Source organism: Cavia porcellus, unplaced genomic scaffold (assembly GCF_034190915.1).
Source record: "Cavia porcellus strain 051 isolate PalLab524CR breed Dunkin Hartley unplaced genomic scaffold, mCavPor4.1 scaffold_22, whole genome shotgun sequence".
Classification (NCBI taxonomy): Eukaryota; Metazoa; Chordata; class Mammalia; order Rodentia; family Caviidae; genus Cavia; species Cavia porcellus.
Genome location: NW_026947505.1, coordinates 756,170 through 900,348, shown reverse-complemented (window position 1 = coordinate 900,348; position 144,179 = coordinate 756,170).

Genomic DNA, 144,179 nt, shown 5'->3' with positions numbered 1-144,179 from the left:
GTAGGATGGGCTTCTGAAAAACATCGCAGGTTGGTGCGCATTGTATGGGTGTGTGTTACATTACATTCACTAGTAGGAGTGAGAAAAACATCACGGGTTGGTGCGCATTATATGGGTGTGTGTTACATTACATTCACTAGGAGGAGTGCGATAAACATCACGGGGTGGTGCGCATTGTATGGGTGTGTGTTACATTACATTCACTAGTAGGTGTGAGAAAAACATCAGGGGGTGGTGTGAATCGGAGGGTCTGAATTAGGATAGGCAGTGATTGGCAATGTAGGATGGAGAAAAGCACCGCGGGGTGGTGTGCATGGGGTGGTCAGGGAACATGCAGTGGCAATGTAGAATAGGTTTCTGAAAAACATCGCGGGGTGGTGCACATTGTATGGGTGTGTGTTACATTACATTCACTAGTAGTAGTGAGAAAAACATCACGGGGTGGTGTGAATCGGAGGGTCTGAATTAGGATAGGCAGTGAGTGGCAATGTAGGATGGAGAAAACCACCGCGCGGTGGTCAGCATGGGGAGGTCAGGGCACATGCAGTGGCAATGTAGGATAGGTTTCTGAAAAACATCGCGGGGTGGTGCGCATTGTATGGGTTTGTGTTACATTACATTCACTAGTAGGAGTGAGAAAAACATCACGGGGTGGTGCGCATTGTATGGATGTGTGTTACATTACATTCACTAATAGGAGTGAGAAAAACATCACGGGGTGGTGTGAATCGGAGGGTCTGAATTAGGATAGGCAGTGAGTGACAATGTAGGATGGAGAATAGCACCGCGGGGTGGTCAGCATGGGGAAGTCAGGGAACATGCAGTGTCAATGTAGTATAGGTTTCTGAAAAATATCGCGCGGTGGTGCACATTGTATGGGTGTGTGTTACATTACATTCACTAGTAGGAGTGAGAATAACATCACGCGGTGGTGTGAATCGGAGGGTCTGAATTAGGATAGGCAGTGAGTGGCAATGTAGGATGGAGAAAAGCACCGCGGGGTGGTCCGCATGGGGAGGTCAGGGAACATGCAGTGGCAATGTAGGGTAGGTTTCTGAAAAACATCGCGGGGTGGTGCGCATTTTATGGGTGTGTGTTACATTACATTCACTAGTAGGAGTGAGAAAAACTTCACGGGGTTGTGCGCATTGTATGGGGGTGTGTTACATTACATTCACTAGTAGGAGTGAGAAAAACATCACGGGGTGGTGCGCATTGTATGGGTGTGTGTTACATTACATTAACTAGTAGGAGTCAGAAAAACATCGCGGGGTGGTGCGCATTGTATGCGTGTGTGTTACATTACATTCACTATTAGGAGTGAGAAAAACATCGCGGGGTGGTGCGCATTGTATGGGTGTGTGTTACATTACATTCACTAGTAGGAGTGACAAAAACATCGCGGGGTGATGCGCATTGTATGGGTGTGTGTTACACTACATTCACTAGTAGGATTGCGAAAAACACCACGGGGTGGTGCGCATTGTAAGGGTGTGTGTTACATTACATTCACTAGTAGGAGTGAGATAAACATGACGGTGTGGAGCGCATTGTATGGGTGTGGGTTACATTACATTCACTAGTAGGAGTGAGAAAAACATCACGGGGTGGTGCGCACTGTATGGGTGTGTGTTAAATTACATTCACTAGTAGGAGTGAGAAAAACATCGCGAGTTGGTGCGCACTGTATGGGTGTGTGTTACATTACATTCACTAGTAGGAGTGAGAAAAACATCACGGGGTTGTGCGCATTGTATGGGTGTGTGTTACATTACATTCACTAGTAGGATTGAGAAAAACATCACGGGGTGTTGCGCATTGTATGGGTGTGTGTTACATTACATTCACTAGTAGGAGTGAGAAAAACATAACGGGGTTGTTCGCATTGTATGGGTGTGTGTTACATTACATTCACTAGTAGGAGTGAGAAAAACATCACGGGGTGGTGCGCATTGTATGGGTGTGTGTTACATTACATTCACTAGTAGGAGTGAGAAAACCATCACGGGGTGGTGTTAATCGGAGGGTCTGAATTAGGATAGGCAGTGAGTGGCAATGTAGGATGGAGAAAAGCACAGCGGGGTGGTCAGCATGGGGAGGTCAGGGAACATGCAGTGGCAATGTAGGATAGGCTTCTGAAAAACAAGGCGGGTTGGTGCGCATTGTATGGGTGTGTGTTACATTACATTCACTAGTAGGAGTGAGAAAAACATCGCAGGGTGATGCGCATTGTATGGGTGTGTGTTACATTACATTCACTAGTAGGATTGCGAAAAACACAACGGGGTGGTGCGCATTGTATGGGTGTGTTACATTACATTCATTAATAGGAGTGAGAAAAACATCACGAGGTGGTGCCCATTGTATGGGTGTGTGTTACATTACATTCACTAGTAGGAGTGAGATAAACATGACGGTCTGGAGCGCATTGTATGGGTGTGGGTTACATTACATTCACTAGTAGGAGTGAGAAAAACATCACGGTGTGGTGCGCACTGTATGGGTGTGTGTTACATAACATTCACTAGTAGGAGTGAGAAAAACATCGCGGGGTGGTGCGCACTGTATGGGTGTGTGTTACATTACATTCACTAGTAGGAGTGAGAAAAACATCACGGGGTGGTGCGCACTGTATGGGTGTGTGTTACATTACATTCACTAGTAGGATTGAGAAAAACATCACGGGGTGTTGCACATTGTATGGGTGTGTGTTACATTACATTCTCTAGTAGGAGTGAGAAAAACATCACGGGGTTGTGCGCATTGTATGGGTGTGTGGTACATTACATTCACTAGTAGGAGTGAGAAAAACATTACGGGGTGGTGCGCATTGTATGGGTGTGTGTTACATTACATTCACTAGTAGGAGTGAGAAAAACATCACGGGGTGGTGCACATTGTATGGGTGCGTGTTACATTACATTCACTAGTAGGAGTGAGAAAAATATCACGGGGTGGTGTGAATAGGAGGGTCTGAATTAGGTTAGGCAGTGAGTCGCAATGTAGGATGGAGAAAAGCACCACGGGGTGGTCAGCATGGGCAGGTCAGGGAACATGCAGTGGCGATGTAGGATATGTTTCTGAAAAACGCCGCGGGGTGGTGCGCATTTTATGGGTGTGTGTTACATTACATTCACTAGTAGGAGTGAGAAAAACATCACGTTGTGGTGCGCATTGTATGGGTGTGTGTTACATTACATTCACTAGTAGGAGTGAGAAAAACATAACGGGGTGGTGCGCATTGTATGGGTGTGTGTTACATTACATTCACTAGTAGGAGTGAGAAAAACATCACGGGGTGGTGCGCATTGTATGGGTGCGTGTTACCTTCACTAGTAGGAGTGAGAAAAATATCACGGGGTGGTGTGAATAGGAGGGTCTGAATTAGGATAGGCAGTGAGACGCAATGTAGGATGGAGAAAAGCACCACGGGGTGGTCAGCATGGGGAGGTCAGGGAACATGCAGTGGCGATGTAGGATATGTTTCTGAAAAACGTCGCGGGGTGGTGCGCATTTTATGGGTGTGTGTTACATTACATTCACTAGTAGGAGTGAGAAAAACATCACGTTGTGGTGCGCATTGTATGGGTGTGTGTTGCATTACATTCACTAGTAGGAGTGAGAAAAACATCACGGGGTGGTGCGCATTGTATGGGTGTGTGTTACATTACATTCACTAGTAGGAGTGAGAAAAACATCACGGGGTGGTGCGCATTGTATGGGTGTGTGTTACATTACATTCACTAGTAGGAGTGAGATAAACATGACGGTGTGGTGCGCATTGTATGGGTGTGTGTTACATTGCATTCACTAGTAGGAGTGAGAAAAACATCACGGGGTGGTGCGCATTGTATGGGTGTGTGTTACATTACATTCACTAGTAGGAGTGAGATAAACATGACGGTGTGGTGCGCATTGTATGGGTGTGTGTTACATTACATTCACTAGTAGGAGTGAGAAAAACATCACGGGGTGGTGCGCACTGTATGGGTGTGTGTTACATTACATTCACTAGTAGGAGTGAGAAAAACATCGCGGGGTGGTGCGCACTGTATGGGTGTGTGTTACATTGCATTCACTAGTAGGAGTGAGAAAAACATCACGGGGTGGTGCGCATTGTATGGGTGTGTGTTACATTACATTCACTAGTAGGATTGAGAAAAACATCACGGGGTGGTGCGCATTGTATGGTTGTGTGTTACATTACATTCACTAGTAGGAGTGAGAAAAACATCACGGGGTGGTGTGAATAGGAGGGTCTGAATTAGGATAGGCAGTGAGTCGCAATGTACGATGGAGAAAAGCACCACGGGGTGGTTAGCATGGGGAGGTCAGGGAACATGCAGTGGCGATGTAGGATATGTTTCTGAAAAACGTCGCGGGGTGGTGCGCATTTTATGGGTGTGTGTTACATTACATTCACTAGTAGGAGTGAGAAAAACATCACGGGGAGGTGCGCATTGTATGGGTGTGTGTTACATTACATTCACTAGTAGGAGTGAGAAAAACTTCACGGGGAGTTGCGCATTGTATGGGTGTGTGTTACATTACATTCACTAGTAGGAGTGAGAAAAACATCACGGGGTGGTGCGCATTGTATGGGTGTGTGTTACATTACATTCACTAGTAGGAGTGAGAAAACCATCACGGGGTGGTGTGAATCGCAGGTTCTGAATTAGGATAGGCAGTGAGTGGCAATGTAGGATGGAGAAAAGCACCGCGGGGTGGTCAGCACAGGGAGGTCAGGGAAAATGCAGTGGCAATGTAGGATAGTTTTCTGAAAAACATCACGGTGTGGTGCGCATTGTATGGGTGTGTGTTACATTACATTCACTAGTAGGAGTGAGAAAAACATCACGGGGTGGTGCGCATTGTATGGGTGTGTGTTACATTACATTCACTAGTAGGCGTGAGAAAAATATCACGGGGTGGTGTGAATAGGAGGGACTGAATTAGGATAGGCAGTGAGTCGCAATGTAGGATGTAGAAAAGCACCACGGGATGGTCAGCATGGGGAGGTCAGGGAACATGCAGTGGCAATGTAGGATAGGTTTCTGAAAAACGTCGCAGGGTGGTGCGCATTGTATGGGTGTTTTTTACATTACATTCACTAGTAGAAGTGAGAAAAACATCACGGGGTGGTGCGCATTGTATGGGTGTGTGTTACATTACATTCACTAGTAGGAGTGAGAAAAACATCACGGGTTGGTGCGCATTGTATGGGTGTGTGTTACATTACCTTCACTAGTAGGAGTGCGAAAAATATCACGGGGTGGTGCGCATTGTATGGGTGTGTGTTACATTACATTCACTTGTAGGTGTGAGAAAAACATCACGGGGTGGTGTGAATCGGAGGGTCTGAATTAGGATAGGCAGTGAGTGGCAATGTAGTATGGAGAAAAGCACCGCGGTGTGGTCAGCATGGGGTGGTCCGGGAGTATGCAGTGGCAATGTAGGATAGGTTTCTGAAAAACATCGCGGGGTGGTGTGCATTGTATGGGTGTGTGTTACATTACATTCACTAGTAGGAGTGAGAAAAACATCACGGGGTGGTGTGAATCGGAGGGTCTGAATTAGCATAGGCAGTGAGTGGCAATGTAGGATGGAGAAAACCACCGCGTGGTGGTCAGCATGGGGAGGTCAGGGAACATGCAGTGGCAATGTAGGATAGGTTTCTGAAAAACATCGCGGGGTGTGCGCATTGTATGGGTGTGTGTTACATTACATTAACTAGTAGGAGTGAGAAAAACATCGCGGGGTGGTGCGCATTGTATGGGTGTGTGTTACATTACATTCACTAGTAGGAGTGAGAAAAACATCGCGGGGTGGTGTGCATTGTATGGGTGTGTGTTACATTACATTCACTAGTAGGAGTGAGAAAATCATCGCGGGGTGATGCGCATTGTATAGGTGTGTGTTACATTACATTCACTAGTAGGATTGCGAAAAACACCACGGGGTGGTGCGCATTGTATGGGTGTGTTACATTACATTCACTAATAGGAGTGAGAAAAACATCACGGGGTGGTGCGCATTGTATGGGTGTGTGTTACATTACATTCACTAGTAGGAGTGAGATAAACATGACAGTGTGGTGCGCATTGTATGGGTGTGGGTTACATTACATTCACTAGTAGGAGTGAGAAAAACATCACGCGGTGGTGCGCACTGTATGGGTGTGTGTTACATTACATTCACTAGTAGGATTGAGAAAAACATCACGGGGTGGTGCGCACTGTATGGGTGTGTGTTACATTACATTCACTAGTAGGAGTGAGAAAAACATCACGGGGTGGTGCGCATTGTATGGGTGTGTGTTACATTACATTCACTAGTAGGATTGAGAAAAACATCACGGGGTGTTGCGCATTGTATGGGTGTGTGTTACATTACATTCACTCGTAGGAGTGAGAAAAACATCACGGGGTTGTGCGCATTGTATGGGTGTGTGTTACATTACATTCACTAGTAGGAGTGAGAACAACATCACGGGGTGGTGCGCATTGTATGGGTGTGTGTTACATTACATTCACTAGTAGGAGTGAGAAAAACATCACGGGGTGGTGCGCATTGTATGGGTGCGTGTTACATTACATTCACTAGTAGGAGTGAGAAAAATATCATGGGGTGGTGTGAATAGGTGGGTCTGAATTAGGATAGGCAGTGAGTCGCAATGTAGGATGGAGAAAAGCACCACGGGGTGGTCAGCATGGGGAGGTCAGGGAACATGCAGTGGCGATGTAGGATATGTTTCTGAAAAACGTCGCGGGGTGGTGCGCATTTTATGGGTGTGTGTTACATTACATTCACTAGTAGGAGTGAGAAAAACATCACGTTGTGGTGCGCATTGTATGGGTGTGTGTTACATTACATTCACTAGTAGGAGTGAGAAAAAGATCACGGGGTGGTGCGCATTTTATGGGTGTGTGTTACACTACATTCAATAGTAGGAGTGAGAAAAATATCGCGGGGTGGTGCGCACTGTATGGGTGTGTGTTACATTACATTCACTAGTAGGAGTGAGAAAAACATCACGGGGTGGTGCGCATTGTATGGGTGTGTGTTACATTACATTCACTAGTAGGAGTGAGAAAAACATGACGGGGTGGTGCGCACTGTATGGGTGTGTGTTACATTACATTCAATAGTAGGAGTGAAAAAAACATCGCGGGGTGGTGCGCACTGTATGGGTGTGTGTTACATTACATTCACTAGTAGGAGTGAGAAAAACATCACGGGTTGGTGCGCATTGTATGGTGTGTGTTACATTACATTCACTAGTAGGAGTGAGAAAAACATGACGGGGTTGTGCGCATTGTATGGCTGTGTGTTACATTACATTCACTAGTAGGAGTGAGAAAAACATCACGGGGAGGTGCGCATTGTATGGGTGTGTGTTACATTACATTCACTAGTAGGAGTGAGAAAAACATCACGGGGTGGTGCGCATTGTATGGGTGCGTGTTACATTACATTCACTAGTAGGAGTGAGAAAAATATCACGGGGTGGTGTGAATAGGAGGGTCTGAATTAGGATAGGCAGTGAGTCGCAATGTAGGATGGACAAAAGCACCACGGGGTGGTCAGCATGGGGAGGTCAGGGAACATGCAGTGGCGATGTAGGATATGTTTCTGAAAAACGTCGCGGGGTGGTGCGCATTTCATGGGTGTGTGTTACATTACATTCACTAGTAGGAGTGAGAAAAACATCACGGGGTGGTGCGCATTGTATGGGTGTGTGTTACATTACATTCACTAGTAGGAGTGAGAAAAACATCACGTTGTGGTGCACATTGTATGGGTGTGTGTTACATTACATTTACTAGTAGGAGTGAGAAAAACATCACGGGGTGGTGAGCATTGTATGGGTGTGTGTTACATTACATTCACTAGTAGGAGTGAGAAAACCATCACGGGGTGGTGTGAATCGGAGGATCTGAATTAGGATAGGCAGTGAGTCGCAATGTAGGATGTAGAAAAGCACCACGGGATGGTCAGCATGGGGAGGTCAGGGAACATGCAGTGGCAATGCAGGATAGGTTTCTGAAAAACGTCGCAGGGTGGTGCGCATTGTATGGGTGTGTGTTACATTACATTCACTAGTAGGAGTGAGAAAAACATCACGGGGTGGTGCGCATTGTATGGGTGTGTGTTACATTACATTCACTAGTAGGAGTGAGAAAAACATCACGGGGTGGTGCGCATTGTATGGGTGTGTGTTACATTACATTCACTAGTAGGAGTGAGAAAAACATCGCGGGGTGGTGCGCATTGTATTGGGTGTGTGTTACATTACATTCACTAGTAGGAGTGAGAAAAACTTCACGGGGTGGTGCGCATTGTATGGGTGTGTGTTACATTACATGCACTAGTAGGACTGAGAAAATCATCACGGGGTGGTGTGAATCGGAGGGTCTGAATTAGGATAGGCAGTGAGTGGCAATGTAGGATGGAGAAAAACACCGCGGGGTGGTCAGCATGGGGAGGTCAGGGAACATGCAGTGGCAATGTAGGATAGGCTTCTGAAAAACATTGCGGGTTGGTGCGCATTGTATGGGTGTGTGTTACATTACATTCATTAGTAGGAGTGAGAAAAACATCACGGGTTGGTGCGCATTGTATGGGTGTGTGTTACATTACATTCACTAGTAGGAGTGCGAAAAACATCACGGGGTGGTGCGCATTGTATGGGTGTGTGTTACATTACATTCACTTGTAGGTGTGAGAAAAACATCATGGGGTGGTGTGAATAGGAGGGTCTGAATTAGGATAGGCAGTGAGTCGCAATGTAGGATGGATAAAAGCACCACGGGGTGGTCAGCATGGGGAGGTCAGGGAACATGCAGTGGCGATGTAGGATATGTTTCTGAAAAACGTCGCGGGGTGGTGCGCATTTTATGGGTGTGTGTTACATTACATTCACTAGTAGGAGTGAGAAAAACATCACGTTGTGGTGCGCATTGTATGGGTGTGTGTTACATTACATTCACTAGTAGGAGTGAGAAAAAGATCACGGGGTGGTGCGCATTGTATGGGTGTGTGTTACATTACATTCACTAGTAGGAGTGAGAAAAACATAACGGGGTGGTGCGCATTGTATGGGTACGTGTTACATTACATTCACTAGTAGGAGTGAGAAAAATATCACGGGGTGGTGTGAATAGGAGGGTCTGAATTAGGATAGGCAGTGAGTCGCAATGTAGGATGGAGAAAAGCACCACGGGGTGGTCAGCATAGGGAGGTCAGGGAACATGCAGTGGCGATGTAGGATATGTTTCTGAAAAACGTCGCGGCGTGGTGCGCATTTTATGGGTGTGTGTTACATTACATTCACTAGTAGGAGTGAGAAAAACATCACGGGGTGGTGCGCATTGTATGGGTGTGTGTTACATTACATTCACTAGTAGGAGTGAGAACAACATCACGTTGTGGTGCGCACTGTATGGGTGTGTGTTACATTACATTCACTAATAGGAGTGAGAAAAACATCACGGGGTGGTGCGCATTGTATGGGTGTGTGTTACATTACATTCACTAGTAGGAGTGAGATAAACATGACGGTGTGGTGCGCATTGTATGGGTGTGTGTTACATTACATTCACTAGTAGGAGTGAGAAAAACATCACGGGGTGGTGCGCACTGTACGGGTGTGTGTTACACTACATTCAATAGTAGGAGTGAGAAAAACATCGCGGGGTGGTGCGCACTGTATGGGTGTGTGTTACATTACATTCACTAGTAGGAGTGAGAAAAATATCACGGGGTGGTGTGAATAGGAGGGTCTGAATTAGGATAGGCAGTGAGTCGCAATGTAGGATGGAGAAAAGCACCACGGGGTGGTCAGCATGGGGAGGTCAGGGAACATGCAGTGGCGATGTAGGATATGTTTCTGAAAAACGTCGCGGGGTGGTGCGCATTTCATGGGTGTGTGTTACATTACATTCACTAGTAGGAGTGAGAAAAACATCACGGGGTGGTGCGCATTGTATGGGTGTGTGTTACATTACATTCACTAGTAGGAGTGAGAAAAACATCACGTTGTGGTGCACATTGTATGGGTGTGTGTTACATTACATTTACTAGTAGGAGTGAGAAAAACATCACGGGGTGGTGAGCATTGTATGGGTGTGTGTTACATTACATTCACTTTTAGGAGTGAGAAAAACTTCACTGGGTGGTGCGCATTGTATGGGTGTGTGTTACATTACATGCACTAGTAGGACTGAGAAAATCATCACGGGGTGGTGTGAATCGGAGGATCTGAATTAGGATAGGCAGTGAGTGGCAATGTAGGATGGAGAAAAACACCGCGGGGTGGTCAGCATGGGGAGGTCAGGGAACATGCAGTGGCAATGTAGGATAGGCTTCTGAAAAACATTGCGGGTTGGTGCGCATTGTATGGGTGTGTGTTACATTACATTCATTAGTAGGAGTGAGAAAAACATCACGGGTTGGTGCGCATTGTATGGGTGTGTGTTACATTACATTCACTAGTAGGAGTGCGAAAAACATCACGGGGTGGTGCGCATTGTATGGGTGTGTGTTAAATTACATTCACTTGTAGGTGTGAGAAAAACATCATGGGGTGGTGTGAATCGGAGGGTCTGAATTAGGATAGGCAGTGAGTGGCAATGTAGGATGGAGAAAAGCACCGCGGTGTGGTCAGCATGGGGTGGTCAGGGAGCATGCAGTGGCAATGTAGGATAGGTTTCTGAAAAACATCGCGGGGTGGTGTGCATTGTATGGGTTTGTGTTACATTACATTCACTAGTAGGAGTGAGAAAAACATCACGGGGTGGTGTGAATCGGAGGGTCTGAATTAGCATAGGCAGTGAGTGGCAATGTAGGATGGAGAAAACCACCGCGGGGTGGTCAGCATGGGGAGGTCAGGGAACATGCAGTGGCAATGTAGGATAGGTTTCTGAAAAACATCGCGGGGTGGTGCGCATTGTATGGGTGTGTGTTACATTACATTTACTAGTAGGAGTGAGAAAAACATCACGGGGTGGTGCGCATTGTATGGGTGTGTGTTACATTACATTCACTAGTAGGAGTGAGAAAAACATCACGGGGTGGTGCGCATTGTATGGGTGTGTGTTACATTACATTAACTAGTAGGAGTGAGAAAAACATCGCGGGGTGGTGCGCATTGTATGGGTGTGTGTTACATTACATTCACTAGTAGGAGTGAGAAAAACATCGCGGGGTGGTGTGCATTGTATGGGTGTGTGTTACATTACATTCACTAGTAGGAGTGAGAAAAACATCGCGGGGTGATGCGCATTGTATAGGTGTGTGTTACATTACATTCACTAGTAGGATTGCGAAAAACACCACGGGGTGGTGCGCATTGTATGGGTGTGTTACATTACATTCACTAATAGGAGTGAGAAAAACATCACGGGGTGGTGCGCATTGTATGGGTGTGTGTTACATTACATTCACTAGTAGGAGTGAGATAAACATGACGGTGTGGTGCGCATTGTATGGGTGTGGGTTACATTACATTCACTAGTAGGAGTGAGAAAAACATCACGGGGTGGTGCGCACTGTATGGGTGTGTGTTACATTACATTCACTAGTAGGATTGAGAAAAACATCGCGGGGTGGTGCGCACTGTATGGGTGTGTGTTACATTACATTCACTAGTAGGAGTGAGAAAAACATCACGGGGTGGTGCGCATTGTATGGGTGTGTGTTACATTACATTCACTAGTAGGATTGAGAAAAACATCACGGGGTGTTGCGCATTGTATGGGTGTGTGTTACATTACATTCACTAGTAGGAGTGAGAAAAACATCACGGGGTTGTGCGCATTGTATGGGTGTGTGTTACATTACATTCACTAGTAGGAGTGAGAAAAACATCACGGGGTGGTGCGCATTGTATGGGTGTGTGTTACATTACATTCACTAGTAGGAGTGAGAAAAACATCACGGGGTGGTGCGCATTGTATGGGTGTGTGTTACATTACATTCACTAGTAGGAGTGAGAAAAACATCACGTTCTGGTGCGCATTGTATGGGTGTGTGTTACATTACATTCACTAGTAGGAGTGAGAAAAAGATCACGGGGTGGTGCGCATTGTATGGGTGTGTGTTACATTACATTCACTAGTAGGAGTGAGAAAAACATCACGGGGTGGTGCGCATTGTATGGGTGCGTGTTACATTACATTCACTAGTAGGAGTGAGAAAAATACCACGGGGTGGTGTGAATAGAATGGTCTGAATTAGGATAGGCAGTGAGTCGCAATGTAGGATGGAGAAAAGCACCACGGGGTGGTAAGCCTTGGGTAGGTCAGGGAACATGCAGTGGCGATGTAGGATAAGTTTCTGAAAAACGTCGCGGCGTGGTGCGCATTTTATGGGTGTGTGTTACATTACATTCACTAGTAGGAGTGAGAAAAACATCACGGGGTGGTGCGCATTGTATGGGTGTGTGTTACATTACATTCACTAGTAGGAGTGAGAAAAACATCACGTTGTGGTGCGCATTGTATGGGTGTGTGTTACATTACATTCACTAATAGGAGTGAGAAAAACATCACGGGGTGGTGTGCATTGTATGGGTGTGTGTTACATTACATTCACTAGTAGGAGTGAGATAAACATGACGGTGTGGTGCGCATTGTATGGGTGTGTGTTACATTACATTCACTAGTAGGAGTGAGAAAAACATCACGGGGTGGTGCGCACTGTATGGGTGTGTGTTACATTACATTCAATAGTAGGAGTGAGAAAAACATCGCGGGGTGGTGCGCACTGAATGTGTGTGTTACATTACATTCACTAGTAGGAGTGAGAAAAACATCACGGGGTGGTGCGCATTGTATGGGTGTGTGTTACATTACATTCACTAGTAGGATTGAGAAAAACATCACGGGGTGGTGCGCATTGTATGGTGTGTGTTACATTACATTCACTAGTAGGAGTGAGAAAAACATGACGGGGTTGTGCGCATTGTATGGGTGTGTGTTACATTACATTCACTAGTAGGAGTGAGAAAAACATCACGGGGTGGTGCGCATTGTATGGGTGTGTGTTACATTACATTCACTAGTAGGAGTGAGAAAAACATCACGTTGTGGTGCGCATTGTATGGGTGTGTGTTACATTACATTCACTAGTAGGAGTGAGAAAAACATCACGGGGTGGTGAGCATTGTATGGGTGTGTGTTACATTACATTCACTAGTAGGAGTGAGAAAACCATCACGGGGTGGTGTAAATCGGAGGATCTGAATTACGATAGGCAGTGAGTCGCAATGTAGGATGTAGAAAAGCACCACGGGATGGTCAGCATGGGGAGGTCAGGGAACATGCAGTGGCAATGTAGGATAGGTTTCTGAAAAACGTCGCAGGGTGGTGCGCATTGTATGGGTGTGTGTTACATTACATTCACTAGTAGGAGTGAGAAAAACATCACGGGGTGGTGCGCATTGTATGGGTGTGTGTTACATTACATTCACTAGTAGGAGTGAGAAAAACATCACGGGGTGGTGCGCATTGTATGGGTGTGTGTTACATTACATTCACTAGTAGGAGTGAGAAAAACATCGCGGGGTGGTGCGCATTGTATTGGGTGTGTGTTACATTACATTCACTAGTAGGAGTGAGAAAAACTTCACGGGGTGGTGCGCATTGTATGGGTGTGTGTTACATTACATGCACTAGTAGGAGTGAGAAAATCATCACGGGATGGTGTGAATCGGAGGGTCTGAATTAGGATAGGCAGTGAGTGGCAATGTAGAATGGAGAAAAACACCGCGGGGTGGTCAGCATGGGGAGGTCAGGGAACATGCAGTGGCAATGTAGGATAGGCTTCTGAAAAACATTGCGGGTTGGTGCGCATTGTATGGGTGTGTCTTACATTACATTCACTAGTAGGAGTGAGAAAAACATCACGGGTTGGTGCGCATTGTATGGGTGTGTGTTACATTACATTCACTAGTAGGAGTGCGAAAAACATCACGGGGTGGTGCGCGTTGTATGGGTGTTTGTTACATTATATTCACTTGTAGGTGTGAGAAAAACATCACGGGGTGGTGTGAATCGGAGGGTCTGAATTAGGCTAGGCAGTGAGTGGCAATGTAGGATGGAGAAAAGCACCGCGGTGTGGTCAGCATGGGGTGGTCAGGGAGCATGCAGTGGCAATGTAGGATAGGTTTCTGAAAAACATCGCGGGGTGGTGTGCATTTTATGGGTGTGTGTTACATTACATTCACTAGTAGGAGTGAGAAAAACATCACGGGTTGGTGTGAATCGGAGGGTCTGAATTAGGAAAGGCAGTGAGTGGCAATGTAGGATGGAGAAAACCACCGCGGGGTGGTCAGCATGGGGAGGTCAGGGCACATGCAGTGGCAATGTAGGATAGGTTTCTGAAAAACATCCCGGGGTGGTGCGCATTGTATGGGTGTGTGTTACATTACATTCACTAGTAGGAGTGAGAAAAACATCACGGGGTGGTGCGCATTGTATGGGTGTGTGTTACATTACATTCACTAAAAGGAGTGAGAAAAACATCACGGGGTGGTGTGAATCGGAGGGTCTGAATTAGGATAGGCAGTGAGTGACAATGTAGGATGGAGAATAGCACCGCGGGGTGGTCAGCATGGGGAAGTCAGGGAACATGCAGTGGCAATGTAGGATAGGTTTCTGAAAAATATCGCGCGGTGGTGCACATTGTATGGGTGTGTGTTACATTACATTCACTAGTAGGAGTGAGAATAACATCACGCAGTGGTGTGAATCAGATTGTCTGAATTAGGATAGGCAGTGAGTGGCAATGTAGGATGGAGAAAAGCACCGCGGGGTGGTCCGCATGGGGAGGTCAGGGAACATGCAGTGGCAATGTAGGATAGGTTTCTGAAAAACATCGCGGGGTGGTGCGCATTGTATGGGTGTGTGTTACATTACATTAACTAGTAGGAGTGAGAAAAACATCGCGAGGTGGTGAGCATTGTATGGGTGTGTGTTACATTACATTCACTAGTAGGAGTGAGAAAAACATCGCGGGGTGGTGTGCATTGTATGGGTGTGTGTTACATTACATTCACTTTTAGGAGTGAGAAAAACATCGCGGGGTGATGCGCATTGTATGGCTGTGTGTTACATTACATTCACTAGTAGGATTGCGAAAAACACCACGGGGTGGTGCGCATTGTATGGGTGTGTTACATTACATTCACTAATAGGAGTGAGAAAAACATCACGGGGTGGTGCGCATTGTATGGGTGTGTGTTACATTCACTAGTAGGAGTGAGATAAACATGACGGTGTGGTGCGCATTGTATGGGTGTGTGTTACATTACATTCACTAGTAGGAGTGAGAAAAACATCACGGCGTGGTGCGCACTGTATGGGTGTGTGTTACATTACATTCACTAGTAGGAGTGAGAAAAACATCGCGGGGTGGTGCGCACTGTATGGGTGTGTGTTACATTACATTCACTAGTAGGAGTGAGAAAAACATCACGGGGTGGTGCGCATTGTATGGGTGTGTGTTACATTACATTCACTAGTAGGATTGAGAAAAACATCACGGGGTGTTGCGCATTGTATGGGTGTGTGTTACATTACATTAACTAGTAGGAGTGAGAAAAACATCACGGGGTGTTGCGCATTGTATGGGTGTGTGTTACATTACATTCACTGGTAGGAGTGAGAAAAACATCACGGGGTTGTGCGCATTGTATGGGTGTGTGTTACATTACATTCACTAGTAGGAGTGAGAACAACATCACGGGGTGGTGCGCATTGTATGGGTGTGTGTTACATTACATTCACTAGTAGGAGTGAGAAAAATATCACGGGGTGGTGTGAATAGGAGGGTCTGAATTAGGATAGGCAGTGAGTCGCAATGTAAGATGGAGAAAAGCATAACGGGGTGGTCAGCATGGGGAGGTCAGGGAACATGCAGTGGCGAATGTAGGATATGTTTCTGAAAAACGTGGCGAGGTGGTGCGCTTTTTATGGGTGTGTGTTACATTACATTCACTAGTAGGAGTGAGAAACACATCACGTTGTGGTGCGCATTGTATGGGTGTGTGTTACATTACATTCACTAGTAGGAGTGAGAAAAACATCACGGGGTGGTGCGCATTGTATGGGTGTGTGTTACATTACATTCACTAGTAGGAGTGAGAAAAACATCACGTGGTGGTGCGCATTGTATGGGTGCGTGTTACATTACATTCACTAGTAGGAGTGAGAAAAATATCACGGGGTGGTGTGAATAGGAGGGTCTGAATTAGGATAGGCAGTGAGTCGCAATGTAGGATGGAGAAAAGCACCACGGGGTGGTCAGCATGGGGAGGTCAGGGAACATGCAGTGGCGATGTAGGATATGTTTCTGAAAAACGTCGCGGGGTGGTACGCATTTTATGGGTGTGTGTTACATTACATTCACTAGTAGGAGTGAGAAAAACATCACGGGGTGGTGCGCATTGTATGGGTGTGTGTTACATTACATTCACTAGTAGGAGTGAGAAAAACATCACGTTGTGGTGCGCATTGTATTGGTGTGTGTTACATTACATTCACTAGTAGGAGTGAGAAAAACATCACGGGGTGGTGCGCATTGTATGGGTGTGTGTTACATTACATTCACTAGTAGGAGTGAGAAAACCATCACGGGGTGGTGTGAATCGGAGGGTCTGAATTAGGATAGGCAGTGAGTGGCAATGTAGGATGGAGAAAAGCACCGCGGTGTGGTCAGCATGCGGAGGTCAGGGAAAATGCAGTGGCAATGTAGGATAGTTTTCTGAAAAACATCACGGTGTGGTGCGAATTGTATGGGTGTGTGTTACATTACATTCACTAGTAGGAGTGAGAAAAACATCACGGGGTGGTGCGCATTTTATGGGTGTGTGTTACATTACATTCACTAGTAGGAGTGAGAAAAATATCACGGGGTGGTGTGAATAGGAGGGTCTGAATTAGGATAGGCAGTGAGTCGCAATGTAGGATGTATAAAAGCACCACGGGGTGGTCAGCATGGGGAGGTCAGGGAACATGAAGTGGCGATGTCGGATAGGTTTCTGAAAAACGTCGCGGGGTGGTGCACATTGTATGGGTGTGTGTTACATTATATTCACTAGTAGGAGTGAGAAAAACATCACGGGGTGGTGCGCATTGTATGGGTGTGTGTTACATTACATTCACTAGTAGGAGTGAGAAAAACATCACGGGGTGGTGGGAATCGGAGGGTCTGAATTAGGATAGGCAGTGAGTGGCAATGTAGGATGGAGAATAGCACCGCGGGGTGGTCAGCATGGGGAATTCAGGGAACATGCAGTGGCAATGTAGGATAGGTTTCTGAGAAATATCGCGCGGTGGTGCACATTGTATGGGTGTGTGTTACATTACATTCACTAGTAGGAGTGAGAATCACATCACGCGGTGGTGTGAATCGGAGGGTCTGAATTAGGATAGTCAGGGAGTGGCAATGTAGGATGGAGAAAAGCACCACGGGGTGGTCCGCATGGGGAGGTCAGGGAACATGCAGTGGCAATGTAGGGTAGGTTTCGGAAAAACATCGCGGGGTAGTGCGCATTGTATGGGTGTGTGTTACATTACATTCACTAGTAGGAGTGAGAAAAACATCACGGGGTTGTGCGCATTGTATTGGGGTGTGTTACATTACATTCACTAGTAGGAGTGAGAAAAACATCACGGGGTGGTGCGCATTGTATGGGTGTGTGTTACATTACATTAACTAGTAGGAGTGAGAAAAACATCGCGGGGTGGTGCGCATTGTATGGGTGTGTGTTACATTCCATTCACTAGTAGGAGTGAGAAAAACATCGCGGGGTGGTGTGCATTGTATGGGTGTGTGTTACATTACATTCACTAGTAGGAGTGAGAAAAACATCGCGGGGTGATGCGCATTGTATGGGGGTGTGTTACATTACATTCACTAGTAGGATTGCGAAAAACAACACGGGGTGGTGAGCATTGTATGGGTGTGTTACATTACATTCACTAATAGGAGTGAGAAAAACATAACGGGGTGGTGCGCATTGTATGGGTGTGTGTTACATTACATTCACTAGTAGGAGTGAGAAAAACATCACGGGGTGGTGCGCATTGTATGGGTGTGTGTTACATTACATTCACTAGTAGGAGTGAGAAAAACATCACGGGGTGGTGCGCATTGTATGGGTGCGTTTTACATTACATTCACTAGTAGGAGTGAGAAAAATATCACGGGGTGGTGTGAATAGGAGGGTCTGAATTAGGATAGGCAGTGAGTCGCAATGTAGGATGGAGAAAAGCACCACGGGGTGGTCAGCCTGGGGAGGTCAGGGAACATGCAGTGGCGATGTAGGATATGTTTCTGAAAAATGTCGCGGGGTGGTGCGCATTTTATGGGTGTGTGTTACATTACATTCACGAGTAGGAGTGAGAAAAACATCACGGGGTGGTGCGCATTGTATGGGTGTGTGTTACATTACATTCACTAGTAGGAGTGAGAAAAACATCACGTTGTGGTGCGCAGTGTATGGGTGTGTGTTACATTACATTCACTAGTGGGGGTGAGAAAAATATCACGGGGTGGTGCGCATTCTATGGGTGTGTGTTACATTACATTCACTAGTAGGAGTGAGAAAACCATCACGGGGTGGTGTGAATCGGAGGGTCTGAATTAGGATAGGCAGTGAGTGGCAATGTAGGATGTAGAAAAGCACCACGGGGTGGTCAGCATGGGGAGGTCAGGGAAGATGCAGTGGCGATGTAGGATAGGTTTCTGAAAAACGTCGCGGGGTGGTGTGCATTGTATGGGTGTGTGTTACATTACATTCACAAGTAGGAGTGAGAAAAACATCACGGGGTGCTGCGCATTGTATGAGTGTGTGTTACATTACATTCAATAGTAGGAGTGAGAAAAACATCACGGGGTGGTGCGCATTGTATGGGTGTGTGTTACATTACATTGACCAGTAGGAGTGAGAAAAACATCACGGGGTGGTGTGAATCGGAGTGTTTGAATTAGGATAGGCAGTGAGTGGCAATGTAGGATGGAGAAAAGCACTGCGGGGTGGTCAGCATGGGGAGGTCAGGGAACATGCAGTGGCAGTGTAGGATAGGTTTCCGAAAAACATCGCGGGGTGGTGCGCATTGTATGGGTGTGTGTTACATTACATTCACTAGTAGGAGTGAGAAAAACATCACGGGGTGGTGCGCATTGTATGGGTGTGTGTTACATTACATTCACTAGTAGGAGTGAGAAAAACATCATGGGGTGGTGCGCATTGTATGGGTGTGTGTTACATTACATTCACTAGTAGGAGTGAGAAAAACATCACGGGGTGGTGCGCATTGTATGGGTGTGTGTTACATTACATTCACAAGTAGGAGTGAGAAATACATCACGGGGTGCTGCGCATTGTATGAGTGTGTGTTACATTACATTCACTAGTAGGAGTGAGAAAAACATCATGTTGTGGTGCGCATTGTATGGGTGTGTGTTACATTACATTCACTAGTAGGAGTGAGAAAAACATCACGGGGTGGTGCGCATTGTATGGGTGTTTGTTACATTACATTCACTAGTAGGAGTGAGAAAAACATCACGGGGTGGTGTGAATCGGAGTATCTGAATTAGGATAGGCAGTGAGAGGCAATGTAGGATGGAGAAAAGCACCGCGGGGTGGTCACCATGGGGAGGTCAGGGAAAATGCAGTGGCAATGTAGGATAGTTTTCTGAAAAACATCACGGTGTGGTGCGCATTGTATGGGTGTGTGTTACATTACATTCACTAGTAGGAGTGAGAAAAACATCACGGGGTGATGCGCATTGTATGGGTGTGTGTTACATTACATTCACTAGTAGGAGTGAGAAAAACATCACGGGGTGGTGCGCATTGTATGGGTGTGTGTTACATTACATTCACTAGTAGGAGTGAGAAAAACATCACGGGGTGGTGCGCATTGTATGGGTGTGTGTTACATTACATTCACTAGTAGGAGTGAGAAAAACATCACGGGGTGGTGCGCATTGTATGGGTGTGTGTTACATTACATTCACTAGTAAGAGTGAGAAAAACATCACGGAGTGGTGTGAATAGCAGGGTCTGAATTAGGATAGGCAGTGAGTGGCAATGTAGGATGGAGAAAAGCACCGCGGGCTGGTCAGCCTGGGGAGGTCAGGGAACATGCAGTGGCAATGTAGGATAGGTTTCTGAAAAACATCGCGGCATGGTGCGCATTTTATGGGTGTGTGTTACATCACATTCACTAGTAGGAGTGAGAAAAACATCATGGGGTGGTGCGCATTGTATGGGTGTGTGTTACATTACATTCACTAGTAGGCGTGAGAAAAACATCACGGGGTGGTGCGCATTGTATGGGTTTGTATTACATTACATTCACTAGTAGGAGTGAGAAAAACATTACAGGGTGGTGCGCATTGTATGGGTGTGTGTTACATTACATTCACTAGTAGGAGTGAGAAAAACATCGCGGGGTGATCCGCATTGCATTGGGTGTGTGTTACATTACATTCACTAGTAGGAGTGAGAAAAACATCACGGGGTGGTGCGCATTGTATGGGTGTGTGTTACATTACATGCACTAGTAGGAGTGAGAAAATCATCACGGGGTGGTGTGAATCGGAGTGTCTGAATTAGTATAGGCAGTGAGTGGCAATGTAGGATGGAGAAAAACACCGCGGGGTGGTCAGCATGGGGAGGTCAGGGAACATGCAGTGGCAATGTATGATAGGCTTCTGGAAAACATCGCGGGTTGGTGCGCATTGTATGGGTGTGTGTTACATTACATTCACTAGTAGGAGTGAGAAAACCATCACGGGTTGGTGCCCATTGTATGGGTGTGTGTTACATTACATTCACTAGTAGGAGTGAGAAAAACATCACGGGGTGGTGCGCATTGTATGGGTGTGTGTTACATTACATTCACTAGTAGCTGTGAGAAAAACATCACGGGGTGGTGTGAATCGGAGGGTCTGAATTAGGATAGGCAGTGAGTGGCAATGTAGGATGGAGAAAAGCACCGCGGGGTGGTCAGCATGGGGAAGTCAGGGAACATGCAGTGGCAATGTAGGATAGGTTTCTGAAAAATATCGCGGGGTGGTGCGCATTGTATGGGTGTGTGTTACATTACATTCACTAGTAGGAGTGAGAATAACATCACGCGGTGGTGTGAATCGGAGTGTCTGAATTAGGATAGGCAGTGAGTGGCAATGTAGGATGGAGAAAAGCACCACGGGGTGGTCCGCATGGGGAGGTCAGGGAACATGCAGTGGCAATGTAGGGTAGGTTTCTGAAAAACATCGCGGGGTGGTGCGCATTGTATGGGTGTGTGTTACATTACATTCACTAGTAGGAGTGAGAAAAACATCACGGGGTGGTGCGCATTGTATGGGGGTGTGTTACATTACATTCACTAGTAGGAGTGAGAAAAACATCGCGGGGTGGTGCGCATTGTATGGGTGTGTGTTACATTACATTCACTAGTAGGAGTGAGAAAAATATCGCGGGTGGTGCGCATTGTATGGGTGTGTGTTACATTACATTCACTAGTAGGAGTGAAGAAAAACATCGCGGGGTGGTGCGCATTGTATGGGTGTGTGTTACATTACATTCACTAGTAGGAGTGAGAAAAACATCGCGGGGTGATGCGCATTGTATGGGTGTGTGTTACATTACATTCACTAGTAGGATTAAAAAAAACACCGCGGGGTGGTGCGCATTGTATGGGTGTGTGTTAAATTACATTCACTAGTAGGAGTGAGAAAAACATCACGTGGTGGTGCGCATTGTATGGGTGTGTGTTACATTACATACACTAGTAGGAGTGAGATAAACATGACGGTTTGGTGCGCATGGTATGGGTGTGTGTTACATTACATTCACTAGTAGGAGTGAGAAAAACATCACGGGGTGGTGCGCATTGTATGGGTGTGTGTTACATTACATTCACTAGTAGGAGTGAGAAAAACATCGCGGGGTTGTGCGCACTGTATGGGTGTGTGTTACATTACATTCACTAGTAGGACTGAGAAAAACATCACGGGGTGGTGCGCATTGTATGGGTGTGTGTTACATTACATTCACTAGTAGGATTGAGAAAAACATCACGGGGTGGTGCGCATTGTATGGCTGTGTGTTACATTACATTCACTAGTAGGAGTGAGAAAAACATCAAGGGGTTGTGCGCATTGTATGGGTGTGTGTTACATTACATTCACTAGTAGGAGTGAGAAAAACATCACGGGGTGGTGCGCCTTGTATGGGTGTGTGTTACATTACATTCACTATTGGAGTGAGAAAAACATCACGGGGTGGTGCGCATTGTATGGGTGCGTGTTACATTACATTCACTAGTAGAAGTGAGAAAAATATCACGGGGTGGTGTGAATCGGAGGGTCTGAATTAGGATAGGCAGTGAGTGGCAATGTAGGATGGAGAAAAGCACCGCGGGGTGGTCAGCGTGGGGAGGTCAGGGAACATGCAGTGGCGATGTAGGATATGTTTCTGAAAAACGTCGCGGGGTGGTGCGCATTTTATGGGTGTGTGTTACATTACATTCACTAGTAGGAGTGAGAAAAACATCACGGGGTGGTGCACATTGTATGGGTGTGTGTTACATTACATTCACTAGTAGGAGTGAGAAAAACATCACGGGGTGGTGCGCATTGTATGGGTGTGTGTCACATTACATTCACTAGTAGCTGTGAGAAAAACATCACGGGGTGGTGTGAATCGGAGGGTCTGAATTAGGATAGGCAGTGAGTGGCAATGTAGGATGGAGAAAAGCACCGCGGGGTGGTCAGCATGGGGAAGTCAGGGAACATGCAGTGGCAATGTAGGATAGGTTTCTGAAAAATATCGCGGGGTGGTGCGCATTGTATGGGTGTGTGTTACATTACATTCACTAGTAGGAGTGAGAATAACATCACGCGGTGGTGTGAATCGGAGTGTCTGAATTAGGATAGGCAGTGAGTGGCAATGTAGGATGGAGAAAAGCACCACGGGCTGGTCCGCATGGGGAGGTCAGGGAACATGCAGTGGCAATGTAGGGTAGGTTTCTGAAAAACATCGCGGGGTGGTGCGCATTGTATGGGTGTGTGTTACATTACATTCACTAGTAGGAGTGAGAAAAACATCACGGGGTGGTGCGCATTGTATGGGGGTGTGTTACATTACATTCACTAGTAGGAGTGAGAAAAACATCGAGGGGTGGTGCGCATTGTATGGGTGTGTGTTACATTACATTCACTAGTAGGAGTGAGAAAAATATCGCGGGTGGTGCGCATTGTATGGGTGTGTGTTACATTACATTCACTAGTAGGAGTGAGAAAAACATCGCGGGGTGGTGCGCATTGTATGGGTGTGTGTTACATTACATTCACTAGTAGGAGTGAGAAAAACATCGCCGGGTGATGCGCATTGTATGGGTGTGTGTTACATTACATTCACTAGTAGGATTAAAAAAAACACCGCGGGGTGGTGCGCATTGTATGGGTGTGTGTTAAATTACATTCACTAGTAGGAGTGAGAAAAACATCACGGGGTGGTGCGCATTGTATGGGTGTGTGTTACATTACATACACTAGTAGGAGTGAGATAAACATGACGGTTTGGTGCGCATGGTATGGGTGTGTGTTACATTACATTCACTAGTAGGAGTGAGAAAAACATCACGGGGTGGTGCGCATTGTATGGGTGTGTGTTACATTACATTCACTAGTAGGAGTGAGAAAATCATCGCGGGGTGGTGCGCACTGTATGGGTGTGTGTTACATTACATTCACTAGTAGGAGTGAGAAAAACATCACGGGTTGGTGCGCATTGTATGGGTGTGTGTTACATTACATTCACTAGTAGGCGTGAGAAAAACATCACGGGTTGGTGCGCATTGTATGGGTGTGTGTTACATTACATTCACTAGTAGGAGTGCGAAAAACATCACAGGGTAGTGCGCATTGTATGGGTGTGTGTTACATTACATTCACTAGTAGGAGTGAGAAAAACATCACGGGGTGGTGTGAATCGGAGGGTCTGAATTAGGATAGGCAGTGAGTGGCAATGTAGGATGGAGAAAAGCACCGCGGGGTGGTCAGCATGGGGTGGTCAGGGAACATGCAGTGGCAATGTAGGATAGGTTTCTGAAAAACATCGCGGGGTGGTGCGCATTGTATGGGTGTGTGTTACATTACATTCACCAGTAGGAGTGAGAAAAACATCACGGGGTGGTGTGATTGGAGGGTCTGAATTAGGATAGGCAGTGAATGGCAATGTAGGATGGAGAAAACCACCGCGGGGTGGTCAGCATGGGGAGGTCAGGGAACATGCAGTGGCAATGTAGGATAGGTTTCTGAAAAACAACGCGGGGTGGTGCACATTGTATGGGTGTGTGTTACATTACATTCACTAGTAGTAGTGAGAAAAACATCACGGGGTTGTGCGCATTGTATGGGTGTGTGTTACATTACATTCACCAGTAGGAGTGAGAAAAACATCACGGGGTGGTGTGATACGGATGGTCTGAATTAGGATAGGCAGTGAGTGGCAATGTAGGATGGAGAAAAGCACCGCGGGGTGGTCAGCATGGGGAGGTCAGGGAACATGCAGTGGCAATGTACGATAGGTTTCTCAAAAACATCGCGGCATGGTGCGCATTGTATGGGTGTGTGTTACATCACATTCACTAGTAGGAGTGAGAAAAACATCACGGGGTGGTGCGCATTGTATGGGTGTGTGTTACATTACATTCACTAGTAGGAGTGAGAAAAACATCACAGGGTAGTGCGCATTGTATGAGTGTGTGTTACATTACATTCACTAGTAGGAGTGAGAAAAACATCACGGGGTGGTGTGAATCGGAGGGTCTGAATTAGGATAGGCATTGACTGGCAATGTAGGATGGAGAAAAGCACCGCGGGGAGGTCAGCATGGGGTGGTCAGGGAACATGCAGTGGCAATGTAGGATAGGTTTCTGAAAAACATCGCGGGGTGGTGCGCATTGTATGGGTGTGTGTTACATTACATTCACCAGTAGGAGTGAGAAAAACATCACGGGGTGGTGTGATTGGAGGGTCTGAATTAGGATAGGCAGTGAATGGCAATGTAGGATGGAGAAAACCACCGCGGGGTGGTCAGCATGGGGAGGTCAGGGAACATGCAGTGGCAATGTAGGATAGGTTTCTGAAAAACATCGCGGGGTGGTGCACATTGTATGGGTGTGTGTTACATTACATTCACTAGTAGTAGTGAGAAAAACATCACGGGGTTGTGCGCATTGTATGGGTGTGTGTTACATTACATTCCCCTGTTGGAGTGAGAAAAACATCACGGGGTGGTGTGAATCGGAGGGTTTGAATTAGGATAGGCAGTGAGTGGCAATGTAGGATGGAGAAAAGCACTGCGGGGTGGTCAGCATGGGGAGGTCAGGGAACATGCAGTGGTGATGTAGGATATGTTTCTGAAAAACGTCGCGGGGTGGTGCCCATTTTATGGGTGTGTGTTACATTACATTCACTAGTAGGAGTGAGAAAAACATCACGGGGTGGTGCGCATTGTATGGTTGTGTGTTACATTACATTCACTAGTAGGAGTGAGAAAAACATCACGTTGTGGTGCGCATTGTATGGGTGTGTGTTACATTACATTCATTAGTAGGAGTGAGAAAAACATCACGGGGTGGTGCGCATTGTATGGGTGTGTGTTACATTACATTCACTAGTAGGAGTGAGAAAACCATCACGGGGTGGTGTGAATCGGAGGGTCTGAATTAGGATAGGCAGTGAGTGGCAATGTAGGATGGAGAAAAGCACCGCGGTGTGGTCAGCATGGGGAGGTCAGGGAACATGCAGTGGCAATGTACGATAGGTTTCTGAAAAACATCGCGGCATGGTGCACATTTTATGGGTGTGTGTTACATCACATTCACTAGTAGGAGTGAGAAAAACATCACGGGGTGGTGCGCATTGTATGGGTGTGTGTTACATTACATTCACTAGTAGGAGTGAGAAAAACATCACGAGGTGGTGCGCATTGTATGGGTGTGTGTTACATTACATTCACTAGTAGGAGTGAGAAAAACATCACGGGGTGGTGCGCATTGTATGGGTGCGTGTTACATTACATTCACTAGTAGGAGTGAGAAAAATATCACGGGGTGGTGTGAATAGGAGGGTCTGAATTAGGATAGGCAGTGAGTCGCAATGTAGGATGGAGAAAAGCACCACGGGGTGGTCAGCATGGGGAGGTCAGGGAACATGCAGTGGCGATGTAGGATATGTTTCTGAAAAACGTCGCGGGTTGTGCGCATTTTATGGGTGTGTGTTACATTACATTCACTAGTAGGAGTGAGAAAAACATCACGGGGTGGTGCGCATTGTATGGGTGTGTGTTACATTACATTCACTAGTAGGAGTGAGAAAACCATCACGGGGTGGTGTGAATCGGATGGTCTGAATTAGGATAGGCAGTGAGTGGCAATGTAGGATGGAGAAAAGCACCGCGGGGTGGTCAGCATGGGGAGGTCAGGGAACATGCAGTGGCAATGTACGATAGGTTTCTGAAAAACATCGCGGCATGGTGCGCATTGTATGGGTATGTGTTACATCACATTCACTAGTAGGAGTGAGAAAAACATCACGGGGTGGTGCACATTGTATGGGTGTGTGTTACATTACATTCACTAGTAGGAGTGAGAAAAACATCACGGGGTGGTGCGCATTGTATGGGTGTGTGTTACATTACATTCACTAGTAGGAGTGAGAAAAACATCACGGGGTGGTGCGCATTGTATGGGTGTGTGTTACATTACATTCACTAGTAGGAGTGAGAAAAACATCGCGGGGTGGTGTGCATTGTATTGGGTGTGTGTTACATTACATTCACCAATACCAGTGAGAAAAACATCTCGGGGTGGTGCGCATTGTATGGGTGTGTGTTACATTACATTCACTAGTAGGAGTGAGAAAATCATCATGGGGTGGTGTGAATCGGAGGGTCTGAATTAGGATAGGCAGTGAGTGGCAATGTAGGATGGAGAAAAGCACCGCGGGGTGGTCAGCATGGGGAGGTCAGGGAACATGCAGTGGCAATGTAGGATAGGCTTCTGAAAAACATCGCGGGTTGGTGCGCATTGTATGGGTGTGTGTTACATTACATTCACTAGTAGGCGTGAGAAAAACATCACGGGTTGGTGCGCATTGTATGGGTGTGTGTTACATTACATTCACTAGTAGGAGTGCGAAAAACATCACAGGGTAGTGCGCATTGTATGGGTGTGTGTTACATTACATTCACTAGTAGGAGTGAGAAAAACTTCACGGGGTGGTGTGAATCGGAGGGTCTGAATTAGGATAGGCAGTGAGTGGCAATGTAGGATGGAGAAAAGCACCGCGGGGTGGTCAGCATGCGGTGGTCAGGGAACATGCAGTGGCAATGTAGTATAGGTTTCTGAAAAACATCGCGGGGTGGTGCGCATTGTATGGGTGTGTGTTACATTACATTCACCAGTAGGAGTGAGAAAAACTTCACGGGTTGGTGTGATTGGAGGGTCTGAATTAGGATAGGCAGTGAAAGGCAATGTAGGATGGAGAAAACCACCGCGGGGTTGTCAGCATGGGGAGGTCAGGGAACATGCAGTGGCAATGTACGATAGGTTTCTGAAAAACATCGCGGGGTGGTGCACATTGTATGGGTGTGTGTTACATTACATTCACTAGTAGTAGTGAGAAAAACATCACGGGGTTGTGCGCATTGTATGGGTGTGTGTTACATTACATTCACCAGTAGTAGTGAGAAAAACATCACGGGGTTGTGCGCATTGTATGGGTGTGTGTTACATTACATTCACCAGTTGGAGTGAGAAAAACATCACGGGGTGGTGTGAATCGGAGGGTTTGAATTAGGATAGGCAGTGAGTGGCAATGTAGGATGGAGAAAAGCACTGTGGGGTGGTCAGCATGGGGAGGTCAGGGAACATGCAGTGGTGATGTAGGATATGTTTCTGAAAAACGTCGCGGGGTGGTGCCCATTTTATGGGTGTGTGTTACATTAGATTCACTAGTAGGAGTGAGAAAAACATCACGGGGTGGTCGCATTGTATGGTTGTGTGTTACATTACATTCACTAGTAGGAGTGAGAAAACCATCACGGGGTGGTGTGAATCGGAGGGTCTGAATTAGGATAGGCAGTGAGTGGCAATGTAGGATGGAGAAAAGCACCGCGGTGTGGTCAGCATGGGGAGGTCAGGGAACATGCAGTGGCAATGTACGATAGGTTTCTGAAAAACATTGTGGCATGGTGCACATTTTATGGGTGTGTGTTACATCACATTCACTAGTAGGAGTGAGAAAAACATCACGGGGTGGTGCGCATTGTATGGGTGTGTGTTACATTACATTCACTAGTAGGAGTGAGAAAAACATCACGGGGTGGTGCGCATTGTATGGGTGTGTGTTACATTACATTCACTAGTAGGAGTGAGAAAAACATCACGGGGTGGTGCGCATTGTATGGGTGCGTGTTACATTACATTCACTAGTAGGAGTGAGAAAAATATCACGGGGTGGTGTGAATAGGAGGGTCTGAATTAGGATAGGCAGTGAGTCGCAATGTAGGATGGAGAAAAGCACCACGGGGTGGTCAGCATGGGGAGGTCAGGGAACATGCAGTGGCGATGTAGGATATGTTTCTGAAAAACGTCGCGGGTTGTGCGCATTTTATGGGTGTGTGTTACATTACATTCACTAGTAGGAGTGAGAAAAACATCACGGGGTGGTGCGCATTGTATGGGTGTGTGTTACATTACATTCACTAGTAGGAGTGAGAAAACCATCACGGGGTGGTGTGAATCGGATGGTCTGAATTAGGATAGGCAGTGAGTGGCAATGTAGGATGGAGAAAAGCACCGCGGGGTGGTCAGCATGGGGAGGTCAGGGAACATGCAGTGGCAATGTACAATAGGTTTCTGAAAAACATCGCGGCATGGTGCGCATTGTATGGGTGTGTGTTACATCACATTCACTAGTAGGAGTGAGAAAAACATCACGGGGTGGTGCGCATTGTATGGGTGTGTGTTACATTACATTCACTAGTAGGAGTGAGAAAAACATCACGGGGTGGTGCGCATTGTATGGGTGTGTGTTACATTACATTCACTAGTAGTAGTGAGAAAAACATCACGGGGTGGTGCGCATTGTATGGGTGTGTGTTACATTACATTCACTACTAGGAGTGAGAAAAACATCGCGGGGTGGTGCGCATTGTATTGGGTGTGTGTTACATTACATTCACCAATACCAGTGAGAAAAACATCTCGGGGTGGTGCGCATTGTATGGGTATGTGTTACATTACATTCACTAGTAGGAGTGAGAAAATCATCACGGGGTGGTGTGAATCGGAGGGTCTGAATTAGGATAGGCAGTGAGTGGCAATGTAGGATGGAGAAAAGCACCGCGGGGTGGTCAGCATGGGGAGGTCAGGGAACATGCAGTGGCAATGTAGGATAGGCTTCTGAAAAACATCGCGGGTTGGTGCGCATTGTATGGGTGTGTGTTACATTACATTCACTAGTAGGCGTGAGAAAAACATCACGGGTTGGTGCGCATTGTATGGGTGTGTGTTACATTACATTCACTAGTAGGAGTGCGAAAAACATCACAGGGTAGTGCGCATTGTATGGGTGTGTGTTACATTACATTCACTAGTAGGAGTGAGAAAAACATCACGGGGTGGTGTGAATCGGAGGGTCTGAATTAGGATAGGCAGTGAGTGGCAATGTAGGATGGAGAAAAGCACCGTGGGGTGGTCAGCATGGGGTGGTCAGGGAACATGCAGTGGCAATGTAGGATAGGTTTCTGAAAAACATCGCGGGGTGGTGCGCATTGTATGGGTGTGTGTTACATTACATTCACCAGTAGGAGTGAGAAAAACTTCACGGGTTGGTGTGATTGGAGGGTCTGAATTAGGATAGGCAGTGAAAGCCAATGTAGGATGGAGAAAACCACCGCGGGGTTGTCAGCATGGGGAGGTCAGGGAACATGCAGTGGCAATGTAGGATAGGTTTCTGAAAAACATCGCGGGGTGGTGCACATTGTATGGGTGTGTGTTACATTACATTCACTAGTAGTAGTGAGAAAAACATCACGGGGTTGTGCGCATTGTATGGGTGTGTGTTACATTACATTCACCAGTAGGAGTGAGAAAAACATCACGGGGTGGTGTGAATCGGAGGGTTTGAATTAGGATAGGCAGTGAGTGGCAATGTAGGATGGAGAAAAGCACTGCGGGGTGGTCAGCATAGGGAGGTCTGGGAACATGCAGTGGCAATGTAGGATAGGTTTCCGAAAAACATCGCGGGGTGGTGCGCATTGTATGGGTGTGTGTTACATTACATTCACTAGTAGGAGTGAGAAAAACATCACGGGGTTGTGCGCATTTTATGGGTGTGTGTTACATTACATTCACTAGTAGGAGTGAGAAAAACATCATGGGGTGGTGCGCATTGTATGGCTGTGTGTTACATTACATTCACTAGTAGGAGTGAGAAAAACATCACGTTGTGGTGCGCATTGTATGGGTGTGTGTTACATTACATTCACTAGTAGGAGTGAGAAAAACATCACGGGGTGGTGCGCATTGTATGGGTGTGTGTTACATTACATTCACTAGTAGGAGTGAGAAAAACATCACGGGGTGGTGCGCATTGTATGGGTGCGTGTTACATTACATTCACTAGTAGGAGTGAGAAAAATATCACGTGGTGGTGTGAATAGGAGGGTCTGAATTAGGATAGGCAGTGAGTCGCAATGTAGGATGGAGAAAAGCACCACGGGGTGGTCAGCATGGGGAGGTCAGGGAACATGCAGTGGCGATGTAGGATATGTTTCTGAAAAACGTCGCGGGGTGGTGCCCATTTTATGGGTGTGTGTTACATTACATTCACTAGTAGGTGTGAGAAAAACATCACGGGGTGGTGCGCATTGTATGGTTGTGTATTACATTACATTCACTAGTAGGAGTGAGAAAAACATCACGTTGTGGTGCGCATTGTATGGGTGTGTGTTACATTACATTCACTAGTAGGAGTGAGAAAAACATCACGGGGTGGTGCGCATTGTATGGGTGTGTGTTACGTTACATTCACTAGTAGGAGTGATAAAACCATCACGGGGTGGTGTGAATCGGAGGGTCTGAATTAGGATAGGCAGTGAGTGGCAATATAGGATGGAGAAAAGCACCGCGGTGTGGTCAGCATGGGGAGGTCAGGGAACATGCAGTGGCAATGTACGATAGGTTTCTGAAAAACATCGCGGCATGGTGCACATTTTATGGGTGTGTGTTACATCACATTCACTAGTAGGAGTGAGAAAAACATCACGGGGTGGTGCGCATTGTATGGGTTTGTGTTACATTACATTCACTAGTAGGAGTGAGAAAAACATCACGATGTGGTGCACTTTGTTTGGGTGTGTGTTACATTACATTCACTAGTAGGAGTGAGAAAAACATCACGGGGTGGTGCGCATTGTATGGGTGTGTGTTACATTACATTCACTAGTAGGAGTGAGAAAAACATCGCGGGGTGGTGCGCATTGTATTGGGTGTGTGTTACATTACATTCACTAGTAGGAGTGAGAAAAACATCACGGGGTGGTGCGCATTGTATGGGTGTGTGTTACATTACATTCACTAGTAGGAGTGAGAAAATCATCACGGGGTGGTGCGCATTGTATGGGTGTGTTACATTACATTCACTAATAGGAGTGAGAAAAACATCACGGGGTGGTGCGCATTGTATGGGTGTGTGTTACATTACATTCATTAGTAGGAGTGAGAAAAACATCGCGGGGTGATGCGCATCGTATGGGTGTGTGTTACATTACGTTCATTAGTAGGAGTGAGAAAAACATCACGGGGTGGTGTGAATCGGAGGGTCTGAATTAGGATAGGCAGTGAGTGGCAATGTAGGATGGAGAAAAGCACCGCGGGGTGGTCAGCATGGGGAGGACAGGGAACATGCAGTGGCAATGTAGGATAGGCTTCTGAAAAACATCGCGGGTTGGTGGCCTTGTATGGGTGTGTGTTACATTACATTCACTAGTAGGAGTGAGAAAAACATCGCGGGGTGATGCGCATTGTATGGGTGTGTGTTACATTACATTCACTAGTAGGAGTGAGAAAAACATCACGGGGTTGTGCGCATTGTATGGGTGTGTGTTACATTACATTCACCAGTAGGAGTGAGAAAAAAATCACGGAGTGGAGTGAATTGGAGGGTTTGAATTAGGATAGGCCGTGAGTGGCAATGTAGGATGGAGAAAAGGATTGCGGGGTGGTCAGCATGGGGAGGTCAGGGAACATGCAGTGGCAATGTAGGATAGGTTTCCGAAAAACATTGCGGGGTGGTGCGCATTGTATGGGTGTGTGTTACATTACATTCACTAGTAGGAGTGAGAAAAACATCGCGGGGTGATGCGCATTGTATTGGTGTGTGTTACATTACATTCACTAGTAGGATTGAGAAAAACATCACGGGGTGGTGCGCATTGTATGCGTGTGTGTTACATTACATTGACTAATAGGAGTGAGAAAAACATCACGGGGTGGTGCGCATTGTATGGGTGTGTGTTACATTACATTCACTAGTAGGAGTGAGAAAAACATCTCGGGGTGGTGCGCATTGTATGGGTGTGTGTTACATTACATTCACTATTAGGAGTGAGAAAATCATCACGGGGTGGTGTGAATCGGAGGGTCTGAATTAGGATAGGCAGTGAGTGGCAATGTAGGATGGAGAAAAGCACCGCGGGGTGGTCAGCATGGGGTGGTCAGGGAACATGCAGTGGCAATGTAGGATAGGTTTCTGAAAAACATCGCGGGGTGGTGCGCATTGTATGGGTGTGTGTTACATTAAATTCACCAGTAGGAGTGAGAAAAACTTCACGGTTTGGTGTGATTGGAGGGTCTGAATTAGGATAAGCAGTGAAAGGCAATGTAGGATGGAGAAAACCACCGCGGGGTTGTCAGCATGGGGAGGTCAGGGAACATGCAGTGGCATTGTAGGATAGGTTTCTGAAAAACATCGCGGGGTGGTGCACATTGTATGGGTGTGTGTTACATTACATTCACTAGTAGTAGTGAGAAAAACATCACGGGGTTGTGCGCATTGTATGGGTGTGTGTTACATTACATTCAACAGTAGGAGTGAGAAAAACATCACGGGGTGGTGTGAATCGGAGGGTTTGAATTAGGATAGGCAGTGAGTGGCAATGTAGGATGGAGAAAAGCACTGCGGGGTGGTCAGCATAGGGAGGTCTGGGAACATGCAGTTGCAATGTAGGATAGGTTTCCGAAAAACATCGCGGGGTGGTGCGCATTGTATGGGTGTGTGTTACATTACATTCACTAGTAGGAGTGAGAAAAACATCACGGGTATGTGCGCATTTTATGGGTGTGTGTTACATTACATTCACTAGTAGGAGTGAGAAAAACATCATGGGGTGGTGCGCATTGTATGGCTGTGTGTTACATTACATTCACTAGTAGGAGTGAGAAAAACATCACGTTGTGGTGCGCATTGTATGGGTGTGTGTTACATTACATTCACTAGTAGGAGTGAGAAAAACATCACGGGGTGGTGCGCATTGTATGGGTGTGTGTTACATTACATTCACTAGTAGGAGTGAGAAAAACATCACGGGGTGGTGCGCATTGTATGGGTGCGTGTTACATTACATTCACTAGTAGGAGTGAGAAAAATATCACGTGGTGGTGTGAATAGGAGGGTCTGAATTAGGATAGGCAGTGAGTCGCAATGTAGGATGGAGAAAAGCACCACGGTGTGGTCAGCATGGGGAGGTCAGGGAACATGCAGTGGCGATGTAGGATATGTTTCTGAAAAACGTCGTGGGGTGGTGCCCATTTTATGGGTGTGTGTTACATTACATTCACTAGTAGGTGTGAGAAAAACATCACGGGGTGGTGCGCATTGTATGGTTGTGTGTTACATTACATTCACTAGTAGGAGTGAGAAAAACATCACGTTGTGGTGCGCATTGTATGGGTGTGTGTTACATTACATTCACTAGTAGGAGTGAGAAAAACATCACGGGGTGGTGCGCATTGTATGGGTGTGTGTTACGTTACATTCACTAGTAGGAGTGAGAAAACCATCACGGGGTGGTGTGAATCGGAGGGTCTGAATTAGGATAGGCAGTGAGTGGCAATATAGGATGGAGAAAAGCACCGCGGTGTGGTCAGCATGGGGAGGTCAGGGAACATGCAGTGGCAATGTACGATAAGTTTCTGAAAAACATCGCGGCATGGTGCACATTTTATGGGTGTGTGTTACATCACATTCACTAGTAGGAGTGAGAAAAACATCACGGGGTGGTGCGCATTGTATGGGTTTGTGTTACATTACATTCACTAGTAGGAGTGAGAAAAACATCACGATGTGGTGCGCTTTGTATGGGTGTGTGTTACATTACATTCACTAGTAGGAGTGAGAAAAACATCACGGGGTGGTGCGCATTGTATGGGTGTGTGTTACATTACATTCACTAGTAGGAGTGAGAAAAACATCGCGGGGTGGTGCGCATTGTATTGGGTGTGTGTTACATTACATTCACTAGTAGGAGTGAGAAAAACATCACGGGGTGGTACGCATTGTATGGGTGTGTGTTACATTACATTCACTAGTAGGAGTGAGAAAATCATCACGGGGTGGTGCGCATTGTATGGGTGTGTTACATTACATTCACTAATAGGAGTGAGAAAAACATCACGGGGTGGTGCGCATTGTATGGGTGTGTGTTACATTACATTCATTAGTAGGAGTGAGAAAAACATCGCGGGGTGATGCGCATCGTATGGGTGTGTGTTACATTACGTTCATTAGTAGGAGTGAGAAAAACATCACGGGGTGGTGTGAATCGGAGGGTCTGAATTAGGATAGGCAGTGAGTGGCAATGTAGGATGGAGAAAAGCACCGCGGGGTGGTCAGCATGGGGAGGACAGGGAACATGCAGTGGCAATGTAGGATAGGCTTCTGAAAAACATCGCGGGTTGGTGGCCTTGTATGGGTGTGTGTTACATTACATTCACTAGTAGGAGTGAGAAAAACATCGCGGGGTGATGCGCATTGTATGGGTGTGTGTTACATTACATTCATTAGTAGGAGTGAGAAAAACATCACGGGGTGGTGTGAATCGGAGGGTCTGAATTAGGATAGGCAGTGAGTGGCAATGTAGAATGGAGAATAGCACCACGGGGTGGTCAGCATGGGGAAGTCAGGGAACATGCAGTGGCAATGTAGGATAGGTTTCTGAAAAATATCGCGGGGTGGTGCGCATTGTATGGGTGTGTGTTACACTACATTCACTAGTAGGAGTGAGAAAAACATCACGGGGTTGTGCGCATTGTATGGGTGTGTGTTACATTACATTCACCAGTAGGAGTGAGAAAAAAATCACGGAGTGGAGTGAATTGGAGGGTTTGAATTAGGATAGGCCGTGAGTGGCAATGTAGGATGGAGAAAAGCATTGCGGGGTGGTCAGTATGGGGAGGTCAGGGAACATGCAGTGGCAATGTAGGATAGGTTTCCGAAAAACATCGCGGGGTGGTGCGCATTGTATGGGTGTGTGTTACATTACATTCACTAGTAGGAGTGAGAAAAACATCGCGGGGTGATGCGCATTGTATTGGTGTGTGTTACATTACATTCACTAGTAGGATTGAGAAAAACATCACGGGGTGGTGCGCATTGTATGGGTGTGTGTTACATTACATTGACTAATAGGAGTGAGAAAAACATCACGGGGTGGTGCGCATTGTATGGGTGTGTGTTACATTACATTCACTAGTAGGAGTGAGAAAAACATCACGGGGTGGTGCGCATTGTATGGGTGTGTGTTACATTACATTCACTAGTAGGAGTGAGAAAAACATCACGGGGTGGTGCGCATTGTATGGGTGTGTGTTACATTACATTCACTAGTAGGAGTGAGAAAAACATCACGGGGTGATGCGCATTGTATGGGTGTGTGTTACATTACATTCACTAGTAGGAGTGAGAAAAACATCACAAGGTGGTGCGCATTGTATGGGTGTGTGTTACATTACATTCACTAGTAGGAGTGAGAAAAACATCACGGGGTGGTGCGCATTGTATGGGTGTGTGTTAGGTTGCATTCACTAGTAGGAGTGAGAAAAACATCACGGGGTGGTGCGCATAGTATGGGTGTGTGTTACATTACATTCACTAGTAGGAGTGAGAAAAACATCACGGGGTGGTGGGCATTGTATGGGTGTGTTACATTACATTCACTAGTAGGAGTGAGAAAAACATCACTGTGTGGTGCGCATTGTATGGGTGTGTGTTACATTACATTCACTAGTAGGAGTGAGAAAAACATCACGGGGTTGTGCGCATTGTATGGGTGTGTGTTACATTACATTCACTAGTAGGAGTGAGAAAAACATCACGGGGTGGTGCGCATTGTATGGGTGTGTGTTACATTACATTCACTAGTAGGAGTGAGAAAAACATCACGGGGAGGTGCGCATTGTATGGGTGTGTGTTACATTACATTCACTGGTAGGAGTGAGAAAAACATCACGGGGTGGTGCGCATTGTATGGGTGAGTGTTACATTACATTCACTAGTAGGAGTGAGAAAAACATCACGGGGTTTTAGGAATCGGAGTGTCTGAATTAGGATAGGCAGTGAGTGGCAATGTAGGATGGAGAAAAGCACCGCGGGGTGGTCAGCATTGCGAGGTCAGGGAACATGCAGTGGCAATGTAGGATAGGTTTCTGAAAAACATCGCGGGGTGGTGCGCATTGTATGGGTTAGTGTTACATTACATTCACTAGTAGGAGTGAGAAAAACATCACGGGGTGGTGTGAATCGGAGGGTCTGAATTAGGATAGGCAGTGAGTGGCTATGTAGGATCGAGAAAAGCACCGCGGGGTGGTCAGCATGTTGAGGTCAGCGAACATGCAGTGGCAATGTAGGATAGGTTTCTGAAAAACATCGCGGGTTGGTGCCCATTTTATGGGTGTGTGTTACATTACATTCTCTAGTAGGAGTGAGAAAAACATCACGGGGTGGTGCGCATTATATGGGTGTGTGTTACATTACATTCACTAGTAGGAGTGAGAAAAACATCACGGGGTGGTGTGAATCAGAGGGTCTGAATTAGGATAGGCAGTGAGTGGCAATGTAGGATGGAGAAAAGCACCGCGGGGTTGTCAGCATTGGGAGGTCAGGGAACATGCAGGGGCAATGTAGCATAGTTTCTGAAAAACATCGCGGGGTGGTGCGCATTGTATGGGTGTGTGTTACATTACATTCACTAGTAGGAGTGAGAAAAACATCACGGGGTGGTGCGCATTGTATGGGTGTGTGTTACATTACATTCACTAGTAGGAGTGAGAAAAACATCACGGGGTGGTGCGCATTGTATGGGTGTGTGTTACATTACATTCACTAGTAGGAGTGAGATAAACATCACGGGGTGGTGCGCATTGTATGGGTGTGTGTTACATTACATTCACTAGTAGGAGTGAGAAAAACATCACGGGGTGGTGCGCATTGTATGGGTGTGTGTTACATTACATTCACTAGTAGGAGTGAGAAAAACATCACGGGGTGGTGCGCATTGTATGGGTGTGTGTTACATTACATTCACTAGTAGGAGTGAGAAAAACATCACGGGGTGGTGCGCATTGTATGGGTGTGTGTTACATTACATTCACTAGTAGGAGTGAGAAAAACATCACAGGGTGGTGCACATTGTATGGGTGTGTGTTACATTACATTCACTAGTAGGAGTGAGAAAAACATCACGGGGTGGTGTGAATCGGAGGGTCTGAATTAGGATAGGCAATGAGTGGCTATGTAGGATGGAGAAAAGCACCGCGGGGTAGTCAGCATGTTGAGGTCAGCGAACATGTAGTGGCAATGTAGGATAGGTTTCAGAAAAACATCGCGGGGTGGTGCGCATTGTATGGGTGTGTGTTACATTACATTCACTAGTAGGAGTGAGAAAAACATCACGGGGTGGTGCGCATTGTATGGGTGTGTGTTACATTACATTCACTAGTAGGAGTGAGAAAAACATCACGGGGTGGTGCGCATTGTATGGGTGTGTGTTACATTACATTCACTAGTAGGAGTGAGAAAATCATCACGGGGTGGTGCGCATTGTATGGGTGTGTGTTACATTACATTCACTAGTAGGAGTGAGAAAAACATCACGGGGTGGTGCGCATTGTATGGGTGTTTGTTACATTACATTCACTAGTAGGAGTGAGAAAAACATCACGAGATGGTGCGCATTGTATGGGTGTGTGTTACATTACATTCACTAGTAGGAGTGAGAAAAACATCACGGCGTGGGGCGCATTGTATGGGTGTGTGTTACATTACATTCACTAGTAGGAGTGAGAAAAACATCACGGGGTGTTGGGAATCGGAGGGTCTGAATTAGGAGAGGCAGTGAGTCGCAATGTAGGATGGAGAAAAGCACCGCGGGGTGGTCAGCATGTTGAGGTCAGCGAACATGCAGTGGCAATGTAGGATAAGTTTCTGAAAAACATCGCGGATTGGTGCGCATTTTATGGATGTGTGTTACATTACATTCTCTAGTAGGAGTGAGAATAACATCACGGTGTGGTGCGCATTATATGGGTGTGTGTTACATTCCATTCACTAGTAGGAGTGAGAAAAACATCAAGGAGTGGTGCACATTGTATGGGTGTGTGTTACGTTACATTCACTAGTAGGAGTGAGAAAAACATCACGGGGTGGTGCGCATTGTATGGGTGTGTGTTACATTACATTCACTAGTAGGAGTGAGAAAAACATCACGGGGTGGTGCGCATTGTATGGGTGTGTGTTACATTACATTCACTAGTAGGAGTGAGAAAAACATCACGGGGTGGTGCGCATTGTATGGGTGTGTGTTACATTACATTCACTAGTAGGAGTGAGAAAAACATCACGGGGTGGTGCGCATTGTATGGGTGTGTGTTACATTACATTCACTACTAGGAGTGAGAAAAACATCACGGGGAGGTGCGCATTGTATGGGTGTGTGTTACATTACATTCACTAGTAGGAGTGAGAAAAACATCACGGGGAGGTGCGCATTGTATGGGTGTGTGTTACATTACATTCACTAGTAGGAGTGAGAAAAACATCACGGGGTGGTGTGAATCAGAGGGTCTGAATTAGGATAGGCAGTGAGTGGCAATGTAGGATGCAGAAAAGCACCGCGGGGTGGTCAGCATATTGAGGTCAGCGAACATGCAGTGGCAATGTAGGATAGGTTTCTGAAAAACATCGCGGGGTGGTGCGCATTGTATGGGTGTGTGTTACACTACATTCACTAGTAGGAGGGAGAAAAACATCACGGGGTGGTGCGCATTGTATGGCTGTGTGTTACATTACATTCACTAGTAGGAGTGAGAAAAACATCACGGGGTGGTGCGCATTGTATGGGTGTGTGTTACATTACATTCACTAGTAGGATTGAGAAAAACATCACGGGGTTGTGCGCATTGTATGGGTGTGTGTTACATTACATTCACTAGTAGGAGTGAGAAAAACATCACGGGGTGGTGCGCATTGTATGGGTGTGTGTTACATTACATTCACTAGTAGGAATGAGAAAAACATCACGGGGTGGTGTGAATCGGAGGGTCTGTTTTAGGATAGGCAGTGAGTGGCAATGTAGGATGGAGAAAAGCACCGCGGGGTGGTCAGCATGGTGAGGTCAGGGAACATGCTGTGGCAATGTAGGATAGGTTTCGGAACAACATCGCGGGGTGCTGCGCATTGTATGGGTGTGTGTTACATTACATTCACTAGTAGAAGTGAGAAAAACATCACGGGGTGGTGCGCATTGTATGGGTGTGTGTTACATTACATTCACTAGTAGGAGTGAGAAAAACATCACGGGGTGGTGCGCATTGTATGGGTGCGTGTTACATTACATTCACTAGTAGGAGTGAGAAAAACATCACGGGGTGGTGCGCATTGTATGGGTGTGTGTTACAATACATTCACTAGTAGGTGTGAGAAAAACATCACGGGGTGGTGCGCATTGTATGGGTGTGTGTTACATTACATTCACTAGTAGGAGTGAGAAAAACATCACGGGGAGGTGCGCATTGTATGGGTGTGTGTTACATTACATTCACTGGTAGGAGTGAGAAAAACATCACGGGGTGGTGCGCATTGTATGGGTGAGTGTTACATTACATTCACTAGTAGGAGTGAGAAAAACATCACGGGGTTTTAGGAATCGGAGTGTCTGAATTAGGATAGGCAGTGAGTGGCAATGTAGGATGGAGAAAAGCACCGCGGGGTGGTCAGCATTGCGAGGTCAGGGAACATGCAGTGGCAATGTAGGATAGGTTTCTGAAAAACATCGCGGGGTGGTGCGCATTGTATGGGTTAGTGTTACATTACATTCACTAGTAGGAGTGAGAAAAACATCACGGGGTGGTGTGAATCGGAGGGTCTGAATTAGGATAGGCAGTGAGTGGCTATGTAGGATCGAGAAAAGCACCGCGGGGTGGTCAGCATGTTGAGGTCAGCGAACATGCAGTGGCAATGTAGGATAGGTTTCTGAAAAACATCGCGGGTTGGTGCCCATTTTATGGGTGTGTGTTACATTACATTCTCTAGTAGGAGTGAGAAAAACATCACGGGGTGGTGCGCATTATATGGGTGTGTGTTACATTACATTCACTAGTAGGAGTGAGAAAAACATCACGGGGTGGTGTGAATCAGAGGGTCTGAATTAGGATAGGCAGTGAGTGGCAATGTAGGATGGAGAAAAGCACCGCGGGGTTGTCAGCATTGGGAGGTCAGGGAACATGCAGGGGCAATGTAGCATAGTTTCTGAAAAACATCGCGGGGTGGTGCGCATTGTATGGGTGTGTGTTACATTACATTCACTAGTAGGAGTGAGAAAAACATCACGGGGTGGTGCGCATTGTATGGGTGTGTGTTACATTACATTCACTAGTAGGAGTGAGAAAAACATCACGGGGTGGTGCGCATTGTATGGGTGTGTGTTACATTACATTCACTAGTAGGAGTGAGATAAACATCACGGGGTGGTGCGCATTGTATGGGTGTGTGTTACATTACATTCACTAGTAGGAGTGAGAAAAACATCACGGGGTGGTGCGCATTGTATGGGTGTGTGTTACATTACATTCACTAGTAGGAGTGAGAAAAACATCACGGGGTGGTGCGCATTGTATGGGTGTGTGTTACATTACATTCACTAGTAGGAGTGAGAAAAACATCACGGGGTGGTGCGCATTGTATGGGTGTGTGTTACATTACATTCACTAGTAGGAGTGAGAAAAACATCACAGGGTGGTGCACATTGTATGGGTGTGTGTTACATTACATTCACTAGTAGGAGTGAGAAAAACATCACGGGGTGGTGTGAATCGGAGGGTCTGAATTAGGATAGGCAATGAGTGGCTATGTAGGATGGAGAAAAGCACCGCGGGGTAGTCAGCATGTTGAGGTCAGCGAACATGTAGTGGCAATGTAGGATAGGTTTCAGAAAAACATCGCGGGGTGGTGCGCATTGTATGGGTGTGTGTTACATTACATTCACTAGTAGGAGTGAGAAAAACATCACGGGGTGGTGCGCATTGTATGGGTGTGTGTTACATTACATTCACTAGTAGGAGTGAGAAAAACATCACGGGGTGGTGCGCATTGTATGGGTGTGTGTTACATTACATTCACTAGTAGGAGTGAGAAAATCATCACGGGGTGGTGCGCATTGTATGGGTGTGTGTTACATTACATTCACTAGTAGGAGTGAGAAAAACATCACGGGGTGGTGCGCATTGTATGGGTGTTTGTTACATTACATTCACTAGTAGGAGTGAGAAAAACATCACGAGATGGTGCGCATTGTATGGGTGTGTGTTACATTACATTCACTAGTAGGAGTGAGAAAAACATCACGGCGTGGGGCGCATTGTATGGGTGTGTGTTACATTACATTCACTAGTAGGAGTGAGAAAAACATCACGGGGTGTTGGGAATCGGAGGGTCTGAATTAGGAGAGGCAGTGAGTCGCAATGTAGGATGGAGAAAAGCACCGCGGGGTGGTCAGCATGTTGAGGTCAGCGAACATGCAGTGGCAATGTAGGATAAGTTTCTGAAAAACATCGCGGATTGGTGCGCATTTTATGGATGTGTGTTACATTACATTCTCTAGTAGGAGTGAGAATAACATCACGGTGTGGTGCGCATTATATGGGTGTGTGTTACATTCCATTCACTAGTAGGAGTGAGAAAAACATCAAGGGGTGGTGCACATTGTATGGGTGTGTGTTACGTTACATTCACTAGTAGGAGTGAGAAAAACATCACGGGGTGGTGCGCATTGTATGGGTGTGTGTTACATTACATTCACTAGTAGGAGTGAGAAAAACATCACGGGGTGGTGCGCATTGTATGGGTGTGTGTTACATTACATTCACTAGTAGGAGTGAGAAAAACATCACGGGGTGGTGCGCATTGTATGGGTGTGTGTTACATTACATTCACTAGTAGGAGTGAGAAAAACATCACGGGGTGGTGCGCATTGTATGGGTGTGTGTTACATTACATTCACTACTAGGAGTGAGAAAAATATCACGGGGAGGTGCGCATTGTATGGGTGTGTGTTACATTACATTCACTAGTAGGAGTGAGAAAAACATCACGGGGAGGTGCGCATTGTATGGGTGTGTGTTACATTACATTCACTAGTAGGAGTGAGAAAAACATCACGGGGTGGTGTGAATCAGAGGGTCTGAATTAGGATAGGCAGTGAGTGGCAATGTAGGATGCAGAAAAGCACCGCGGGGTGGTCAGCATATTGAGGTCAGCGAACATGCAGTGGCAATGTAGGATAGGTTTCTGAAAAACATCGCGGGGTGGTGCGCATTGTATGGGTGTGTGTTACACTACATTCACTAGTAGGAGGGAGAAAAACATCACGGGGTGGTGCGCATTGTATGGCTGTGTGTTACATTACATTCACTAGTAGGAGTGAGAAAAACATCACGGGGTGGTGCGCATTGTATGGGTGTGTGTTACATTACATTCACTAGTAGGATTGAGAAAACATCACGGGGTTGTGCGCATTGTATGGGTGTGTGTTACATTACATTCACTAGTAGGAGTGAGAAAAACATCACGGGGTGGTGCGCATTGTATGGGTGTGTGTTACATTACATTCACTAGTAGGAATGAGAAAAACATCACGGGGTGGTGTGAATCGGAGGGTCTGTTTTAGGATAGGCAGTGAGTGGCAATGTAGGATGGAGAAAAGCACCGCGGGGTGGTCAGCATGGTGAGGTCAGGGAACATGCTGTGGCAATGTAGGATAGGTTTCGGAAAAACATCGCGGGGTGCTGCGCATTGTATGGGTGTGTGTTACATTACATTCACTAGTAGAAGTGAGAAAAACATCACGGGGTGGTGCGCATTGTATGGGTGTGTGTTACATTACATTCACTAGTAGGAGTGAGAAAAACATCACGGGGTGGTGCGCATTGTATGGGTGCGTGTTACATTACATTCACTAGTAGGAGTGAGAAAAACATCACGGGGTGGTGCGCATTGTATGGGTGTGTGTTACAATACATTCACTAGTAGGTGTGAGAAAAACATCACGGGGTGGTGCGCATTGTATGGGTGTGTGTTACATTACATTCACTAGTAGGAGTGAGAAAAACATCACGGGGAGGTGCGCATTGTATGGGTGTGTGTTACATTACATTCACTGGTAGGAGTGAGAAAAACATCACGGGGTGGTGCGCATTGTATGGGTGAGTGTTACATTACATTCACTAGTAGGAGTGAGAAAAACATCACGGGGTTTTGGGAATCGGAGTGTCTGAATTAGGATAGGCAGTGAGTGGCAATGTAGGATGGAGAAAAGCACCGCGGGGTGGTCAGCATTGGGAGGTCAGGGAACATGCAGTGGCAATGTAGGATAGGTTTCTGAAAAACATCGCGGGGTGGTGCGCATTGTATGGGTTAGTGTTACATTACATTCACTAGTAGGAGTGAGAAAAACATCACGGGGTGGTGTGAATCGGAGGGTCTGAATTAGGATAGGCAGTGAGTGGCTATGTAGGATCGAGAAAAGCACCGCGGGGTGGTCAGCATGTTGAGGTCAGCGAACATGCAGTGGCAATGTAGGATAGGTTTCTGAAAAACATCGCGGGTTGGTGCTCATTTTATGGGTGTGTGTTACATTACATTCTCTAGTAGGAGTGAGAAAAACATCACGGGGTGGTGCGCATTATATGGGTGTGTGTTACATTACATTCACTAGTAGGAGTGAGAAAAACATCACGGGGTGGTGTGAATCAGAGGGTCTGAATTAGGATAGGCAGTGAGTGGCAATGTAGGATGGAGAAAAGCACCGCGGGGTTGTCAGCATTGGGAGGTCAGGGAACATGCAGGGGCAATGTAGCATAGTTTCTGAAAAACATCGCGGGGTGGTGCGCATTGTATGGGTGTGTGTTACATTACATTCACTAGTAGGAGTGAGAAAAACATCACGGGGTGGTGCGCATTGTATGGGTGTGTGTTACATTACATTCACTAGTAGGAGTGAGAAAAACATCACGGGGTGGTGCGCATTGTATGGGTGTGTGTTACATTACATTCACTAGTAAGAGTGAGATAAACATCACGGGGTGGTGCGCATTGTATGGGTGTGTGTTACATTACATTCACTAGTAGGAGTGAGAAAAACATCACGGGGTGGTGCGCATTGTATGGGTGTGTGTTACATTACATTCACTAGTAGGAGTGAGAAAAACATCACGGGGTGGTGCGCATTGTATGGGTGTGTGTTACATTACATTCACTAGTAGGAGTGAGAAAAACATCACGGGGTGGTGCGCATTGTATGGGTGTGTGTTACATTACATTCACTAGTAGGAGTGAGAAAAACATCACAGGGTGGTGCACATTGTATGGGTGTGTGTTACATTACATTCACTAGTAGGAGTGAGAAAAACATCACGGGGTGGTGTGAATCGGAGGGTCTGAATTAGGATAGGCAGTGAGTGGCTATGTAGGATGGAGAAAAGCACCGCGGGGTAGTCAGCATGTTGAGGTCAGCGAACATGTAGTGGCAATGTAGGATAGGTTTCAGAAAAACATCGCGGGGTGGTGCGCATTGTATGGGTGTGTGTTACATTACATTCACTAGTAGGAGTGAGAAAAACATCACGGGGTTTTGGGAATCGGAGTGTCTGAATTAGGATAGGCAGTGAGTGGCAATGTAGGATGGAGAAAAGCACCGCGGGGTGGTCAGCATTGGGAGGTCAGGGAACATGCAGTGGCAATGTAGGATAGGTTTCTGAAAAACATCGCGGGGTGGTGCGCATTGTATGGGTTAGTGTTACATTACATTCACTAGTAGGAGTGAGAAAAACATCACGGGGTGGTGTGAATCGGAGGGTCTGAATTAGGATAGGCAGTGAGTGGCTATGTAGGATCGAGAAAAGCACCGCGGGGTGGTCAGCATGTTGAGGTCAGCGAACATGCAGTGGCAATGTAGGATAGGTTTCTGAAAAACATCGCGGGTTGGTGCCCATTTTATGGGTGTGTGTTACATTACATTCTCTAGTAGGAGTGAGAAAAACATCACGGGGTAGTGCGCATTATATGGGTGTGTGTTACATTACATTCACTAGTAGGAGTGAGAAAAACATCACGGGGTCATGTGAATCAGAGGGTCTGAATTAGGATAGGCAGTGAGTGGCAATGTAGGATGGAGAAAAGCACCGCGGGGTTGTCAGCATTGGGAGGTCAGGGAACATGCAGGGGCAATGTAGCATAGTTTCTGAAAAACATCGCGGGGTGGTGCGCATTGTATGGGTGTGTGTTACATTACATTCACTAGTAGGAGTGAGAAAAACATCACGGGGTGGTGCGCATTGTATGGGTGTGTGTTACATTACATTCACTAGTAGGAGTGAGAAAAACATCACGGGGTGGTGCGCATTGTATGGGTGTGTGTTACATTACATTCACTAGTAAGAGTGAGATAAACATCACGGGGTGGTGCGCATTGTATGGGTGTGTGTTACATTACATTCACTAGTAGGAGTGAGAAAAACATCACGGGGTGGTGCGCATTGTATGGGTGTGTGTTACATTACATTCACTAGTAGGAGTGAGAAAAACATCACGGGGTGGTGCGCATTGTATGGGTGTGTGTTACATTACATTCACTAGTAGGAGTGAGAAAAACATCACGGGGTGGTGCGCATTGTATGGGTGTGTGTTACATTACATTCACTAGTAGGAGTGAGAAAAACATCACAGGGTGGTGCACATTGTATGGGTGTGTGTTACATTACATTCACTAGTAGGAGTGAGAAAAACATCACGGGGTGGTGTGAATCGGAGGGTCTGAATTAGGATAGGCAGTGAGTGGCTATGTAGGATGGAGAAAAGCACCGCGGGGTAGTCAGCATGTTGAGGTCAGCGAACATGTAGTGGCAATGTAGGATAGGTTTCAGAAAAACATCGCGGGGTGGTGCGCATTGTATGGGTGTGTGTTACATTACATTCACTAGTAGGAGTGAGAAAAACATCACGGGGTGGTGCGCATTGTATGGGTGTGTGTTACATTACATTCACTAGTAGGAGTGAGAAAAACATCACGGGGTGGTGCGCATTGTATGGGTGTGTGTTACATTACATTCACTAGTAGGAGTGAGAAAATCATCACGGGGTGGTGCGCATTGTATCGGTGTGTGTTACATTACATTCACTAGTAGGAGTGAGAAAAACATCACGGGGTGGTGCGCATTGTATGGGTGTGTGTTACATTACATTCACTAGTAGGAGTGAGAAAAACATCACGAGATGGTGCGCATTGTATGGGTGTGTGTTACATTACATTCACTAGTAGGAGTGAGAAAAACATCACGGCGTGGGGCGCATTGTATGGGTGTGTGTTACATTACATTCACTAGTAGGAGTGAGAAAAACATCACGAGGTGTTGGGAATCGGAGGGTCTGAATTAGGAGAGGCAGTGAGTCGCAATGTAGGATGGAGAAAAGCACCGCGGGGTGGTCAGCATGTTGAGGTCAGCGAACATGCAGTGGCAATGTAGGATAGGTTTCTGAAAAACATCGCGGATTGGTGCGCATTTTATGGGTGTGTGTTACATTACATTCTCTAGTAGGAGTGAGAATAACATCACGGTGTGGTGCGCATTATATGGGTGTGTGTTACATTACATTCACTAGTAGGAGTGAGAAAAACATCAAGGGGTGGTGCACATTGTATGGGTGTGTGTTACGTTACATTCACTAGTAGGAGTGAGAAAAACATCACGGGGTGGTGCGCATTGTATGGGTGTGTGTTACATTACATTCACTAGTAGGAGTGAGAAAAACATCACGGGGTGGTGCGCATTGTATGGGTGTGTGTTACATTACATTCACTAGTAGGAGTGAGAAAAACATCACGGGGTGGTGCGCATTGTATGGGTGTGTGTTACATTACATTCACTAGTAGGAGTGAGAAAAACATCACGGGGTGGTGCGCATTGTATGGGTGTGTGTTACATTACATTCACTACTAGGAGTGAGAAAAACATCACGGGGAGGTGCGCATTGTATGGGTGTGTGTTACATTGCATTCACTAGTAGGAGTGAGAAAAACATCACGGGGAGGTGCGCATTGTATGGGTGTGTGTTACATTACATTCACTAGTAGGAGTGAGAAAAACATCACGGGGTGGTGTGAATCAGAGGGTCTGAATTAGGATAGGCAGTGAGTGGCAATGTAGGATGCAGAAAAGCACCGCGGGGTGGTCAGCATATTGAGGTCAGCGAACATGCAGTGGCAATGTAGGATAGGTTTCTGAAAAACATCGCGGGGTGGTGCGCATTGTATGGGTGTGTGTTACACTACATTCACTAGTAGGAGGGAGAAAAACATCACGGGGTGGTGCGCATTGTATGGCTGTGGGTTACATTACATTCACTAGTAGGAGTGAGAAAAACATCACGGGGTGGTGCGCATTGTATGGGTGTGTGTTACATTACATTCACTAGTAGGATTGAGAAAAACATCACGGGGTTGTGCGCATTGTATGGGTGTGTGTTACATTACATTCACTAGTAGGAGTGAGAAAAACATCACGGGGTGGTGCGCATTGTATGGGTGTGTGTTACATTACATTCACTAGTAGGAATGAGAAAAACATCACGGGGTGGTGTGAATCGGAGGGTCTGTTTTAGGATAGGCAGTGAGTGGCAATGTAGGATGGAGAAAAGCACCGCGGGGTGGTCAGCATGGTGAGGTCAGGGAACATGCTGTGGCAATATAGGATAGGTTTCGGAAAAACATCGCGGGGTGCTGCGCATTGTATTGGTGTGTGTTACATTACATTCACTAGTAGAAGTGAGAAAAACATCACGGGGTGGTGCGCATTGTATGGGTGTGTGTTACATTACATTCACTAGTAGGAGTGAGAAAAACATCACGGGGTGGTGCGCATTGTATGGGTGCGTGTTACATTACATTCACTAGTAGGAGTGAGAAAAACATCACGGGGTGGTGCGCATTGTATGGGTGTGTGTTACAATACATTCACTAGTAGGTGTGAGAAAAACATCACGGGGTGGTGCACATTGTATGGGTGTGTGTTACATTACATTCACTAGTAGGAGTGAGAAAAACATCACGGGGTGGTGGGAATCGGAGGGTCTGATTTAGGATAGGCAGTGAGTGGCATTGTAGGATGGAGAAAAGCACCGCGGGGTGGGCAGCATTGGGAGGTCAGGGAACATGCAGTGGCAATGTAGGATAGGTTTCTGAAAAACATCGCGGGGTGGTGCGCATTGTATGGGTGTGTGTTACATTAAATTCACTAGTAGGAGTGAGAAAAACATCACGGGGTGGTGTGCATTGTATGGGTGTGTGTTACATTACATTCACTAGTAGGAGTGAGAAAAACATCACGGGGTGGTGCGCATTGTATGGGTGTGTGTTACATTACATTCACTAGAAGGAGTGAGATAAACATCACGGGGTGGTGCGCATTGTATGGGTGTGTGTTACATTACATTCACTAGTAGGAGTGAGAAAACATCACGGGGTGGTGCGCATTGTATGGGTGTGTGTTACATTACATTCACTAGTAGGAGTGAGAAAAACATCACGGGGTGGTGCGCATTGTATGGGTGTGTGTTACATTACATTCACTAGTAGGAGTGAGAAAAACATCACGGGGTGGTGTGCACTGTATGGGTGTGTGTTACATTACATTCACTAGTAGGAGTGAGAAAAACATCACGGGGTGGTGCACATTGTATGGGTGTGTGTTACATTACATTCACTAGTAAGAGTGAGAAAAACATAACGGGGTGGTGTGAATCGGAGGGTCTGAATTAGGATAGGCAGTGAGTGGCTATGTAGGATGGAGAAAAGCACCGTGGGGTGGTCAGCATGTTGAGGTCAGCGAACATGTAGTGGCAATGTAGGATAGGTTTCTGAAAAACATCGCGGGGTGGTGCGCATTGTATGGGTGTGTGTTACATTACATTCACTAGTAGGAGTGAGAAAAATATCACGGGGTGGTGCGCATTGTATGGGTGTGTGTTACATTACATTCACTAGTAGGAGTGAGAAAAACATCAAGCGGTGGTGCGCATTGTATGGGTGTGTGTAACATTACATTCCCTAGTAGGAGTGAGAAAATCATCACGGGGTGGTGCGCATTGTATGGGTGTGTGTTACATTACATTCACTAGTAGGAGTGAGAAAAACATCACGGGGTGGTGTGAATCGGAGGGTCTGAATTAGGATAGGCAGTGAGTGGCAATGTAGGATGGAGAAAAGCACCGCGGGGTGGTCAGCATGGTGAGGTCAGGGAACATGCTGTGGCAATGTAGGATAGGTTTCTTAAAAACATCGCGGGGTGGTGCGCATTGTATGGGTGTGTGTTACATAACATTCACTAGTAGAAGTGAGAAAAACATCACGCGGTGGTGCGCATTGTATGGGTGTGTGTTACATTACATTCACTAGTAGGAGTGAGAAAAACATCACGGGGTGGTGCGCATTGTATGGGTGCGTGTTACATTACATTCACTAGTAGGAGTGAGAAAAACATCACGGGGTGGTGTGCATTGTATGGGTGTGTGTTACAATACATTCACTAGTAGCTGTGAGAAAAACATCACGGGGTGGTGCGCATTGTATGGGTGTGTGTTACATTACATTCACTAGTAGGAGTGAGAAAAACATCACGGGGTGGTGGGAATCGGAGGGTCTGATTTAGGATAGGCAGTGAGTGGCATTGTAGGATGGAGAAAAGCACCGCGGGGTCGGCAGCATTGGGAGGTCAGGGAACATGCAGTGGCAATGTAGCATAGGTTTCTGAAAAACATCGCGGTGTGGTGCGCATTGTATGGGTGTGTGTTACATTACATTCACTAGTAGGAGTGAGAAAAATTCACGGGGTGGTGCGCATTGTATGGGTGTGTGTTACATTACATTCACTAGTAGGAGTGAGAAAAACATCACGGGGTGGTGCGCATTGTATGGGTGTGTGTTACATTACATTCACTAGTAGGAGTGGGAAAAACATCACGGGGTGGTTCGCATTGTATGGGTGTGTGTTACATTACATTCACTAGTAGGAGTGAGAAAATCATCACGGGGTGGTGCGCATTGTATGGGTTTGTGTTACATTACATTCACTACTAGGAGTGAGAACAACATCACGGCGTGGTGTGAATCGGAGGGTCTGAATTAGGATAGGCAGTGAGTGGCAATGTAGGATGGAGAAAAGCACCGCGGGGTGGTCAGCATGTTGAGGTCAGCGAACATGCAGTGGCAATGTAGGATAGGTTTCTGAAAAACATCGCGGGGTGGTGCGCATGGTATGGGTGTGTGTTACATTACATTCACTAGTAGGAGTGAGAAAAACATCACGGGGTGGTGTGAATCGGAGGGCCTGAATTAGGATAGGCAGTGAGTGGCAATGTAGGATGGAGAAAAGCACCGCGGGGTGGTCAGCATTGGGAGGTCAGGGAACATGCAGTGGCAATGTAGGATAGGTTTCTGAAAAACATCGCGGGGTGGTGCGCATTGTATGGGTGTGTGTTACATGACATTCACTAGTAGGAGTGAGAAAAACATCATGGGGTGGTGCGCATTGTATGGGTGTGTGTTACATTACATTCACTAGTAGGAGTGAGAAAAACATCACGGGGTGGTGCGCATTGTATGGGTTTGTGTTACATTACATTCACTAGTAGGAGTGAGATAAACATCACAGGGTGGTGCGCATTGTATGGTTGTGTGTTACATTACATTCACTAGTAGGAGTGAGAAAAACATGACGGGGTGGTGCGCATTGTATGGGTGTGTATTACATTACTTTCACTAGTAGGAGTGAGAAAAACATCACGGGGTGGTGCGCATTGTATGGGTGTGTGTTACATTACATTCACTAGTAGGAGTGAGAAAAACATCACGGAGTGGTGCGCATTTTATGGGTGTGTGTTACATTACATTCACTAGTAGGAGTGAGAAAAACATCACGGGGTGGTGCACATTGTATGGGTGTGTGTTACATTACATTCACTAGTAGGAGTGAGAAAAACATCACGGGGTGGTGTGAATCGGAGGGTCTGAATTAGGATAGGCAGTGAGTGTCTATGTAGGATGGAGAAAAGCACCGCAGGGTGGTCAGCATGTTGAGGTCAGCGAACATGTAGTGGCAATGTAGGATAGGTTTCTGAAAAACATCGCGGGGTGGTGCGCATTGTATGGGTGTGTGTTACATTACATTCACTAGTAGGAGTGAGAAAAATAACACGGGGTGGTGCGCATTGTATGGGTGTGTGTTACATTACATTCACTAGTAGGAGTGAGAAAAACATCACGGGGTGGTGCGCATTGTATGGGTGTGTGTTACATTACATTCACTAGTAGGAGTGAGAAAAACATCACGGTGTGGTGCGCATTGTATGGGTGTGTGTTACATTACATTCACTAGTAGGAGTGAGAAAAACATCACGGGGTGGTGCGCATTGTATGGGTGTGTGTTAAATTACATTCACTAGTAGGAGTGAGAAAAACATCACGGGGTCGTGCGCATTGTATTGGTGTGTGTTACATTACATTCACTAGTAGGAGTGAGAAAAACATCACGGGGTGGTGCGCATTGTATGGGTGTGTGTTACGTTACATTCACTAGTAGGAGTGAGAAAAACATCACGGGGTGGTGTGCATTGTATGGGTGTGTGTTACGTTACATTCACTAGTAGGAGTGAGAAAAACGTCACGGGGTGGTGCGCATTGTATGGGTGTGTGTTACATTACATTCACTAGTAGGAGTGAGAAAAACATCACGGGGTGGTATGAATCGGAGGGTCTGAATTAGGATAGGCAGTGAGTGGGATTGTAGGATGGAGAAAAGCACCGCGGGGTCGGCAGCATTGGGAGGTCAGGGAACATGCAGTGACAATGTAGCATAGGTTTCTGAAAAACATCGCAGTGTGGTGCGCATTGTATGGGTGTGTGTTACATTACATTCACTAGTAGGAGTGAGAAAAATTCACGGGGTGGTGCGCATTGTATGGGTGTGTGTTACATTACATTCACTAGTAGGAGTGAGAAAAACATCACGGGGTGGTGCGCATTGTATGGGTGTGTGTTGCATTACATTCACTAGTAGTAGTGGGAAAAACATCACGGGGTGGTGCGCATTGTATGGGTGTGTGTTACATTACATTCACTAGTAGGAGTGAGAAAATCATCACGGGGTGGTGCGCATTGTATGGGTGTGTGTTACATTACATTCACTACTAGGAGTGAGAAAAACATCACGGGGTGGTGTGAATCGGAGGGTCTGAATTAGGATAGGCAGTGAGTGGCAATGTAGGATGGAGAAAAGCACCGCGGGGTGGTCAGCATGTTGAAGTCAGCGAACATGCAGTGGCAATGTAGGATAGGTTTCTGAAAAACATCGCGGGGTGGTGCGCATGGTATGGGTGTGTGTTACATTACATTCACTAGTAGGAGTGAGAAAAACATCACGGGGTGGTGTGAATCGGAGGGTCTGAATTAGGATAGGCAGTGAGTGGCAATGTAGGATGGAGAAAAGCACCGCGGGGTGGTCAGCATGTTGAAGTCAGCGAACATGCAGTGGCAATGTAGGATAGGTTTCTGAAAAACATCGCGGGGTGGTGCGCATGGTATGGGTGTGTGTTACATTACATTCACTAGTAGGAGTGAGAAAAACATCACGGGGTGGTGTGAATCGGAGGGTCTGAATTAGGATAGGCAGTGAGTGGCAATGTAGGATGGAGAAAAGCACCGCGGGGTGGTCAACATTGGGAGGTCAGGGAACATGCAGTGGCAATGTAGGATAGGTTTCTGAAAAACATCGCGGGGTGGTGCGCATTGTATGGGTGTGTGTTACATTACATTCACTAGTAGGAGTGAGAAAAACATCATGGGGTGGTGCGCATTGTATGGGTGTGTGTTACATTACATTCACTAGTAGGAGTGAGAAAAACATCACGGGGTGGTGCACATTGTATGGGTGTGTGTTACATTACATTCACTAGTAGGAGTGAGATAAACATCACAGGGTGGTGCGCATTGTATGGTTGTGTGTTACATTACATTCACTAGTAGGAGTGAGAAAAACATGACGGGGTGGTGCGCATTGTATGGGTGTGTATTACATTACTTTCACTAGTAGGAGTGAGAAAAACATCACGGGGTGGTGCGCATTGTATGGGTGTGTGTTACATTACATTCACTAGTAGGAGTGAGAAAAACATCACGGAGTGGTGCGCATTGTATGGGTGTGTGTTACATTACATTCACTAGTAGGAGTGAGAAAAACCTCACGGGGTGGTGCACATTGTATGGGTGTGTGTTACATTACATTCACTAGTAGGAGTGAGAAAAACATCACGGGGTGGTGTGAATCGGAGGGTCTGAATTAGGATAGGCAGTTAGTGTCTATGTAGGATGGAGAAAAGCACCGCGGGGTGGTCAGCATGTTGAGGTCAGCGAACATGTAGTGACAATGTAGGATAGGTTTCTGAAAAACATCGCGGGGTGGTGCGCATTGTATGGGTGTGTTTTACATTACATTCACTAGTAGGAGTGAGAAAAATAACACGGGGTGGTGCGCATTGTATGGGTGTGTGTTACATTACATTCACTAGTATGAGTGAGAAAAACATCACGGGGTGGTGCGCATTGTATGGCTGTGTGTTACATTACATTCACTAGTAGGAGTGAGAAAATCATCACGGGGTGGTGCGCATTGTATGGGTGTGTGTTACATTACATTCACTAGTAGGAGGGAGAAAAATATCACGGGGTGGTGCGCATTGTATGGGTGTGTGTTACATTACATTCACTAGTAGGAGTGAGAAAAACATCACGGTGTGGTGCGCATTGTATGGGTGTGTGTTACATTACATTCACTAGTAGGAGTGAGAAAAACATCACGGGGTGGTGCGCATTGTATGGGTGTGTGTTACATTACATTCACTAGTAGGAGTGAGAAAATCATCACGGGGTGGTGCGCATTGTATGGGTGTGTGTTACATTACATTCACTAGTAGGAGTGAGAAAAACATCACGGGGTGGTGCGCATTGTATGGGTGTGTGTTACGTTACATTCACTAGTAGGAGTGAGAAAAACATCACGGGGTGGTGTGCATTGTATGGGTGTGTGTTACGTTACATTCACTTGTAGGAGTGAGAAAAACATCACGGGGTGGTGCGCATTGTATGGGTGTGTGTTACATTACATTCACTAGTAGGAGTGAGAAAAACATCACGGGGTGGTATGAATCGGAGGGTCTGAATTAGGATAGGCAGTGAGTGGCAATGTAGGATGGAGAAAAGCACCGCGGGGAGGTCAGCATGTTGAGGTCAACGAACATGCAGTGGCAATGTAGGATAGGTTTCTGAAAAACATCGCGGGGTGGTACGCATGTTATGGGTGTGTGTTACATTACATTCACTAGTAGGAGTGAGAAAAACATCACGGGGTGGTGTGAATCGGAGGGTCTGAATTAGTATAGGCAGTGAGTGGCAATGTAGGATGGAGAAAAGCACCGCGGGGTGGTCAGCATGTTGAGGTCAGCGAACATGCAGTGGCAATGTAGGATAGGTTTCTGAAAAACATCGCGGGGTGGTGCGCATTGTATGGGTGTGTGTTACATTACATTCACTAGTAGGAGTGAGAAAAACATCATGGGGTGGTGCGCATTGTATGGGTGTGTGTTACATTACATTCACTAGTAGGAGTGAGAAAAACATCACGGGGTGGTGCACATTGTATGGGTGTGTGTTACATTACATTCACTAGTAGGAGTGAGATAAACATCACAGGGTGGTGCGCATTGTATGGTTGTGTGTTACATTACATTCACTAGTAGGAGTGAGAAAAACATGACGGGGTGGTGCGCATTGTATGGGTGTGTATTACATTACTTTCACTAGTAGGAGTGAGAAAAACATCACGGGGTGGTGCGCATTGTATGGGTGTGTGTTACATTACATTCACTAGTAGGAGTGAGAAAAACATCACGGAGTGGTGCGCATTGTATGGGTGTGTGTTACATTACATTCACTAGTAGGAGTGAGAAAAACCTCACGGGGTGGTGCACATTGTATGGGTGTGTGTTACATTACATTCACTAGTAGGAGTGAGAAAAACATCACGGGGTGGTGTGAATCGGAGGGTCTGAATTAGGATAGGCAGTTAGTGTCTATGTAGGATGGAGAAAAGCACCGCGGGGTGGTCAGCATGTTGAGGTCAGCGAACATGTAGTGACAATGTAGGATAGGTTTCTGAAAAACATCGCGGGGTGGTGCGCATTGTATGGGTGTGTTTTACATTACATTCACTAGTAGGAGTGAGAAAAATAACACGGGGTCGTGCGCATTGTATGGGTGTGTGTTACATTACATTCACCAGTATGAGTGAGAAAAACATCACGGGGTGGTGCGCATTGTATGGCTGTGTGTTACATTACATTCACTAGTAGGAGTGAGAAAATCATCACGGGGTGGTGCGCATTGTATGGGTGTGTGTTACATTACATTCACTAGTAGGAGGGAGAAAAATATCACGGGGTGGTGCGCATTGTATGGGTGTGTGTTACATTACATTCACTAGTAGGAGTGAGAAAAACATCACGGTGTGGTGCGCATTGTATGGGTGTGTGTTACATTACATTCACTAGTAGGAGTGAGAAAAACATCACGGGGTGGTGCGCATTGTATGGGTGTGTGTTACATTACATTCACTAGTAGGAGTGAGAAAATCATCACGGGGTGGTGCGCATTGTATGGGTGTGTGTTACATTACATTCACTAGTAGGAGTGAGAAAAACATCACGGGGTGGTGCGCATTGTATGGGTGTGTGTTACGTTACATTCACTAGTAGGAGTGAGAAAAACATCACGGGGTGGTGTGCATTGTATGGGTGTGTGTTACGTTACATTCACTTGTAGGAGTGAGAAAAACATCACGGGGTGGTGCGCATTGTATGGGTGTGTGTTACATTACATTCACTAGTAGGAGTGAGAAAAACATCACGGGGTGGTATGAATCGGAGGGTCTGAATTAGGATAGGCAGTGAGTGGCAATGTAGGATGGAGAAAAGCACCGCGGGGAGGTCAGCATGTTGAGGTCAACGAACATGCAGTGGCAATGTAGGATAGGTTTCTGAAAAACATCGCGGGGTGGTACGCATGTTATGGGTGTGTGTTACATTACATTCACTAGTAGGAGTGAGAAAAACATCACGGGGTGGTGTGAATCGGAGGGTCTGAATTAGTATAGGCAGTGAGTGGCAATGTAGGATGGAGAAAAGCACCGCGGGGTGGTCAGCATGTTGAGGTCAGCGAACATGCAGTGGCAATGTAGGATAGGTTTCTGAAAAACATCGCGGGGTGGTGCGCATTGTATGGGTGTGTGTTACATTACATTCACTAGTAGGAGTGAGAAAAACATCATGGGGTGGTGCGCATTGTATGGGTGTGTGTTACATTACATTCACTAGTAGGAGTGAGAAAAACATCACGGGGTGGTGCACATTGTATGGGTGTGTGTTACATTACATTCACTAGTAGGAGTGAGATAAACATCACAGGGTGGTGCGCATTGTATGGTTGTGTGTTACATTACATTCACTAGTAGGAGTGAGAAAAACATGACGGGGTGGTGCGCATTGTATGGGTGTGTATTACATTACTTTCACTAGTAGGAGTGAGAAAAACATCACGGGGTGGTGCGCATTGTATGGGTGTGTGTTACATTACATTCACTAGTAGGAGTGAGAAAAACATCACGGAGTGGTGCGCATTGTATGGGTGTGTGTTACATTACATTCACTAGTAGGAGTGAGAAAAACATCACGGGGTGGTGCACATTGTATGGGTGTGTGTTACATTACATTCACTAGTAGGAGTGAGAAAAACATCACGGGGTGGTGTGAATCGGAGGGTCTGAATTAGGATAGGCAGTGAGTGTCTATGTAGGATGGAGAAAAGCACCGCGGGGTGGTCAGCATGTTGAGGTCAGCGAACATGTAGTGGCAATGTAGGATAGGTTTCTGAAAAACATCGCGGGGTGGTGCGCATTGTATGGGTGTGTGTTACATTACATTCACTAGTAGGAGTGAGAAAAATAACACGGGGTGGTGCGCATTGTATGGGTGTGTGTTACATTACATTCACTAGTAGGAGTGAGAAAAACATCACGGGGTCGTGCGCATTGTATTGGTGTGTGTTACATTACATTCACTAGTAGGAGTGAGAAAAACATCACGGGGTGGTGCGCATTGTATGGGTGTGTGTTACGTTACATTCACTAGTAGGAGTGAGAAAAACATCACGGGGTGGTGTGCATTGTATGGGTGTGTGTTACGTTACATTCACTTGTAGGAGTGAGAAAAACATCACGGGGTGGTGCGCATTGTATGGGTGTGTGTTACATTACATTCACTAGTAGGAGTGAGAAAAACATCACGGGGTGGTATGAATCGGAGGGTCTGAATTAGGATAGGCAGTGAGTGGCAATGTAGGATGGAGAAAAGCACCGCGGGGAGGTCAGCATGTTGAGGTCAGCGAACATGCAGTGGCAATGTAGGATAGGTTTCTGAAAAACATCGCGGGGTGGTACGCATTGTATGGGTGTGTGTTACATTACATTCACTAGTACGAGTGAGAAAAACATCATGGGGTGGTGCGCATTGTATGGGTGTGTGTTACATTACATTCACTAGTAGGAGTGAGAAAAACATCACGGGGTGGTGCGCATTGTATGGGTGTGTGTTACATTACATTCACTAGTAGGAGTGAGAAAAACATCACGGGGTGGTGCGCATTGTATGGGGGTGTGTTACATTACATTCACTAGTAGGAGTGAGAAAAACATCATGGGGTGGTGCGCATTGTATGGGTGTGTGTTACATTACATTAACTAGTAGGAGTCAGAAAAACATCGCGGGGTGGTGCGCATTGTATGCGTGTGTGTTACATTACATTCACTAGTAGGAGTGAGAAAAACATCGCGGGGTGGTGCGCATTGTATGGGTGTGTGTTACATTACATTCACTAGTAGGAGTGACAAAAACATCGCGGGGTGATGCGCATTGTATGGGTGTGTGTTACATTACATTCACTAGTAGGATTGCGAAAAACACCACGGGGTGGTGCGCATTGTAAGGGTGTGTGTTACATTACATTCACTAGTAGGAGTGAGATAAACATGACGGTGTGGAGCGCATTGTATGGGTGTGGGTTACATTACATTCACTAGTAGGAGTGAGAAAAACATCACGGGGTGGTGCGCACTGTATGGGTGTGTGTTACATTACATTCACTAGTAGGAGTGAGAAAAACATCGCGAGTTGGTGCGCACTGTATGGGTGTGTGTTACATTACATTCACTAGTAGGAGTGAGAAAAACATCACGGGGTTGTGCGCATTGTATGGGTGTGTGTTACATTACATTCACTAGTAGGATTGAGAAAAACATCACGGGGTGTTGCGCATTGTATGGGTGTGTGTTACATTACATTCACTAGTAGGAGTGAGAAAAACATCACGGGGTTGTTCGCATTGTATGGGTGTGTGTTACTTTACATTCACTAGTAGGAGTGAGAAAAACATCACGGGGTGGTGCGCATTGTATGGGTGTGTGTTACATTACATTCACTAGTAGGAGTGAGAAAACCATCACGGGGTGGTGTGAATCGGAGGGTCTGAATTAGGATAGGCAGTGAGTGGCAATGTAGGATGGAAAAAAGCACAGCGGGGTGGTCAGCATGGGGAGGTCAGGGAACATGCAGTGGCAATGTAGGATAGGCTTCTGAAAAACAAGGCGGGTTGGTGCGCATTGTATGGGTGTGTGTTACATTACATTCACTAGTAGGAGTGAGAAAAACATCACGGGGTGGTGCACATTGTATGGGTGTGTGTTACATTACATTCACTAGTAGCAGTGAGAAAAATATCACGGGGTGGTGTGAATCGGAGGGTCTGAATTAGGATAGGCAGTGAGTGACAATGTAGGATGGAGAATAGCACCGCGGGGTGTTCAGCATGGGGAAGTCAGGGAACATGCAGTGGCAATGTAGTATAGGTTTCTGAAAAATATCGCGCGGTGGTGCACATTGTATGGGTGTGTGTTACATTACATTCACTAGTAGGAGTGAGAATAACATCACGCGGTGGTGTGAATCGGAGGGTCTGAATTAGGATAGGCAGTGAGTGACAATGTAGGATGGAGAAAAGCACCGCGGGGTGGTCCGCATGGGGAGGTCAGGGAACATGCAGTGGCAATGTAGGGTAGGTCTCTGAAAAACATCGCGGGGTGGAGCGCATTGTATGGGTGTGTGTTACATTACATTCACTACTAGGAGTGAGAAAAACTTCACGGGGTTGTGCGCATTGTATGGGGGTGTGTTACATTACATTCACTAGTAGGAGTGAGAAAAACATCGCGGGGTGGTGTGCATTGTATGGGTGTGTGTTACATTACATTCACTAGTAGGAGTGACAAAACATCGCGGGGTGATGCGCATTGTATGGGTGTGTGTTACATTACATTCACTAGTAGGATTGCGAAAAACATCACGGGGTGTTGCGCATTGTATGGGTGCGTGTTACATTACATTCACTAGTAGGAGTGAGAAAAATATCACGGGGTGGTGTGAATAGGAGGGTCTGAATTAGGATAGGCAGTGAGTCGCAATGTAGGATGGAGAAAAGCACCACGGGGTGGTCAGCATGGGGAGGTCAGGGAACATGCAGTGGCGATGTAGGATATGTTTCTGAAAAACGTCGCGGGGTGGTGCGCATTTTATGGGTGTGTGTTACATTACATTCACTAGTAGGAGTGAGAAAAACATCACGTTGTGGTGCGCATTGTATGGGTGTGTGTTACATTACATTCACTAGTAGGAGTGAGAAAAACATCACGGGGTGGTGCGCATTGTATGGGTGTGTGTTACATTACATTCACTAGTAGGAGTGAGAAAAACATCACGGGGTGGTGCGCATTGTATGGGTGCGTGTTACATTACATTCACTAGTAGGAGTGAGAAAAATATCACGGGGTGGTGTGAATAGGAGGGTCTGAATTAGGATAGGCAGTGAGTCGCAATGTAGGATGGAGAAAAGCACCACGGGGTGGTAGGCATGGGGATGTCAGGGAACATGCAGTGGCGATGTAGGATATGTTTCTTAAAAACGTCGCGGGGTGGTGCGCATTTTATGGGAGTGTGTTACATTACATCCACTAGTAGGAGTGAGAAAAACATCGCGAGTTGGTGCGCACTGTATGGGTGTGTGTTACATTACATTCACTAGTAGGAGTGAGAAAAACATCACGGGGTTGTGCGCATTGTATGGGTGTGGGTTACATTACATTCACTAGTAGGAGTGAGAAAAACATCACGGGGTGGTGCGCACTGTATGGGTGTGTGTTACATTACATTCACTAGTAGGAGTGATAAAAACATCGCGAGTTGGTGCGCACTGTATGGGTGTGTGTTACATTACATTCACTAGTAGGAGTGAGAAAAACATCACGGGGTTGTGCGCATTGTATGGGTGTGTGTTACATTACATTCACTAGTAGGATTGAGAAAAACATCACGGGGTGTTGCGCATTGTATGGGTGTGTGTTACATTACATTCACTAGTAGGAGTGAGAAAAACATCACGGGGTTGTGCGCATTGTATGGGTGTGTGTTACTTTACATTCACTAGTAGGAGTGAGAAAAACATCACGGGGTGGTGCGCATTGTATGGGTTTGTGTTACATTACATTCACTAGTAGGAGTGAGAAAACCATCACGGGGTGGTGTGAATCGGAGGGTCTGAATTAGGATAGGCAGTGAGTGGCAATGTAGGATGGAAAAAAGCACAGCGGGGTGGTCAGCATGGGGAGGTCAGGGAACATGCAGTGGCAATGTAGGATAGGCTTCTGAAAAACAAGGCGGGTTGGTGCGCATTGTATGGGTGTGTGTTACATTACATTCACTAGTAGGAGTGAGAAAAACATCACGGGGTGGTGCGCATTGTATGGGTGTGTGTTACATTACATTCACTAGTAGCAGTGAGAAAAATATCACGGGGTGGTGTGAATCGGAGGGTCTGAATTAGGATAGGCAGTGAGTGACAATGTAGGATGGAGAATAGCACCGCGGGGTGTTCAGCATGGGGAAGTCAGGGAACATGCAGTGGCAATGTAGTATAGGTTTCTGAAAAATATCGCGCGGTGGTGCACATTGTATGGGTGTGTGTTACATTACATTCACTAGTAGGAGTGCGAATAACATCACGCGGTAGTGTGAATCGGAGGGTCTGAATTAGGATAGGCAGTGAGTGGCAATGTAGGATGGAGAAAAGCACCGCGGGGTGGTCCGCATGGGGAGGTCAGGGAACATGCAGTGGCAATGTAGGGTAGGTCTCTGAAAAACATCGCGGGGTGGTGCGCATTGTATGGGTGTGTGTTACATTACATTCACTAGTAGGAGTGAGAAAAACTTCACGGGGTTGTGCGCATTGTATGGGGGTGTGTTACATTACATTCACTAGTAGGAGTGAGAAAAACATCGCGGGGTGGTGTGCATTGTATGGGTGTGTGTTACATTACATTCACTAGTAGGAGTGACAAAACATCGCGGGGTGATGCGCATTGTATGGGTGTGTGTTACATTACATTCACTAGTAGGATTGCGAAAAACATCACGGGGTGTTGCGCATTGTATGGGTGCGTGTTACATTACATTCACTAGTAGGAGTGAGAAAAATATCACGGGGTGGTGTGAATAGGAGGGTCTGAATTAGGATAGGCAGTGAGTCGCAATGTAGGATGGAGAAAAGCACCACGGGGTGGTCAGCATGGGGAGGTCAGGGAACATGCAGTGGCGATGTAGGATATGTTTCTGAAAAACGTCGCGGGGTGGTGCGCATTTTATGGGTGTGTGTTACATTACATTCACTAGTAGGAGTGAGAAAAACATCACGTTGTGGTGCGCATTGTATGGGTGTGTGTTACATTACATTCACTAGTAGGAGTGAGAAAAACATCACGGGGTGGTGCGCATTGTATGGGTGTGTGTTACATTACATTAACTAGTAGGAGTGAGAAAAACATCACGGGGTGGTGCGCATTGTATGGGTGCGTGTTACATTACATTCACTAGTAGGAGTGAGAAAAATATCACGGGGTGGTGTGAATAGGAGGGTCTGAATTAGGATAGGCAGTGAGTCGCAATGTAGGATGGAGAAAAGCACCACGGGGTGGTAGGCATGGGGATGTCAGGGAACATGCAGTGGCGATGTAGGATATGTTTCTTAAAAACGTCGCGGGGTGGTGCGCATTTTATGGGAGTGTGTTACATTACATTCACTAGTAGGAGTGAGAAAAACATCACGGGGTGGTGCGCATTGTATGGGTGTGTGTTACATTACATTCACTAGTAGGAGTGAGAAAAACATCACGGGGTGGTGCGCATTGTATGGGTGTGTGTTACATTACATTCACTAGTAGGAGTGAGTAAAACATCACGGGGTGGTGCGCATTGTATGGGTGTGTGTTACATTACATTCACTAGTAGGAGTGAGATAAACATGACGGTGTGGTGCGCAATGTATGGGTGTGTGTTACATTACATTCACTAGTAGGAGTGAGAAAAACATCGAGGGGTGGTGCGCACTGTATGGGTGTGTGTTACATTACATTCACTAGTAGGAGTGAGAAAAACATCACGGGGTGGTGCGCATTGTATGGGTGTGTGTTACATTACATTCACTAGTAGGATTGAGAAAAACATCACGGGGTGGTGCGCATTGTATGGTGTGTGTTACATTACATTCACTAGTAGGAGTGAGAAAAACATCACGGAGTTGTGCGCATTTTATGGGTGTGTGTTACATTACATTCACTAGTAGGAGTGAGAAAAACATCACGGGGTGGTGCGCATTGTATGGGTGTGTGTTACATTACATTCACTAGTAGGAGTGAGAAAACCATCACGGGGTGGTGTGAATCGGAGGGTCTGAATTAGGATAGGCAGTGAGTGGCAATGTAGGATGGAAAAAAGCACAGCGGGGTGGTCAGCATGGGGAGGTCAGGGAACATGCAGTGGCAATGTAGGATAGGCTTCTGAAAAACAAGGCGGGTTGGTGCGCATTGTATGGGTGTGTGTTACATTACATTCACTAGTAGGAGTGAGAAAAACATCACGGGGTGGTGCACATTGTATGGGTGTGTGTTACATTACATTCACTAGTAGCAGTGAGAAAAATATCACGGGGTGGTGTGAATCGGAGGGTCTGAATTAGGATAGGCAGTGAGTGACAATGTAGGATGGAGAATAGCACCGCGGGGTGTTCAGCATGGGGAAGTCAGGGAACATGCAGTGGCAATGTAGTATAGGTTTCTGAAAAATATCGCGCGGTGGTGCACATTGTATGGGTGTGTGTTACATTACATTCACTAGTAGGAGTGAGAATAACATCACGCGGTGGTGTGAATCGGAGGGTCTGAATTAGGATAGGCAGTGAGTGACAATGTAGGATGGAGAAAAGCACCGCGGGGTGGTCCGCATGGGGAGGTCAGGGAACATGCAGTGGCAATGTAGGGTAGGTCTCTGAAAAACATCGCGGGGTGGAGCGCATTGTATGGGTGTGTGTTACATTACATTCACTACTAGGAGTGAGAAAAACTTCACGGGGTTGTGCGCATTGTATGGGGGTGTGTTACATTACATTCACTAGTAGGAGTGAGAAAAACATCGCGGGGTGGTGTGCATTGTATGGGTGTGTGTTACATTACATTCACTAGTAGGAGTGACAAAACATCGCGGGGTGATGCGCATTGTATGGGTGTGTGTTACATTACATTCACTAGTAGGATTGCGAAAAACATCACGGGGTGTTGCGCATTGTATGGGTGCGTGTTACATTACATTCACTAGTAGGAGTGAGAAAAATATCACGGGGTGGTGTGAATAGGAGGGTCTGAATTAGGATAGGCAGTGAGTCGCAATGTAGGATGGAGAAAAGCACCACGGGGTGGTCAGCATGGGGAGGTCAGGGAACATGCAGTGGCGATGTAGGATATGTTTCTGAAAAACGTCGCGGGGTGGTGCGCATTTTATGGGTGTGTGTTACATTACATTCACTAGTAGGAGTGAGAAAAACATCACGTTGTGGTGCGCATTGTATGGGTGTGTGTTACATTACATTCACTAGTAGGAGTGAGAAAAACATCACGGGGTGGTGCGCATTGTATGGGTGTGTGTTACATTACATTCACTAGTAGGAGTGAGAAAAACATCACGGGGTGGTGCGCATTGTATGGGTGCGTGTTACATTACATTCACTAGTAGGAGTGAGAAAAATATCACGGGGTGGTGTGAATAGGAGGGTCTGAATTAGGATAGGCAGTGAGTCGCAATGTAGGATGGAGAAAAGCACCACGGGGTGGTAGGCATGGGGATGTCAGGGAACATGCAGTGGCGATGTAGGATATGTTTCTTAAAAACGTCGCGGGGTGGTGCGCATTTTATGGGAGTGTGTTACATTACATCCACTAGTAGGAGTGAGAAAAACATCGCGAGTTGGTGCGCACTGTATGGGTGTGTGTTACATTACATTCACTAGTAGGAGTGAGAAAAACATCACGGGGTTGTGCGCATTGTATGGGTGTGGGTTACATTACATTCACTAGTAGGAGTGAGAAAAACATCACGGGGTGGTGCGCACTGTATGGGTGTGTGTTACATTACATTCACTAGTAGGAGTGAGAAAAACATCGCGAGTTGGTGCGCACTGTATGGGTGTGTGTTACATTACATTCACTAGTAGGAGTGAGAAAAACATCACGGGGTTGTGCGCATTGTATGGGTGTGTGTTACATTACATTCACTAGTAGGATTGAGAAAAACATCACGGGGTGTTGCGCATTGTATGGGTGTGTGTTACATTACATTCACTAGTAGGAGTGAGAAAAACATCACGGGGTTGTGCGCATTGTATGGGTGTGTGTTACTTTACATTCACTAGTAGGAGTGAGAAAAACATCACGGGGTGGTGCGCATTGTATGGGTTTGTGTTACATTACATTCACTAGTAGGAGTGAGAAAACCATCACGGGGTGGTGTGAATCGGAGGGTCTGAATTAGGATAGGCAGTGAGTGGCAATGTAGGATGGAAAAAAGCACAGCGGGGTGGTCAGCATGGGGAGGTCAGGGAACATGCAGTGGCAATGTAGGATAGGCTTCTGAAAAACAAGGCGGGTTGGTGCGCATTGTATGGGTGTGTGTTACATTACATTCACTAGTAGGAGTGAGAAAAACATCACGGGGTGGTGCGCATTGTATGGGTGTGTGTTACATTACATTCACTAGTAGCAGTGAGAAAAATATCACGGGGTGGTGTGAATCGGAGGGTCTGAATTAGGATAGGCAGTGAGTGACAATGTAGGATGGAGAATAGCACCGCGGGGTGTTCAGCATGGGGAAGTCAGGGAACATGCAGTGGCAATGTAGTATAGGTTTCTGAAAAATATCGCGCGGTGGTGCACATTGTATGGGTGTGTGTTACATTACATTCACTAGTAGGAGTGAGAATAACATCACGCGGTAGTGTGAATCGGAGGGTCTGAATTAGGATAGGCAGTGAGTGGCAATGTAGGATGGAGAAAAGCACCGCGGGGTGGTCCGCATGGGGAGGTCAGGGAACATGCAGTGGCAATGTAGGGTAGGTCTCTGAAAAACATCGCGGGGTGGTGCGCATTGTATGGGTGTGTGTTACATTACATTCACTAGTAGGAGTGAGAAAAACTTCACGGGGTTGTGCGCATTGTATGGGGGTGTGTTACATTACATTCACTAGTAGGAGTGAGAAAAACATCGCGGGGTGGTGTGCATTGTATGGGTGTGTGTTACATTACATTCACTAGTAGGAGTGACAAAACATCGCGGGGTGATGCGCATTGTATGGGTGTGTGTTACATTACATTCACTAGTAGGATTGCGAAAAACATCACGGGGTGTTGCGCATTGTATGGGTGCGTGTTACATTACATTCACTAGTAGGAGTGAGAAAAATATCACGGGGTGGTGTGAATAGGAGGGTCTGAATTAGGATAGGCAGTGAGTCGCAATGTAGGATGGAGAAAAGCACCACGGGGTGGTCAGCATGGGGAGGTCAGGGAACATGCAGTGGCGATGTAGGATATGTTTCTGAAAAACGTCGCGGGGTGGTGCGCATTTTATGGGTGTGTGTTACATTACATTCACTAGTAGGAGTGAGAAAAACATCACGTTGTGGTGCGCATTGTATGGGTGTGTGTTACATTACATTCACTAGTAGGAGTGAGAAAAACATCACGGGGTGGTGCGCATTGTATGGGTGTGTGTTACATTACATTAACTAGTAGGAGTGAGAAAAACATCACGGGGTGGTGCGCATTGTATGGGTGCGTGTTACATTACATTCACTAGTAGGAGTGAGAAAAATATCACGGGGTGGTGTGAATAGGAGGGTCTGAATTAGGATAGGCAGTGAGTCGCAATGTAGGATGGAGAAAAGCACCACGGGGTGGTAGGCATGGGGATGTCAGGGAACATGCAGTGGCGATGTAGGATATGTTTCTTAAAAACGTCGCGGGGTGGTGCGCATTTTATGGGAGTGTGTTACATTACATTCACTAGTAGGAGTGAGAAAAACATCACGGGGTGGTGCGCATTGTATGGGTGTGTGTTACATTACATTCACTAGTAGGAGTGAGAAAAACATCACGGGGTGGTGCGCATTGTATGGGTGTGTGTTACATTACATTCACTAGTAGGAGTGAGTAAAACATCACGGGGTGGTGCGCATTGTATGGGTGTGTGTTACATTACATTCACTAGTAGGAGTGAGATAAACATGACGGTGTGGTGCGCAATGTATGGGTGTGTGTTACATTACATTCACTAGTAGGAGTGAGAAAAACATCGAGGGGTGGTGCGCACTGTATGGGTGTGTGTTACATTACATTCACTAGTAGGAGTGAGAAAAACATCACGGGGTGGTGCGCATTGTATGGGTGTGTGTTACATTACATTCACTAGTAGGATTGAGAAAAACACGGGGTGGTGCGCATTGTATGGTGTGTGTTACATTACATTCACTAGTAGGAGTGAGAAAAACATCACGGAGTTGTGCGCATTTTATGGGTGTGTGTTACATTACATTCACTAGTAGGAGTGAGAAAAACATCACGGGGTGGTGCGCATTGTATGGGTGTGTGTTACATTACATTCACTAGTAGGAGTGAGAAAAACATCACGGGGTGGTGCGCATTGTATGGGTGCGTGTTACATTACATTCACTAGTAGGAGTGAGAAAAATATCACGTGGTGGTGTGAATAGGAGGGTCTGAATTAGGATAGGCAGTGAGTCGCAATGTAGGATGGAGAAAAGCACCACGGGGTGGTCAGCATGGGGAGGTCAGGGAACATGCAGTGGCGATGTAGGATATGTTTCTGAAAAACGTCTTGGGGTGGTGCGCATTTTATGGGTGTGTGTTACATTACATTCACTAGTAGGAGTGAGAAAAACATCATGGGGAGGTGCGCATTGTATGGGTGTGTGTTACATTACATTCACTAGTAGGAGTGAGAAAAACATCACGGGGAGGTGCGCATTGTATGGGTGTGTCTTACATTACATTCACTAGTAGGAGTGAGAAAAACATCACGTTGTGGTGCGCATTGTATGGGTGTGTGTTACATTACATTCACTAGTAGGAATGAGAAAAACATCACGGGGTGGTTCGCATTGTATGCGTGTGTGTTACATTACATTCACTAGTAGGAGTGAGAAAAACATCACGGGGTGGTGCGCATTTTATGGGTGTGTGTTACATTACATTCACTAGTAGGCGAGAGAAAAATATCACGGGGTGGTGTGAAAAGGAGGGTCTGAATTAGGATAGGCAGTGAGTCGCAATGTAGGATTTAGAAAAGCACCACTGGATGGTCAGCATGGGGAGGTCAGGGAACATGCAGTGGCAATGTAGGATAGGTTTCTGAAAAACGTCGCAGTGTGGTGCGCATTGTATGGGTGTGTGTTACATTACATTCACTAGTAGGAGTGAGAAAAACATCACGGGGTGGTGCGCATTATATGGGTGTGTGTTACATTACATTCACTAGTAGGAGTGAGAAAAACATCACGGGGTGGTGCGCATTGTATGGGTGTGTGTTACATTACATTTACTAGTAGGAGTGAGAAAAACATCACGGGGTGGTGCGCATTTTATGGGTGTGTGGTACATTACATTCACTAGTAGGAATGAGAAAAACATCGCCGGGTGGTGCGCATTGTATTGGGTGTGTGTTACATTACATTCACTAGTAGGAGTGAGAAAAACATCACGGGGTGGTGCGCATTGTATGGGTGTGTGTTACATTACATTCACTAATAGGAGTGAGAAAATCATCACGGGGTGGTGTGAATCGGTGGGTCTGAATTAGGATAGGCAGTGAGTGGCAATGTAGGATGGAGAAAAACACCGCGGGGTGGTCAGCATGGGGAGGTCCGGGAACATGCGGTGGCAATGAAGGATAGGCTTCTGAAAAACATCGCGGGTTGGTGCGCATTGTATGGGTGTGTGTTACATTACATTCACTAGTAGGAGTGAGAAAAACATCACGGGTTGGTGCGCATTATATGGGTGTGTGTTACATTACATTCACTAGGAGGAGTGCGATAAACATCACGGGGTGGTGCGCATTGTATGGGTGTGTGTTACATTACATTCACTAGTAGGTGTGAGAAAAACATCACGGGGTGGTGTGAATCGGAGGGTCTGAATAAGGATAGGCAGTGATTGGCAATGTAGGATGGAGAAAAGCACCGCGGGGTGGTCTGCATGGGGTGGTAAGGGAACGTGCAGTGGCAATGTAGGATAGGTTTCTGAAAAACATCGCGGGGTGGTGCACATTGTATGGGTGTGTGTTACATTACATTCACTAGCAGGAGTGAGAAAAACATCACGGGGTGGTGTGAATCGGAGGGTCTGAATTAGGATAGGCAGTGAGTGGCAATGTAGGATGGAGAAAACAACCGCGGGGTGTTCAGCATGGGGAGGTCAGGGCACATGCAGTGGCAATGTAGGATAGGTTTCTGAAAAACATCGCGGGGTGGTGCGCATTGTATGGGTGTGTGTTATATTACATTCACTAGTAGGAGTGAGAAAAACATCACGGGTTGGTGCGCATTGTATGGGTGTGTGTTACATTACATTCACTAATAGGAGTGAGAAAAACATCACGGGGTGGTGCGCATTGTATGGGTGTGTGTTACATTACATTCACTAGTAGGAGTGAGATAAACATGACGGTGGGGTGCGCATTGTATGGGTGTGTGTTACATTACATTCACTAGTAGGAGTGAGAAAAACATCGCGGGGTGGTGCGCACTGTATGGGTGTGTGTTACTTTACATTCACTAGTAGGAGTGAGAAAAACATCACGGGGTGGTGCGCATTGTATGGGTGTGTGTTACATTACATTCACTAGTAGGAGTGAGAAAAACATCACGGGGTGGTGCGCATTGTATGGTGTGTGTTACATTACATTCACTAGTAAGAGTGAGAAAAACATCACGGGGTTGTGCGCATTGTATGGGTGTGTGTTACATTACATTCACTAGTAGGAATGAGAAAAACATCACGGGGTGGTGCGCATTGTATGGGTGTGTGTTACATTACATTCACTAGTAGAGTGAGAAAAACATCACGGGGTGGTGCGCATTGTATGGGTGCGTGTTACATTACATTCACTAGTAGGAGTGAGAAAAACATCACGGGGAGGTGTGAATAGGAGGGTCTGAATTAGGATAGGCAGTGAGTCACAATGTAGGATGGAGAAAAGCACCACGGGGTGGTCAACATGGGGAGGTCAGGGAACATGCAGTGGCGATGTAAGATATGTTTCTGAAAAACGTCTCGGTGTGGTGCGCATTTTATGGGTGTGTGTTACATTACATTCACTAGTAGGAGTGAGAAAAACATCACGGGGAGGTGCGCATTGTATGGGTGTGTGTTACATTACATTCACTAGTAGGAGTGAGAAAAACATCACGGGGAGGTGCGCATTAAATGGGTGTGTGTTACATTACATTCACTAGTAGGAGTGAGAAAAACATCACGTTGTGGTGCGCATTGTATGGGTGTGTGTTACATTACATTCACTAGTAGGAGTCAGAAAAACATCACGGGGTGGTGCGCATTGTATGGGTGTGTGTTACATTACATTCACTAGTAGGAGTGAGAAAACCATAACGGGGTGGTGTGAATTGGAGGGTCTGAATTAGGATAGGCAGTGAGTGGCAATGTAGGATGGAGAAAAGCACCGCGGGGTGGTCAGCACGGGGAGGTCATGGAAAATGCAGTCGCAATGTAGGATAGTTTTCTGAAAAACATCACGGTGTGGTGCGCATTGTATGGGTGTGTGTTACATTAAATTCACTAGTAGGAGTGAGAAAAACATCACGGGGTGGTGTGCATTGTATGGGTGTGTGTTACAATACATTCACTAGTAGCTGTGAGAAAAACATCACGGGGTGGTGCGCATTGTATGGGTGTGTGTTACATTACATTCACTAGTAGGAGTGAGAAAAACATCACGGGGTGGTGGGAATCGGAGGGTCTGATTTAGGATAGGCAGTGAGTGGCATTGTAGGATGGAGAAAAGCACCGCGGGGTCGGCAGCATTGGGAGGTCAGGGAACATGCAGTGGCAATGTAGCATAGGTTTCTGAAAAACATCGCGGTGTGGTGCGCATTGTATGGGTGTGTGTTACATTACATTCACTAGTAGGAGTGAGAAAAATTCACGGGGTGGTGCGCATTGTATGGGTGTGTGTTACATTACATTCACTAGTAGGAGTGAGAAAAACATCACGGGGTGGTGCGCATTGTATGGGTGTGTGTTACATTACATTCACTAGTAGGAGTGGGAAAAACATCACGGGGTGGTTCGCATTGTATGGGTGTGTGTTACATTACATTCACTAGTAGGAGTGAGAAAATCATCACGGGGTGGTGCGCATTGTATGGGTGTGTGTTACATTACATTCACTACTAGGAGTGAGAACAACATCACGGCGTGGTGTGAATCGGAGGGTCTGAATTAGGATAGGCAGTGAGTGGCAATGTAGGATGGAGAAAAGCACCGCGGGGTGGTCAGCATGTTGAGGTCAGCGAACATGCAGTGGCAATGTAGGATAGGTTTCTGAAAAACATCGCGGGGTGGTGCGCATGGTATGGGTGTGTGTTACATTACATTCACTAGTAGGAGTGAGAAAAACATCACGGGGTGGTGTGAATCGGAGGGCCTGAATTAGGATAGGCAGTGAGTGGCAATGTAGGATGGAGAAAAGCACCGCGGGGTGGTCAGCATTGGGAGGTCAGGGAACATGCAGTGGCAATGTAGGATAGGTTTCTGAAAAACATCGCGGGGTGGTGCGCATTGTATGGGTGTGTGTTACATGACATTACTAGTAGGAGTGAGAAAAACATCATGGGGTGGTGCGCATTGTATGGGTGTGTGTTACATTACATTCACTAGTAGGAGTGAGAAAAACATCACGGGGTGGTGCGCATTGTATGGGTTTGTGTTACATTACATTCACTAGTAGGAGTGAGATAAACATCACAGGGTGGTGCGCATTGTATGGTTGTGTGTTACATTACATTCACTAGTAGGAGTGAGAAAAACATGACGGGGTGGTGCGCATTGTATGGGTGTGTATTACATTACTTTCACTAGTAGGAGTGAGAAAAACATCACGGGGTGGTGCGCATTGTATGGGTGTGTGTTACATTACATTCACTAGTAGGAGTGAGAAAAACATCACGGAGTGGTGCGCATTGTATGGGTGTGTGTTACATTACATTCACTAGTAGGAGTGAGAAAAACATCACGGGGTGGTGCACATTGTATGGGTGTGTGTTACATTACATTCACTAGTAGGAGTGAGAAAAACATCACGGGGTGGTGTGAATCGGAGGGTCTGAATTAGGATAGGCAGTGAGTGTCTATGTAGGATGGAGAAAAGCACCGCAGGGTGGTCAGCATGTTGAGGTCAGCGAACATGTAGTGGCAATGTAGGATAGGTTTCTGAAAAACATCGCGGGGTGGTGCGCATTGTATGGGTGTGTGTTACATTACATTCACTAGTAGGAGTGAGAAAAATAACACGGGGTGGTGCGCATTGTATGGGTGTGTGTTACATTACATTCACTAGTAGGAGTGAGAAAAACATCACGGGGTGGTGCGCATTGTATGGGTGTGTGTTACATTACATTCACTAGTAGGAGTGAGAAAATCATCACGGGGTGGTGCGCATTGTATGGGTGTGTGTTACATTACATTCACTAGTAGGAGGGAGAAAAATACCACGGGGTGGTGCGCATTGTATGGGTGTGTGTTACATTACATTCACTAGTAGGAGTGAGAAAAACATCACGGTGTGGTGCGCATTGTATGGGTGTGTGTTACATTACATTCACTAGTAGGAGTGAGAAAAACATCACGGGGTGGTGCGCATTGTATGGGTGTGTGTTACATTACATTCACTAGTAGGAGTGAGAAAAACATCACGGGGTCGTGCGCATTGTATTGGTGTGTGTTACATTACATTCACTAGTAGGAGTGAGAAAAACATCACGGGGTGGTGCGCATTGTATGGGTGTGTGTTACGTTACATTCACTAGTAGGAGTGAGAAAAACATCACGGGGTGGTGTGCATTGTATGGGTGTGTGTTACGTTACATTCACTAGTAGGAGTGAGAAAAACGTCACGGGGTGGTGCGCATTGTATGGGTGTGTGTTACATTACATTCACTAGTAGGAGTGAGAAAAACATCACGGGGTGGTATGAATCGGAGGGTCTGAATTAGGATAGGCAGTGAGTGGGATTGTAGGATGGAGAAAAGCACCGCGGGGTCGGCAGCATTGGGAGGTCAGGGAACATGCAGTGACAATGTAGCATAGGTTTCTGAAAAACATCGCTGTGTGGTGCGCATTGTATGGGTGTGTGTTACATTACATTCACTAGTAGGAGTGAGAAAAATTCACGGGGTGGTGCGCATTGTATGGGTGTGTGTTACATTACATTCACTAGTAGGAGTGAGAAAAACATCACGGGGTGGTGCGCATTGTATGGGTGTGTGTTGCATTACATTCACTAGTAGTAGTGGGAAAAACATCACGGGGTGGTTCGCATTGTATGGGTGTGTGTTACATTACATTCACTAGTAGGAGTGAGAAAATCATCACGGAGTGGTGCGCATTGTATGGGTGTGTGTTACATTACATTCACTACTAGGAGTGAGAAAAACATCACGGGGTGGTGTGAATCGGAGGGTCTGAATTAGGATAGGCAGTGAGTGGCAATGTAGGATGGAGAAAAGCACCGCGGGGTGGTCAGCATGTTGAAGTCAGCGAACATGCAGTGGCAATGTAGGATAGGTTTCTGAAAAACATCGCGGGGTGGTGCGCATGGTATGGGTGTGTGTTACATTACATTCACTAGTAGGAGTGAGAAAAACATCACGGGGTGGTGTGAATCGGAGGGTCTGAATTAGGATAGGCAGTGAGTGGCAATGTAGGATGGAGAAAAGCACCGCGGGGTGGTCAACATTGGGAGGTCAGGGAACATGCAGTGGCAATGTAGGATAGGTTTCTGAAAAACATCGCGGGGTGGTGCGCATTGTATGGGTGTGTGTTACATTACATTCACTAGTAGGAGTGAGAAAAACATCATGGGGTGGTGCGCATTGTATGGGTGTGTGTTACATTACATTCACTAGTAGGAGTGAGAAAAACATCACGGGGTGGTGCACATTGTATGGGTGTGTGTTACATTACATTCACTAGTAGGAGTGAGATAAACATCACAGGGTGGTGCGCATTGTATGGTTGTGTGTTACATTACATTCACTAGTAGGAGTGAGAAAAACATGACGGGGTGGTGCGCATTGTATGGGTGTGTATTACATTACTTTCACTAGTAGGAGTGAGAAAAACATCACGGGGTGGTGCGCATTGTATGGGTGTGTGTTACATTACATTCACTAGTAGGAGTGAGAAAAACATCACGGAGTGGTGCGCATTGTATGGGTGTGTGTTACATTACATTCACTAGTAGGAGTGAGAAAAACCTCACGGGGTGGTGCACATTGTATGGGTGTGTGTTACATTACATTCACTAGTAGGAGTGAGAAAAACATCACGGGGTGGTGTGAATCGGAGGGTCTGAATTAGGATAGGCAGTTAGTGTCTATGTAGGATGGAGAAAAGCACCGCGGGGTGGTCAGCATGTTGAGGTCAGCGAACATGTAGTGACAATGTAGGATAGGTTTCTGAAAAACATCGCGAGGTGGTGCGCATTGTATGGGTGTGTTTTACATTACATTCACTAGTATGAGTGAGAAAAACATCACGGGGTGGTGCGCATTGTATGGCTGTGTGTTACATTACATTCACTAGTAGGAGTGAGAAAATCATCACGGGGTGGTGCGCATTGTATGGGTGTGTGTTACATTACATTCACTAGTATGAGTGAGAAAAACATCACGGGGTGGTGCGCATTGTATGGCTGTGTGTTACATTACATTCACTAGTAGGAGTGAGAAAATCATCACGGGGTGGTGCGCATTGTATGGGTGTGTGTTACATTACATTCACTAGTAGGAGGGAGAAAAATATCACGGGGTGGTGCGCATTGTATGGGTGTGTGTTACATTACATTCACTAGTAGGAGTGAGAAAAACATCACGGTGTGGTGCGCATTGTATGGGTGTGTGTTACATTACATTCACTAGTAGGAGTGAGAAAAACATCACGGGGTGGTGCGCATTGTATGGGTGTGTGTTACATTACATTCACTAGTAGGAGTGAGAAAATCATCACGGGGTGGTGCGCATTGTATGGGTGTGTGTTACATTACATTCACTAGTAGGAGTGAGAAAAACATCACGGGGTGGTGCGCATTGTATGGGTGTGTGTTACGTTACATTCACTAGTAGGAGTGAGAAAAACATCACGGGGTGGTGTGCATTGTATGGGTGTGTGTTACGTTACATTCACTTGTAGGAGTGAGAAAAACATCACGGGGTGGTGCGCATTGTATGGGTGTGTGTTACATTACATTCACTAGTAGGAGTGAGAAAAACATCACGGGGTGGTATGAATCGGAGGGTCTGAATTAGGATAGGCAGTGAGTGGCAATGTAGGATGGAGAAAAGCACCGCGGGGAGGTCAGCATGTTGAGGTCAACGAACATGCAGTGGCAATGTAGGATAGGTTTCTGAAAAACATCGCGGGGTGGTACGCATGTTATGGGTGTGTGTTACATTACATTCACTAGTAGGAGTGAGAAAAACATCACGGGGTGGTGTGAATCGGAGGGTCTGAATTAGTATAGGCAGTGAGTGGCAATGTAGGATGGAGAAAAGCACCGCGGGGTGGTCAGCATGTTGAGGTCAGCGAACATGCAGTGGCAATGTAGGATAGGTTTCTGAAAAACATCGCGGGGTGGTGCGCATTGTATGGGTGTGTGTTACATTACATTCACTAGTAGGAGTGAGAAAAACATCATGGGGTGGTGCGCATTGTATGGGTGTGTGTTACATTACATTCACTAGTAGGAGTGAGAAAAACATCACGGGGTGGTGCACATTGTATGGGTGTGTGTTACATTACATTCACTAGTAGGAGTGAGATAAACATCACAGGGTGGTGCGCATTGTATGGTTGTGTGTTACATTACATTCACTAGTAGGAGTGAGAAAAACATGACGGGGTGGTGCGCATTGTATGGGTGTGTATTACATTACTTTCACTAGTAGGAGTGAGAAAAACATCACGGGGTGGTGCGCATTGTATGGGTGTGTGTTACATTACATTCACTAGTAGGAGTGAGAAAAACATCACGGAGTGGTGCGCATTGTATGGGTGTATGTTACATTACATTCACTAGTAGGAGTGAGAAAAACATCACGGGGTGGTGCACATTGTATGGGTGTGTGTTACATTACATTCACTAGTAGGAGTGAGAAAAACATCACGGGGTGGTGTGAATCGGAGGGTCTGAATTAGGATAGGCAGTGAGTGTCTATGTAGGATGGAGAAAAGCACCGCGGGGTGGTCAGCATGTTGAGGTCAGCGAACATGTAGTGGCAATGTAGGATAGGTTTCTGAAAAACATCGCGGGGTGGTGCGCATTGTATGGGTGTGTGTTACATTACATTCACTAGTAGGAGTGAGAAAAATAACACGGGGTGGTGCGCATTGTATGGGTGTGTGTTACATTACATTCACTAGTAGGAGTGAGAAAAACATCACGGGGTCGTGCGCATTGTATTGGTGTGTGTTACATTACATTCACTAGTAGGAGTGAGAAAAACATCACGGGGTGGTGCGCATTGTATGGGTGTGTGTTACGTTACATTCACTAGTAGGAGTGAGAAAAACATCACGGGGTGGTGTGCATTGTATGGGTGTGTGTTACGTTACATTCACTTGTAGGAGTGAGAAAAACATCACGGGGTGGTGCGCATTGTATGGGTGTGTGTTACATTACATTCACTAGTAGGAGTGAGAAAAACATCACGGGGTGGTATGAATCGGAGGGTCTGAATTAGGATAGGCAGTGAGTGGCAATGTAGGATGGAGAAAAGCACCGCGGGGAGGTCAGCATGTTGAGGTCAGCGAACATGCAGTGGCAATGTAGGATAGGTTTCTGAAAAACATCGCGGGGTGGTACGCATTGTATGGGTGTGTGTTACATTACATTCACTAGTACGAGTGAGAAAAACATCATGGGGTGGTGCGCATTGTATGGGTGTGTGTTACATTACATTCACTAGTAGGAGTGAGAAAAACATCACGGGGTGGTGCGCATTGTATGGGTGTGTGTTACATTACATTCACTAGTAGGAGTGAGAAAAACATCACGGGGTGGTGCGCATTGTATGGGGGTGTGTTACATTACATTCACTAGTAGGAGTGAGAAAAACATCATGGGGTGGTGCGCATTGTATGGGTGTGTGTTACATTACATTAACTAGTAGGAGTCAGAAAAACATCGCGGGGTGGTGCGCATTGTATGCGTGTGTGTTACATTACATTCACTAGTAGGAGTGAGAAAAACATCGCGGGGTGGTGCGCATTGTATGGGTGTGTGTTACATTACATTCACTAGTAGGAGTGACAAAAACATCGCGGGGTGATGCGCATTGTATGGGTGTGTGTTACATTACATTCACTAGTAGGATTGCGAAAAACACCACGGTTTGGTGCGCATTGTAAGGGTGTGTGTTACATTACATTCACTAGTAGGAGTGAGATAAACATGACGGTGTGGAGCGCATTGTATGGGTGTGGGTTACATTACATTCACTAGTAGGAGTGAGAAAAACATCACGGGGTGGTGCGCACTGTATGGGTGTGTGTTACATTACATTCACTAGTAGGAGTGAGAAAAACATCGCGAGTTGGTGCGCACTGTATGGGTGTGTGTTACATTACATTCACTAGTAGGAGTGAGAAAAACATCACGGGGTTGTGCGCATTGTATGGGTGTGTGTTACATTACATTCACTAGTAGGATTGAGAAAAACATCACGGGGTGTTGCGCATTGTATGGGTGTGTGTTACATTACATTCACTAGTAGGAGTGAGAAAAACATCACGGGGTTGTTCGCATTGTATGGGTGTGTGTTACTTTACATTCACTAGTAGGAGTGAGAAAAACATCACGGGGTGGTGCGCATTGTATGGGTGTGTGTTACATTACATTCACTAGTAGGAGTGAGAAAACCATCACGGGGTGGTGTGAATCGGAGGGTCTGAATTAGGATAGGCAGTGAGTGGCAATGTAGGATGGAAAAAAGCACAGCGGGGTGGTCAGCATGGGGAGGTCAGGGAACATGCAGTGGCAATGTAGGATAGGCTTCTGAAAAACAAGGAGGGTTGGTGCGCATTGTATGGGTGTGTGTTACATTACATTCACTAGTAGGAGTGAGAAAAACATCACGGGGTGGTGCACATTGTATGGGTGTGTGTTACATTACATTCACTAGTAGCAGTGAGAAAAATATCACGGGGTGGTGTGAATCGGAGGGTCTGAATTAGGATAGGCAGTGAGTGACAATGTAGGATGGAGAATAGCACCGCGGGGTGTTCAGCATGGGGAAGTCAGGGAACATGCAGTGGCAATGTAGTATAGGTTTCTGAAAAATATCGCGCGGTGGTGCACATTGTATGGGTGTGTGTTACATTACATTCACTAGTAGGAGTGAGAATAACATCACGCGGTGGTGTGAATCGGAGGGTCTGAATTAGGATAGGCAGTGAGTGACAATGTAGGATGGAGAAAAGCACCGCGGGGTGGTCCGCATGGGGAGGTCAGGGAACATGCAGTGGCAATGTAGGGTAGGTCTCTGAAAAACATCGCGGGGTGGAGCGCATTGTATGGGTGTGTGTTACATTACATTCACTACTAGGAGTGAGAAAAACTTCACGGGGTTGTGCGCATTGTATGGGGGTGTGTTACATTACATTCACTAGTAGGAGTGAGAAAAACATCGCGGGGTGGTGTGCATTGTATGGGTGTGTGTTACATTACATTCACTAGTAGGAGTGACAAAACATCGCGGGGTGATGCGCATTGTATGGGTGTGTGTTACATTACATTCACTAGTAGGATTGCGAAAAACATCACGGGGTGTTGCGCATTGTATGGGTGCGTGTTACATTACATTCACTAGTAGGAGTGAGAAAAATATCACGGGGTGGTGTGAATAGGAGGGTCTGAATTAGGATAGGCAGTGAGTCGCAATGTAGGATGGAGAAAAGCACCACGGGGTGGTCAGCATGGGGAGGTCAGGGAACATGCAGTGGCGATGTAGGATATGTTTCTGAAAAACGTCGCGGGGTGGTGCGCATTTTATGGGTGTGTGTTACATTACATTCACTAGTAGGAGTGAGAAAAACATCACGTTGTGGTGCGCATTGTATGGGTGTGTGTTACATTACATTCACTAGTAGGAGTGAGAAAAACATCACGGGGTGGTGCGCATTGTATGGGTGTGTGTTACATTACATTCACTAGTAGGAGTGAGAAAAACATCACGGGGTGGTGCGCATTGTATGGGTGCGTGTTACATTACATTCACTAGTAGGAGTGAGAAAAACTTCACGGGGTTGTGCGCATTGTATGGGGGTGTGTTACATTACATTCACTAGTAGGAGTGAGAAAAAAATCGCGGGGTGGTGTGCATTGTATGGGTGTGTGTTACATTACATTCACTAGTAGGAGTGACAAAACATCGCGGGGTGATGCGCATTGTATGGGTGTGTGTTACATTACATTCACTAGTTGGATTGCGAAAAACATCACGGGGTGTTGCGCATTGTATGGGTGCGTGTTACATTACATTCACTAGTAGGAGTGAGAAAAATATCACGGGGTGGTGTGAATAGGAGGGTCTGAATTAGGATAGGCAGTGAGTCGCAATGTAGGATGGAGAAAAGCACCACGGGGTGGTCAGCATGGGGAGGTCAGGGAACATGCAGTGGCGATGTAGGATATGTTTCTGAAAAACGTCGCGGGGTGGTGCGCATTTTATGGGTGTGTGTTACATTACATTCACTAGTAGGAGTGAGAAAAACATCACGTTGTGGTGCGCATTGTATGGGTGTGTGTTACATTACATTCACTAGTAGGAGTGAGAAAAACATCACGGGGTGGTGCGCATTGTATGGGTGTGTGTTACATTACATTCACTAGTAGGAGTGAGAAAAACATCACGGGGTGGTGCGCATTGTATGGGTGCGTGTTACATTACATTCACTAGTAGGAGTGAGAAAAATATCACGGGGTGGTGTGAATAGGAGGGTCTGAATTAGGATAGGCAGTGAGTCGCAATGTAGGATGGAGAAAAGCACCACGGGGTGGTAGGCATGGGGATGTCAGGGAACATGCAGTGGCGATGTAGGATATGTTTCTTAAAAACGTCGCGGGGTGGTGCGCATTTTATGGGAGTGTGTTACATTACATCCACTAGTAGGAGTGAGAAAAACATCGCGAGTTGGTGCGCACTGTATGGGTGTGTGTTACATTACATTCACTAGTAGGAGTGAGAAAAACATCACGGGGTTGTGCGCATTGTATGGGTGTGGGTTACATTACATTCACTAGTAGGAGTGAGAAAAACATCACGGGGTTGTGCGCATTGTATGGGTGTGTGTTACTTTACATTCACTATTAGGAGTGAGAAAAACATCACGGGGTGGTGCGCATTGTATGGGTTTGTGTTACATTACATTCACTAGTAGGAGTGAGAAAACCATCACGGGGTGGTGTGAATCGGAGGGTCTGAATTAGGATAGGCAGTGAGTGGCAATGTAGGATGGAAAAAAGCACAGCGGGGTGGTCAGCATGGGGAGGTCAGGGAACATGCAGTGGCAATGTAGGATAGGCTTCTGAAAAACAAGGCGGGTTGGTGCGCATTGTATGGGTGTGTGTTACATTACATTCACTAGTAGGAGTGAGAAAAACATCACGGGGTGGTGCGCATTGTATGGGTGTGTGTTACATTACATTCACTAGTAGCAGTGAGAAAAATATCACGGGGTGGTGTGAATCGGAGGGTCTGAATTAGGATAGGCAGTGAGTGACAATGTAGGATGGAGAATAGCACCGCGGGGTGTTCAGCATGGGGAAGTCAGGGAACATGCAGTGGCAATGTAGTATAGGTTTCTGAAAAATATCGCGCGGTGGTGCACATTGTATCGGTGTGTGTTACATTACATTCACTAGTAGGAGTGAGAATAACATCACGCGGTAGTGTGAATCGGAGGGTCTGAATTAGGATAGGCAGTGAGTGGCAATGTAGGATGGAGAAAAGCACCGCGGGGTGGTCCGCATGGGGAGGTCAGGGAACATGCAGTGGCAATGTAGGGTAGGTCTCTGAAAAACATCGCGGGGTGGTGCGCATTGTATGGGTGTGTGTTACATTACATTCACTAGTAGGAGTGAGAAAAACTTCACGGGGTTGTGCGCATTGTATGGGGGTGTGTTACATTACATTCACTAGTAGGAGTGAGAAAAACATCGCGGGGTGGTGTGCATTGTATGGGTGTGTGTTACATTACATTCACTAGTAGGAGTGACAAAACATCGCGGGGTGATGCGCATTGTATGGGTGTGTGTTACATTACATTCACTAGTAGGATTGCGAAAAACATCACGGGGTGTTGCGCATTGTATGGGTGCGTGTTACATTACATTCACTAGTAGGAGTGAGAAAAATATCACGGGGTGGTGTGAATAGGAGGGTCTGAATTAGGATAGGCAGTGAGTCGCAATGTAGGATGGAGAAAAGCACCACGGGGTGGTCAGCATGGGGAGGTCAGGGAACATGCAGTGGCGATGTAGGATATGTTTCTGAAAAACGTCGCGGGGTGGTGCGCATTTTATGGGTGTGTGTTACATTACATTCACTAGTAGGAGTGAGAAAAACATCACGTTGTGGTGCGCATTGTATGGGTGTGTGTTACATTACATTCACTAGTAGGAGTGAGAAAAACATCAAGGGGTGGTGCGCATTGTATGGGTGTGTGTTACATTACATTAACTAGTAGGAGTGAGAAAAACATCACGGGGTGGTGCGCATTGTATGGGTGCGTGTTACATTACATTCACTAGTAGGAGTGAGAAAAATATCACGGGGTGGTGTGAATAGGAGGGTCTGAATTAGGATAGGCAGTGAGTCGCAATGTAGGATGGAGAAAAGCACCACGGGGTGGTAGGCATGGGGATGTCAGGGAACATGCAGTGGCGATGTAGGATATGTTTCTTAAAAACGTCGCGGGGTGGTGCGCATTTTATGGGAGTGTGTTACATTACATTCACTAGTAGGAGTGAGAAAAACATCACGGGGTGGTGCGCATTGTATGGGTGTGTGTTACATTACATTCACTAGTAGGAGTGAGAAAAACATCACGGGGTGGTGCGCATTGTATGGGTGTGTGTTACATTACATTCACTAGTAGGAGTGAGTAAAACATCACGGGGTGGTGCGCATTGTATGGGTGTGTGTTACATTACATTCACTAGTAGGAGTGAGATAAACATGACGGTGTGCTGCGCAATGTATGGGTGTGTGTTACATTACATTCACTAGTAGGAGTGAGAAAAACATCGAGGGGTGGTGCGCACTGTATGGGTGTGTGTTACATTACATTCACTAGTAGGAGTGAGAAAAACATCACGGGGTGGTGCGCATTGTATGGGTGTGTGTTACATTACATTCACTAGTAGGATTGAGAAAAACATCACGGGGTGGTGCGCATTGTATGGTGTGTGTTACATTACATTCACTAGTAGGAGTGAGAAAAACATCACGGAGTTGTGCGCATTTTATGGGTGTGTGTTACATTACATTCACTAGTAGGAGTGAGAAAAACATCACGGGGTGGTGCGCATTGTATGGGTGTGTGTTACATTACATTCACTAGTAGGAGTGAGAAAAACATCACGGGGTGGTGCGCATTGTATGGGTGCGTGTTACATTACATTCACTAGTAGGAGTGAGAAAAATATCACGTGGTGGTGTGAATAGGAGGGTCTGAATTAGGATAGGCAGTGAGTCGCAATGTAGGATGGAGAAAAGCACCACGGGGTGGTCAGCATGGGGAGGTCAGGGAACATGCAGTGGCGATGTAGGATATGTTTCTGAAAAACGTCTCGGGGTGGTGCGCATTTTATGGGTGTGTGTTACATTACATTCACTAGTAGGAGTGAGAAAAACATCATGGGGAGGTGCGCATTGTATGGGTGTGTGTTACATTACATTCACTAGTAGGAGTGAGAAAAACATCACGGGGAGGTGCGCATTGTATGGGTGTGTCTTACATTACATTCACTAGTAGGAGTGAGAAAAACATCACGTTGTGGTGCGCATTGTATGGGTGTGTGTTACATTACATTCACTAGTAGGAATGAGAAAAACATCACGGGGTGGTTCGCATTGTATGCGTGTGTGTTACATTACATTCACTAGTAGGAGTGAGAAAAACATCACGGGGTGGTGCGCATTTTATGGGTGTGTGTTACATTACATTCACTAGTAGGCGAGAGAAAAATATCACGGGGTGGTGTGAAAAGGAGGGTCTGAATTAGGATAGGCAGTGAGTCGCAATGTAGGATTTAGAAAAGCACCAATGGATGGTCAGCATGGGGAGGTCAGGGAACATGCAGTGGCAATGTAGGATAGGTTTCTGAAAAACGTCGCAGTGTGGTGCGCATTGTATGGGTGTGTGTTACATTACATTCACTAGTAGGAGTGAGAAAAACATCACGGGGTGGTGCGCATTTTATGGGTGTGTGGTACATTACATTCACTAGTAGGAATGAGAAAAACATCGCCGGGTGGTGCGCATTGTATTGGGTGTGTGTTACATTACATTCACTAGTAGGAGTGAGAAAAACATCACGGGGTGGTGCGCATTGTATGGGTGTGTGTTACATTACATTCACTAATAGGAGTGAGAAAATCATCACGGGGTGGTGTGAATCGGTGGGTCTGAATTAGGATAGGCAGTGAGTGGCAATGTAGGATGGAGAAAAACACCGCGGGGTGGTCAGCATGGGGAGGTCCGGGAACATGCGGTGGCAATGAAGGATAGGCTTCTGAAAAACATCGCGGGTTGGTGCGCATTGTATGGGTGTGTGTTACATTACATTCACTAGTAGGAGTGAGAAAAACATCACGGGTTGGTGCGCATTATATGGGTGTGTGTTACATTACATTCACTAGGAGGAGTGCGATAAACATCACGGGGTGGTGCGCATTGTATGGGTGTGTGTTACATTACATTCACTAGTAGGTGTGAGAAAAACATCACGGGGTGGTGTGAATCGGAGGGTCTGAATTAGGATAGGCAGTGATTGGCAATGTAGGATGGAGAAAAGCACCGCGGGGTGGTCTGCATGGGGTGGTAAGGGAACGTGCAGTGGCAATGTAGGATAGGTTTCTGAAAAACATCGCGGGGTGGTGCACATTGTATGGGTGTGTGTTACATTACATTCACTAGCAGGAGTGAGAAAAACATCACGGGGTGGTGTGAATCGGAGGGTCTGAATTAGGATAGGCAGTGAGTGGCAATGTAGGATGGAGAAAACAACCGCGGGGTGTTCAGCATGGGGAGGTCAGGGCACATGCAGTGGCAATGTAGGATAGGTTTCTGAAAAACATCGCGGGGTGGTGCGCATTGTATGGGTGTGTGTTACATTACATTCACTAGTAGGAGTGAGAAAAACATCACGGGGTGGTGCGCATTGTATGGGTGTGTGTTACATTACATTCACTAATAGGAGTGAGAAAAACATCACGGGGTGGTGCGCATTGTATGGGTGTGTGTTACATTACATTCACTAGTAGGAGTGAGATAAACATGACGGTGGGGTGCGCATTGTATGGGTGTGTGTTACATTACATTCACTAGTAGGAGTGAGAAAAACATCGCGGGGTGGTGCGCACTGTATGGGTGTGTGTTACTTTACATTCACTAGTAGGAGTGAGAAAAACATCACGGGGTGGTGCGCATTGTATGGGTGTGTGTTACATTACATTCACTAGTAGGAGTGAGAAAAACATCACGGGGTGGTGCGCATTGTATGGTGTGTGTTACATTACATTCACTAGTAAGAGTGAGAAAAACATCACGGGGTTGTGCGCATTGTATGGGTGTGTGTTACATTACATTCACTAGTAGGAATGAGAAAAACATCACGGGGTGGTGCGCATTGTATGGGTGTGTGTTACATTACATTCACTAGTAGAGTGAGAAAAACATCACGGGGTGGTGCGCATTGTATGGGTGCGTGTTACATTACATTCACTAGTAGGAGTGAGAAAAACATCACGGGGAGGTGTGAATAGGAGGGTCTGAATTAGGATAGGCAGTGAGTCACAATGTAGGATGGAGAAAAGCACCACGGGGTGGTCAACATGGGGAGGTCAGGGAACATGCAGTGGCGATGTAAGATATGTTTCTGAAAAACGTCTCGGTGTGGTGCGCATTTTATGGGTGTGTGTTACATTACATTCACTAGTAGGAGTGAGAAAAACATCACGGGGAGGTGCGCATTGTATGGGTGTGTGTTACATTACATTCACTAGTAGGAGTGAGAAAAACATCACGGGGAGGTGCGCATTAAATGGGTGTGTGTTACATTACATTCACTAGTAGGAGTGAGAAAAACATCACGTTGTGGTGTGCATTGTATGGGTGTGTGTTACATTACATTCACTAGTAGGAGTCAGAAAAACATCACGGGGTGGTGCGCATTGTATGGGTGTGTGTTACATTACATTCACTAGTAGGAGTGAGAAAACCATAACGGGGTGGTGTGAATTGGAGGGTCTGAATTAGGATAGGCAGTGAGTGGCAATGTAGGATGGAGAAAAGCACCGCGGGGTGGTCAGCACGGGGAGGTCATGGAAAATGCAGTCGCAATGTAGGATAGTTTTCTGAAAAACATCACGGTGTGGTGCGCATTGTATGGGTGTGTGTTACATTAAATTCACTAGTAGGAGTGAGAAAAACATCACGGGGTGGTGCGCATTGTATGGGTGTGTGTTACATTACATTCACTAGTAGGCGTGAGAAAAATATCACGGGGTGGTGTGGATAGGAGGGTCTGAATTAGGATAGGCAGTGAGTCGCAATGTAGGATTTAGAAAAGCACCACGGGATGGTCAGCATGGGGAGGTCAGGGAACATGCAGTGGCAATGTAGGATAGGTTTCTGAAAAACGTCGCAGGGTGGTGCGCATTGTATGGGTGTGTGTTACATTACATTCACTAGTAGGAGTGAGAAAAACATCACGGGGTGGTGTGCATTATATGGGTGTGTGTTACATTACATTCACTAGTAGGAGTGAGAAAAACATCACGGGGTGGTGCGCATTGTAAGGGTGTGTGTTACATTACATTTACTAGTAGGAGTGAGAAAAACATCACGGGGTGGTGCGCATTTTATGGGTGTGTGTTACATTACATTCACTAGTAGGAGTGAGAAAAACATCGCGGGGTGGTGCGCATTGTATTGGGTGTGTGTTACATTACATTCACTAGTAGGAGTGAGAAAAACATCACGGGGTGGTGCGCATTGTATGGGTGTGTGTTACATTACATTCACTAATAGGAGTGAGAAAAACATCACGGGGTGGTGTGAATCGGAGGGTCTGAATTAGGATAGGCAGTGAGTGTCAATGTAGGATGGAGAATAGCACCGCGGGGTGGTCAGCATGGGGAAGTCAGGGAACATGCAGTGGCAATGTAGGATAGGTTTCTGAAAAATATCGCGCGGTGGTGCACATTGTATGGGTGTGTGTTACATTACATTCACTAGTAGGAGTGAGAATAACATCACGCGGTGGAGTGAATCGGAGGGTCTGAATTAGGATAGGCAGTGAGTGGCAATGTACGATGGAGAAAAGCACCGCGGGGTGGTCCGCATGGGGAGGTCAGGGAACATGCAGTGGCAATGTAGGGTAGGTTTCTGAAAAACATCGCGGGGTGGTGCGCATTGTATGGGTGTGTTACATTACATTCACTAGTAGGAGTGAGAAAAACTTCACGGGGTTGTGCGCATTGTATGGGGGTGTGTTACATTACATTCACTAGTAGGAGTGAGAAAAACATCACGGGGTGGTGCGCACTGTATGGGTGTGTGTTACATTACATTCACTAGTAGGAGTGAGAAAAACATCGCGGGGTGGTGCGCACTGTATGGGTGTGTGTTACATTACATTCACTAGTAGGAGTGGGAAAAACATCACGGGGTGGTTCGCATTGTATGGGTGTGTGTTACATTACATTCACTAGTAGGAGTGAGAAAATCATCACGGGGTGGTGCGCATTGTATGGGTGTGTGTTACATTACATTCACTACTAGGAGTGAGAACAACATCACGGCGTGGTGTGAATCGGAGGGTCTGAATTAGGATAGGCAGTGAGTGGCAATGTAGGATGGAGAAAAGCACCGCGGGGTGGTCAGCATGTTGAGGTCAGCGAACATGCAGTGGCAATGTAGGATAGGTTTCTGAAAAACATCGCGGGGTGGTGCGCATGGTATGGGTGTGTGTTACATTACATTCACTAGTAGGAGTGAGAAAAACATCACGGGGTGGTGTGAATCGGAGGGCCTGAATTAGGATAGGCAGTGAGTGGCAATGTAGGATGGAGAAAAGCACCGCGGGGTGGTCAGCATTGGGAGGTCAGGGAACATGCAGTGGCAATGTAGGATAGGTTTCTGAAAAACATCGCGGGGTGGTGCGCATTGTATGGGTGTGTGTTACATTACATTCACTAGTAGGAGTGAGAAAAACATATGGGGTGGTGCGCATTGTATGGGTGTGTGTTACATTACATTCACTAGTAGGAGTGAGAAAAACATCACGGGGTGGTGCGCATTGTATGGGTTTGTGTTACATTACATTCACTAGTAGGAGTGAGATAAACATCACAGGGTGGTGCGCATTGTATGGTTGTGTGTTACATTACATTCACTAGTAGGAGTGAGAAAAACATGACGGGGTGGTGCGCATTGTATGGGTGTGTATTACATTACTTTCACTAGTAGGAGTGAGAAAAACATCACGGGGTGGTGCGCATTGTATGGGTGTGTGTTACATTACATTCAATAGTAGGAGTGAGAAAAACATCACGGAGTGGTGCGCATTGTATGGGTGTGTGTTACATTACATTCACTAGTAGGAGTGAGAAAAACATCACGGGGTGGTGCACATTGTATGGGTGTGTGTTACATTACATTCACTAGTAGGAGTGAGAAAAACATCACGGGGTGGTGTGAATCGGAGGGTCTGAATTAGGATAGGCAGTGAGTGTCTATGTAGGATGGAGAAAAGCACCGCGGGGTGGTCAGCATGTTGAGGTCAGCGAACATGTAGTGGCAATGTAGGATAGGTTTCTGAAAAACATCGCGGGGTGGTGCGCATTGTATGGGTGTGTGTTACATTACATTCACTAGTAGGAGTGAGAAAAATAACACGGGGTGGTGCGCATTGTATGGGTGTGTGTTACATTACATTCACTAGTAGGAGTGAGAAAAACATCACGGGGTGGTGCGCATTGTATGGGTGTGTGTTACATTACATTCACTAGTAGGAGTGAGAAAATCATCACGGGGTGGTGCGCATTGTATGGGTGTGTGTTACATTACATTCACTAGTAGGAGGGAGAAAAATACCACGGGGTGGTGCGCATTGTATGGGTGTGTGTTACATTACATTCACTAGTAGGAGTGAGAAAAACATCACGGTGTGGTGCGCATTGTATGGGTGTGTGTTACATTACATTCACTAGTAGGAGTGAGAAAAATATCACGGGGTGGTGCGCATTGTATGGGTGTGTGTTACATTACATTCACTAGTAGGAGTGAGAAAAACATCACGGGGTCGTGCGCATTGTATTGGTGTGTGTTACATTACATTCACTAGTAGGAGTGAGAAAAACATCACGGGGTGGTGCGCATTGTATGGGTGTGTGTTACGTTACATTCACTAGTAGGAGTGAGAAAAACATCACGGGGTGGTGTGCATTGTATGGGTGTGTGTTACGTTACATTCACTAGTAGGAGTGAGAAAAACGTCACGGGGTGGTGCGCATTGTATGGGTGTGTGTTACATTACATTCACTAGTAGGAGTGAGAAAAACATCACGGGGTGGTATGAATCGGAGGGTCTGAATTAGGATAGGCAGTGAGTGGCATTGTAGGATGGAGAAAAGCACCGCGGGGTCGGCAGCATTGGGAGGTCAGGGAACATGCAGTGACAATGTAGCATAGGTTTCTGAAAAACATCGCGGTGTGGTGCGCATTGTATGGGTGTGTGTTACATTACATTCACTAGTAGGAGTGAGAAAAATTCACGGGGTGGTGCGCATTGTATGGGTGTGTGTTACATTACATTCACTAGTAGGAGTGAGAAAAACATCACGGGGTGGTGCGCATTGTATGGGTGTGTGTTGCATTACATTCACTAGTAGGAGTGGGAAAAACATCACGGGGTGGTTCGCATTGTATGGGTGTGTGTTACATTACATTCACTAGTAGGAGTGAGAAAATCATCACGGGGTGGTGCGCATTGTATGGGTGTGTGTTACATTACATTCACTACTAGGAGTGAGAAAAACATCACGGGGTGGTGTGAATCGGAGGGTCTGAATTAGGATAGGCAGTGAGTGGCAATGTAGGATGGAGACAAGCACCGCGGGGTGGTCAGCATGTTGAAGTCAGCGAACATGCAGTGGCAATGTAGGATAGGTTTCTGAAAAACATCGCGGGGTGGTGCGCATGGTATGGGTGTGTGTTACATTACATTCACTAGTAGGAGTGAGAAAAACATCACGGGGTGGTGTGAATCGGAGGGTCTGAATTAGGATAGGCAGTGAGTGGCAATGTAGGATGGAGAAAAGCACCGCGGGGTGGTCAACATTGGGAGGTCAGGGAACATGCAGTGGCAATGTAGGATAGGTTTCTGAAAAACATCGCGGGGTGGTGCGCATTGTATGGGTGTGTGTTACATTACATTCACTAGTAGGAGTGAGAAAAACATCATGGGGTGGTGCGCATTGTATGGGTGTGTGTTACATTACATTCACTAGTAGGAGTGAGAAAAACATCACGGGGTGGTGCACATTGTATGGGTGTGTGTTACATTACATTCACTAGTAGGAGTGAGATAAACATCACAGGGTGGTGCGCATTGTATGGTTGTGTGTTACATTACATTCACTAGTAGGAGTGAGAAAAACATGACGGGGTGGTGCGCATTGTATGGGTGTGTATTACATTACTTTCACTAGTAGGAGTGAGAAAAACATCACGGGGTGGTGCGCATTGTATGGGTGTGTGTTACATTACATTCACTAGTAGGAGTGAGAAAAACATCACGGAGTGGTGCGCATTGTATGGGTGTGTGTTACATTACATTCACTAGTAGGAGTGAGAAAAACCTCACGGGGTGGTGCACATTGTATGGGTGTGTGTTACATTACATTCACTAGTAGGAGTGAGAAAAACATCACGGGGTGGTGTGAATCGGAGGGTCTGAATTAGGATAGGCAGTGAGTGTCTATGTAGGATGGAGAAAAGCACCGCGGAGTGGTCAGCATGTTGAGGTCAGCGAACATGTAGTGACAATGTAGGATAGGTTTCTGAAAAACATCGCGGGGTGGTGCGCATTGTATGGGTGTGTTTTACATTACATTCACTAGTAGGAGTGAGAAAAATAACACGGGGTGGTGCGCATTGTATGGGTGTGTGTTACATTACATTCACTAGTATGAGTGAGAAAAACATCACGGGGTGGTGCGCATTGTATGGCTGTGTGTTACATTACATTCACTAGTAGGAGTGAGAAAATCATCACGGGGTGGTGCGCATTGTATGGGTGTGTGTTACATTACATTCACTAGTAGGAGGGAGAAAAATATCACGGGGTGGTGCGCATTGTATGGGTGTGTGTTACATTACATTCACTAGTAGGAGTGAGAAAAACATCACGGTGTGGTGCGCATTGTATGGGTGTGTGTTACATTACATTCACTAGTAGGAGTGAGAAAAACATCACGGGGTGGTGCGCATTGTATGGGTGTGTGTTACATTACATTCACTAGTAGGAGTGAGAAAATCATCACGGGGTGGTGCGCATTGTATGGGTGTGTGTTACATTACATTCACTAGTAGGAGTGAGAAAAACATCACGGGGTGGTGCGCATTGTATGGGTGTGTGTTACGTTACATTCACTAGTAGGAGTGAGAAAAACATCACGGGGTGGTGTGCATTGTATGGGTGTGTGTTACGTTACATTCACTTGTAGGAGTGAGAAAAACATCACGGGGTGGTGCGCATTGTATGGGTGTGTGTTACATTACATTCACTAGTAGGAGTGAGAAAAACATCACGGGGTGGTATGAATCGGAGGGTCTGAATTAGGATAGGCAGTGAGTGGCAATGTAGGATGGAGAAAAGCACCGCGGGGAGGTCAGCATGTTGAGGTCAACGAACATGCAGTGGCAATGTAGGATAGGTTTCTGAAAAACATCGCGGGGTGGTACGCATGTTATGGGTGTGTGTTACATTACATTCACTAGTAGGAGTGAGAAAAACATCACGGGGTGGTGTGAATCGGAGGGTCTGAATTAGTATAGGCAGTGAGTGGCAATGTAGGATGGAGAAAAGCACCGCGGGGTGGTCAGCATGTTGAGGTCAGCGAACATGCAGTGGCAATGTAGGATAGGTTTCTGAAAAACATCGCGGGGTGGTGCGCATGGTATGGGTGTGTGTTACATTACATTCACTAGTAGGAGTGAGAAAAACATCACAGGGTGATGTTAATCGGAGGGTCTGAATTAGGATAGGCAGTGAGTGGCAATATAGGATGGAGAAAAGCACCGCGGGGTGGTCAGCATTGGGAGGTCAGGGAACATGCAGTGGCAATGTAGGATAGGTTTCTGAAAAACATCGCGGGGTGGTGCGCATTGTATGGGTGTGTGTTACATTACATTCACTAGTAGGAGTGAGAAAAACATCATGGGGTGGTGCGCATTGTATGGGTGTGTGTTACATTACATTCACTAGTAGGAGTGAGAAAAACATCACGGGGTGGTGCACATTGTATGGGTGTGTGTTACATTACATTCACTAGTAGGAGTGAGATAAACATCACAGGGTGGTGCGCATTGTATGGTTGTGTGTTACATTACATTCACTAGTAGGAGTGAGAAAAACATGACGGGGTGGTGCGCATTGTATGGGTGTGTATTACATTACTTTCACTAGTAGGAGTGAGAAAAACATCACGGGGTGGTGCGCATTGTATGGGTGTGTGTTACATTACATTCACTAGTAGGAGTGAGAAAAACATCACGGAGTGGTGCGCATTGTATGGGTGTGTGTTACATTACATTCACTAGTAGGAGTGAGAAAAACATCACGGGGTGGTGCACATTGTATGGGTGTGTGTTACATTACATTCACTAGTAGGAGTGAGAAAAACATCACGGGGTGGTGTGAATCGGAGGGTCTGAATTAGGATAGGCAGTGAGTGTCTATGTAGGATGGAGAAAAGCACCGCGGGGTGGTCAGCATGTTGAGGTCAGCGAACATGTAGTGGCAATGTAGGATAGGTTTCTGAAAAACATCGCGGGGTGGTGCGCATTGAATGGGTGTGTGTTACATTACATTCACTAGTAGGAGTGAGAAAAATAACACGGGGTGGTGCGCATTGTATGGGTGTGTGTTACATTACATTCACTAGTAGGAGTGAGAAAAACATCACGGGGTCGTGCGCATTGTATTGGTGTGTGTTACATTACATTCACTAGTAGGAGTGAGAAAAACATCACGGGGTGGTGCGCATTGTATGGGTGTGTGTTACGTTACATTCACTAGTAGGAGTGAGAAAAACATCACGGGGTGGTGTGCATTGTATGGGTGTGTGTTACGTTACATTCACTTGTAGGAGTGAGAAAAACATCACGGGGTGGTGCGCATTGTATGGGTGTGTGTTACATTACATTCACTAGTAGGAGTGAGAAAAACATCACGGGGTGGTATGAATCGGAGGGTCTGAATTAGGATAGGCAGTGAGTGGCAATGTAGGATGGAGAAAAGCACCGCGGGGAGGTCAGCATGTTGAGGTCAGCGAACATGCAGTGGCAATGTAGGATAGGTTTCTGAAAAACATCGCGGGGTGGTACGCATGTTATGGGTGTGTGTTACATTACATTCACTAGTAGGAGTGAGAAAAACATCACGGGGTGGTGTGAATCGGAGGGTCTGAATTAGTATAGGCAGTGAGTGGCAATGTAGGATGGAGAAAAGCACCGCGGGGTGGTCAGCATTGGGAGGTCAGGGAACATGCAGTGGCAATGTAGGATAGGTTTCTGAAAAACATCGTGGGGTGGTGCGCATTGTATGGGTGTGTGTTACATTACATTCACTAGTACGAGTGAGAAAAACATCATGGGGTGGTGCGCATTGTATGGGTGTGTGTTACATTACATTCACTAGTAGGAGTGAGAAAAACATCACGGGGTGGTGCGCATTGTATGGGTGTGTGTTACATTACATTCACTAGTAGGAGTGAGAAAAACATCACGGGGTGGTGCGCATTGTATGGGTGCGTGTTACATTACATTCACTAGTAGGAGTGAGAAAAATATCACGGGGTGGTGTGAATAGGAGGGTCTGAATTAGGATAGGCAGTGAGTCGCAATGTAGGATGGAGAAAAGCACCACGGGGTGGTCAGCATGGGGAGGTCAGGGAACATGCAGTGGCGATGTAGGATATGTTTCTGAAAAACGTCGCGGGGTGGTGCGCATTTTATGGGTGTGTGTTACATTACATTCACTAGTAGGAGTGAGAAAAACATCACGTGGTGCGCATTGTATGGGTGTGTGTTACATTACATTCACTAGTAGGAGTGAGAAAAACATCACGGGGTGGTGCGCATTGTAGGGGTGTGTGTTACATTACATTCACTAGTAGGAGTGAGAAAAACATCACGGGGTGGTGCGCATTGTATGGGTGCGTGTTACATTACATTCACTAGTAGGAGTGAGAAAAATATCACGGGGTGGTGTGAATAGGAGGGTCTGAATTAGGATAGGCAGTGAGTCGCAATGTAGGATGGAGAAAAGCACCACGGGGTCGTAGGCATGGGGATGTCAGGGAACATGCAGTGGCGATGTAGGATATGTTTCTTAAAAACGTCGCGGGGTGGTGCGCATTTTATGGGAGTGTGTTACATTACATTCACTAGTAGGAGTGAGAAAAACATCACGGGGTGGTGCGCATTGTATGGGTGTGTGTTACATTACATTCACTAGTAGGAGTGAGAAAAACATCACGGGGTGGTGCGCATTGTATGGGTGTGTGTTACATTACATTCACTAGTAGGAGTGAGTAAAACATCACGGGGTGGTGCGCATTGTATGGGTGTGTGTTACATTACATTCACTAGTAGGAGTGAGATAAACATGACGGTGTGGTGCGCAATGTATGGGTGTGTGTTACATTACATTCACTAGTAGGAGTGAGAAAAACATCGCGGGGTGGTGCGCACTGTATGGGTGTGTGTTACATTACATTCACTAGTAGGAGTGAGAAAAACATCACGGGGTGGTGCGCATTGTATGGGTGTGTGTTACATTACATTCACTAGTAGGATTGAGAAAAACATCACGGGGTGGTGCGCATTGTATGGTGTGTGTTACATTACATTCACTAGTAGGAGTGAGAAAAACATCACGGAGTTGTGCGCATTTTATGGGTGTGTGTTACATTACATTCACTAGTAGGAGTGAGAAAAACATCACGGGGTGGTGCGCATTGTATGGGTGTGTGTTACATTACATTCACTAGTAGGAGTGAGAAAAACATCACGGGGTGGTGCGCATTGTATGGGTGCGTGTTACATTACATTCACTAGTAGGAGTGAGAAAAATATCACGTGGTGGTGTGAATAGGAGGGTCTGAATTAGGATAGGCAGTGAGTCGCAATGTAGGATGGAGAAAAGCACCACGGGGTGGTCAGCATGGGGAGGTCAGGGAACATGCAGTGGCGATGTAGGATATGTTTCTGAAAAACGTCTCGGGGTGGTGCGCATTTTATGGGTGTGTGTTACATTACATTCACTAGTAGGAGTGAGAAAAACATCATGGGGAGGTGCGCATTGTATCGGTGTGTGTTACATTACATTCACTAGTAGGAGTGAGAAAAACATCACGGGGAGGTGCGCATTGTATGGGTGTGTCTTACATTACATTCACTAGTAGGAGTGAGAAAAACATCACGTTGTGGTGCGCATTGTATGGGTGTGTGTTACATTACATTCTCTAGTAGGAATGAGAAAAACATCACGGGGTGGTTCGCATTGTATGCGTGTGTGTTACATTACATTCACTAGTAGGAGTGAGAAAAACATCACGGGGTGGTGCGCATTTTATGGGTGTGTGTTACATTACATTCACTAGTAGGCGAGAGAAAAATATCACGGGGTGGTGTGAAAAGGAGGGTCTGAATTAGGATAGGCAGTGAGTCGCAATGTAGGATTTAGAAAAGCACCACTGGATGGTCAGCATGGGGAGGTCAGGGAACATGCAGTGGCAATGTAGGATAGGTTTCTGAAAAACGTCGCAGTGTGGTGCGCATTGTATGGGTGTGTGTTACATTACATTCACTAGTAGGAGTGAGAAAAACATCACGGGGTGGTGCGCATTATATGGGTGTTTGTTACATTACATTCACTAGTAGGAGTGAGAAAAACATCACGGGGTGGTGCGCATTGTATGGGTGTGTGTTACATTACATTTACTAGTAGGAGTGAGAAAAACATCACGGGGTGGTGCGCATTTTATGGGTGTGTGGTACATTACATTCAATAGTAGGAATGAGAAAAACATCGCGGGGTGGTGCGCATTGTATTGGGTGTGTGTTACATTACATTCACTAGTAGGAGTGAGAAAAACATCACGGGGTGGTGCGCATTGTATGGGTGTGTGTTACATTACATTCACTAATAGGAGTGAGAAAATCATCACGGGGTGGTGTGAATCGGTGGGTCTGAATTAGGATAGGCAGTGAGTGGCAATGTAGGATGGAGAAAAACACCGCGGGGTGGTCAGCACGGGGAGGTCCGGGAACATGCGGTGGCAATGAAGGATAGGCTTCTGAAAAACATCGCGGGTTGGTGCGCATTGTATGGGTGTGTGTTACATTACATTCACTAGTAGGAGTGAGAAAAACATCACGGGTTGGTGCGCATTACATGGGTGTGTGTTACATTACATTCACTAGGAGGAGTGCGATAAACATCACGGGGTGGTGCGCATTGTATGGGTGTGTGTTACATTACATTCACTAGTAGGTGTGAGAAAAACATCACGGGGTGGTGTGAATCGGAGGGTCTGAATTAGGATAGGCAGTGATTGGCAATGTAGGATGGAGAAAAGCACCGCGGGGTGGTCTGCATGGGGTGGTAAGGGAACGTGCAGTGGCAATGTAGGATAGGTTTCTGAAAAACATCGCGGGGTGGTGCACATTGTATGGGTGTGTGTTACATTACATTCACTAGCAGGAGTGAGAAAAACATCACGGGGTGGTGTGAATCGGAGGGTCTGAATTCGGATAGGCAGTGAGTGGCAATGTAGGAGGGAGAAAATAACCGCAGGGTGTTCAGCATGGGGAGGTCAGGGCACATGCAGTGGCAATGTAGGATAGGTTTCTGAAAAACATCGCGGGGTGGTGCGCATTGTATGGGTGTGTGTTACATTACATTCACTAGTAGGAGTGAGAAAAACATCACGGGGTGGTGCGCATTGTATGGGTGTGTGTTACATTACATTCACTAATAGGAGTGAGAAAAACATCACGGGGTGGTGCGCATTGTATGGGTGTGTGTTACATTACATTCACTAGTAGGAGTGAGATAAACATGACGGTGGGGTGCGCATTGTATGGGTGTGTGTTACATTACATTCACTAGTAGGAGTGAGAAAAACATCGCGGGGTGGTGCGCACTGTATGGGTGTGTGTTACTTTACATTCACTAGTAGGAGTGAGAAAAACATCACTGGGTGGTGCGCATTGTATGGGTGTGTGTTACATTACATTCACTAGTAGGAGTGAGAAAAACATCACGGGGTGGTGCGCATTGTATGGTGTGTGTTACATTACATTCACTAGTAAGAGTGAGAAAAACATCACGGGGTTGTGCGCATTGTATGGGTGTGTGTTACATTACATTCACTAGTAGGAGTGAGAAAAACATCACGGGGTGGTGTGAATCGGAGGGTCTGAATTAGGATAGGCAGTGAGTCTGAATGTAGGATGGAGAAAACCACCGCGGGGTGGTCAGCATGGGGAGGTCAGGGCACATGCAGTGGCAATGTAGGATAGGTTTCTGAAAAACATCGCGGGGTGGTGCGCATTGTATGGGTGTGTGTTACATTACATTCACTAGTAGGAGTGAGAAAAACATCACGGGATGGTGCGCATTGTATGGGTGTGTGTTACATTACATTCACTAATAGGAGTGAGAAAAACATCACGGGGTGGTGTGAATCGGAGGGTCTGAATTAGGATAGGCAGTGAGTGACAATGTAGGATGGAGAATAGCACCGCGGGGTCGTCAGCATGGGGAAGTCAGGGAACAAGCAGTGGCAATGTAGGATAGGTTTCTGAAAAAAATCGCGCGGTGGTGCACATTGTATGGGTGTGTGTTACATTACATTCACTAGTAGGAGTGAGAATAACATCATGCGGTGGTGTGAATCGGAGGGTCTGAATTAGGATAGGCAGTGAGTGGCAATGTAGGATGGAGAAAAGCACCGCGGGGTGGTCGACATGGGGAGGTCATGGAACATGCAGTGGCAATGTAGGGTAGGTTTCTAAAAAACATCGCGGTGTGGTGCGCATTGTATGGGTGTGTGTTACATTACATTCACTAGTAGGAGTGAGAAAAACATCACGGGGTTGTGCGCATTGTATGGAGGTGTGTTACATTACATTCACTAGTAGGAGTGAGAAAAACATCACGGTGTGGTGCGCATTGTATGGGTGTGTGTTACATTACATTAACTAGTAAGAGTGAGAAAAACATCGCGGGGTTGTGCGCACTGTATGGGTGTGTGTTACATTACATTCACTAATAGGAGTCAGAAAAACATCGCGGGGTGGTGCGCACTGTATGGGTGTGTGTTACATTACATTCACTAGTAGGAGTGAGAAAAACATCACGGGGTGGTGCGCATTGTATGGGTGTGTGTTACATTACATTCACTAGTAGGATTGAGAAAAACATCACGGGTTGTTGCGGATTGTATGGGTGTGTGTTACATTACATTCACTAGTAGGAGTGAGAAAAACATCACGGGGTGGTGCGCATTGTATGGGTGTGTGTTACATTACATTCACTAGTAGGAGTGAGAAAAATATCACGGGGTGGTGCGCATTGTATGGGTGCGTGTTACATTACATTCACTAGTAGGAGTGAGAAAAATATCACGGGGTGGTGTGAATAGGAGGGTCTGAATTAGGATAGGCAGTGAGTCGCAATGTAGGTTGGAGAAAAGCACCACGGGGTGGTCAGCATGGGGAGGTCAGGGAACATGCAGTGGCGATGTAGGATATGTTTCTGAAAAACGTCGTGGGGTGGTGCGCATTTTATGGGTGTGTGTTACATTACATTCACTAGTAGGAGTGAGAAAAACATCACAGGGTTGTGCGCATTGTATGGGTGTGTGTTACATTACATTCACTAGTAGGAGTGAGAAAAACATCACGTTGTGGTGCGCATTGTATGGGTGTGTGTTACATTACATTCACTAGTAGGAGTGAGAAAAACTTCACGGGGTGGTGCGCATTGTATGGGTGTGTGTTACATTACATTCACTAGTAGGAGTGAGAAAAACATCACGGGGTGGTGCGCATTGTATAGGTGCGTGTTACATTACATTCACTAGTAGGAGTGAGAAAAATATCACGGGGTGATGTGAATAGGAGGGTCTGAATTAGGATAGGCAGTGAGTCGCAATGTAGGATGGAGAAAAGCACCACGGGGTGGTCAGCATGGGGAGGTCAGGGAACATGCAGTGGAGATGTAGGATATGTTTCTGAAAAACGTCGCGGGGTGGTGCGCATTTTATGGGTGTGTGTTACGTTACATTCACTAGTAGGAGTGAGAAAAACATCACGGGGTGGTGCGCATTGTATGGGTGTGTGTTACATTACATTCACTAGTAGGAGTGAGAAAAACATCACGTTGTGGTGCGCATTGTATGGGTGTGTGTTACATTACATTCAGTAGTAGGAGTGAGAAAAACATCACGGGGTGGTACGCATTGTATGGGTGTGTGTTACATTACATTCACTAGTAGGAGAGAGAAAACCATCCCGGGGTGGTGTGAATCGGAGGGTCTGAATTAGGATAGGCAGTGAGTGGCAATGTAGGATGGAGACAAGCACCGCGGGGTGGTCAGCATGGGGAGGTCAGGGAAAATGCAGTGGCAATGTAGGATAGTTTTCTGAAAAACATCACAGTGTGGTGCGCATTGTATGGGTGTGTGTTACATTACATTCACTAGTAGGAGTGAGAAAAACATCACGGGGTGGTGCGCATTGTATGGGTGTGTGTTACATTACATTCACTAGTAGGAGTGAGAAAAATATCACGGGGTGGTGTGAATAGGAGGGTCTGAATTAGGATAGGCAGTGAGTGGCAATGTAGGATGTAGAAAAGCACCACGGGGTGGTCAGCATGGGGAGGTCAGGGAACATGAAGTGGCGATGTAGGATAGGTTTCTGAAAAACGTCGCGGGGTGGTGCGCATTGTATGGGTGTGTGTTACATTACATTCACTAGTAGGAGTGAGAAAAACATCACGGGGTGGTGCGCATTGTATGGGTGTGTGTTACATTACATTCACTAGTAGGAGTGAGAAAAACATCACGGGGTGGTGCGCATTGTATGGGTGTGTGTTACATTACATTCACTAGTAGGAGTGAGAAAAACATCACGGGGTGGAGCGCATTGTATTGGCTGTGTGTTATATTACATTCACTAGTAGGAGTGAGAAAAACATCACGGGGTGGTGCGCATTGTATGGGTGTGTGTTACATTACATTCACTAGTAGGAGAGATAAAAACATCACGGGGTGGTGCGCATTTTATGGGTGTGTGTTACATTACATTCACTAGTAGGTGTGAGAAAAACATCACGGGGTGGTGTGAATCGGAGGGTCTGAATTAGGATAGGCAGTGAGTGGCAATGTAGGATGGAGAAAAGCACCGCGGTGTGGTCAGCATGGGGTGGTCAGGGAATATGCAGTGGCAATGTACGATAGGTTTCTGAAAAACATCGCGGGGTGGTGCGCATTGTATGGGTGTGTGTTACATTACATTCACTGGTAGGAGTGAGAAAAACATCACGGGGTGGTGCGCATTGTATGGGTGTGTGTTACAGTACATTCACTAGTAGGAGTGAGAAAAACATCACGGGGTGGTGTGAATCGGAGGGTCTGAATTAGGATAGGCAGTGAGTGGCAATGTAGGATGGAGAATAGCACCGCGGGGTGGTCAGCATGGGGAAGTCAGGGAACATTCAGTGGCAATGTAGGATAGGTTTCTGAGAAATATCGCGCGGTGGTGCACATTGTATGGGTGTGTGTTACATTACATTCACTAGTAGGAGTGAGAATAACATCACGCGGTGGTGTGAATCGGAGGGTCTGAATTAGGATAGGCAGTGCGTGGCAATGTAGGATGGAGAAAAGCACCGCGGGGTGGTCCGCATGGGGAGGTCAGGGAACATGCAGTGGCAATGTAGGGTAGGTTTCGGAAAAACATCGCGGGGTGGTGCGCATTGTATGGGTGTGTGTTACATTACATTCACTAGTAGGAGTGAGAAAAACATCACGGGGTTGTGCGCATTGTATGGGGGTGTGTTACATTACATTCACTAGTAGGAGTGAGAAAAACATCACGGGGTGGTGCGCATTGTATGGGTGTGTGTTACATTACATTAACTAGTAGGAGTGAGAAAAACATCGCGGGGTGGTGCGCATTGTATGGGTGTGTGTTACATTACATTCACTAGTAGGAGTGAGAAAAACATCGCGGGGTGGTGCGCATTGTATGGGTGTGTGTTACATTACATTCACTAGTAGGAGTGAGAAAAACATCGCGGGGTAATGCGCATTGTATGGGTGTGTGTTACATTACATTCACTAGTAGGATTGCGAAAAACACCACGGGTTGGTGCGCATTGTATGGGTGTGTGTTACATTACATTCACTAATAGGAGTGAGAAAAACATCACGGGGTGGTGCGCATTGTATGAGTGTGTGTTACATTACATTCACTAGTAGGAGTGAGATAAACATGACGGTGTGGTGCGCATTGTATGGGTGTGTGTTACATTACATTCACTAGTAGGAGTGAGAAAAACATCACGGGGTGGTGCGCACTGTATGGGTGTGTGTTACATTACATTCACTAGTAGGAGTGAGAAAAACATCGCGGGGTGGTGCGCACTGTATGGGTGTGTGTTACATTACATTCACTAGTAGGAGTGAGAAAAACATCACGGGGTGGTGCGCATTGTATGGGTGTGTGTTACATTACATTCACTAGTAGGATTGAGAAAAACATCACGGGGTGGTGGGCATTGTATGGGTGTGTGTTACATTACATTCACTAGTAGGAGTGAGAAAAATATCACGGGGTGGTGCGCATTGTATGGGTGTGTGTTACATTACATTCACTAGTAGGAGTGAGAAAAACATCACGAGGTGGTGCGCATTGTATGGGTGCGTGTTACATTACATTCACTAGTAGGAGTGAGGAAAATATCACGGGGTGGTGTGAATAGGAGGGTCTGAATTAGGATAGGCAGTGAGTCGCAATGTAGGATGGAGAAAAGCACCACGGGTTGGTCAGCATGGGGAGGTCAGGGAACATGCAGTGGCGATGTAGGATATGTTTCTGAAAAACGTCGCGGGGTGGTGCGCATTTTATGGGTGTGTTTTACATTACATTCACTAGTAGGAGTGAGAAAAACATCACGGGGTGGTGCGCATTGTATGGGTGTGTGTTACATTACATTCACTAGTAGGAGTGAGAAATACATCACGTTGTGATGCGCATTGTATGGGTGTGTGTTACATTACATTAACTAATAGGAGTGAGAAAAACATGACGGGGTGGTGCGCATTGTATGGGTGTGTGTTACATTACATTCACTAGTAGGAGTGAGAAAACCATCACGGGGTGGTGTGAATCGGAGGGTCTGAATTAGGATAGGCAGTGAGTGGCAATGTAGGATGGAGAAAAGCACCGCGGGGTGGTCAGCATGGGGAGGTCAGGGAAAATGCAGTGGCAGTGTAGGATAGTTTTCTGAAAAACATCGCGGGTTGGTGCGCATTGTATGGGTGTGTGTTACATTACATTCACTAGTAGGAGTGAGAAAAACATCACGGGTTGGTGCGCATTGTATGGGTGTGTGTTACATTACATTCACTAGTAGGAGTGAGAAAATCATCACGGGGTGGCGTGAATCGGAGGGTCTGTATTAGGATAGGCAGTGAGTGGCAATGTAGGATGGAGAAAAACACCGCGGTGTGGTCAGCATGGGGAGGTCAGGGAACATGCAGTGGCAATGTAGGATAGGCTTCTGAAAAACATCGCGGGTTGGTGCGCATTGTATGGGTGTGTGTTACATTACATTCACTAGTAGGAGTGAGAAAAACATCACGGGTTGGTGCGCATTGTATGGGTGTGTGTTACATTACATTCACTAGTATGAGTGCGAAAAACATCACGGGGAGGTGCGCATTGTATGGGTGTGTGTTACATTACATTCACTAGTACGAGTGAGAATAACATCACGGGGTGGTGCGCATTGTATGGGTGTGTGTTACATTACATTCACTAGTAGGAGTGAGAAAAACATCACGGGGTGGTGCGCATTGTATGGGTGTGTGTTACATTACATTCACTAGTAGGAGTGAGAAAAACATCACGGGGTGGTGTGAATCGGAGGGTCTGAATTAGAATAGGCAGTGAGTGGCAATGTAGGATGGAGAATAGCACCGCGGGGTGGTCAGCATGGGGAAGTCAGGGAACATGCAGTGACAATGTAGGATAGGTTTCTGAAAAATATCGCGCGGTGGTGCACATTGTATGGGTGTGTGTTACATTACATTCACTAGTAGGAGTGAGAATAACATCACGCGGTGGTGTGAATCGGAGGGTCTGAATTAGGATAGGCAGTGAGTGGCAATGTAGGATGGAGAAAAGCACCGCGGGGTGGTCCGCATGGGGAGGTCAGGGAACATGCAGTGGCAATGTAGGGTAGGTTTCTGAAAAACATCGCAGGGTGGTGCGCATTGTATGGGTGTGTGTTACAATACATTCACTAGTAGGAGTGAGAAAAACATCACGGGGTTGTGCGCATTGTATGGGGGTGTGTTACATTACATTCACTAGTAGGAGTGAGAATAACATCACGCGGTGATATGAATCGGAGGGTCTGAATTAGGATAGGCAGTGAGTGGCAATGTAGGATGGAGAAAAGCACCGCGGGATGGTCTGCATGGGGAGGTCAGGGAACATGCAGTGGCAATGTAGGGTAGGTTTCTGAAAAACATCGCGGGGTGGTGCGCATTGTATGGGTGTGTGTTACATTACATTCACTAGTAGGAGTGAGAAAAACATCACGGGGTTGTGCGCATTGTATGGGGGTGTGTTACATTACATTCACTAGTAGGAGTGAGAAAAACATCACGGGGTGGTGCGCATTGTATGGGTGTGTGTTACATTACATTCACTAATAGGAGTGAGAAAAACATCGCGGGGTGGTGCGCATTGTATGGGTGTGTGTTACATTACATTCACTAGTAGGATTGAGAAAAACATCACGGGGTGATGCGCATTGTATGGGTGTGTGTTACATTACATTCACTAGTAGGATTGCGAAAAACACCACGGAGTGGTGCGCATTGTATGGGTGTGTGTTACATTACATTCACTAATAGGAGTGAGAAAAACATCACGGGGTGGTGCGCATTGTATGGGTGTGTGTTACATTACATTCACTAGTAGGAGTGAGATAAACATGACGGTGTGGTGCGCATTGTATGGGTGTGTGTTACATTACATTCACTAGTAGGAGTGAGAAAAACATCACGGGGTGGTGCGCACTGTATGGGTGTGTGTTACATTACATTCACTAGTAGGAGTGAGAAAAACATCGCGGGGTGGTGCGCACTGTATGTGTGTGTGTTACATTACATTCACTAGTAGGAGTGAGAAAAACATCACGGGGTGGTGCGCATTGTATGGGTGTGTGTTACATTACATTCACTAGTAGAATTGAGAAAAACATCACGGGGTGGTGCGCATTGTATGGGTGTGTGTTACATTACATTCACTAGTAGGAGTGAGAAAAACATCACGGGGTGGTGCGCATTGTATGGGTGTGTGTTACATTACATTCACTAGTAGGAGTGAGAAAAACATCACGGGGTGGTGCGCATTGTATGGGTGCGTGTTACATTACATTCACTAGTAGGAGTGAGGAAAATATCACGGGGTGGTGTGAATAGGAGGGTCTGAATTAGGATAGGCAGTGAGTCGCAATGTAGGATGGAGAAAAGCACCACGAGGTGGTCAGCATGGGGAGGTCAGGGAACATGCAGTGGCGATGTAGGATATGTTTCTGAAAAACGTCGCGGGGTGGTGCGCATTTTATGTGTGTGTTTTACATTACATTCACTAGTAGGAGTGAGAAAAACATCACGGGGTGGTGCGCATTGTATGGGTGTGTTTTACATTACATTCACTAGTAGGAGTGAGAATAACATCACGCGGTGGTATGAATCGGAGGGTCTGAATTAGGATAGGCAGTGAGTGGCAATGTAGGATGGAGAAAAGCACCGCGGGATGGTCCGCATGGGGAGGTCAGGGAACATGCAGTGGCAATGTAGGGTAGGTTTCTGAAAAACATCGCGGGGTGTTGCGCATTGTATGGGTGTGTGTTACATTACATTCACTAGTAGGAGTGAGAAAAACATCACGGGGTTGTGCGCATTGTATGGGGGTGTGTTACATTACATTCACTAGTAGGAGTGAGAAAAACATCACGGGGTGGTGCGCATTGTATGGGTGTGTGTTACATTACATTAACTAGTAGGAGTGAGAAAAACATCGCGGGGTGGTGCACATTGTATGGGTGTGTGTTACATTACATTCACTAGTAGGAGTGAGAAAAACATCGCCGGGTGGTGCGCATTGTATGGGTGTGTGTTACATTACATTCACTAGTAGGAGTGAGAAAAACACCGCGGGGTGATGCGCATTGTATGGGTGTGTGTTACATTACATTCACTAGTAGGATTGCGAAAAACACCACGGAGTGGTGCGTATTGTATGGGTGTGTGTTACATTACATTCACTAATAGGAGTGAGAAAAACATCACGGGGTGGTGCGCATTGTATGGGTGTGTGTTACATTACATTCACTAGTAGTAGTGAGATAACCATGACGTTGTGGTGCGCATTGAATGGGTGTTTGTTACATTACATTCACTAGTAGGAGTGAGAAAAACATCACGGGGTGGTGCGCACTGTATGGGTGTGTGTTACATTACATTCACTAGTAGGAGTGAGAAAAACATCGCGGGGTGGTGCGCACTGTATGGGTGTGTGTTACATTACATTCACTAGTAGGAGTGAGAAAAACATCACGGGGTGGTGCGCATTGTATGGGTGTGTGTTACATTACATTCACTAGTAGGATTGAGAAAAACATCACGGGGTGGTGCGCATTGTATGGGTGTGTGTTACATTACATTCACTAGTAGGAGTGAGAAAAACATCACGGGGTTGTGGGCATTTTATGGGTGTGTGTTACATTACATTCACTAGTAGGAGTGAGAAAAACATCACGGGGTGGTGCGCATTGTATGGGTGTGTGTTACATTACATTCACTAGTAGGAGTGAGAAAAACATCACGGGGTGGTGCGCATTGTATGGGTGCGTGTTACATTACATTCACTAGTAGGAGTGAGAAAAATATCACGGGGTGGTGTGAATAGGAGCGTCTGAATTAGGATAGGCAGTGAGTGGCAATGTAGGATGGAGAAAAGCACCGCGGTGTGTTCAGCATGGGGTGGACAGGGAGCATGCAGTGGCAATGTAGGATAGGTTTCTGAAAAACATCGCGGGGTGGTGTGCATTGTATGGGTGTGTGTTACATTACATTCACTAGTAGGAGTGAGAAAAACATCACGGGGTGGTGTGAATCGGAGGGTCTGAATTAGCATAGGCAGTGAGTGGCAATGTAGGATGGAGAAAAGCACCGCGGGGTGGTCAGCATGGGGAGGTCAGGGAACATGCAGTGGCAATGTAGGATAGGTTTCTGAAAAACATCGCGGGGTGGTGCGCATTGCATGGGTGTGTGTTACATTACATTCACTAGTAGGAGTGAGAAAAACATCACGGGGTGGTGCGCATTGTATGGGTGTGTGTTACATTACATTCACTAGTAGGAGTGAGAAAAACATCATGGGTTGGTGCGCATTGTATGGGTGTGTGTTACATTACATTCACTAGTATGAGTGCGAAAAACATCACAGGGAGGTGCGCATTGTATGGGTGTGTGTTACATTACATTCACTAGTAGGTGTGAGAAAAACATCACGGGGTGGTGTGAATCGGAGGGTCTGAATTAGGATAGGCAGTGAGTGGCAATGTAGGATGGAGAAAAGCACCGCGGTGTGGTCAGCATGGGGTGGTCAGGGAGCATGCAGTGGCAATGTACAATAGGTTTCTGAAAAACATCGCGGGGTGGTGTGCATTGTATGGGTGTGTGTTACATTACATTCACTAGTAGGAGTGAGAAAAACATCACGGGGTGGTGTGAATCGGAGGGTCTGAATTAGCATAGGCAGTGAGTGGCAATGTAGGATGGAGAAAACCACCGCGGGGTGGTCAGCATGGGGAGGTCAGGGAACATGCAGTGGCAATGCAGGATAGGTTTCTGAAAAACATCGCGGGGTGGTGCGCATTGTATGGGTGTGTGTTACATTACATTCACTAGTAGGAGTGAGAAAAACATCACGGGGTGGTGCGCATTGTATGGGTGTGTGTTACATTACATTCACTAGTAGGATTGAGAAAAACATCACGGGGTGGTGCGCATTGTATGGGTGTGTGTTACATTACATTCACTAGTAGGAGTGAGAAAAACATCACGGGGTTGTGGGCATTTTATGGGTGTGTGTTACATTACATTCACTAGTAGGAGTGAGAAAAACATCACGGGGTGGTGCGCATTGTATGGGTGTGTGTTACATTACATTCACTAGTAGGAGTGAGAAAAACATCACGGGGTGGTGCGCATTGTATGGGTGCGTGTTACATTACATTCACTAGTAGGAGTGAGAGAAATATCACGGGGTGGTGTGAATAGGAGCGTCTGAATTAGGATAGGCAGTGAGTGGCAATGTAGGATGGAGAAAAGCACCGCGGTGTGTTCAGCATGGGGTGGACAGGGAGCATGCAGTGGCAATGTAGGATAGGTTTCTGAAAAACATCGCGGGGTGGTGTGCATTGTATGGGTGTGTGTTACATTACATTCACTAGTAGGAGTGAGAAAAACATCACGGGGTGGTGTGAATCGGAGGGTCTGAATTAGCATAGGCAGTGAGTGGCAATGTAGGATGGAGAAAAGCACCGCGGGGTGGTCAGCATGGGGAGGTCAGGGAACATGCAGTGGCAATGTAGGATAGGTTTCTGAAAAACATCGCGGGGTGGTGCGCATTGCATGGGTGTGTGTTACATTACATTCACTAGTAGGAGTGAGAAAAACATCCCGGGGTGGTGCGCATTGTATGGGTGTGTGTTACATTACATTCACTAGTAGGAGTGAGAAAAACATCATGGGTTGGTGCGCATTGTATGGGTGTGTGTTACATTACATTCACTTGTATGAGTGCGAAAAACATCACAGGGAGGTGCGCATTGTATGGGTGTGTGTTACATTACATTCACTAGTAGGTGTGAGAAAAACATCACGGGGTGGTGTGAATCGGAGGGTCTGAATTAGGATAGGCAGTGAGTGGCAATGTAGGATGGAGAAAAGCACCGCGGTGTGGTCAGCATGGGGTGGTCAGGGAGCATGCAGTGGCAATGTACAATAGGTTTCTGAAAAACATCGCGGGGTGGTGTGCATTGTATGGGTGTGTGTTACATTACATTCACTAGTAGGAGTGAGAAAAACATCACGGGGTGGTGTGAATCGGAGGGTCTGAATTAGCATAGGCAGTGAGTGGCAATGTAGGATGGAGAAAACCACCGCGGGGTGGTCAGCATGGGGAGGTCAGGGAACATGCAGTGGCAATGCAGGATAGGTTTCTGAAAAACATCGCGGGGTGGTGCGCATTGTATGGGTGTGTGTTACATTACATTCACTAGTAGGAGTGAGAAAAACATCACGGGGTGGTGCGCATTGTATGGGTGTGTGTTACATTATATTCACTAGTAGGAGTGAGAAAAATATCACGGGTTGGTGTGCATTGTATGGGTGTGTGTTACATTACATTCACTAGTATGAGTGCGACAAACATCACGGGGAGGTGCGCATTGTATGGGTGTGTGTTACATTACATTCACTAGTATGAGTCCGACAAACATCACGGGGTGGTGCGCATTGTATGGGTGTGTGTTACATTACATTCACTAGTAGGAGTGAGAAAAACATCACGGGGTGGTGCGCATTGTATGGGTGTGTGTTACATTACATTCACTAGTAGGAGTGAGAAAAACATCACGGGGTGGTGCGCATTGTATCGGTGCGTGTTACATTACATTCACTAGTAGGAGTGAGAAAAATATCACGGGGTGGTGTGAATAGGAGGGTCTGAATTAGGATAGGCAGTGAGTCGCAATGTAGGATGGAGAAAAGCACCACGGGGTGGTCAGCATGGGGAGGTCAGGGAACATGCAGTGGCGATGTAGGATATGTTTCTGAAAAACGTCGCGGGGTGGTGCGCATTTTATGGGTGTGTGTTACATTACATTCACTAGTAGGAGTGAGAAAAACATCACGGGGTGGTGCGCATTGTATGGGTGTGTGTTACATTACATTCACTAGTAGGAGTGAGAAAAACATCACGGGGTGGTGTGAATCGGAGGGTCTGAATTAGGATAGGCAGTGAGTGGCAATGTAGGATGGAGAAAAGCACCGCGGTGTGGTCAGCATGGGGTGGTCAGGGAGCATGCAGTGGCAATGTAGGATAGGTTTCTGAAAAACATCGCGGGGTGGTGTGCATTGTATGGGTGTGTGTTACATTACATTCACTAGTAGGAGTGAGAAAAACATCACGGGGTGGTGTGAATCGGAGGGTCTGAATTAGCATAGGTAGTGAGTGGCAATGTAGGATGGAGAAAACCACCGCGGGGTGGTCAGCATGGGGAGGTTAGGGAACATGCAGTGGCAATGTAGGATAGGTTTCTGAAAAACATCGCGGGATGGTGCGCATTGTATGGGTGTGTGTTACATTACATTCACTAGTAGGAGTGAGAAAAACATCACGGGGTGGTGTGAATCGGAGGGTCTGAATTAGGATAGGCAGTGAGTGGCAATGTAGGATGGAGAATAGCACCGCGGGGTGGTCAGCATGGGGAAGTCAGGGAACATGCAGTGGCAATGTAGGATAGGTTTCTGAAAAATATCGCGCGGTCGTGCACATTGTATGGGTGTGTGTTACATTATATTCACTAGTAGGAGTGAGAATAACATCACGCGGTGGTGTGATTCGGAGGGTCTGAATTAGGATAGGCAGTGAGTGGCAATGTAGGATGGAGACAAGCACCGCGGGGTGGTCCACATGGGGAGGTCAGGGAACATGCAGTGGCAATGTAGGGTAGGTTTCTGAAAAACATCGCGGGGTGGTGCGCATTGTATGGGTGTGTGTTACATTACATTCACTAGTAGGAGTGAGAAATACATCACGTTGTGATGCGCATTGTATGGGTGTGTGTTACATTACATTCACTAGTAGGAGTGAGAAAGACATCACGGAGTGGTGCGCATTGTATGGGTGTGTGTTACATTACATTCACTAGTAGGAGTGAGAAATACATCACGTTGTGATGCGCATTGTATGGGTGTGTGTTACATTACATTCACTAGTAGGAGTGAGAAAAAAATCACGGAGTGGTGCGCATTGTATGGGTGTGTGTTACATTACATTCACTAGTAGGAGTGAGAAAAACATCACGGGGTGGTGCGCATTGTATGGGTGCGTGTTACATTACATTCACTAGTAGGAGTGAGAAAAATATCACGGGGTGGTGTGAATAGGAGCGTCTGAATTAGGATAGGCAGTGAGTGGCAATGTAGGATGGAGAAAAGCACCGCGGTGTGTTCAGCATGGGGTGGACAGGGAGCATGCAGTGGCAATGTAGGATAGGTTTCTGAAAAACATCGCGGGGTGGTGTGCATTGTATGGGTGTGTGTTACATTACATTCACTAGTAGGAGTGAGAAAAACATCACGGGGTGGTGTGAATCGGAGGGTCTGAATTAGCATAGGCAGTGAGTGGCAATGTAGGATGGAGAAAAGCACCGCGGGGTGGTCAGCATGGGGAGGTCAGGGAACATGCAGTGGCAATGTAGGATAGGTTTCTGAAAAACATCGCGGGGTGGTGCGCATTGCATGGGTGTGTGTTACATTACATTCACTAGTAGGAGTGAGAAAAACATCACGGGGTGGTGCGCATTGTATGGGTGTGTGTTACATTACATTCACTAGTAGGAGTGAGAAAAACATCATGGGTTGGTGCGCATTGTATGGGTGTGTGTTACATTACATTCACTAGTATGAGTGCGAAAAACATCACAGGGAGGTGCGCATTGTATGGGTGTGTGTTACATTACATTCACTAGTAGGTGTGAGAAAAACATCACGGGGTGGTGTGAATCGGAGGGTCTGAATTAGGATAGGCAGTGAGTGGCAATGTAGGATGGAGAAAAGCACCGCGGTGTGGTCAGCATGGGGTGGTCAGGGAGCATGCAGTGGCAATGTACAATAGGTTTCTGAAAAACATCGCGGGGTGGTGTGCATTGTATGGGTGTGTGTTACATTACATTCACTAGTAGGAGTGAGAAAAACATCACGGGGTGGTGTGAATCGGAGGGTCTGAATTAGCATAGGCAGTGAGTGGCAATGTAGGATGGAGAAAACCACCGCGGGGTGGTCAGCATGGGGAGGTCAGGGAACATGCAGTGGCAATGCAGGATAGGTTTCTGAAAAACATCGCGGGGTGGTGCGCATTGTATGGGTGTGTGTTACATTACATTCACTAGTAGGAGTGAGAAAAACATCACGGGGTGGTGCGCATTGTATGGGTGTGTGTTACATTACATTCACTAGTAGGATTGAGAAAAACATCACGGGGTGGTGCGCATTGTATGGGTGTGTGTTACATTACATTCACTAGTAGGAGTGAGAAAAACATCACGGGGTTGTGGGCATTTTATGGGTGTGTGTTACATTACATTCACTAGTAGGAGTGAGAAAAACATCACGGGGTGGTGCGCATTGTATGGGTGTGTGTTACATTACATTCACTAGTAGGAGTGAGAAAAACATCACGGGGTGGTGCGCATTGTATGGGTGCGTGTTACATTACATTCACTAGTAGGAGTGAGAGAAATATCACGGGGTGGTGTGAATAGGAGCGTCTGAATTAGGATAGGCAGTGAGTGGCAATGTAGGATGGAGAAAAGCACCGCGGTGTGTTCAGCATGGGGTGGACAGGGAGCATGCAGTGGCAATGTAGGATAGGTTTCTGAAAAACATCGCGGGGTGGTGTGCATTGTATGGGTGTGTGTTACATTACATTCACTAGTAGGAGTGAGAAAAACATCACGGGGTGGTGTGAATCGGAGGGTCTGAATTAGCATAGGCAGTGAGTGGCAATGTAGGATGGAGAAAAGCACCGCGGGGTGGTCAGCATGGGGAGGTCAGGGAACATGCAGTGGCAATGTAGGATAGGTTTCTGAAAAACATCGCGGGGTGGTGCGCATTGCATGGGTGTGTGTTACATTACATTCACTAGTAGGAGTGAGAAAAACATCCCGGGGTGGTGCGCATTGTATGGGTGTGTGTTACATTACATTCACTAGTAGGAGTGAGAAAAACATCATGGGTTGGTGCGCATTGTATGGGTGTGTGTTACATTACATTCACTAGTATGAGTGCGAAAAACATCACAGGGAGGTGCGCATTGTATGGGTGTGTGTTACATTACATTCACTAGTAGGTGTGAGAAAAACATCACGGGGTGGTGTGAATCGGAGGGTCTGAATTAGGATAGGCAGTGAGTGGCAATGTAGGATGGAGAAAAGCACCGCGGTGTGGTCAGCATGGGGTGGTCAGGGAGCATGCAGTGGCAATGTACAATAGGTTTCTGAAAAACATCGCGGGGTGGTGTGCATTGTATGGGTGTGTGTTACATTACATTCACTAGTAGGAGTGAGAAAAACATCACGGGGTGGTGTGAATCGGAGGGTCTGAATTAGCATAGGCAGTGAGTGGCAATGTAGGATGGAGAAAACCACCGCGGGGTGGTCAGCATGGGGAGGTCAGGGAACATGCAGTGGCAATGCAGGATAGGTTTCTGAAAAACATCGCGGGGTGGTGCGCATTGTATGGGTGTGTGTTACATTACATTCACTAGTAGGAGTGAGAAAAACATCACGGGGTGGTGCGCATTGTATGGGTGTGTGTTACATTATATTCACTAGTAGGAGTGAGAAAAATATCACGGGTTGGTGTGCATTGTATGGGTGTGTGTTACATTACATTCACTAGTATGAGTGCGACAAACATCACGGGGAGGTGCGCATTGTATGGGTGTGTGTTACATTACATTCACTAGTATGAGTGCGACAAACATCACGGGGTGGTGCGCATTGTATGGGTGTGTGTTACATTACATTCACTAGTAGGAGTGAGAAAAACATCACGGGGTGGTGCGCATTGTATGGGTGTGTGTTACATTACATTCACTAGTAGGAGTGAGAAAAACATCACGGGGTGGTGCGCATTGTATCGGTGCGTGTTACATTACATTCACTAGTAGGAGTGAGAAAAATATCACGGGGTGGTGTGAATAGGAGGGTCTGAATTAGGATAGGCAGTGAGTCGCAATGTAGGATGGAGAAAAGCACCACGGGGTGGTCAGCATGGGGAGGTCAGGGAACATGCAGTGGCGATGTAGGATATGTTTCTGAAAAACGTCGCGGGGTGGTGCGCATTTTATGGGTGTGTGTTACATTACATTCACTAGTAGGAGTGAGAAAAACATCACGGGGTGGTGCGCATTGTATGGGTGTGTGTTACATTACATTCACTAGTAGGAGTGAGAAAAACATCACGGGGTGGTGTGAATCGGAGGGTCTGAATTAGGATAGGCAGTGAGTGGCAATGTAGGATGGAGAAAAGCACCGCGGTGTGGTCAGCATGGGGTGGTCAGGGAGCATGCAGTGGCAATGTAGGATAGGTTTCTGAAAAACATCGCGGGGTGGTGTGCATTGTATGGGTGTGTGTTACATTACATTCACTAGTAGGAGTGAGAAAAACATCACGGGGTGGTGTGAATCGGAGGGTCTGAATTAGCATAGGTAGTGAGTGGCAATGTAGGATGGAGAAAACCACCGCGGGGTGGTCAGCATGGGGAGGTTAGGGAACATGCAGTGGCAATGTAGGATAGGTTTCTGAAAAACATCGCGGGATGGTGCGCATTGTATGGGTGTGTGTTACATTACATTCACTAGTAGGAGTGAGAAAAACATCACGGGGTGGTGTGAATCGGAGGGTCTGAATTAGGATAGGCAGTGAGTGGCAATGTAGGATGGAGAATAGCACCGCGGGGTGGTCAGCATGGGGAAGTCAGGGAACATGCAGTGGCAATGTAGGATAGGTTTCTGAAAAATATCGCGCGGTCGTGCACATTGTATGGGTGTGTGTTACATTATATTCACTAGTAGGAGTGAGAATAACATCACGCGGTGGTGTGATTCGGAGGGTCTGAATTAGGATAGGCAGTGAGTGGCAATGTAGGATGGAGACAAGCACCGCGGGGTGGTCCACATGGGGAGGTCAGGGAACATGCAGTGGCAATGTAGGGTAGGTTTCTGAAAAACATCGCGGGGTGGTGCGCATTGTATGGGTGTGTGTTACATTACATTCACTAGTAGGAGTGAGAAATACATCACGTTGTGATGCGCATTGTATGGGTGTGTGTTACATTACATTCACTAGTAGGAGTGAGAAAGACATCACGGAGTGGTGCGCATTGTATGGGTGTGTGTTACATTACATTCACTAGTAGGAGTGAGAAATACATCACGTTGTGATGCGCATTGTATGGGTGTGTGTTACATTACATTCACTAGTAGGAGTGAGAAAAAAATCACGGAGTGGTGCGCATTGTATGGGTGTGTGTTACATTACATTCACTAGTATGAGTGCGAAAAACATCACAGGGAGGTGCGCATTGTATGGGTGTGTGTTACATTACATTCACTAGTAGGTGTGAGAAAAACATCACGGGGTGGTGTGAATCGGAGGGTCTGAATTAGGATAGGCAGTGAGTGGCAATGTAGGATGGAGAAAAGCACTGTGGTGTGGTCAGCATGGGGTGGTCAGGGAGCATGCAGTGGCAATGTAGGATAGGTTTCTGAAAAACATCGCGGGGTGGTGTGCATTGTATGGGTGTGTGTTACATTACATTCACTAGTAGGAGTGAGAAAAACATCACGGGGTGGTGTGAATCGGAGGGTCTGAATTAGCATAGGCAGTGAGTGGCAATGTAGGATGGAGAAAACCACCGCGGGGTGGTCAGCATGGGGAGGTCAGGGAACATGTAGTGGCAATGCAGGATAGGTTTCTGAAAAACATCGCGGGGTGGTGCGCATTGTATGGGTGTGTGTTACATTACATTCACTAGTAGGAGTGAGAAAAACATCACGGGGTGGTGCGCATTGTATGGGTGTGTGTTACATTATATTCACTAGTAGGAGTGAGAAAAATATCACGGGTTGGTGTGCATTGTATGGGTGTGTGTTACATTACATTCACTAGTATGAGTGCGACAAACATCACAGGGAGGTGCGCATTGTATGGGTGTGTGTTACATTACATTCACTAGTAGGTGTGAGAAAAACATCACGGGGTGGTGTGAATCGCAGGGTCTGAATTAGGATAGGCAGTGAGTGGCAATGTAGGATGGAGAAAAGTACCGCGGGGTGGTCAGCATGGGGTGGTCAGGGAACATGCAGTGGCAATGTAGGATAGGTTTCTGAAAAACATCGCCGGGTGGTGCGCATTGTATGGGTGTGTGTTACATTACATTCACTAGTAGGAGTGAGAAAAACATCACGGGGTGGTGCGCATTGTATGGGTGTGTGTTACATTACATTCACTAGTTGTAGTGGGAATAACATCACGGGGTGGTGCGCATTGTATGGGTGTGTGTTACATTACATTCACTAGTAGGAGTGAGAAAAACATCACAGGGTGGTGCGCATTGTATGGGTGTGTGTTACATTACGTTCACTAGTAGGAGTGAGAAAAACATCACGGGGTGGTGTGAATCGGAGGGTCTGAATTAGAATACGCAGTGAGTGGCAATGTAGGATGGAGAATAGCACCGCGGGGTGGTCAGCATGTGGAAGTCAGGGAACATGCAGTGACAATGTAGGATAGGTTTCTGAAAAATATCGCGCGGTGGTGCACATTGTATGGGTGTGTGTTACATTACATTCACTAGTAGGAGTGAGAATAACATCACGCGGTGGTATGAATCGGAGGGTCTGAATTAGGATAGGCAGTGAGTGGCAATGTAGGATGGAGAAAAGCACCGCGGGATGGTCCGCATGGGGAGGTCAGGGAACATGCAGTGGCAATGTAGGGTAGGTTTCTGAAAAACATCGCGGGGTGGTGCGCATTGTATGGGTGTGTGTTACATTACATTCACTAGTAGGAGTGAGAAAAACATCACGGGGTTGTGCGCATTGTATGGGGGTGTGTTACATTACTTTCACTAGTAGGAGTGAGAAAAACATCACGGGGTGGTGCGCATTGTATGGGTGTGTGTTACATTACATTCACTAATAGGAGTGAGAAAAACATCGCGGGGTGGTGTGCATTGTATGGGTGTGTGTTACATTACATTCACTAGTAGGATTGAGAAAAATATCACGGGGTGATGCGCAATGTATGGGTGTGTGTTACATTACATTCACTAGTAGGATTGCGAAAAACACCACGGAGTGGTGCGCATTGAATGGGTGTGTGTTACATTACATTCACTAATAGGAGTGAGAAAAACATCACGGGGTGGTGCGCATTGTATGGGTGTGTGTTACATTACATTCACTAGTAGGAGTGAGATAAACATGACGGTGTGGTGCGCATTGTATGGGTGTGTGTTACATTACATTCACTAGTAGGAGTGAGAAAAACATCACGGGGTGGTGCGCACTGTATGGGTGTGTGTTACATTACATTCACTAGTAGGAGTGAGAAAAACATCGCGGGGTGGTGCGCACTGTATGTGTGTGTGTTACATTACATTCACTAGTAGGAGTGAGAAAAACATCACGGGGTGGTGCGCATTGTATGGGTGTGTGTTACATTACATTCACTAGTAGGATTGAGAAAAACATCACGGGGTGGTGCGCATTGTATGGGTGTGTGTTACATTACATTCACTAGTAGGAGTGAGAAAAACATCACGGGGTGGTGCGCATTGTATGGGTGTGTGTTACATTACATTCACTAGTAGGAGTGAGAAAAACATCACGGGGTGGTGCGCATTGTATGGGTGCGTGTTACATTACATTCACTAGTAGGAGTGAGGAAAATATCACGGGGTGGTGTGAATAGGAGGGTCTGAATTAGGATAGGCAGTGAGTCGCAATGTAGGATGGAGAAAAGCACCACGGGGTGGTCAGCATGGGGAGGTCAGGGAACATGCAGTGGCGATGTAGGATATGTTTCTGAAAAACGTCGCGGGGTGGTGCGCATTTTATGTGTGTGTTTTACCTTACATTCACTAGTAGGAGTGAGAAAAACATCACGGGGTGGTGCGCATTGTATGGGTGTGTGTTACATTACATTCACTAGTAGGAGTGAGAAATACATCACGTTGTGATGCGCATTGTATGGGTGTGTGTTACATTACATTCACTAGTAGGAGTGAGAAAAACATCACGGAGTGGTGCACATTGTATGGGTGTGTGTTACATTACATTCACTAGTAGGAGTGAGAAAACCATCACGGGGTGGTGTGAATCGGAGGGTCTGAATTAGGATAGGCAGTGAGTGGCAATGTAGGATGGAGAAAAGCACCGCGGGGTGGTCAGCACGGGGAGGTCAGGGAAAATGCAGTGGCAATGTAGGATAGTTTTCTGAAAAACATCGCGGGTTGATGCGCATTGTATGGGTGTGTGTTACATTACATTCACTAGTAGGAGTGAGAAAAACATCACGGGTTGGTGCGCATTGTATGGGTGTGTGTTACATTACATTCACTAGTAGGAGTGAGAAAAACATCACGGGTTGGTGCGCATTGTATGGGTGTGTGTTACATTACATTCACTAGTATGAGTGCGAAAAACATCACGGGGAGGTGCGCATTGTATGGGTGTGTGTTACATTACATTCAGTAGTTCGAGTGAGAATAACATCACGGGGTGGTGCGCATTGTATGGGTGTGTGTTACATTACATTCACTAGTAGGAGTGAGAAAAACATCACGGGGTGGTGCGCATTGTATGGGTGTGTGTTACATTACATTCACTAGTAGGAGTGAGAAAAACATCACGGGGTGGTGTGAATCGGAGGGTCTGAATTAGAATAGGCAGTGAGTGGCAATGTAGGATGGAGAATAGCACCGCGGGGTGGTCAGCATGGGGAAGTCAGGGAACATGCAGTGACAATGTAGGATAGGTTTCTGAAAAATATCGCGCGGTGGTGCACATTGTATGGGTGTGTGTTACATTACATTCACTAGTAGGAGTGAGAATAACATCACGCGGTGGTGTGAATCGGAGGGTCTGAATTAGGATAGGCAGTGAGTGGCAATGTAGGATGTAGAAAAGCACCGCGGGGTGGTCCGCATGGGGAGGTCAGGGAACATGCAGTGGCAATGTAGGGTAGGTTTCTGAAAAACATCGCAGGGTGGTGCGCATTGTATGGGTGTGTGTTACATTACATTCACTAGTAGGAGTGAGAAAAACATCACGGGGTTGTGCGCATTGTATGGGGGTGTGTTACATTACATTCACTAGTAGGAGTGAGAAAACCATTACGGGGTGGTGCGCATTTTATGGGTGTGTGTTACATTACATTCACTAGTAGGAGTGAGAAAAACATCGCGGGGTGGTGCGCATTGTATGGGAGTGTGTTACATTACATTCACTAGTAGGAGTGAGAAAAACATCGCGGGGTGATGCGCATTGTATGGGTGTGTGTTACATTACATTCACTAGTAGGATTGCGAAAAACACCACGGAGTGGTGCGCATTGTATGGGTGTGTGTTACATTACATTCACTAATAGGAGTGAGAAAAACATCACGGGGTGGTGCGCATTGTATGGGTGTGTGTTACATTACATTCACTAGTAGGAGTGAGATAAACATGACGGTGTGGTGCGCATTGTATGGGTGTGTGTTACATTACATTCATTAGTAGGAGAGAGAAAAACATCACGGGGTGGTGCGGACTGTATGGGTGTGTGTTACATTACATTCACTAGTAGGAGTGAGAAAAACATCGCGGGGTGGTGCGCACTGTATGGGTGTGTGTTACATTACATTCACTAGTAGGAGTGAGAAAAACATCACGCGGTGGTGCGCATTGTATGGCTGTGTGTTACATTACATTCACTAGTAGGATTGAGAAAAACATCGCGGGGTGGTGCGCATTGTATGGGTGTGTGTTATATTACATTCACTAGTAGGAGTGAGAAAAACATCACGGGGTTGTGCGCATTGTATGGGTGTGTGTTACATTACATTCACTAGTAGGAGTGAGAAAAACATCACGGGGTGGTGTGCATTGTATGGGTGTGTGTTACATTACATTCACTAGTAGTAGTGAGAAAAACATCACGGGGTGGTGCGCATTGTATGGGTGCGTGTTACATTACATTCACTAGTAGGAGTGAGAAAAATATCACGTGGTGGTGTGAATAGGAGGGTCTGAATTAGGATAGGCAGTGAGTCGCAATGTAGGATGGAGAAAAGCACCACGGGGTGGTCAGTATGGGGAGGTCAGGGAACATGCAGTGGCCATGTAGGATATGTTTCTGAAAAACGTCGCGGGGTGGTGCGCATTTTATGGGTGTTTGTTACATTACATTCACTAGTAGGAGTGAGAAAAACATCACGGGGTGGTGCGCATTGTATGGGTGTGTGTTACATTACATTCACTAGTAGGAGTGAGAAAAACATCACGGGGTGGTGTGAATCGGAGGGTCTGAATTAGGATAGGCAGTGAGTGGCAATGTAGGATGGAGAAAAGCACCGCGGTGTGGTCAGCATGGGGTGGTCAGGGAGCATGCAGTGGCAATGTAGGATAGGTTTCTGAAAAACATCGCGGGGTGGTGTGCATTGTATGGGTGTGTGTTACATTACATTCACTAGTAGGAGTGAGAAAAACATCACGGGGTGGTGTGAATCGGAGGGTCTGAATTAGCATAGGTAGTGAGTGGCAATGTAGGATGGAGAAAACCACCGCGGGGTGGTCAGCATGGGGAGGTTAGGGAACATGCAGTGGCAATGTAGGATAGGTTTCTGAAAAACATCGCGGGATGGTGCGCATTGTATGGGTGTGTGTTACATTACATTCACTAGTAGGAGTGAGAAAAACATCACGGGGTGGTGTGAATCGGAGGGTCTGAATTAGGATAGGCAGTGAGTGGCAATGTAGGATGGAGAATAGCACCGCGGGGTGGTCAGCATGGGGAAGTCAGGGAACATGCAGTGGCAATGTAGGATAGGTTTCAGAAAAATATCGCGCGGTCGTGCACATTGTATGGGTGTGTGTTACATTATATTCACTAGTAGGAGTGAGAATAACATCACGCGGTGGTGTGATTCGGAGGGTGTGAATTAGGATAGGCAGTGAGTGGCAATGTAGGATGGAGACAAGCACCGCGGGGTGGTCCACATGGGGAGGTCAGGGAACATGCAGTGGCAATATAGGGTAGGTTTCTGAAAAACATCGCGGGGTGGTGCGCATTGTATGGGTGTGTGTTACATTACATTCACTAGTAGGAGTGAGAAATACATCACGTTGTGATGCGCATTGTATGGGTGTGTGTTACATTACATTCACTAGTAGGAGTGAGAAAGACATCACGGAGTGGTGCGCATTGTATGGGTGTGTGTTACATTACATTCACTAGTAGGAGTGAGAAATACATCATGTTGTGATGCGCATTGTATGGGTGTGTGTTACATTACATTCACTAGTAGGAGTGAGAAAGACATCACGGAGTGGTGCGCATTGTATGGGTGTGTGTTACATTACATTCACTAGTAGGAGTGAGAAATACATCACGTTGTGATGCGCATTGTATGGGTGTGTGTTACATTACATTCACTAGTAGGAGTGAGAAAAAAATCACGGAGTGGTGCGCATTGTATGGGTGTCTGTTACATTACATTCACTAGTAGGAGTGAGAAAAACATCACGGGGTGGTGCGCATTGTATGGGTGTGTGTTACATTACATTCACTAGTAGGATTGAGAAAAACATCACGGGGTGGTGCGCATTGTATGGGTGTGTGTTACATTACATTCACTAGTAGGAGTGAGAAAAACATCACGGGGTTGTGGGCATTTTATGGGTGTGTGTTACATTACATTCACTAGTAGGAGTGAGAAAAACATCACGGGGTGGTGCGCATTGTATGGGTGTGTGTTACATTACATTCACTAGTAGGAGTGAGAAAAACATCACGGGGTGGTGCGCATTGTATGGGTGCGTGTTACATTACATTCACTAGTAGGAGTGAGAAAAATATCACGGGGTGGTGTGAATAGGAGGGTCTGAATTAGGATAGGCAGTGAGTGGCAATGTAGGATGGAGAAAAGCTCCGCGGTGTGGTCAGCATGGGGTGGACAGGGAGCATGCAGTGGCAATGTAGGATAGGTTTATGAAAAACATCGCGGGGTGGTGTGCATTGTATGGGTGTGTGTTACATTACATACACTAGTAGGAGTGAGAAAAACATCACGGGGTGGTGTGAATCGGAGGGTCTGAATTAGCATAGGCAGTGAGTGGCAATGTAGGATGGAGAAAACCACCGCGGGGTGGTCAGCATGGGGAGGTCAGGGAACATGCAGTGGCAATGTAGGATAGGTTTCTGAAAAACATCGCGGGGTGGTGCGCATTGTATGGGTGTGTGTTACATTACATTCACTAGTAGGAGTGAGAAAAACATCACGGGGTGGTGCGCATTGTATGGGTGTGTGTTACATTACATTCACTAGTAGGAGTGAGAAAAACATCACGGGTTGGTGCGCATTGTATGGGTGTGTGTTACATTACATTCACTAGTATGAGTGCGAAAAACATCACGGGGAGGTGCGCATTGTATGGGTGTGTGTTACATTACATTCACTAGTAGGTGTGAGAAAAACATCACGGGGTGGTGTGAATCGGAGGGTCTGAATTAGGATAGGCAGTGAGTGGCAATGTAGGATGGAGAAAAGCAACGCGGTGTGGTCAGCATGGGGTGGTCAGGGAGCATGCAGTGGCAATGTAGGATAGGTTTCTGAAAAACATCGCGGGGTGGTGTGCATTGTATGGGTGTGTGTTACATTACATTCACTAGAAGGAGTGAGAAAAACATCACGGGGTGGTGTGAATCGGAGGGTCTGAATTAGCATAGGCAGTGCGTGGCAATGTAGGATGGAGAAAACCACCGCGGGGTGGTCAGCATGGGGAGGTCAGGGAACATGCAGTGGCAATGTAGGATAGGTTTCTGAAAAACATCGCGGGGTGGTGCGCATTGTATGGGTGTGTGTTACATTACATTCACTAGTAGGAGTGAGAAAAACATCACGGGGTGGTGCGCATTGTATGGGTGTGTGTTACATTATATTCACTAGTAGGAGTGAGAAAAATATCACTGCTTGGTGTGCATTGTATGGGTGTGTGTTACATTACATTCACTAGTATGAGTGCGACAAACATCACGGGGAGGTGCGCATTGTATGGGTGTGTGTTACATTACATTCACTAGTAGGTGTGAGAAAAACATCACGGCGTGGTGTGAATCGCAGGGACTGAATTAGGATAGGCAGTGAGTGGCAATGTAGGATTGAGAAAAGTACCGCGGGGTGGTCAGCATGGGGTGGTCAGGGAACATGCAGTGGCAATGTAGGATAGGTTTCTGAAAAACATCGCCGGGTGGTGCGCATTGTATGGGTGTGTGTTACATTACATTCACTAGTAGGAGTGAGAAAAACATCACGGGGGTGGTGCGCATTGTATGGGTGTGTGTTACATTACATTCACTAGTTGTAGTGGGAATAACATAACGGGGTGGTGCGCATTGTATGGGTGTGTGTTACATTACATTCACTAGTAGGACTGAGAAAAACATCACAGGGTGGTGCGCATTGTATGGGTGTGTGTTACATTTCATTCACTAGTAGGAGTGAGAAAAACATCATGGGGTGGTGTGAATCGGAGGGTCTGAATTAGAATACGCAGTGAGTGGCAATGTAGGATGGAGAATAGCACCGCGGGGTGGTCAGCATGGGGAAGTCAGGGAACATGCAGTGACAATGTAGGATAGGTTTCTGAAAAATATCGCGCGGTGGTGCACATTGTATGGGTGTGTGTTACATTACATTCACTAGTAGGAGTGGGAATAACATCACGCGGTGGTATGAATCGGAGGGTCTGAATTAGGATAGGCAGTGAGTGGCAATTTAGGATGGAGAAAAGCACCGCGGGATGGTCCGCATGGGGAGGTCAGGGAACATGCAGTGGCAATGTAGGGTAGGTTTCTGAAAAACATCGCGGGGTGGTGCGCATTGTATGGGGGTGTGTTACATTACATTCACTAGTAGGAGTGAGAAAAACATCACGGGGTGGTGCGCATTGTATGGGTGTGTGTTACATTACATTCACTAATAGGAGTGAGAAAAACATCGCGGGGTGGTGCGCATTGTATGGGTGTGTGTTACATTACATTCACTAGTAGGATTGAGAAAAACATCACGGGGTGATGCGCATTGTATGGGTGTGTGTTACATTACATTCACTAGTAGGATTGCGAAAAACACCACGGCGTGGTGCGCATTGTATGGGTGTGTGTTACAATACATTCACTAATAGGAGTGAGAAAAACATCACGGGGTGGTGCGCATTGTATGGGTGTGTGTTACATTACATTCACTAGTAGGAGTGAGATAAACATGACGGTGTGGTGCGCATTGTATGGGTGTGTGTTACATTACATTCACTAGTAGGAGTGAGAAAAACATCACGGGGTGGTGCGCACTGTATGGGTGCGTGTTACATTACATTCACTAGTAGGAGTGAGAAAAACATCACGGGGTGGTGCGCACTGTATGGGTGCGTGTTACATTACATTCACTAGTAGGATTGAGAAAAACATCACGTGGTGGTGCACATTGTATGGGTGTGTGTTACATTACATTCACTAGTAGGAGTGACAAAAACATCACGGGGTGGTGCGCATTGTATGGGTGTTTGTTACATTACATTCACTAGTAGGAGTGAGAAAAACATCACGGGGTGGTGCGCATTGTATGGGTGCGTGTTACATTACATTCACTAGTAGGAGTGAGGAAAATATCACGGGGTGGTGTTAATAGGAGGGTCTGAATTAGGATAGGCAGTGAGTCGCAATGTAGAATGGAGAAAAGCACCACGGGGTGGTCAGCATGGGGAGGTCAGGGAACATGCAGTGGCGATGTAGGATATGTTTCTGAAAAACGTCGCGGGGTGGTGCGCATTTTATGTGTGTGTTTTACATTACATTCACTAGTAGGAGTGAGAAAAACATCACGGGGTGGTGCGCATTGTATGGGTGTGTGTTACATTACATTCACTAGTAGGAGTGAGAAATACATCACGTTGTGATGCGCATTGTATGGGTGTGTGTTACATTACATTCACTAGTAGGAGTGAGAAATACATCACGGAGTGGTGCGCATTGTATGGGTGTGTGTTACATTACATTCACTAGTAGGAGTGAGAAAACCATCACGGGGTGGTGTGAATCGGAGGGTCTGAATTAGGATAGGCAGTGAGTGGCAATGTAGGATGGAGAAAAGCACCGCGGGGTGGTCAGCATGGGGAGGTCAGGGAAAATGCAGTGGCAATGTAGGATAGTTTTCTGAAAAACATCGCGGGTTGATGCGCATTGTATGGGTGTGTGTTACATTACATTCACTAGTAGGAGTGAGAAAAACATCACGGGTTGGTGCGCATTGTATGGGTGTGTGTTACATTACATTCACTAGTAGGAGTGAGAAAAACATCACGGGTTGGTGCGCATTGTATGGGTGTGTGTTACATTACATTCACTAGTATGAGTGCGAAAAACATCACGGGGAGGTGCGCATTGTATGGGTGTGTGTTACATTACATTCACTAGTACGAGTGAGAATAACATCACGTGGTGGTGCGCATTGTATGGGTGTGTGTTACATTACATTCACTAGTAGGAGTGAGAAAAACATCACGTGGTGGTGCGCATTGTATGGGAGTGTGTTACATTACATTCACTAGGAGGAGTGAGAATAACATAACGCGGTGGTGTGAATCGGAGGGTCTGAATTAGGATAGGCAGTGAGTGGCAATGTAGGATGGAGAAAACCACCGCGGGGTGGTCCGCATGGGGAGGTCAGGGAACATGCAGTGGCAATGTAGGGTAGGTTTCTGAAAAACATCGCAGGGTGGTGCGCATTGTATGGGTGTGTGTTACATTACATTCACTAGTAGGAGTGAGAAAAACATCTCGGGGTTGTGCGCATTGTATGGGGGTGTGTTACATTACATTCACTAGTAGGAGTGATCAAACCATCACGGGGTGGTGCGCATTGTATGGGTGTGTGTTACATTACATTAACTAGTAGGAGTGAGAAAAACATCGCGGGGTGGTGCGCATTGTATGGGTGTGTGTTACATTACATTCACTAGTAGGAGTGAGAAAAACATCGCGGGGTGGTGCGCATTGTATGGGAGTGTGTTACATTACATTCACTAGTAGGAGTGAGAAAAACATCGCGGGGTGATGCGCATTGTATGGGTGTGTGTTACATTATATTCACTAGTAGGATTGCGAAAAACACCACGGAGTGGTTCGCATTGTATGGGTGTGTGTTACATTACATTCACTAATAGGAGTGAGAAAATCATCACGGGGTGGTGCGCATTGTATGGGTGTGTGTTACATTACATTCACTAGTAGGAGTGAGATAAACATGACGGTGTGGTGCACATTGTATGGGTGTGTGTTACATTACATTCATTAGTAGGAGAGAGAAAAACATCACGGGGTGGTGCGCACTGTATGGGTGTGTGTTACATTACATTCACTAGTAGGAGTGAGAAAAACATCGCGGGGTGGTGCGCACTGTATGGGTGTGTGTTACATTACATTCACTAGTAGGAGTGAGAAAAACATCACGGGGTGGTGCGCATTGTATGGCTGTGTGTTACATTACATTCACTAGTAGGATTGAAAAAAACATCACGGGGTGGTGCGCATTGTATGGGTGTGTGTTACATTACATTCACTAGTAGGAGTGAGAAAAACATCACGGGGTTGTGCGCATAGTATGGCTGTGTGTTACATTACATTCACTAGTAGGAGTGAGAAAAACATCACGGGGTGGTACGCATTGTATGCGTGTGTGTTACATTACATTCACTACTAGGAGTGAGAAAAACATCACGGGGTGGTGCGCATTGTATGCGTGCGTGTTACATTACATTCACTAGTAGGAGTGAGAAAAATATCACGGGGTGGTGTGAATAGGAGGGTCTGAATTAGGATAGGCAGTGAGTCGCAATGTAGGATGGAGAAAAGCACCACAGGGTGGTCAGCATGGGGAGGTCAGGGAACATGCAGTGGCGATGTAGGATATGTTTCTGAAAAACGTTGCTGGGTGGTGCGCATTTTATGGGTGTGTGTTACATTACATTCACTAGTAGGAGTGAGAAAAACATCACGGGGTGGTGCGCATTGTATGGGTGTGTGTTACATTACATTCACTAGTAGGAGTGAGAAAAACATCACGGGGTGGTGTGAATCGGAGGGTCTGAATTAGGATAGGCAGTGAGTGGCAATGTAGGATGGAGAAAAGCACCGCGGTGTGATCAGCATGGGGTGGTCAGGGAGCATGCAGTGGCAATGTAGGATAGGTTTCTGAAAAACATCGCGGGGTGATGTGCATTGTATGGGTGTGTGTTACATTACATTCACTAGTAGGAGTGAGAAAACCATCACGGGGTGGTGTGAATCAGAGGGTCTGAATTAGGATAGGCAGTGAGTGGCAATGTAGAATGGAGAAAAGCACCGCGGGGTGGTCAGCATGGGGAGGTCAGGGAAAATGCAGTGGCAATGTAGGATAGTTTTCTGAAAAACATCGCGGGTTGATGCGCATTGTATGGGTGCGTGTTACATTACATTCACTAGTAGGAGTGAGAAAAACATCACGGGTTGGTGCGCATTGTATGGGTGTGTGTTACATTACATTCACTAGTAGGAGTGAGAAAAACATCACGGGTTGGTGCGCATTGTATTGGTGTGTGTTACATTACATTCACTAGTATGAGTGCGAAAAACATCACGGGGAGGTGCGCATTGTATGGGTGTGTGTTACATTACATTCACTAGTACAAGTGAGAATAACATCACGGGGTGGTGCGCATTGTATGGGTGTGTGTTACATTACATTCACTAGTAGGAGTGAGAAAAACATCACGGGGTGGTGCGCATTGTATGGGTGTGTGTTACATTACATTCACTAGTAGGAGTGAGAAAAACATCACGGGGTGGTGTGAATCGGAGGGTCTGAATTAGAATAGGCAGTGAGTGGCAATGTAGGATGGAGAATAGCACCGCGGGGTGGTCAGCATGGGGAAGTCAGGGAACATGCAATGACAATGTAGGATAGGTTTCTGAAAAATATCGCGCGGTGGTGCACATTGTATGGGTGTGTGTTACATTACATTCACTAGTAGGAGTGAGAATAACATCACGCGGTGGTGTGAATCGGAGGGTCTGAATTAGGATAGGCAGTGAGTGGCAATGTAGGATGGAGAAAAGCACCGCGGGGTGGTCCGCATGGGGAGGTCAGGGAACATGCAGTGGCAATGTAGGGTAGGTTTCTGAAAAACATCGCAGGGTGGTGCGCATTGTATGGGTGTGTGTTACATTACGTTCACTAGTAGGAGTGAGAAAACATCACGGGGTTGTGCGCATTGTATGGGGGTGTGTTACATTACATTCACTAGTAGGAGTGAGAAAACCATCACGGGGTGGTGCGCATTGTATGGGTGTGTGTTACATTACATTAACTAGTAGGAGTGAGAAAAACATCGCGGGGTGGTGCGCATTGTATGGGTGTGTGTTACATTACATTCACTAGTAGGAGTGAGAAAAACATCGCGGGGTGGTGCGCATTGTATGGGAGTGTGTTACATTACATTCACTAGTAGGAGTGAGAAAAACATCGCGGGGTGATGCGCATTGTATGGGTGTGTGTTACATTACATTCACTAGTAGGATTGCGAAAAACACCACGGAGTGGTGCGCATTGTATGGGTGTGTGTTACATTACATTCACTAATAGGAGTGAGAAAAACATCACGGGGTGGTGCGCATTGTATGGGTGTGCGTTACATTACATTCACTAGTAGGAGTGAGATAAACATGACGGTGTGGTGCGCATTGTATGGGTGTGTGTTACATTACATTCATTAGTAGGAGAGAGAAAAACATCACGGGGTGGTGCGCACTGTATGGGTGTGTGTTACATTACATTCACTAGTAGGAGTGAGAAAAACATCGCGGGGTGGTGCGCACTGTATGGGTGTGTGTTACATTACATTCACTAGTAGGAGTGAGAAAAACATCACAGGGTGGTGCGCATTGTATGGCTGTGTGTTACATTACATTCACTAGTAGGATTGAGAAAAACATCACGGGGTGGTGCGCATTGTATGGGTGTGTGTTACATTACATTCACTAGTAGGAGTGAGAAAAACATCATGGGGTTGGGCGCATTGTATGGGTGTGTGTTACATTACATTCACTAGTAGGAGTGAGAAAAACATCACGGGGTGGTGCGCATTGTATGGGTGTGTGTTCCATTACATTCACTAGTAGGAGTGAGAAAAACATCACGGGGTGGTGCGCATTGTATGGGTGCGTGTTACATTACATTCACTAGTAGGAGTGAGAAAAATATCACGGGGTGGTGTGAATAGGAGGGTCTGAATTAGGATAGGCAGTGAGTCGCAATGTAGGATGGAGAAAAGCACCACGGGGTGGTCAGCATGGGGAGGTCAGGGAACATGCAGTGGCGATGTAGGATATGTTTCTGAAAAACGTCGCGGGGTGGTGCGCATTTTATGGGTGTGTGTTACATTACATTCACTAGTAGGAGTGAGAAAAACATCACGGGGTGGTGCGCATTGTATGGGTGTGTGTTACATTACATTCACTAGTAGGAGTGAGAAAAACATCACGGGGTGGTGTGAATCGGAGGGTCTGAATTAGGATAGGCAGTGAGTGGCAATGTAGGATGGAGTAAAGCACCGTGGTGTGGTCAGCATGGGGTGGTCAGGGAGCATGCAGTGGCAATGTATGATAGGTATCTGAAAAACATCGCGGGGTGGTGTGCATTGTATGGGTGTGTGTTACATTACATTCACTAGTAGGAGTGAGAAAAACATCACGGGGTGGTGTGAATCGGAGGGTCTGAATTAGCATAGGTAGTGAGTGGCAATGTAGGATGGAGAAAACCACCGCGGGGTGGTCAGCATGGGGAGGTTAGGGAACATGCAGTGGCAATGTAGGATAGGTTTCTGAAAAACATCGCGGGATGGTACGCATTGTATGGGTGTGTGTTACATTACATTCACTAGTAGGAGTGAGAAAAACATCACAGGGTGGTGTGAATCGGAGGGTCTGAATTAGGATAGGCAGTGAGTGGCAATGTAGGATGGAGACAAGCACCGCGGGGTGGTCCACATGGGGAGGTCAGGGAACATGCAGTGGCAATGTAGGGTAGGTTTCTGAAAAACATCGCGGGGTGGTGCGCATTGTATGGGTGTGTGTTACATTACATTCACTAGTAGGAGTGAGAAATACATCACGTTGTGATGCGCATTGTATGGGTGTGTGTTACATTACATTCACTAGTAGGAGTGAGAAAAACATCACGGAGTGGTGCGCATTGTATGGGTGTGTGTTACATTACATTCACTAGTAGGAGTGAGAAATACATCACGTTGTGATGCGCATTGTATGGGTGTGTGTTACATTACATTCACTAGTAGGAGTGAGAAAAAAATCACGGAGTGGTGCGCATTGTATGGGTGTCTGTTACATTACATTCACTAGTAGGAGTGAGAAAAACATCACGGGGTGGTGCGCATTGTATGGGTGTGTGTTACATTACATTCACTAGTAGGATTGAGAAAAACATCACGGGGTGGTGCGCATTGTATGGGTGTGTGTTACATTATATTCACTAGTAGGAGTGAGAAAAACATCACGGGGTTGTGGGCATTTTATGGGTGTGTGTTACATTACATTCACTAGTAGGAGTGAGAAAAACATCACGGGGTGGTGCGCATTGTATGGGTGTGTGTTACATTACATTCACTAGTAGGAGTGAGAAAAACATCATGGGGTGGTGCGCATTGTATGGGTGCGTGTTACATTACATTCACTAGTAGGAGTGAGAAAAATATCACGGGGTGGTGTGAATAGGAGGGTCTGAATTAGGATAGGCAGTGAGTGGCAATGTAGGATGGAGAAAAGCACCGCGGTGTGGTCAGCATGGGGTGGACAGGGAGCATGCAGTGGCAATGTAGGATAGGTTTCTGAAAAACATCGCGGGGTGGTGTGCATTGTATGGGTGTGTGTTACATTACATACACTAGTAGGAGTGAGAAAAACATCACGGGGTGGTGTGAATCGGAGGGTCTGAATTAGCATAGGCAGTGAGTGGCAATGTAGGATGGAGAAAACCACCGCGGGGTGGTCAGCATGGGGAGGTCAGGGAACATGCAGTGGCAATGTAGGATAGGTTTCTGAAAAACATCGCGGGGTGGTGCGCATTGTATGGGTGTGTGTTACATTACATTCACTAGTAGGAGTGAGAAAAACATCACGGGGTGGTGCGCATTGTATGGGTGTGTGTTACATTACATTCACTAGTAGGAGTGAGAAAAACATCACGGGTTGGTGCGCATTGTATGGGTGTGTGTTACATTACATTCACTAGTATGAGTGCGAAAAACATCACGGGGAGGTGCGCATTGTATGGGTGTGTGTTACATTACATTCACTAGTAGGTGTGAGAAAAACATCACGGTGTGGTGTGAATCGGAGGGTCTGAATTAGGATAGGCAGTGAGTGGCAATGTAGGATGGAGAAAAGCACCGCGGTGTGGTCAGCATGGGGTGGTCAGGGAGCATGCAGTGGCAATGTAGGATAGGTTTCTGAAAAACATCGCGGGGTGGTGTGCATTTTATGGGTGTGTGTTACATTACATTCACTAGAAGGAGTGAGAAAAACATCACGGGGTGGTGTGAATCGGAGGGTCTGAATTAGCATAGGCAGTGAGTGGCAATGTAGGATGGAGAAAACCACCGCGGGGTGGTCAGCATGGGGAGGTCAGTGAACATGCAGTGGCAATGTAGGATAGGTTTCTGAAAAACATCGCGGGGTGGTGCGCATTGTATGGGTGTGTGTTACATTACATTCACTAGTAGGAGTGAGAAAAACATCACGGGGTGGTGCGCATTGTATGGGTGTGTGTTACATTATATTCACTAGTAGGAGTGAGAAAAATATCACTGGTTGGTGTGCATTGTATGGGTGTGTGTTACATTACATTCACTAGTATGAGTGCGACAAACATCACGGGGAGGTGCGCATTATATGGGTGTGTGTTACATTACATTCACTAGTAGGTGTGAGAAAAACATCACGGGGTGGTGTGAATCGCAGGGTCTGAATTAGGATAGGCAGTGAGTGGCAATGTAGGATGGAGAAAAGTACCGCGGGGTGGTCAGCATGGGGAGGTCAGGGAACATGCAGTGGCAATGTAGGATAGGTTTCTGAAAAACATCGCCGGGTGGTGCGCATTGTACGGGTGTGTGTTACATTACATTCACTAGTAGGAGTGAGAAAAACATCACGGGGTGGTGCGCATTGTATGGGTGTGTGTTACATTACATTCACTAGTAGGAGTGAGAAAAACATCACGGGTTGGTGCGCATTGTATGGGTGTGTGTTACATTACATTCACTAGTATGAGTGCGAAAAACATCACGGGGTGGTGCGCATTGTATGGGTGTGTGTTACATTACATTCACTAGTAGGTGTGAGAAAAACATCACGGGGTGGTGTGAATCGGAGGGTCTGAATTAGGATAGGCAGTGAGTGGCAATGTAGGATGGAGAAAAGCACCGCGGTGTGGTCAGCATGGGGTGGTCAGGGAGCATGCAGTGGCAATGTAGGATAGGTTTCTGAAAAACATCGCGGGGTGGTGTGCATTGTATGGGTGTGTGTTACATTACATTCACTAGAAGGAGTGAAAAAAACATCACGGGGTGGTGTGAATCGGAGGGTCTGAATTAGCATAGGCAGTGAGTGGCAATGTAGGATGGAGAAAACCACCGCGGGGTGGTCAGCATGGGGAGGTCAGGGAACATGCAGTGGCAATGTAGGATAGGTTTCTGAAAAACATCGCGGGGTGGTGCGCATTGTATGGGTGTGTGTTACATTACATTCACTAGAAGGTGTGAGAAAAACATCACGGGGTGGTGTGAATCGGAGGGTCTGAATTAGCATAGGCAGTGAGTGGCAATGTAGGATGGAGAAAACCACCGCGGGGTGGTCAGCATGGGGAGGTCAGGGAACATGCAGTGGCAATGTAGGATAGGTTTCTGAAAAACATCGCGGGGTGGTGCGCATTGTATGGGTGTGTGTTACATTACATTCACTAGTAGGAGTGAGAAAAACATCACGGGGGTGGTGCGCATTGTATGGGTGTGTGTTACATTACATTCACTAGTTGTAGTGGGAATAACATCACGGGGTGGTGCGCATTGTATGGGTGTGTGTTACATTACATTCACTAGTAGGACTGAGAAAAACATCACAGGGTGGTGCGCATTGTATGGGTGTGTGTTACATTACATTCACTAGTAGGAGTGAGAAAAACATCACGGGGTGGTGTGAATCGGAGGGTCTGAATTAGAATACGCAGTGAGTGGCAATGTAGGATGGAGAATAGCACCGCGGGGTGGTCAGCATGGGGAAGACAGGGAACATGCAGTGACAATGTAGGATAGGTTTCTGAAAAATATCCCGCGGTGGTGCACATTGTCTGGGTGTGTGTTACATTACATTCACTAGTAGGAGTGAGAATAACATCACGCGGTGGTATGAATCGGAGGGTCTGAATTAGGATAGGCAGTGAGTGGCAATGTAGGATGGAGAAAACCACCGCGGGGTGGTCAGCATGGGGAGGTCAGGGAACATGCAGTGGCAATGTAGGATAGGTTTCTGAAAAACATCGCGGGGTGGTGCGCATTGTATGGGTGTGTGTTACATTACATTCACTAGTAGGAGTGAGAAAAACATCACGGGGTGGTGCGCATTGTATGGGTGTTTGTTACATTATATTCACTAGTAGGAGTGAGAAAAATATCACTGGTTGGTGTGCATTGTATGGGTGTGTGTTACATTACATTCACTAGTATGAGTGCGACAAACATCACGGGGAGGTGCGCATTATATGGGTGTGTGTTACATTACATTCACTAGTAGGTGTGAGAAAAACATCACGGGGTGGTGTGAATCGCAGGGTCTGAATTAGGATAGGCAGTGAGTGGCAATGTAGGATGGAGAAAAGTACCGCGGGGTGGTCAGCATGGGGAGGTCAGGGAACATGCAGTGGCAATGTAGGATAGGTTTCTGAAAAACATCGCCGGGTGGTGCGCATTGTACGGGTGTGTGTTACATTACATTCACTAGTAGGAGTGAGAAAAACATCACGGGGTGGTGCGCATTGTATGGGTGTGTGTTACATTACATTCACTAGTAGGAGTGAGAAAAACATCACGGGTTGGTGCGCATTGTATGGGTGTGTGTTACATTACATTCACTAGTATGAGTGCGAAAAACATCACGGGGTGGTGCGCATTGTATGGGTGTGTGTTACATTACATTCACTAGTAGGTGTGAGAAAAACATCACGGGGTGGTGTGAATCGGAGGGTCTGAATTAGGATAGGCAGTGAGTGGCAATGTAGGATGGAGAAAAGCACCGCGGTGTGGTCAGCATGGGGTGGTCAGGGAGCATGCAGTGGCAATGTAGGATAGGTTTCTGAAAAACATCGCGGGGTGGTGTGCATTGTATGGGTGTGTGTTACATTACATTCACTAGAAGGAGTGAGAAAAACATCACGGGGTGGTGTGAATCGGAGGGTCTGAATTAGCATAGGCAGTGAGTGGCAATGTAGGATGGAGAAAACCACCGCGGGGTGGTCAGCATGGGGAGGTCAGGGAACATGCAGTGGCAATGTAGGATAGGTTTCTGAAAAACATCGCGGGGTGGTGCGCATTGTATGGGTGTGTGTTACATTACATTCACTAGAAGGTGTGAGAAAAACATCACGGGGTGGTGTGAATCGGAGGGTCTGAATTAGCATAGGCAGTGAGTGGCAATGTAGGATGGAGAAAACCACCGCGGGGTGGTCAGCATGGGGAGGTCAGGGAACATGCAGTGGCAATGTAGGATAGGTTTCTGAAAAACATCGCGGGGTGGTGCGCATTGTATGGGTGTGTGTTACATTACATTCACTAGTAGGAGTGAGAAAAACATCACGGGGGTGGTGCGCATTGTATGGGTGTGTGTTACATTACATTCACTAGTTGTAGTGGGAATAACATCACGGGGTGGTGCGCATTGTATGGGTGTGTGTTACATTACATTCACTAGTAGGACTGAGAAAAACATCACAGGGTGGTGCGCATTGTATGGGTGTGTGTTACATTACATTCACTAGTAGGAGTGAGAAAAACATCACGGGGTGGTGTGAATCGGAGGGTCTGAATTAGAATACGCAGTGAGTGGCAATGTAGGATGGAGAATAGCACCGCGGGGTGGTCAGCATGGGGAAGTCAGGGAACATGCAGTGACAATGTAGGATAGGTTTCTGAAAAATATCCCGCGGTGGTGCACATTGTCTGGGTGTGTGTTACATTACATTCACTAGTAGGAGTGAGAATAACATCACGCGGTGGTATGAATCGGAGGGTCTGAATTAGGATAGGCAGTGAGTGGCAATGTAGGATGGAGAAAACCACCGCGGGGTGGTCAGCATGGGGAGGTCAGGGAACATGCAGTGGCAATGTAGGATAGGTTTCTGAAAAACATCGCGGGGTGGTGCGCATTGTATGGGTGTGTGTTACATTACATTCACTAGTAGGAGTGAGAAAAACATCACGGGGTGGTGCGCATTGTATGGGTGTTTGTTACATTATATTCACTAGTAGGAGTGAGAAAAATATCACTGGTTGGTGTGCATTGTATGGGTGTGTGTTACATTACATTCACTAGTATGAGTGCGACAAACATCACGGGGAGGTGCGCATTATATGGGTGTGTGTTACATTACATTCACTAGTAGGTGTGAGAAAAACATCACGGGGTGGTGTGAATCGCAGGGTCTGAATTAGGATAGGCAGTGAGTGGCAATGTAGGATGGAGAAAAGTACCGCGGGGTGGTCAGCATGGGGAGGTCAGGGAACATGCAGTGGCAATGTAGGATAGGTTTCTGAAAAACATCGCCGGGTGGTGCGCATTGTACGGGTGTGTGTTACATTACATTCACTAGTAGGAGTGAGAAAAACATCACGGGGTGGTGCGCATTGTATGGGTGTGTGTTACATTACATTCACTAGTAGGAGTGAGAAAAACATCACGGGTTGGTGCGCATTGTATGGGTGTGTGTTACATTACATTCACTAGTATGAGTGCGAAAAACATCACGGGGTGGTGCGCATTGTATGGGTGTGTGTTACATTACATTCACTAGTAGGTGTGAGAAAAACATCACGGGGTGGTGTGAATCGGAGGGTCTGAATTAGGATAGGCAGTGAGTGGCAATGTAGGATGGAGAAAAGCACCGCGGTGTGGTCAGCATGGGGTGGTCAGGGAGCATGCAGTGGCAATGTAGGATAGGTTTCTGAAAAACATCGCGGGGTGGTGTGCATTGTATGGGTGTGTGTTACATTACATTCACTAGAAGGAGTGAGAAAAACATCACGGGGTGGTGTGAATCGGAGGGTCTGAATTAGCATAGGCAGTGAGTGGCAATGTAGGATGGAGAAAACCACCGCGGGGTGGTCAGCATGGGGAGGTCAGGGAACATGCAGTGGCAATGTAGGATAGGTTTCTGAAAAACATCGCGGGGTGGTGCGCATTGTATGGGTGTGTGTTACATTACATTCACTAGAAGGTGTGAGAAAAACATCACGGGGTGGTGTGAATCGGAGGGTCTGAATTAGCATAGGCAGTGAGTGGCAATGTAGGATGGAGAAAACCACCGCGGGGTGGTCAGCATGGGGAGGTCAGGGAACATGCAGTGGCAATGTAGGATAGGTTTCTGAAAAACATCGCGGGGTGGTGCGCATTGTATGGGTGTGTGTTACATTACATTCACTAGTAGGAGTGAGAAAAACATCACGGGGGTGGTGCGCATTGTATGGGTGTGTGTTACATTACATTCACTAGTTGTAGTGGGAATAACATCACGGGGTGGTGCGCATTGTATGGGTGTGTGTTACATTACATTCACTAGTAGGACTGAGAAAAACATCACAGGGTGGTGCGCATTGTATGGGTGTGTGTTACATTACATTCACTAGTAGGAGTGAGAAAAACATCACGGGGTGGTGTGAATCGGAGGGTCTGAATTAGAATACGCAGTGAGTGGCAATGTAGGATGGAGAATAGCACCGCGGGGTGGTCAGCATGGGGAAGTCAGGGAACATGCAGTGACAATGTAGGATAGGTTTCTGAAAAATATCCCGCGGTGGTGCACATTGTCTGGGTGTGTGTTACATTACATTCACTAGTAGGAGTGAGAATAACATCACGCGGTGGTATGAATCGGAGGGTCTGAATTAGGATAGGCAGTGAGTGGCAATGTAGGATGGAGAAAAGCACCGCGGGATGGTCCGCATGGGGAGGTCAGGGAACATGCAGTGGCAATGTAGGGTAGGTTTCTGAAAAACATCGCGGGGTGGTGCGCATTGTATGGGTGTGTGTTACATTACATTCACTAGTAGGAGTGAGAAAAACATCACGGCGTTGTGCGCATTGTATGGGGGTGTGTTACATTACATTCACTAGTGGGAGTGAGAAAAACATCACGGGGTGGTGCGCATTGTATGGGTGTGTGTTACATTACATTCACTAATAGGAGTGAGAAAAACATCGCGGGGTGGTGCGCATTGTATGGGTGTGTGTTACATTACATTCACTAGTAGGATTGAGAAAAACATCACGGGGTGATGCGCATTGTATGGGTGTGTGTTACATTACATTCACTAGTAGGATTGCGAAAAACACCACGGCTTGGTGCGCATTGTATGGGTGTGTGTTACATTACATTCACTAATAGGAGTGAGAAAAACATCAAGGGGTGGTGCGCATTGTATGGGTGTGTGTTACATTACATTCACTAGTAGGAGTGAGATAAACATGACGGTGTGGTGCGCATTGTATGGGTGTGTGTTACATTACATTCACTAGTAGGAGTGAGAAAAACATCACGGGGTGGTGCGCACTGTATGGGTGTGTGTTACATTACATTCACTAGTAGGAGTGAGAAAAACATCGCGGGGTGGTGCGCACTGTATGTGTGTGTGTTACATTACATTCACTAGTAGGAGTGAGAAAAACATCACGGGGTGGTGCGCACTGTATGGGTGTGTGTTACATTACATTCACTAGTAGGATTGAGAAAAACATCACCGGGTGGTGCGCATTGTATGGGTGTGTGTTACATTACATTCACTAGTAGGAGTGAGAAAAACATCACGGGGTGGTGCGCATTGTATGGGTGTGTGTTACATTACATTCACTAGTAGGAGTGAGAAAAACATCACGGGGTGGTGCGCATTGTATGGGTGCGTGTTACATTACATTCACTAGTAGGAGTGAGGAAAATATCACGGGGTGGTGTGAATAGGAGGGTCTGAATTAGGATAGGCAGTGAGTCGCAATGTAGGATGGAGAAAAGCACCACGGGGTGGTCAGCATGGGGAGGTCAGGGAACATGCAGTGGCGATGTAGGATATGTTTCTGAAAAACGTCGCGGGGTGGTGCGCATTTTATGTGTGTGTTTTACATTACATTCACTAGTAGGAGTGAGAAAAACATCACGGGCTGGTGCGCATTGTATGGGTGTGTGTTACATTACATTCACTAGTAGGAGTGAGAAATACATCACGTTGTGATGCGCATTGTATGGGTGTGTGTTACATTACATTCACTAGTAGGAGTGAGAAATACATCACGGAGTGGTGCGCATTGTATGGGTGTGTGTTACATTACATTCACTAGTAGGAGTGAGAAAACCATCACGGGGTGGTGTGAATCGGAGAGTCTGAATTAGGATAGGCAGTGAGTGGCAATGTAGGATGGAGAAAAGCACCGCGGGGTGGTCAGCATGGGGAGGTCAGGGAAAATGCAGTGGCAATGTAGGATAGGTTTCTGAAAAACATCGCGGGGTGGTGCGCATTGTATGGCTGTGTGTTACATTACATTCACTAGTAGGATTGAGAAAAACATCACGGGGTGGTGCGCATTGTATGGGTGTGTGTTACATTACATTCACTAGTAGGAGTGAGAAAAACATCACGGGGTTGTGCGCATTGTATGGCTGTGTGTTACATTACATTCACTAGTAGGAGTGAGAAAAACATCACGGGGTGGTGCGCATTGTATGCGTGTGTGTTACATTTCATTCACTACTAGGAGTGAGAAAAACATCACGGGGTGGTGCGCATTGTATGGGTGCGTGTTACATTACATTCACTAGTAGGAGTGAGAAAAATATCACGGGGTGGTGTGAATAGGAGGGTCTGAATTAGGATAGGCAGTGAGTGGCAATGTAGGATGGAGAAAAGCACCGCGGTGTGGTCAGCATGGGGTGGTCAGGGAGCATGCAGTGGCAATGTAGGATAGGTTTCTGAAAAACATCGCGGGGTGGTGTGCATTGTATGGGTGTGTGTTACATTACATTCACTAGAAGGAGTGAGAAAAACATCACGGGGTGGTGTGAATCGGAGGGTCTGAATTAGCATAGGCAGTGAGTGGCAATGTAGGATGGAGAAAACCACCGCGGGGTGGTCAGCATGGGGAGGTCAGGGAACATGCAGTGGCAATGTAGGATAGGTTTCTGAAAAACATCGCGGGGTGGTGCGCATTGTATGGGTGTGTGTTACATTACATTCACTAGAAGGTGTGAGAAAAACATCACGGGGTGGTGTGAATCGGAGGGTCTGAATTAGCATAGGCAGTGAGTGGCAATGTAGGATGGAGAAAACCACCGCGGGGTGGTCAGCATGGGGAGGTCAGGGAACATGCAGTGGCAATGTAGGATAGGTTTCTGAAAAACATCGCGGGGTGGTGCGCATTGTATGGGTGTGTGTTACATTACATTCACTAGTAGGAGTGAGAAAAACATCACGGGGGTGGTGCGCATTGTATGGGTGTGTGTTACATTACATTCACTAGTTGTAGTGGGAATAACATCACGGGGTGGTGCGCATTGTATGGGTGTGTGTTACATTACATTCACTAGTAGGACTGAGAAAAACATCACAGGGTGGTGCGCATTGTATGGGTGTGTGTTACATTACATTCACTAGTAGGAGTGAGAAAAACATCACGGGGTGGTGTGAATCGGAGGGTCTGAATTAGAATACGCAGTGAGTGGCAATGTAGGATGGAGAATAGCACCGCGGGGTGGTCAGCATGGGGAAGTCAGGGAACATGCAGTGACAATGTAGGATAGGTTTCTGAAAAATATCCCGCGGTGGTGCACATTGTCTGGGTGTGTGTTACATTACATTCACTAGTAGGAGTGAGAATAACATCACGCGGTGGTATGAATCGGAGGGTCTGAATTAGGATAGGCAGTGAGTGGCAATGTAGGATGGAGAAAAGCACCGCGGGATGGTCCGCATGGGGAGGTCAGGGAACATGCAGTGGCAATGTAGGGTAGGTTTCTGAAAAACATCGCGGGGTGGTGCGCATTGTATGGGTGTGTGTTACATTACATTCACTAGTAGGAGTGAGAAAAACATCACGGCGTTGTGCGCATTGTATGGGGGTGTGTTACATTACATTCACTAGTGGGAGTGAGAAAAACATCACGGGGTGGTGCGCATTGTATGGGTGTGTGTTACATTACATTCACTAATAGGAGTGAGAAAAACATCGCGGGGTGGTGCGCATTGTATGGGTGTGTGTTACATTACATTCACTAGTAGGATTGAGAAAAACATCACGGGGTGATGCGCATTGTATGGGTGTGTGTTACATTACATTCACTAGTAGGATTGCGAAAAACACCACGGCTTGGTGCGCATTGTATGGGTGTGTGTTACATTACATTCACTAATAGGAGTGAGAAAAACATCAAGGGGTGGTGCGCATTGTATGGGTGTGTGTTACATTACATTCACTAGTAGGAGTGAGATAAACATGACGGTGTGGTGCGCATTGTATGGGTGTGTGTTACATTACATTCACTAGTAGGAGTGAGAAAAACATCACGGGGTGGTGCGCACTGTATGGGTGTGTGTTACATTACATTCACTAGTAGGAGTGAGAAAAACATCGCGGGGTGGTGCGCACTGTATGTGTGTGTGTTACATTACATTCACTAGTAGGAGTGAGAAAAACATCACGGGGTGGTGCGCACTGTATGGGTGTGTGTTACATTACATTCACTAGTAGGATTGAGAAAAACATCACCGGGTGGTGCGCATTGTATGGGTGTGTGTTACATTACATTCACTAGTAGGAGTGAGAAAAACATCACGGGGTGGTGCGCATTGTATGGGTGTGTGTTACATTACATTCACTAGTAGGAGTGAGAAAAACATCACGGGGTGGTGCGCATTGTATGGGTGCGTGTTACATTACATTCACTAGTAGGAGTGAGGAAAATATCACGGGGTGGTGTGAATAGGAGGGTCTGAATTAGGATAGGCAGTGAGTCGCAATGTAGGATGGAGAAAAGCACCACGGGGTGGTCAGCATGGGGAGGTCAGGGAACATGCAGTGGCGATGTAGGATATGTTTCTGAAAAACGTCGCGGGGTGGTGCGCATTTTATGTGTGTGTTTTACATTACATTCACTAGTAGGAGTGAGAAAAACATCACGGGCTGGTGCGCATTGTATGGGTGTGTGTTACATTACATTCACTAGTAGGAGTGAGAAATACATCACGTTGTGATGCGCATTGTATGGGTGTGTGTTACATTACATTCACTAGTAGGAGTGAGAAATACATCACGGAGTGGTGCGCATTGTATGGGTGTGTGTTACATTACATTCACTAGTAGGAGTGAGAAAACCATCACGGGGTGGTGTGAATCGGAGAGTCTGAATTAGGATAGGCAGTGAGTGGCAATGTAGGATGGAGAAAAGCACCGCGGGGTGGTCAGCATGGGGAGGTCAGGGAAAATGCAGTGGCAATGTAGGATAGGTTTCTGAAAAACATCGCGGGGTGGTGCGCATTGTATGGCTGTGTGTTACATTACATTCACTAGTAGGATTGAGAAAAACATCACGGGGTGGTGCGCATTGTATGGGTGTGTGTTACATTACATTCACTAGTAGGAGTGAGAAAAACATCACGGGGTTGTGCGCATTGTATGGCTGTGTGTTACATTACATTCACTAGTAGGAGTGAGAAAAACATCACGGGGTGGTGCGCATTGTATGCGTGTGTGTTACATTTCATTCACTACTAGGAGTGAGAAAAACATCACGGGGTGGTGCGCATTGTATGGGTGCGTGTTACATTACATTCACTAGTAGGAGTGAGAAAAATATCACGGGGTGGTGTGAATAGGAGGGTCTGAATTAGGATAGGCAGTGAGTCGCAATGTAGGATGGAGAAAAGCACCACGGGGTGGTCAGCATGGGGAGGTCAGGGAACATGCAGTGGCGATGTAGGATATGATTCTGAATAACGTCGCGGGGTGGTGCGCATTTTATGGGTGTGTGTTACATTACATTCACTAGTAGGAGTGAGAAAAACATCACGGGGTGGTGCGCATTGTATGGGTGTGTGTTACATTACATTCACTAGTGGGAGTGAGAAAAACATCACGGGGTGGTGTGAATCGGAGGGTCTGAATTAGGATAGGCAGTGAGTGGCAATGTAGGATGGAGAAAAGCACCGCGGTGTGGTCAGCATGGGGTGGTCAGGGAGCATGCAGTGGCAATGTAGGATAGGTTTCTGAAAAACATCGCGGGGTGGTGTGCATTGTATGGGTGTGTGTTACATTACATTCACTAGTAGGAGTGAGAAAAACATCACGGGGTGGTGTGAATCGGAGGGTCTGAATTAGCATAGGTAGTGAGTGGCAATGTAGGATGGAGAAAACCACCGCGGGGTGGTCAGCATGGGGAGGTTAGGGAACATGCAGTGGCAATGTAGGATAGGTTTCTGAAAAACATCGCGGGATGGTGCGCATTGTATGGGTGTGTGTTACATTACATTCACTAGTAGGAGTGAGAAAAACATCACGGGGTGGTGTGAATCGGAGGGTCTGAATTAGGATAGGCAGTGAGTGGCAATGTAGGATGGAGAATAGCACCGCCGGGTGGTCAGCATGGGGAAGTCAGGGAACATGCAGTGGCAATGTAGGATAGGTTTCTGAAAAATATCGCGCGGTCGTGCACATTGTATGGGTGTGTGTTACATTATATTCACTAGTAGGAGTGAGAATAACATCACGCGGTGGTGTGATTCGGAAGGTCTGAATTAGGATAGGCAGTGAGTGGCAATGTAGGATGGAGACAAGCACCGCGGGGTGGTCCACATGGGGAGGTCAGGGAACATGCAGTGGCAATGTAGGGTAGGTTTCTGAAAAACATCGCGGGGTGGTGCGCATTGTATGGGTGTGTGTTACATTACATTCACTAGTAGGAGTGAGAAAAACATCACGGGGTTGTGCGCATTGTATGGGGGTGTGTTACATTACATTCACTAGTAGGAGTGAGAAAATCATCACGGGGTGGTGCGCATTGTATGGGTGTGTGTTACATTACATTAACTAGTAGGAGTGAGAAAAACATCGCGGGGTGGTGCGCATTGTATGGGAGTGTGTTACATTACATTCACTAGTAGGAGTGAGAAAAACATCGCGGGGTGGTGCGCATTGTATGGGAGTGTGTTACATTACATTCACCAGTAGGAGTGAGAAAAACATCGCGGGGTGATGCGCATTGTATGGGTGTGTGTTACATTACATTCACTAGTAGGATTGCGAAAAACACCACGGAGTGGTGCGCTTTCTATGGGTGTGTGTTACATTACATTCACTAATAGGAGTGAGAAAAACATCACGGGGTGGTGCGCATTGTATGGGTGTGTGTTACATTACATTCACTAGTAGGAGTGAGATAAACATGACGGTGTGGTGCGCATTGTATGGGTGTGTGTTACATTACATTCATTAGTAGGAGAGAGAAAAACATCACGGGGTGGTGCGCACTGTATGGGTGTGTGTTACATTACATTCACTAGTAGGAGTGAGAAAAACATCGCGGGGTGGTGCGCACTGTATGGGTGTGTGTTACATTACATTCACTAGTAGGAGTGAGAAAAACATCACGGGATGGTGCGCATTGTATGGCTGTGTGTTACATTACATTCACTAGTAGGATTGAGAAAAACATCACGGGGTGGTGCGCATTGCATGGGTGTGTGTTACATTACATTCACTAGTAGGAGTGAGAAAAACATCACGGGGTTGTGCGCATTGTATGGGTGTGTGTTACATTACATTCACTAGTAGAAGTGAGAAAAACATCACGGGGTGGTGCGCATTGTATGGGTGTGTGTTACATTACATTCACTAGTAGGAGTGAGAAAAACATCACGGGGTGGTGCGCATTTTATGGGTGTGTGTTACATTACATTCACTAGTAGGAGTGAGAAAAACATCACGGGGTGGTGCGCATTGTATGGGTGTGTGTTACATTACATTCACTAGTAGGAGTGAGAAAAACATCACGGGGTGGTGTGAATCGAAGGGTCTGAATTAGGATAGGCAGTGAGTGGCAATGTAGGATGGAGAAAAGCACCGCGGTGTGGTCAGCATCGGGTGGTCAGGGAGCATGCAGTGGCAATGTAGGATAGGTTTCTGAAAAACATCGCGGGGTGGTGTGCATTGTATGGGTGTGTGTTACATTACATTCACTAGTAGGAGTGAGAAAAACATCACGGGGTGGTGTGAATCGGAGGGTCTGAATTAGCATAGGCAGTGAGTGGCAATGAAGGATGGAGAAAAC